This window comes from Mya arenaria, chromosome 3, assembly GCF_026914265.1.
Source record: "Mya arenaria isolate MELC-2E11 chromosome 3, ASM2691426v1".
Classification (NCBI taxonomy): Eukaryota; Metazoa; Mollusca; class Bivalvia; order Myida; family Myidae; genus Mya; species Mya arenaria.
In genome coordinates, this window is record NC_069124.1 from 19885221 (window position 1) to 20007116 (window position 121896).

General features: G+C 35.5%; 3 protein-coding genes across 3 annotated transcripts; 2 read left to right on the forward strand and 1 right to left on the reverse strand.

Annotated features, from left to right (window-relative positions):
• The first annotated feature begins 6988 nt into the window (after positions 1 to 6988).
• LOC128225793 (leucine-rich repeat-containing protein 74B-like) lies at positions 6989 to 19523 on the forward strand. Its single transcript, XM_052935691.1, has 7 exons — positions 6989 to 7031; positions 12288 to 12472; positions 12952 to 13059; positions 16356 to 16437; positions 17002 to 17087; positions 17847 to 17964; positions 19279 to 19523. Exons 1-7 carry the CDS (start codon positions 6989 to 6991, stop codon positions 19521 to 19523), a joined length of 867 nt encoding a protein of 288 aa, XP_052791651.1.
• A 6867-nt stretch (positions 19524 to 26390) lies between these two features.
• LOC128226987 (leucine-rich repeat-containing protein 74A-like) lies at positions 26391 to 64523 on the forward strand. The gene is made up of 14 exons (XM_052937138.1): positions 26391 to 26662; positions 47791 to 48311; positions 50167 to 50372; positions 50634 to 50741; positions 51125 to 51218; positions 54831 to 54880; positions 57029 to 57110; positions 57381 to 57466; positions 59074 to 59268; positions 59802 to 59897; positions 60298 to 60437; positions 60862 to 60991; positions 61285 to 61370; positions 61889 to 64523. Exons 2-14 carry the CDS (start codon positions 47816 to 47818, stop codon positions 62196 to 62198), a joined length of 2079 nt encoding a protein of 692 aa, XP_052793098.1. The 5' UTR covers positions 26391 to 26662; positions 47791 to 47815; the 3' UTR covers positions 62199 to 64523.
• Positions 64524 to 70689: 6166 nt separating this feature from the next.
• Positions 70690 to 121282, reverse strand: LOC128228372 (uncharacterized). Its single transcript, XM_052939661.1, has 10 exons — positions 119407 to 121282; positions 90492 to 90648; positions 81633 to 81731; positions 81037 to 81251; positions 79628 to 79814; positions 78649 to 78855; positions 76474 to 76625; positions 74350 to 74529; positions 73577 to 73674; positions 70690 to 73410 (listed from the first exon to the last, which is right to left on the reverse strand). The coding sequence occupies exons 1-10, from the start codon at positions 120670 to 120672 to the stop codon at positions 72684 to 72686; spliced, it is 3288 nt and encodes a 1095-aa protein (XP_052795621.1). The 5' UTR covers positions 120673 to 121282; the 3' UTR covers positions 70690 to 72683.
• Positions 121283 to 121896: the final 614 nt, after the last annotated feature.

Sequence of the window (121896 nt, forward strand, 5' to 3'; positions counted from 1 at the left end):
GGTCGCGCTTCACATGTCGGAGGTGTGTATTGCTGGTAGCGCATCATATGTCTGTTTGAGCTGAGCTGGCATTGCAGGATATGTCGGAGGTGGGTTCAGCTGGTAACGCATAGCATGTCGGAGAAGGGTCGACATTTTATTCTATACACACTCAAGCACTGACCTCTGGAATCTATACAGCCTCATTGAAATGTCGTAAAATATATAAACCTTCTTTTATCCACATTTTTTGGTTTTCAGGTAATTATTAAGACAAAAGATGACAAATTTAAATACAATAATTACTTTGCACAGATATAAGCATGTATTTCTCACTGTTCGATCGACATTTGAATCTATACAGCTACACCGTAGGACGGACAGTTGTCTCTTTTCAGCTCTAAAGTAGAACAAACATTGGACTCTATACAACTTCAAATAAAGACAGACATAGGAATCGATGCATATTCAAATTCGAAAGACCTTGCACTAAATAAAGCCTTAAATTGGAAAAAAAACATTGGACTCCATACAGCTTCAGATTTGGACAGAGCTTGGAATCTATACAGCCTCAATTTTAAACAAACATTGGACTCTATACAGCCCGAACTTTAGACAAACATTGGAATCTATACAGCTTCAGCTAGGCACAGACATTAGAATCTATACAGCCTCAAGTGAGAACAAACATTGGACTCTATACAGCCCCAACTTTAGAAAACATTGGACTGTATACAGCCTCAACTTTAGAAAAACATTGGACTGTATACAGCCTCTACTTTAGACAAACATTGGAATCTATACAGCCCCAACTTTAGACAAACATTGGACTCTATACAGCTTCAAATTAAGACAATCATTGGACTCTATACAGCTTCAACTAGGGACAGACATTAGAATCTATACAGCCTCAACTTAAGACAAACATGGGAGTCTATATATCCTCAGTTTGGAACAAACATTAGAATCTATACAGCTTCAACTAGGGACAGACATTAGAACCTATACAGCCTCAACTTTAGACAAACATTGGAATCTATACAGCTTCAAGTTGAGACATACATTAGATTCTATACATCCTCAACTCAAGACAAACATTGGAATCTAATAACCTCAACTTAAGACAAACATTGGAATCTAATAACCTCAACTTAAGACAAACATTGGAATCTAATAACCTCAACTTAAGACAAACATTGGAATCTATAGAGCCTCAACTTAAGACAAACATTGGAATCTATACAACCTCAATTTGGAACAAACATTAGAATCCATACGGTTTTAACTGGGGACAATGATTGGAATCTATGCAGCCTCAATTTGGAACAAACATTAGAATCTATACAGCTTCAAGTAGGGAAATACATTAAAATCTATACAGCCTCAACTTTGGACAAACATTGGAATCTATACGTCCTCAATTTAAGACAAACATTGGAATCAAAACAGCTTCAAGTTGGGACATACATTGGAATCTATACAGCCTCAATTTCGAACAAACATTAGAATCTATACGGCTTCAACTAGGTACAAACATTGGAATCTATACAGCCTCAATTTGGAACAAATATTAGAATCTATACAGCTTCAAGTAGGGAAATACATTAGAATCTATACAGCCTCTACTTTGGACAAACATTGGAATCTATACATCCTCAACTTAAGACAAACATACGAATATACACAGCCTTCAAGTTGGGACATGCATTAGAATATATACAGCCTCAACTTAAGACAAACATTGGAATCTATACAGCTTCAAGCTTGGACAAACATTGGAATCTATACAGCCTCAAGTTGGGACAAACTTTGGAGTCTATACAGTCTCAGTATCGTATTATACATATACAGCTTTTAAAAACTATTTAACAACAGCTTTGGCTTTAATCTGTTTAATTGATCATATATAATGTATTATATAACATGAGGTACAATGAATGTAGTAATTACATGCGGGAAAAGCCTTAGATTAGTTTGTAAGAAAAATGCTTAGTGTTGAGTTCTCTGTAGCCACACTATATGTATATGCATGTAATTTGATACCAGGACTTCCGGAATATATACTATCATGAATATAAGCTATTGGACAGTCATCTGGTGTTCCTAAGAATATCTAATCCCCAAACATATCACTAAGATCACATAACACTTGTAAGCACTGTTGCACAGTGGAAGTACTAGGACAAATAATTAATTAAATGAGACAAGAATAGAAGACAATACTTATCAGCCTGAGCCTTGTTAGGAAAACAGAATAGTTTCTAAGAGGTGATCTGAATATAAAGAACACATTTTACAACAAAGAATATATCTTGTTTTATCCTGAAGGCTGGGAATGGACATGTACCCTATGACACGGATACAATATAATCAAAATAACAACACGTTTAAATTTGTTAAAAAAAGTTTGAAAATATACAAAAGCTAATAAATGAAGAGTATAATAAATACAGTTTAAAATTGTTAAACTAAAATAACACATTTGTTCTTGGTTCGTACAGAAAAATGAGGAGAATGAAGGTACACATAGTGTCAACATAAATACATACTATCCCCAAATAAGAAAATGTTGTGAAAAAGGTTGATTACTCACCACTTAACCTCCAAAAATGGTTACAAGACAAATTTCAAGTATGTGGATGAAAAAATAGAACAAATCCAAGTTAACTAAATACTCTGACGTATAAGGCATAGTAGGGATTATTTACCTAACGAGTATAAATATGTAGATACCATTAAATTAGGCAACTATTTCTATCACAAAACTGTTTGTGATTAACTATGAAAATTAACGAACTTGCCTACATAAGTAATGGTAAGAAGTGCATTTAGCTGAGAACAAATTAAATTTGTAAAGACCCAAGTCTGCTTTGTCTGGATTTATCTTATCTTGCACAGTCAAAGAATATGTTTTCCATATCCATGTTTAATGAAATATTATAACTATCAATAAATATTATTACTATTAATATAGATATTGTAGTGCATACTTGTAGTGTAAGCTATCGTAAATCATGTTCAAATAACAAAGGAAACACATCCAGATTGTCAACTGTAGTGTGAACTTCATTATTTCTTTACTTTTTATGTGTAGAGAACCTTTCATTCTGTTCTTTGCCTGGAAAAATAAATAAGATATAAATTAAAATCATCCCGATTTATTAAAGACCAGCAGTTAGCAATCATTTGGCAATCTTGGGCATTTATCAGTTTATTTGCAATACAGGAACAAATGTGGCTAACAGGAAATGACAAGAATTAGTTTATGATTGCGAAAAGGCAAGTAATTAAGTTCGATAGAATTAACAAATGCCAACATCTACTTTGTCCGAGCCGTTATTGATGAAATGAACTTCCTCTGTATGGAACCAAATGGTATTTTCTCAGCCACTTTAAGTGACATGTTAGTAGCCTGAAATTAAAAGTAAGGTAATTGCTAAGCTAGTAAACTGGACCGTCTAACACATGCTAAAACAAAACCAGAGTGCTATCTAAGGCACTTTTAGAATCTTTAAGATTTATTAATGTATACACTTGAGGTTTGAAACCTGTTTTATAAACATTTAGCATAGTATTTGTGTTCAAAAATTGGCAAAGTTTAGCTAACAAAATTTCACTACTTACAATGTTGTGCATAGAAAATGACAGATGTTGTTACCTTTTCAAATATGACTGGCAGTGCCTCAGTGTATAAAACACTCTCACATATACAAGCGGCAGCCTGAAAAAAATGGTACGGAATTATCAGCAAGCTAATTTTTAAAACATATTTTAATTCGCAGTTCTTCATTATTATTTCCAAATGCAATGAACAAATAAGCTGCAAAGTGTATAAGAACATTTAAGAAAAAATGTCTTCTGTACACTGAGTGTTAGTAAATTCCAGTCACATTTTAACATGGCAATTATATCATAGTATACTGAAGACGCATTCAACAATTCTAAATGCAAAGCTGTAATAATGTTCCATTGTTTGGTATAATTTGTATAATATTCTCACGTTGATTATTAGAATCTGAGGGTGTGAAGGAAATTATTTTGAGATACATATGATGAAATAGTTTATATTTATTTTGTGAGTGGAATAAAGAACTTAAGCTATATTTACACGATTTTTAAAGAAATTTGGGCCATTTGTCCATAGACTTACTTTTTTCTATTACATCAAAGAGTAAATAGTTTAAGTGAAAGAAAACATCTTTCGAAATATGGAAATGATTAAATCTATTGCACCACATTTGTATTGATAGGCTTATATTAAGAGTTCAAGTGAATGTCAATATTTCCATCTCCATTGATGAATGGTTACACAGTATTCATATACGAGAAAACAAATACAGCATACTTATTATCAATCTTCAACGCTGCTAGCAAATCCTTATTCGCCATCTCTCGAACACCATTTGGCCATGAATACATACTGCAATTAAATCATAATATTGATTTAAGGTTGTAAATATCTCATATAAAAGAAAAGTCTACGAAAAATCATTCTTTTGTTGATCACCTCAAACCGTTCAAAGTCTTAAAACCTATTGTGCAAATATTAAAGTGTTGTTTACAACAAAGATATGCTTTATGAATGGCCTGTACGATAGTATTAGGCAAAATATATTAAAACATTATTTGTGGTTTGCTTTACTGCCATGATATTATTTTTAAGTCTGAAGCAGTTAAATATTCCTAAAAATTCAATGAAGTAAAAAGACCTGTTTGTACCCAATTTTAGGATCACATAATATCCTATTGGAAAATCATGTTTAAAAAAACGAAGGTGTTTTACATATTTCTTGTTAACATTACCAGAATATAAGATCGTTACCCTTACTCTTTCCTGCCTTTCCTCATGGTATTGCTCTCAACAACCTGCATAACCTGAAATTATATTTGAATGTTTCAATACTTGATACCTTTGTCATTATCAATGAAGATTGTAAGTCTTGTTATTAAACCTTTCGATTCCCGCAATCTTTGATATTCTTCAAGACATACTAGTATTACATAAAGAAAAGGAAAATGTTTATTGTGCATGATATCTGATCTGCTATCATTGCCGCAATTGATTAAAATAAAATTTTAACAAATGGAAGCAAGTCTCTCAATGAAAATCTGACATTGCATTCAGAATGTTATGCACCAGTCATTTGTAACCACACCCCCCTCCCCCATCCTGCGATAGCAAGGCAATTGGGCCATTTTTTGCCTTCCAGATGGCCCCGCAGTGCTGGGTGAATGGGGTGGTTTTGTCCTCGCGCAATATACAGCAGGAATGGGCCTTACCTACGGTCCCCGGGTGCGGGCGAATTTGGTGGGGTTTTACCATCAGTTCTTCGCTGCAGGGCGGGGATTTTACCCAGGCTTGGCTGGACCGAAAGTCAAAGTCCACTCTACATGTATTTCCCGGACCTAGGCTGTGGTTACAATTGACTGTTGCACAATAGTGACTTCAACTTTGAAGAAGGTTTGTGGGTCTTACACTTGACAACGTGCCTTTATGAACCATACATAGATAAAATTAACATTCAAATATTCGTCTCTTGATATGTCGCTTAAATCACAAGTCAAACAGTATATACTAAGTAAAAGCATGTATCTTTAAGTGTTAGCATACTTGATCCCAATCCTTTTGTACATGGCACAGCGACAAATCATAATGTTAGCTGCTCAGGGTGACGCAGTACTTTCAAAGTTGACTGGAGGGTAGTCACCCATGTCGTCATATTGGAAGTCCAAGTTAAAATCACTTAAAATCGTTATAATTCTTAAATGTGGGAGCTTGAGGTGTTGTCCGGAAACAGAAATAGTTGACATGGTCGCAGTCAACAGTTTCATGGTTTACTTTACGGTAATACTTTAGGGCTGTATAGATTTCAATGGTCAGTACGTGAGCGTGTATAGAATAAAACCCCGACCTCGGAGGAGGCCTTAGCTGGTAGCGTATAGCATGTAGGAGGTGAGTTCAGCTGGTAGCGCATCGCATGTCGTAAGAGTGTATAGCAGGTAGCGCATCACATGTCGGAGGTAAGCTAAGAATGTAGTGCATAGCATGTCGGAGTCGGGTTCAGCTGGTAGTGCATAGGATGTCGGAGGTGGGTTCAGCTTGTAGCGCATGGCATGTCGGAGCTGGGTTCAGGTGAAAATGCATCATACGTCAGCTGTGAGCCTAGCTAGTAGTGCATCATTTGTCGGATGTGGGTTCAGATGGGTTCAGATGGTAGTGCAAAGGAATGTCGGAGAATGGTATAGCTGTTAGCGATTCACATGTCGGAGGTGAGCTTAGCTGGTAGTGCCTCACTTGCAGGAAGTGGGTTTAGCTGGTAGTGCATTGCATGTCGGAGCTGGGTTCAGGTGGAAGAGCATCATATGCCAGAAGTGGGTACAGCTGGTAGCGAATCATTTGTCGGAGGTGGGTTCAGCTTGTAGCGCATTGCATGTCGGAGGTGGGTTCAGGTGGAAGAGCATCATATGCCGGAAGTGGGTTCAGCTGATATCGCTTCATATGTCGGAGAAGGATATAGCTGGTAGTGCGAAGCATGTCGGAGAAGGGTTCAGGTAGTAGTGCATCATATGACAAAGGTGAGCTTAGATGGTATTGAATAGCATGTCGGAAGCGGGTTCAGTTTGTAGTGCATTGCATGTCGGAGGTGGGTTCAGGTGGTAGTGCATCACATGTCAGAGGTGAGCTTAGTTGGAAGTGCATTAGCTGCCGGAAGTGGGTTCAGCTGGTAGCGCATCAGATGTTGGAGATGGGTATAACTGGTAGTGCATAGCTTGTCGTATGTGGGTATAGCTGGTAGTGCATAGCTTGTCGTATGTGGGTATAGCTGGTAGTGCATAGCTTGTCGTATGTGGGTATAGCTGATAGTGCATAGCTTGTCGTATGTGGGTATAGCTGGTAGCGCATCACCTGTTGGAGGTGGGTTTAGCTTGTAGCGCAACACATGTCGGTGGTGAGCTTAGCTGGTAGTTCATCATATGCCGGAAGTGGGTATAGCTGGTTGTGCATAGAATGCCGGAGCAGGGTTCAGCTGATAGCGCCTCGTATGTTGGAGGTGAGTATAGCTGGTAGCGCATCACTTGCCGGAGGTGAGCTTAGCTGGTAGTACGAGCTTGTTATGATTAGCTGACACGTATACCGCATATTTTGTACTTGCATATTCAATCCGTTTTATTAACAATTTGGCTGCCATAACGAAATTTCGCTGCACCAGTATATGCCCAACGAATCAATATAGGAGATTATAAGTATCTTCCATGGCCGAGAGTGTAAGATAGGTTCATTCCGACCCGAGGGTAGGGTGTTTTGCGGAAACGAGGTTTACCGAGTTTCCGCAAAACACCCTGCGTGAGGGTCGGAATGAACCTATCTTACACGAGCGGCTATTGTAGATGCTTTTTCTCCCACCTCAGTTAAACAAAATTAAGTAAAAAATGTATTTTTTTGCTGGAACTCTTTTGTGCTTAGTGAAAATAATTGCGTACGGATATGGGATAATTCGTGGTTGTCATGGATATTCGCGCAGTGATTAAGAGTATGTAAATGGTCGGATCGGTCTTTAAATAGTCCTAAGCAGAGTGAAGAATTATTTCTTGAATGGTGCGTGAAAAATGTTTTATGGTGACATTCGAAGCGAGAAATAATAAACTAGAGTTCTAAATATTGCCACAAGACAAGGTTTCCATGATGCTACAGACGACAGTCTTCAACAAGGGAGGTAATTACAATGTGGTGACCATAAAAAAGGAGTTCCATACGGGCATTTTATCTTCGCCCGTGGGCAAGATAAGAATATCTAGCATGGTTAAATTATTGGATCTACTTATCTGAGGTGGGAGAAAAATAATTAAAGCGGCGTAGCTCCTTTATTTATAATATACATGTTTTGTTATAAACTTGCGCGCATTAAAGAACCAGGGGTAGATGTTGACATGTTAACATCCTGCCTGTGCACCAGTCCTACAACATAACAAGAAGGGTACCCTCACTGCACGAAAACGCGAAAATGCGACAGTACGATGATGATAATGCGATAAACTATCGTGTTTTCACCATCGTACTTTCGCGTTTTCACCATCGTAATATCGTGATTTCGCGTTTTCATCGTCGTACTATCGTACTGTCGTGTTTTCATCATCGTACTATCGCATTTTCATCCTCGTATTGTCGTGTTTTCATCATCGTACTATCGCTTTTTCATCATCGTACTGTCATGTTTCATCATCGTACTATCGTGTTTTCATCATCGTACTGTCGTGTTTTCATCATCGTACTATCGCGTTTTCATCATCGTACTGTCGTGTTTTCATCATCGTACTATCGCGTTTTCATCATCGTACTGTCGTGTTTTCATCATCGTACTATCGCGTTTTCATCATCGTACTGTCGCGTTTTCACCATCGTAGTTTCTTGATTTCATCATCGTACTGTCTAGTTTTCATCATCGTACTATCGCGTTTTCATCATCGTACTGTCGCGTTTTCACCATCGTAGTTTCGTGATTTCATCATCGTACTGTCTTGTTTTCATCATCGTACTATCGCGTTTTCATCATCGTACTGTCGTGTTTTCATCATCGTACTATCGCGTTTTCATCATCGTACTATCGCGTTTTCACCATCATACTATCGAGTATCGCGTATCAGATCAGAACACATTCACAAGCGATGCCCCTAACGACATTCCGTACTATATAGCATTCACGATATAAACTGTTGGGCTAAATGGCAGACAAGTCGTTTGAGAAGACCCCCGGATGTTGATGGGTATTGTGTAGCCTTTGCACAACCGTCGTTATCGATTTTTAACCGCAAACATGTTGAGGTTTCAAACTTGGAAGGGTAGTGTCATTTACCAATAACAGGAGACGTCATCGGAGCAATCAACAGCCCAAAGAATTAAATTTGTGCGACAAAATTGCTGCATCGTAAACGTGTGCATCTACTGATCATGACTTAGAAAGTTTGGTGAAATTAGTTTTGCGCCCTATTGCTTCAATGGTTATTGATAATCATTCCCCACTATTGTTTTGAAGCCTTCACTTTAGCAGTATTAAAAAGCGCTGGCTCTTTATTTCAAACCCATAGATTGGCTCGTGAGGAAAATCGCGCCATGACGAAAGTGGAAAAAATTGTGTCACTTGTATAACGGATTTGTATTCAAGCCAATAATTGATTATAAACAAGATTTGAAAACGATTTGAATGGCATTTTTCTCCATTGTGATTCTTTGTCATTATAAAATTATGATGTTAAATCCATGTTGTTGTTTTATTTGTATAATTTACTTCTACCATATCTTATTTTGACAATATCGGTTGGTTTAAAGATTAAGGAATCTGATCCACAAATGAGAATTTCTTCGCGCCATTGACGATACATGTTAAAGGAACAAGACACCAGATGGTTAAATTGCAAGAATAAAAGATAAATGTCAAAAACGTGCATAAAATTGACATCGGTGTGTTCAACGCAGTAAATCTTACTGATGGATCGCTTACATGTATCTTTCGCAGCTTATGCGCATTTTTCTAATTCAAGGTTTACTAGGATTTTGTCAGTAATTTAAAAATAGCATCGGTATATTTATCTGTACTCATAACAGATATGATTTAAGCCTTCGTTTTATTATCGGAGTTTGATAAGGTGATTCGGCAAACCTGTTTCAAAAATAATGTTTTGACAGTGCTCAGTCAGAGAGGCCGTATTGTGAAAAGGTTTGTGGAAGTGTTTTAAGAAACTAAACTCTCAATCAAACTCTGGTAAAAAAAAGCGAAGGCGTGGCTTCGTAAGCGGCGTAGACTGTGCTATGTTTCATTTAAAACGGTGAAGAAATAGGGAAATTATTTTTGTTTAAAGTCTTCATTCAAAGCAAAATGTTGCCCTCCGACGTAGCATTTAAGACGTAATTTATCACGTGGTATACACACACTGAATGAGGCAGCAACATGATCGTTGCGTGATTTTATTTAAACAATGTAAGGTGACGTTTCATCGGCCTCCGACTTGACCGCATTGACAGTTCTAGGCTTATTTTGAGGAAATACTGTTTTTGCCGAATTTTAGACCATTTAGTGTCTAGCCTCTTTAATGCCTTGTGTTCAAATTATTCGAAAAGGTATTGCTTGTTAATTGTACAAAAAACAAAAATAAGTTAAATAAATTGTCAAAGCGACTTCATCCATAAAGTCTTTACTGTAGTTTGCATTTAAGCTCTTTATTTGAACTGAAATCAATCGTTACATTTTGAAAAAATAATCAAGCTTGTGTTATTTAGTTTTGTGTTAATTTTTCTGCATATGAAACCTTTTCAAATGATTTCTAAAATATTAAAGGATTACCAGGTTTCAAAAATTAACAAATTTGTGGTTCGTACACCTTAATGTCCAAAACCTAATTATTTTTACCAAAAAGACTTGTAAGGTAAAAATAACAGTGATATTACTGTTAATGTCTTTTGAAAACACAAGTATATATAATGATATTAGTATTTAAATTAATAAGTGTGAATTTGAGTTTCAAAGAAGTCCATGTTGACGTAATTAACAAAACAGCTGAATAACGTAATAACTTGATCTTTTAGTACTTACTTTGTTGGCATAAGTTTTAACAACAACCATTGAAGCTTTTAATATTTATTTATGTAAACGTCATATAACGTCAGATGAGCGTATAAGTTGAACCTAAAGGGATCCGGATTTTTGATTAATAATTCCACGTATTGTTTTCTTCATGTGATTGTGATAGTGTGATCAAATAATTTTAATTGGGAGTGCTCTTTAATAAAAGAGTTTTATACAAATCGGATTTAAGTTGTGTTTTTCTTCATATGGTTGCGCTAGTGTGAAAGAATAGTTTTAATTGACTGTGCTTTTTATATAAAGTAAAAAATATACCAATCGGATTCAAGAATTTTAAATTGAAAATGATAAATTGGGAATATATAAAACTGGATTGGGACATGGGAACGATGCGGAAGAAAGTTGCTGCAAATGGTAATAAATGATGAGTGGGTGGAATCTACGGGCCACTTTTTTCAAGGAAAGTTTATGTACTCATTAAAAAACTTATTTTAATTTATACAATGCAAAATTTGAAATAACATGGTATGGTCAATGCTTTCACACACATTGACACAATTTTTTTCTGTATTATGATAAAGGATAGTTTAAACTTATATGTTTTACAACAAATGTGAAACAAGTCATTTCAACATTATATTAATCACTCTGTTGACACGAATTTACGCGAGAGTGTGGTCTTGTGTTTTTAAGGAAAACAGGAGTATCCGGAGGAAACTCATGCACTTGTCCGGCCTGGTGATCACACACAAAACTCACTTCATAAAGGATAATACAAAAGTAAAAAAACCCTGTCCGGGTAGCGCAGTGGTTAATGTACTCGTTTCTCACATATGCGACCCGGGTTCGATTCCCGGCCTGGGCGCATGTGAGTTTGGTTTGCGGTCACGTGAGTTTCCTCCAGGTACTCCGGTTTCCCCCACAGTACAAGACCACACTCGCGTCATCGTGCAAACGAAAGTAATTAATATAAGTTGCAATAGCTTGTTTCATAATCGTTGTGAAATAAATAAGTTGAAACTAAACTAAAACAAACCAGGAAACATTTCAGTCTTACAATATCACTCGGTGTAAAAATAAAAGACAATACAATGAGACATGCTAATACTTATTTAACATACCGTATAAGTATACATAATACAAAATATGTTTGATTATATAATATCAAAATGAACTTATGGCAGAAACAAATCTTAAATGATGCTAAGTGTTTGGCCTAGATTTTTAGCCAATGAGTGGCGCTAGATTTTTAAAATGTTAAGTGTCTTATATGTGAATAATCGTTACTTATTGCTGAAGACGACATTAAATGATTATATTTAAATCCATTGCTATAACTGCGTGTACGCATATAGCCACGCATTCTATTCTCATAGACGCCGTTTCAGCGTCCACGCCGATTTAAAGCTGCACTTTCACAGATTTAAGGTTTTGACAACTTTTTTTATTTTGTTTTTGTCTTGGAACGAGCCCTTTTATGCGAAAATGCATAAAAACCAGTAAATTATATAAGTCTGCTGACGAATCATCAGAGCGCAGATGTTCATATTTAAGTTTTAAAAAATGATGTTCTATGCATTGTTCTTAAACCACAAATAACACTTAAGGTCATAGAACATTAATTTTCGAACAGAAATATGAAAATCTGCGATCTGATAAAACGGCGCGGAGTTGGCGTTTAGTGGCCGTGAATAATGTAGCCATCAGTTTGTTTCTGCCCTGACGTTTAAGCTGAGACCAAGAGAAGAAAGAATCTTCCACCGACCGTCGAAGAACGCCAGTACAACCAAATATGCAGCAGGAAGGGCGTTACAACAAGCGGATGTTTCGCACGTCAACTAAACGATAACGTCGCAGACGTCTCCTACAGTATGCTTGGTCCAAATGACATCCGATGCATCTCTGTGGCATTAAAAGTAGGGGACATGTTTTCATGTAGCTGACTTGTTAATGAATAAGTTATTTCTCTTAGTTGTTTAGGTTCAATTCTTATTAAACAATTTAAAACTCAAAGAATCCTCTTCCATGTTCTTATGGATGCATTTACCCTTTACAACAGATGTGGTAGTGATAATTTAAGTTAGATAGACACACCTTACTAAAATTGAACTATTAACATGTTTTCATTAGTAGCTCGTCTTAGTTTCGAGCAAAAACAAGCTGATGTTTTGTAATGGCATTAGTCTTGCCGGCGTCTTGTAAAAACATTGACCGTAACGCATAAAACGTTAAAGATATTTACATGAAACTTGGTTTACAAGTTGCCAGTGACAATAGGCTTATGTTTAGCAATGCTAATAACTCTGACTTTAATCATTATTTAGATATGCCCTTTTTGGATAAAAACAAATATTGATTTCTTTTTTAACTGTATACGGATATTACTATGTTCCAGACAAATGTGACGATAAAAGACCTTGACCTTACCGGAAACGACCTGAGCGGAAAGGGAGCCCTGTATCTTGCCAAGGCGCTCGAGGCGAACTCTACCGTCGACGATGTGGTAAAAACATACTCTATGGGAATAGTATCAAGAAGCATAAGAGAAAATATCTTAATAACAGTTAGATGACATGAATAAATTCTTAATGAATAAGAATGGGCGGAGTGAGCGTAGCGCACGTGCCTTTCTTAATCATTAAGAAATTACTTCAGTTCATCTAACTGACTTGGAATACAACCTCCTTGGCGGTACTATGACAACGCAAAATCTGACACAGGGAGTATGTATCGGATGAGTGACAGTAGGCGGAACTGTAAACACTCGCGAAAGGTAAAATTCTTAATGATTAAAGGGACTGTGCACCAGATTGGCACCTGTAACGAATCTCAGGACAATTATCTAATATAATGTGTTACGCTTTGATATCATAATTGTAAAAAAAGTACCAAATGTAAAAAAAAAATGTGTCGGAGACCGGGTTTGAACCCGTGTCGCCAAAATTGCAGTCACGCGGCGACCACTGAGCTACGAAGGCTTACTCTCAGTGGTTGACATAATTTAAGTATTTAGACATAATTACGATAATTATTAAGCGCTCTCTGACGTCACGTCTCTCCCATAATTCTTAGGTAATAGGTGGCGCTGTTTTTAGCGCTATTTTCATTGTTAAGCGCGCCGCCAGCCGAGCGGTCATCGTTTATAGTTTAAATTTAATTATTAATAAACAATTTAAAACTATTGCACATAGGGAATGTGTATCGGATGAGTGACAGTAGGCGGAACTGTAAACACCCGCGAAAGGTGAAATTCTTAATGATTAAAGGGACCGTACACCAGATTGGCACCTGTAACGAATCTCAGGACAATTATCTAATAGAATGTGTTACGCTTTGATATCATAATTGTAAAAAAAAGTACCAAAATGTAAAAAAAAAAATGTGTCGGAAACCGGGTTCGAACCTGTGTCACCAAAATTGCAGTCCAGCGTCGTATCCACTGAGCTACGAAGGCTTATTCTAATTGGGTGACATAATTAAGCTATACACCTACCTCGGTTATATCACGTGATAACATCGACTAGCCAATCACGCATAAGGAATGAATTCTACCTGGTAGACAAACCCAGTAATCTTTTTTAATGAAATACGAAATAACTGCTAAACTTCAGTAAATTGTAAGCTATGTGGTACTTTAGTTAGTATGTTTCAATGCATTGTACACATCGATGCCAAGTTTATGTCAGTTTTCGACACTTTTCTTTTTTTCCCCGCTATTTTATCATACGGAGTACAGCCCCTTTAATGATTAAGTCAAGCACTTAATGCTCACAAATTTGCAATTTCAATGGCTTAAAATGTAGGTTGTATGGAATTTAATTGAATATAAACAGAGTATCAGAAATATAATTAAAATATAAACTTGTAAATTTAAATATAATAGTAATATTTCCAGCCAAATTATTTGTTTCAAAATATATCTCATTATCACACAAAATTAATGATTCGAAATCGAGCGTACAAATCGCTGTTTGATAAGATGCTCCAATTTTTGTAAGAAAATCTGTAATTGCAGTGTTGCCATGCTTACCTTGAAATAATTTGCTTATAGAAAATAACCTGTATTTCTCAATTCTTCAGAAATATGCCACAACTTATTTGTGTATACGTATAGGAAAGAATAACTATGCAATGTTTTATTTAAAGTCAGAATAAATATACATGGGTCATTGTAAACATACACACATTACAAATAAGTGTGTCAAAGAAAAAGTTTGAAAAAGTTTTGCGCTAACCATAGTTGATTTTGTTTTGAAATAAAGATTGCTACGTAGCGCTCTTTCGACAATTGCCAAATCCTGCCCGAACGTTTAGGCTGCACGAACGCCTGAAACTTGCGAACCAAAAATCTTATTGTTACATAAATATAGTCAAATGACCAATGGGACTAACAATATTTTCTTCCACCTCAGATAAGAAGATCTAAATATTTTTGCCATACTGTAAATTATATTCTTTACCACGCGAAGTTAAAACAGTACCCGTATGAAACCACATTTATTGTCATCACGCAATTGCCTCCCTTGTTGAAACCCTTGTCTGTAGCATTATGGAAACATTGTCTTGTGGAAGTATTCAGTAAACTTCCTTTACGCAAAACACCATACGCTCGGGTTGGGGTGAACCTATCTAAAACGAGTGGCCATGGAAGATTCTTACAATCTCCTATTCCTCACACGCAGGGATAGAGTCATACACAAACCAATGGCAGCAGCGGAAATTCTATCATGGTCAAGGAAAGCAATTTCAAACTCGATTTATTCTTTTGTTTGCAGACCTTAGAAGAATGTAATATAGATCTTCCCGGCCTGCAGGCACTGTGTGCAGTTCTACAAGACATGAAAACCATTAACTACTTAGACCTCTCAAGTTAGTTGAACATGTTTTGTACTCGAAAGCCTTCAAAGTAATACAATTCCAGACAGATTCGATTTAACATCATATCTTCTTGCAAATCATGGAATTGCTTGTTTTGAGGAATTCCATATTTAAAAAAATATGATTTTATTATAGATAGATATCAAATGTCTACATCTTATGATAGAAAACCTTTCACGACGTATCTTATCCTGTGTTCACATAAACAAATATCACTAAATCATATCATGGCTAATGCAATTTTCCATTTAATCACCTTTTCTAACTTTAATTTCAGAAAATAAATTTGGAATGCGACATTCTATTCACCTAGCCGAAGTTATAGAGGTTAACAGTTAATCAGGTGTAATTCTACACATACTTATGTATCCATATGAATAACATAATATAAAAAGATGGGTGCGCATTTCTGCATCGGCCGACAATTTACGTTACGCGTGTTCCCGTTAGAACGAGTATCATATTTTGCAAAGTATTTCTGGAAGAAGAGTAGTTAGTAGTATTTCTGTAACAGGACAGCAGATCAATTTTGACACGAAATATAATGTTAAAATATCTTTAGTGTCGAGATTGATCTGCTGCTCTGTCACAGACATATTACTCACTACTGAGAAGCAATTTGATGCTTTTAATGAAGTTAACTGAGTTAAATGGTAGCCGATCTGCCTTGAACAAATTTGCACCGGAAGAAACCATCAAGGACCACGCTATTTTTGTTCGAGATTCAAATCCATAAGTTTTTGACCCGATATTAAATGGTGTCCACATTGACATTTTAACCAATGTAAAATATTTAATGATGTCTCTAAAATGTTTACAGCTCAAGCAATAACATATCTAACATATAAAAGCTCGATATTATACACATATGCTTATATAAACTATTATGTATAATCATTGATTCATTCATTCCAATTACAGCTAAACGACTCCATAGAAAACCTGGTGCTGGCAGGAAACGAAATTGACACTTTCGGTGGGTCGTACATCGGAAAAGCTCTTTGTAAGTAGAACACAATAGTCTACCATGGAAGCCAAGATATCGTTACGGCCTTCAGATTCCATACATAAGGTGAAAGGCGTTTCTGGCGATAAAAAATACGTACATGTGTATGCATACTGATAATGAATTTCTAGAGATTAAATCATGAAACGGGGTTAATTGAAATGTTGGTTAGATAATGATAACGTGGACAGCGATGATAATACCAATGATAGCGAAAATGTTGACAACGATGCCAATGTTGACGATAACTATTCATTAGACGTAAGTGGTGATTGTGCATGGTGGCAAGATTTTCATCAAACATTAGCTAACACTTGCGAACACTAGCTTACACAAGCACAGTCGCGAACATTAGCTAGCACCAACTAACACTAGTAAACACTAGCTAACAATTTTTTTTTTTTTTAAATTTAAGAAAGGTTTATTCCAAAATGAAGAAAACTAAAACATAAATAAGATAAAATACAGCGTCACTGTGATGTTATGTATGCAAACCATAGATTGTGGCTTTGATATGTACGTACGTTATAGTTTGAATATTTCATCTTTCCCTTTCCTCAGGCAGTAACGTTGGTTTGAGGAGGTTGGACCTCAGCTGGAATCACATCCGACGAGAAGCTGCGGTCGCCATCTGCTCCGCCCTCAAGGTAAAAACATAGTACAGGCTATATTAATCTATAAAGCTCCAAACCAATTACGTTTGCAGGTATAACTTGCAGTATCAGTCAGAAATGGTCAGCAACATTTTTAGAGTTATAAGTCCAATTTCCTTGCAATCAGTATCATTAATATGATCCGGTACAGCGAATAAATGTCAAATCAACTCGAAATCTTGGGCTGACCTTGGTTTGTGTCCGGTATTTAAATGGTGCCCTGGTTGATAACACACGACCACTTGGTGAGAAACGGACACATAAATCATTACACCATTGCACTGCTTGAGGCTTATATAAAAGAAAAAAACAATAATGAACTCTTGGAAAAAGTAACTGCACTGCACTGGAATTTATACCTCGTGTAGTTTAGTATAATTTAAACTTATTTCTCTTACAGCGATTGTAAAACAAGTTATTATAACATTATATCAATGTACAATGTAGCGCGAAGTGTTGTCTTGTGTTGTACCTCACTGGAATTTTCAAGACATGAGACCTTTAAAATGATATCATTTTCATCTTAAAAAAACGAAATTACGCGATGTTGTGAATATTTCAAAGTGGTGCCTTTCTTTTTGCCAATTTTGGCCACCTTGTACTTCCAACGTTGTTATTCAGAGGGAAGAAACGACTAACCTTGAGTTGTTCAACTACAAAATGATTCAGCCATCTTCCAAATGTATTATCAATTTAATATCAGAACATTGTCTTATAACACTTACCAAAACATTCAATATCCTGTATGTTCAGTTCAACACAACCTTGGAGGATCTAGACCTATCTTGGAACGGGCTCTTTGTGGACGGGTGCCGCGCACTTGGCCATGCCCTACCCCATAACCATACCATGCAACACTTGAGCCTCGCCTGTAACAGAATCAATCCACTGGCTCTCCACGCACTTCTCCCTGGCTTGCAGAAGAATGATTCATTGAAAGAACTCAGGGTATTTTTATCTCCAATAGCTCCTCTCTTCTTAATATCCCACGTATTTAAGAATTCCGGAAAAAGTGCCATTGTCACAGTATTCCTTAGCCTTGAACATAACAATTGAGTGTTGTTATTAAAACAAATATATATCAGTTTCAAAAACTTAAATTGTGTGTGGTTTAGTAGCTTTGTTCTAATGAAAATGAGGAATCAGGCTTGTACCGTCTTGTAATATTTCAAAAAGGTTTGATCATCTGGTACTATTGTTCAATTGCCATGCTTTCCCCAAATGGGCGGAGAGTATCACTCCAGCTCTCGTCTGTCTAACAGGAAACGGAAATTTAGTTAATGCAAAAAACTAGTTCTGAACTTCTATGTATGCCGGCGTTCCACAATGGCGTTCAATGTTAGGTCCCGTTTCTTTTCTGATATTCTAGTACACATTCTATATGACAGAAATAGAAAACTGTAAACACACATTGTTTACCTGCGTTTTCGTATTGTTTAACCGAAATATCATTTACGTTAATACCATCGGTGTGAAAATAATCTGAAACAATCGTAACTTTATGCATTCAAAATGTAGGATTTGTTATATTGACATGGGTTTTTTTATCAACGTTTCTTATCATTGCTATATGCTAAACACACCATTATCCCCATTAAATAACAAGCAAATTTTCAGCTGAGCATGAACCCATTGACGTCACAGGGGTCAATAGCGTTGTTGCGGTGCATGATGAATTCCGAAAACACCCGGATGAAGGAAATTCACATAATGGTATAGTCTTATTTTTTTGTCTCATTGAAGTTCAAATTAAACAAAAAGGGCAAAAGCAGTAGTAATGCTTCAACATTTCCCTGGGCAAATACAGTCAATTGTATGTCAATAACTAAAATGATAAATGACGCCTGAATAAGGCGCATTGCAACTGTATAGATTATTCACCAAGCAGTTTAAACGTTATTTATGGGGAACGCACGAGTTATTTCCAGCAAATGTCAACAAAACCTTGACCTTGACATGTTGATCCATGACGCGGACGAAGAGGGCGCCGGTCAAATACGGCTGTACAAATCGCTGTTTTTGTCAGAGTAAATTCAGTTTAACCCTTTCACGGTAGTTGTGAGGGTGATTTAATTGTACCTGACTAAATTGTGTTCATTTTAATATTGACAACTTACACAAACAATAAATCAATCGTTAGCAGTATTCAATATAACTCTACTCCATATAACCTTGCACCTTTCAGCGAGTACAAAGTTAGCTACAGGAAGACCGTCCGAAAAAATGAGAGAGCTAAAGCTTTCCAAAGTTGAACTCGAAAACAACTCGATGTGGAACTTAAAGAAACTGGTCACGCGGAACTTAAAGAAACTGGTCACGCGTGCGCTTAACGAACGACGCGAGCAGAATGATCTGGAGCTGTGCAGAAAGAGACAGCAGCCGCAAGCCAGCATGTATTTAAAAGGACCGTTGAAAATGCAGTCAGAATGAACAAGAATTTGGAAAAGTATCCAGTTTTACCGAATTCAGATGTATTGGTGCTTTCCCTTGATTCATTTACAACTGAGCCGTTCTATAAATCGTGTATTCCACTTCAAAACATTCAAATTGGAAATGCAAAATGTAAACTCGGAAGAAAAAAATGCATCACCTTTTAAATTAAATTATAAGATTACCTTGTGATACCACAGGTTACTTATGCAAAGGAAACCCTGCAGTTAACATTCATGTCTTATATATTACATTATTTACTTTACACTCAAAAATCTTTTTATCTTGCCATCTATGTTTGCATGATTATTTATGTTATTAAATAATTATAAACCATTTACCTGCAGATAAATATTAAAGGTATCAAATTGTGAAAGAAGAAAATATGTAAGAGGTATTTATAATGTGTTACTGCAGGATGTTGAAAGTAATCCGGGATGTATTAACTGGTTGCCAATGCTAACAAATATGTTTTTCAATTTTTTAATGTTAACATAAATAACATAGAATTGCTCTTATGAGAGAGTGTGTATTATCGCATTGATTGAATATTGAAACCGGAAGATGCTCTTATATACCAAAACATGAAATAATATGTACAGAACAGAAGTTTATTTAGACTTATGCAACAAAGCATCTCGTCAAACAAATATATACAATTAAACAAAATATTCATGCGTGTGATCATCGTTACACGGTAGCCAATATTAATAACAATTCAAGAATAGCTCAACAACTATGGAGAATATTCATGTATAACAATATTGTGAATAATGATAGATATAAGAAGTTGTTTATCTAGTTATTTGGATACATTATGGAAATGCAGATGATTAGTGGGTACAACAGTGATTGCACGGTTACGTCTTAAACAATATCATTGATTAAAAGGTTTCTTCTATTATTTGTCTGTTCCAAAAATTCACATACATTTACAATAGTTGTTTTGTTATTACTACTAACTAGTTGAGTAAATTGATATGTAATACATGTTCTAAATTAGAGGATGATAAACACCTGCTAATGAAATGTAGTTTGTACAATGAAATACGAAAAAAGTACATAAAGTTATTTTTTACGAGACCAAGTATGTTTACCTGTATTGAAATGTTAATGTCCATTCTGTTAATTTATTTAAAAATGTTGCAGTATTTGTTTTTAAAGCATTTGAACGTAGACGCTTGTTTCTAATAGTATACTTTGAGTAAAAGGTTACGACCTACACAAGACATGACTGAAAGTAAAATCAGTATCCACAAAGAATCGTTATCAAACTTTTGGCAACGGTGCTCTAATTATTGAAACCAATGTTTATAAAAAGCTTAGAGAAGCACTCTCTCTCCAAAATAAGATTTACACCAATTAATAATTTTGTTTTAATATTCCAAAAGAGATTAATGTATGTTAAAAACAACGGTTCTTATGACGGATACCGAGTTTAATTTGGAAGAAATGAGCATAAAACACGGTTTATCTACCATATGAGACTATAGTAGATCACGGTAAATCTTTTATCATTCACAAGTCATTTATTAATTTTGCGTTTTCAGCCATTAAATACACGGCTACAATCTTGTTATCAGTAACTAATATTTTTCATTAATGCATAATTTAGTAAGCAGTTAAGGGTTTATCAGTCAAAATTGATGTTTGTTATACATGTGTTTGTATTGTTTTTGAATAAGAGTGTCATTTTAATTATCATAGTATGGTTATCACTGATAATAATCTCAAATAAAATGCATTTACTTGCAAATTCACAGTGCTTAACTAAAATAAATACGACCAAATTCCATATTTTTTAATAGAGTAATAAAAAGTGTTTTTTATCCAATCATGTGCAGTCTGCAGACGGAAGGTTATTCCACACCTTTCTCGTGAACGGTTTGATCAATCCATGTTGCCGTAAATAAGTTTTCCAGGTAGCTACTCTCGGAATCACCACATAACATTATCCAACATATATTTAATGAATGGGCTTTTATTTTATTTCTTAATTCAACACACTTGTTTTCAATTAACAAATACGCAGAAGTAAACAAACAATGTAACCCAAAGAAAATATCAGCAAAAGGAGTCAGAGGCTAACTACACCTAATTGTTATTATAATCATATTGTTCCAGAATTCTAATAAATTCTACAGCTATATAGTTTTTTATAGGATTTTTCTTTAGAAAACGTTATTTCAATTTAGTAAGGCACCTTTTAATGCCTGCGAATTTATTTAACTCGTCCTAAGACTAGCCTTAAATACTTTTACTTTCGCTTTCGACTTGAGACTACTGAATGGGACACAACTCCAAATATATGTAGGTAAACGTCTCGATTGAATGGAGGAGTAACTCCCTTTCATGTCCACACAAAATATAGAATGGAAAAATGTCCTGGTTATGTGTCGGTAAACATTACTCAATTTATTAATTGAATATGAATGAACGGCATGTCTGAATACAATAATTCAATTATTACAATACATCACACTATTTCAATGAGTCATTTGACTGATCTGAGGTGCTTTTTATTTGTCATTTGCCAAGCGATTTCATTTCATGGAATTTGTCGTAGCAAACAAATATTAAATCTTGGTTTATACAAATAAGATACACTATTATATCAGAATTGATAAAGTTCATGTCATTCCGAAGTATTATATATTAAATGTGTTTTAGAATTCAGTGTAAAGTATAATTGTAATAATTTGTTTGAAGTATGAATAATATGTTAGATCGTGAAAACAATTTAGTATTATTATGATTAATATATGATAACAATCTTAAATAACATAATTATTATATAATTCATTGCCAAATTTGACCTAGACTATAACTGTCCATATCACATGTTTGGAGTTGTCAATGTAAACAATTATGTTGTTCGTCCATTTGATTTTTTTTAAAATGCATGTTTTGTATGTATTAATATGTTAAAATCATGCGTTATGTTGACCATTTTTTAAACTAATAATGTGTATGATATTGTTTCTAAATAAAACTTCTCATATATATATGGTTTAAAATATTGTGTAAATGAAAATAAGCTAAACATTCTTACATCAGAATAAACTTAATGTTAAGTTGTATTAAGTTATAAATTAAAAAAAAACCATATCGATCCATAATTGTGTCGAGAACTTACAGAAACAAAGGGAAGAAAAACACTTCTTGTTCTGGAAGGTCCGTTTTCAATAAAAGAGACATCACGGAATATGTTCTTGATTCGCTTTAGTGACGATCATAATCAGGGGGTACACGTATTCCGAATCTGCAATAGTTTAAGTGAGGTTTTGTAGTCTGATAAGCAAGATGGCGGCGAAACAATGCGAAAACAGCTAGGTTCCGAAAATCGTATTTTGTCATTGTTTCCCATCTTGCATATCAGACTCCAAAACCTCACTTAAACCGTTGCAGATTCGGATCTCCCCCCACCCTCCTGATAATACTGGACATACTACTTATTATGATTCTGGTTTACAAACGTTTACTTAACAGTAAAATGAAACGGCGCAATGAAATCCCGTCGGTATTTAAGATGACCTCGTAAACTTTGTCAACCAGAGAACCTAGCTTCCGCGGAAAATAACGAATGACGTAAACTAATCATGTTTATTTTTATTGGAAACACAAAGCATCGGCAGACGATTCTCAAGGATCCAATAAACCTCTGTTATACATGTTTTTGTGCACAGCTAAAAAACTAAAGAGTGAATAATCTGAAATCAGAATCATATTTTACTGGTGCAGCCAATTCAATTGTCGACAGTGTTCGCTTTCAGGTAGCAGATATCGACTTCGAATGTCGATGCGGGGTCACTTGATAGGTTGCATTCCTCCGATTTTATATTATCAAAATGATAAGAATTCGATAGTAAATTGTTGCAGAGAACTGTCCGAGGTCGATTTATTTGTTTTCTTAGACTTTTGCCATATACAGTTTGGTCCTGGTAAACCTAGTCAGTGGTCTTGATGACTAGCTTGGTAGTTGACCATCTGTTTACGCAGCATTTGTCTATTTTGAAAGCTTAATGATCGAGGTTATTGTATGGCAAAACATGTAATTTCCCTAAAACTCATCGTTCTATTATCAATTGCTAAAGAACATATTTCACGATACCATTAGTTTTTGTTGATATATTGATAAGATATTTTAAAGAACACATACCATTAGATTATACGTTTCGTTTTGTTGTTGTTGTTTAAAATAAAAGTGAAAACATACAAGATTTGGAGGGAGTTCGTTTGTATTGTTGTCATATTGGGACCAGATGGTCCGACATATACTGTCTTATACCTAATATTCAATTATACTTCAAGTTGTGTTTTTAATAAATGGATAATATTTGACATATTGTATAGCTTCGAAAGGTCGAAGTTTTGTTATTCATTAAAGAAAGAATTATTACTCGTTACATTTTGTTTCATAATATCATCGGCTTAAAAGACTATATTTGGTATAAAGATATCATGACGTTTACACCATCTTACCATGGATTGTTACACCTCCTCCGTGGCCGAGTGGTTATGCACCAGTCAATGGTAACCACGGCCTCCCGGGGAATAGCGGAGACTTTGACTTACGGTCTAGCCAATCTCAGGTAAAACCCCGTCCTACGGGAACAAACTGCTATAAAAATCCCCGCCAAATGCCCCCCGCACCCCGGGACTCATAGGTAAGGCCCATTCCCAGCTATTTTTGACGTGAAAACAAAACCACCTCATTCATCCGGCACTTCGGGGCCACCTGGAAGGTAAAAACTGACCCATTTCCCCCGCTATCCCCGGTAAACCAGCAGACTTTGGGGGCCGTGGATACAATTGACTTGTGCATTAGACATTCCACCTACTGAGCGGTTGTCGACGGTTCAAACCCCACACGCGGCTTGTTCTAAAACGGCCCGTTGCTGAACCAGCAGTTAGTTAAATGACTGTACTGAATTCTAAAATTCTACCAGGCGCCCGGCATACAGGACAGGAATCAAAAGTTAAAGATGTTCATCAAGACGTCTTATAAATCCAGCGGGCTGGCCCTTTATTGAAAGGGGTGTTACTATGAAAAACACACACATTACTTATACAAGCTAGTTTCGTCATTTGTAGCACCTAAATAATACATTTCTCTTATACACACCAAATTGCATAATTCAGTGAATTTAAACAAATATTCTGACCAGCATTATTGACAATTTTGATTGACAAAGTCTCGTGTAATTTGAATTCTGAATAATATGTAAACAATGCAAAGTTTATGCGACGCAATTATAACATCAAACAAAATTACAATACAGGACAAAATGAATAAATCTTTGTTCTTAAACGCAACTTGTAAACATGGCTGAATGATTGATGCGACCCAATTTTAAACTTTCGCTATGAAATGTTATCTCTTTGACAAAGCCTTCAATATCCCACAAAATGGCCAGGGATTTGTATGTGCCATCTGATGGCAGATAAATTGATTTCAATTTGAAATTAATTGATACATATTTTCAAACCATAAATTATTAAACTGCGTCGGTTCGATGCTATGGGCTGAAAAGAAATTGAGTTGAATGTACAAATGCCACATAGCGCATCTCCTGCTGTTGTGTTCAAACAGTTTTGTATGTTTATTCACCCTTAAAACGCGTGTATTTGTTTGTTTAGTGAGCAATAAAGAAACCGTATAATACGGAATAAAGTCGTTCGTGCTTTTCTTTCAATTACCTGAACGTTACAAGTAGCTTGCAAAATAAACACAGACGTACGAAGAGTTGTCTTCTTTCATGGAAGCACCGATTATGTTTTGTAACACGGTTGCATAAGCCACTTTGAATTATGTAAACGTGAGCTATATTGTATCATGTTCGCGAAAGCCAATTTATATGAGGTTAACTTAGTGCATTTTAATTATGCTAACGAAATCTATTTTGCATCATGTTAAAGTAGATATTTTGCTTCATGTTGACCAAAGCCGAATAATGTTAACGTAGCAAAATTGTACCTTGTTAACGTAAATAAGCCGCATTGTATCGTGTTAACGTATTTACGCCACATTGTATCTTGTTTAAGTATATCAGCCACAGTGTTTTATATAGAGCATTAGCGGATTCAGGGGAGGGTGAATTCGGTGTCCCCCTCCTCCACCCCCCCCCCCAAAAAAAAATAAAATAAAATCGTCCAATCTCAGTTTTTGCCCCCCCCCCAAACAAAAAATCGTCCAAACTCAGTTTTTGTGCAAATATCGGAGACAAAATGTAATAAAATACGCTTAAAATGCAAAATTTTGAATTATTTAAATTTCGGTTCTGAGGGAGGGCAAAAGTAAAAAAAAAGGCCGTGCCCCTAACTTACGCCCCCCCCCCCACTCCCCCCTCTAACCGATTAATTCCTGGAACCAGCCCTGTTAATGTAAGCCAGAGTGTATTCTGCTATGTCACTGATTGTGTTTTTTTTTTGCAAAAATATGGAAGCCATTAGCTAAAGATATTAGTCTGTAAATTAATAACGTTAAGTAAAATTAAATATCAGATGCCATAATATGCCGTAAACACTTTAATCCCATGGATTCTTTAGGTTTGAAAGAATAAATCTTTAACAGCGCAAGTAATCTAATAAGCTCTTATTTTCTTTTCATTTTTAGTCGCACAGCATATCATTATATCAAGACCGATACAATAAATCGAAGGCGGAAAAAGGAGATGAGATATTTCTAATAATGGAGTGAAATACAGTTGCTATAAAATTAGTGTCGTGATTTTACGACTCCATTATGCATATTCTGTTTAAAATCAAGGACTTGATTGATTTTGGAATTGTGCTATTGAAATAGTTGGATGACCCACGAAATTTGTAAAATTTACAATTAACCGTAATAAAAAGCTACGGTGAAAAGTGAAATACGACAAATTGAAAATTACTTCGGGTCGTGGTTCTAGTATTCATTTACTTCGGTGTAAAGTCAGGATGCCTTTAAAACTCCTGGGGATATATTTATATATTCATACGATTATCCAGTCGGAAGGCGAGCGGTGGTACTAATGTGTTAAATCCAAATTATTTCAATTACAAATTGTATCACCATCAACAACATGGTGTAAGTGACAGAGGGAATATATTATATCTATAAATTCTTGGATCAAAATCAAACTTGGATTTTATCAAAGGTATGTATTTTTTGGTCAAACGTTGCCTTACGTTATTGTTTTTGTAACATAGCACCGGTCAAATTTCCTTTAATCGTATAAATCGGATTGAAATTAAACCTCATTGTACGATTTCTAATTTAAGAAAAAAACCTAGTAATTTTATGGTCACCGTGATAACTATTAGAAAATAATTATTAAATACTAAATAATGAATACATGCGCGTTAAACACGTTAAACAGCAACAACAAAATCAAAAACAAAAGCAACAACAACAATTAAAAATCCACAAAGCAACAAAAACAACAACAATATTGGTATTGACGATGACGATACGGCGAAGAATGAAGCTGATGAGGTTGATTAAGATGTTGTTGATGTTGATGATGTCGATGATGATGATGATGATGATGATGATGGTAGCGGTTGGGGGGGGGGGGTAGCGGCTGTGTTGGTGGTGGTGGTGTGATGGTGGTGTATCATTTAAAATTCAGAACTTCCTTGTTCCTTGCCTTTTTGAAACTTGAGCTAATCTTGCGTTAATTTGTCAAATGACAATACAGTTCTCTGGATCGACATCAATATATATCTATATATGTATTTACGTATAATAACAGCTGTGCCTCATGGTTTACCTTCTAATCTATATATTAAGTTAAAATCAAGATATTCTTCGTTCCCATCACTGTTTTTTAAAATATCTAGACTATATTTTGCTCATTTGTCAAGCTAATAAATGACAATAGAGATCTCTCGGTCGACATCATATCATTCCATATCTCACTATGTTGTGTTGTATTACTTTGTATACATATGATTAACGATATGATTTCGATGCCGAAAAAGATGGCAGTCTCGAATTTCAACATCGTACTGTCAGTGATATACAAACGTTATCAAACTGTTATGTACCGCCTTCTTTATAAAATAAGTTTTCATTAAATGTTAATATCACTTTAACTAATTGATCTGAGCAACTTGTATTATGGATACCAGATCATATCTGCAATACAGACGAACCAATTATGAATGTCATCGTTGCATTTTTTTTCGTTTATAAGGAGGCTTAAATCCATATTATATGCGATATTAAAGGGACTGTAAACCAGATTGGCACCCAAACATTTTTTTCTGTAACGAATCTCAGGACAATTATCTAATAGAATGTGTGACGCTTTGATATCATAATTGTAAAAAAAAAGTACCAAAATGTAAAAAAAAGTGTGTCGGAGACCGGGTTCGAACCCATGTCGCTAAAATTGCAGTCCAGCATCGTATCCACTGAGCTACGAAGGTTTACATAATTGGGTGACATAATTTAGCTATATACCTACCTCGGTAATATCACGTGATAACACCGATTAGCCAATTGCGCATAAGGAATGAATTCTACCTGGTAGACATACCCAGTAAAAAAATTAATGGAAAAATACGAAATAACTGCTAAACTGAAATGAATTGTAAACTATGTGGTACTTCAGTTAGTAAGTTTCAATGCATTGTACACATCGATGCCTAGTTTATGTCAGTTTTCGACAATTTTCTCTTTTATTTCGCTATTTTATCATACGGAGTACAGCTCCTTTAAACTGATGAGTACATTGTATTTGTGGCGTTCAGAGACACCCTGTCAACATGGTTACCACCCGCTTCACGTCCTAGTACCATATCGTATTTGTCGTCTCCAATTTCAGTGGAAATAACGGACACTCACAGAAACTTCTTTTCAGTCATGCATTTTGCATGTCAGTAATAAGCCAGGCATACCCATTGAAATGAATTATATGGGGTCAACAGCCCTCGATATTTAGCCTTACTGCCTATTGCTGAATGAAAGAGCCGTAATTGTACCTCGGATATCTTAAGACACTGCACAATTATATATCAAAGAATTATAGCTTTATCGCGGCAAGTACATTTGTTAGAACACTGTTTAGTTCGTTCTTTAATTAAAAAAAATATGTATGAATGAGCCATACATAAAGGATTAACTTTTACATTAAAGGTTTACTTCACCAGTAGTAAGATGTTTTGTAGTTGGTTTTGTAATAGTATAGCATATGATGATGGTGATTATGATGATAAAGAAGATGATGGTGGTGGTGGCGGCGGCGGCGGCGGCGGCGGCGGCGGCGGCGGCGGCGGCGGCGGCGGCGGTGGTGATGATGATGATGATGATGATGATGATGATGAGGAGGAGGAGGAGGAGGAGGAGGAGAGGAGGAGGAGGACGATGATGATGAGGATGGTGATAGTGGTTGTGGTGGTGTTGGTGGTGATGGTGATGGTGGTGGTGGTGATTATGTATAATTCAAAATCCAGAACTTCGTCGTTCCCTTCCCTTTCTGATATCTGGGCCTATATATTACGTTAATTTGTCAGACGATCAAATGACTATTACAGTTCTCTAGATCTATATCATATTATTTTATTTCATACAATGTAGAGTCTGATTTCTTTTTAAGCGGAATAAATTATATCATTAACGACATGATTTTAGTACCAATAGATGAGAGTCTCGTATTTCGACAGGTTACCGTCTCGTGGTATACAAGCGATATGAAATGGTTATGTTCCGTCTTCCTTATAAAATAAATTTTCATTAAATTTTATGACCACTTCACTTAATTCATCTGAGCATTTGGTATCATAGATCGTATTAGATCGCTGTGTCGATCTGATCTCACTCTTTTAATTCTATTACATGAGAACTACTTAATTGCTCTCATCGATGTATATCTGTGTATTGGAAAAATTGAATTTAGACTATCATGGAGATAGTTTTTTTTGGTGACTGATAATGGCATTTGAGTTCATTTAACTTTAAGCTGCACACTCAAAGATTGACAATTTTGACTTTTATTTTATTTTTTGTCTCACAATCAGCTGATTTTGTCATCAATGCCTTCAATTCAGTCATTTAAGAAAACTCGCTGAAGATCTACAGACCTCAATGGTTTGGAAAACTGCCGAAAAACTCATTTTTTTGCATAAAGTAACGCTTTAAGCCATAGAACATCATCTTTCGAACGTAAATATGAAAAAGTCCGATCTGATCCTTTATCAGCAGTATTATTTCTCTGGTTTTCAGTTATTATCGCCAAAATCGCCAAAAAGCAAAATATTGGCTCATTCCCAGACGAAAATTAAGACAAAGTTGTCAAAACGGTCTATCCGTGAGAGTCCAGCTTTCATATAACGAATCATGGGTCTCGTTCAGAGAGACTGTCAGAATAGTTTCCACCCGTTTAACGCTTTATATTTTACTGGACACGAAAGAAGTGTGAACATCTTGAGCTCGTCTTAGTTAAGGATTTAGACGTAACTTCAATAATCTCAAATCTGTTTAAACGTCACAAATTGCAACACATGGATTTTTTTATTTCCTCAGATTTGTGTTTAAATTTAATACCGGCTCAAGTTCAAATTACTCAAATATGTAACAATATACATGTAATGAAAATAAAACACTAACATACTTTCCATTCTGGACTAATATCAACTTATATATTTTGTATGAATATATTTTACTTATATAATGAATATCTGACTTGTTTAAAAAAAGACTGTTTAAATCAACGTTGATGATGATGATAATGGGGATGAGGATGAGGATGATGGTGATGATGATACTGATGATGATGATGATGATGATGATGATGATGATGATGATGATGATGATGTTGATGATAATTTCTAATTTGTACAAGTTAAAATCCAGAACTTCGTTGTTCCCTTCCCTTTCTGATAAGTCTGGGCCTATATATTACGTTAATTTGTCAGACGATCAAATGACAATGCTAGTTCTCTAGATCTATGTAATATTATTTTATTTCATACAATGTAGAGTCTGATTTCTTTTTAAGCGGAATAAATTATATGATTAACGACATGATTTTAGTACCAATAGATGAAAGTCTCGTATTTCGACAGGTTACCGTCTCGTGGTATACAAACGATATGAAATGGTTATGTTCCGTCTTCCTTATAAAATAAATTTTCATTAAATTTTATGACCACTTCAAGTAATAATCTGTGCAACTGGTATTATAGATAGCATTTTATCGCTTTGTTGATCAGATCACATACTGATAATTCTATTACATAAGAACCACTTAGTAATTTCATCGATGTATATCTGTGTGTATTGGAATACTTGAATTAAGACTATGATCACGATAGTTTTGTGCTGACTGATGATGGCATTTGAGTACATTAAATAACTTAAAGCTGCACTCTCACAGATTGACCGAGTTGACTTTTATTTTATTTTTCGTCTCACAATCAGCTGATTTTGTCATCAATGCCTTCAATTCAGTCATTTAAGATAACTCGCTGAAGATCTACAGATCTCAATGGTTTGAAAAACTGCCGAAAACTCATTTTCTTTTCTTAAAGTAACGCTTTAAGCCATAGAACATCATATTTCGAACGTAAATATAAAAAAGTCCGATCTGATCCTTTATCAGCAGTATTATTTCTCTGGTTTTCAGTCATTATCACAAAAAAGCAAAATATTGGCTCATTCCCAGACGATAATTAAGACAAAGTTGTCAAAACGGTCTATCCGTGAGAGTTCAGCTTTAATATGACGAATTCAGAGAGACTGTCAGAATGGTTTCCAACCGTTTAACGCTTTGTATTTTACTAGACACGACATTAGTGTAAACATCTTGAGCTCGTCTCAGTTAAGGATTTAGACGTAACTTCAATAATCTTAAATCTGTTTAAACGTCACAAATTGCAACATATGGACTGTTTTTTATTTTCTCAGATTTGTGTTTAAATTTAATACCGGCTCAAGTTCAAATCACTCATATACGTAACAATATAACAAAAATATCAAACACAAAGAATTTTTCAATTCTAGATTTGATCTTATGTAAGAACATATGGAACTTAATTTTATAATGAATGTCTAACTTGTTAAAAGATAAAACTGTTTAAATCAACGACGATGATGATGATAATGACGACGATGATGATGATGATGATGATGATGATGATGATGACGACGACGACGACGATGATGATGATGATGATGATGGTGATGATGATGATGATGATGATGATGATGATGATGATGATGATGATGACTACGACGAAGACAACGACCATGGTGGTTGCGATGGTGGTGGTTGTGGTGGTGGTGGAGATGATGATGATGATGATGATGATGAAGTTGATGGTGGCTTTCTAATTTGTACCAGTTAAAATCCAGAAATTCGTTGTTCCCTTCCCTTTCTGATATCTGGGCCTATATATTACGTTAATTTGTCAGACGATCAAATGACTATTACAGTTCTCTAGATCTATGCAATATTATTTTATTTCATACAATGTAGAGTCTGATTTCTTTTTAAGCGGAATAAATTATATGTTTAACGACATGATTTTAGTACCAATAGATGAAAGTCTCGTATTTCGACAGGTTAACGTCTCGTGGTATACAAACGATATGAAATGGTTATGTTCCGTCTTCCTTATAAAATAATTTTCATTAAATTTTATGACCACTTCAAGTAATTAATCTGTGCAACTGGTATTACAGTATAGATAGCATTATATCGCTTTGTTGATCTGATCACATACTGATAATTCTATTACATAAGAACCACTTAGTAATTTCATCGATGTATATCTGTGTGTATTGGAATACTTGAATTAAGACTATCATCAAGATAGTTTTGTGCTGACTGATAATGGCATTTGAGTACATTAAATAACTTAAAGCTGCACTCTCACAGATTGACCGAGTTGACCTTTATTTTATTTTTCGTCTCACAATCAGCTGATTTTGTCATCAATGCCTTCAATTCAGTCATTTAAGATAACTCGCTGAAGATCTACAGATCTCAATGGTGTGGAAAACTGCCGAAAACTCATTTTCTTTTCTTAAAGTAACGCTTTAAGCCATAAAACATCATCTTTCGAACGGAAATATGAAAAAGTCCGATCTGATCCTTTATCAGCAGTATTATTTCTCTGGTTTTCAGTCATTATCACAAAAAAGCAAAATATTGGCTCATTCCCAGACGAAAATTAAGACAAAGTTGTCAAAACGGTCTATCCGTGAGAGTCCAGCTTTCATATAACGAATCATGGGTCTCGTTCAGAGAGACTGTCAGAATGGTTTCCACCCGTTTAACGCTTTGTATTTTACTGGACACGAAAGAAGTGTAAACATCTTGAGCTCGTCTCAGTTAAGGATTTAGACGTAACTTCAATAATCTTAACTCTGTTTAAACGTCACAAATTGCAACACATTGATTTTTTTTGTTTCCTTAGATTTGTATTTAAATTTAATACCGGCTCAACTTCAAATCACTCAACTATACCGTAAATATTAACGAAGATACTTTTAATTTTGGACCAAAGTCAACTTGGCTCTAATGTATGAACAAGTATACTTAACTTACATAATGAATGTCTGACTAGTTCAAAAATAAATACTGTTTAAATCATTTTTCAACTTAAAAGAAAAAGTAGCTCTGAATAGCTTTTGTGTTCAAGTTAGAACATATTAAGTTAGCTATGTGAAGTTAGCTAAACATACGACATTGGACATTGGACATTCAAAATCGAATGTTGTGCCAGCACGACATTGGACATTGGACTTTCAAAAGTGAAAGTCGTGCTGGCACGACATTGGACATTGGACATTCAAAAGTGAAAGTCGTGCTAGCACGACATTGGACATTGGACATTCAAAATCGAATGTTGTGCCAGCACGACATTGGACATTGGACATTCAAAAGTGAAAGTCGTGCTGGCACGACATTGGACATTGGACATTCAAAATCGAATGTTGTGCTGACACGACATTGGACATTGGACATTCAAAATCGAATGTTGTGCCAGCACGACATTGGACATTGGACATTCAAAAGTGAAAGTCGTGCTAGCACGACATTGGACATTGAACATTCAAAAACGATTGTCGTGCCGGCACGACATTGGACATTGAACATTCATAATCGAATGTTGTGCTGGCACGACATTGGACATTGGACATTCAAAATCGAATGTTGTGCCAGCACGACATTGGACATTGGACATTCAAAAGTGAAAGTCGTGCTGGCACGACATTGGACATTGGGCATTCAAAAGTGAAAGTCGTGCTAGCACGACATTGGACATTGGACATTCAAAATCGAATGTTGTGCCAGCACGACATTGGACATTCAAAAGTGAAAGTCGTGCTAGCACGACATTGGACATTACACATTCAAAATCGAATGTTGTGCTGGCACGACATTGGACATTGGACATTCAAAATCGAATGCTGTGCCAGCACGACATTGGACATTCAAAAGTGAAAGTCGTGCTGGCACGACATTGGACATCGGACATTCAAAAATGAAAGTCGTGCTAGCACGACATTGGACATTCAAAATCGAATGTTGTGCCAGCACGACATTGGACATTGGACATTCAAAAGTGAAAGTCGTGCTAGCACGACATTGGACATTCAAAATCGAATGTTGTGCTGGCACGACATTGGACATTGGACATTCAAAATCGAATGTTGTGCCAGCACGACATTGGACATTGGACATTCAAAAGTGAAAGTCGTGCTAGCGGTTAGCACATTTAAATCAATGTATGACATGTTTTATGAATGAATGTTTTTTTTTACCGACTTTAAATTAATTTTGATTGCATGCATTATTCGGATTTTTTGTTTGTTTGAGATATTGTCTTGAAATTATTTGAAAAGGGTCAGAGATCACAAAGCAATGTACCATTATAAAATTTATTAACACCAAGAGAGCATTGTCATGACGATTCCATCGCAATATTTGAAACTTAAGCATGATTCAGATATATATGATGTCACATATGCAGAGAAAGATTCAAATGAATATACTTATGAATGGTCGTGGATTATATGTAGACAAACAGTGATAATGCTTTCAAAATGGCATATTTTTAATAAGCTTAATTGTTTACACACCACTGCTACACATCTAAGTATATAATGACATATGGAAAATATAGACATGCATTGATGATTCCTACAAGTATAAATGTAATCGTCCGTACGTCTTTTTTTTATCTGGTTTTACGTAAACACAAAAAAATATTGTCAATGAGTCGATAAAGTAACCTATTCCTGCCTGTCGACTTGTTTTTTTATCGACTCAGTTAGTCGAACATTCTACGTCGTCTTCATTTGGTAAAGTTTATATGAAATAATTGTGTTCGATAAACCTTTTTGATAAGTCGACAGAATTACACAAAGCGTTTTATTATCAATCGCATCGACATTTAAAAATTCAAAATGACGTCTTCATCACATACGACATAAGTTCTTATAGGTTTTACAGAATATACAATTTATACATGTAAAATGTGACACCAGCGCCATTGGAAATGGCATCTTGGGCAGAACTGACAATGATTGAAAGGGTTGAAAGGAAACAAAGCGCAAATAATTATATAAACCCAACAAATGTGCACTTCAGTATGTGTTTATCTACAGAGCTTTAGAATAATTATATTACATTAATGAATGTGTCTGCATTTACATGGGAATATGTATGTATATCAATCGAAAGGATTGTTTTAATACAACTCTCAATAACAATGTTGCGGACTTTCAAATACAAGTTTCTTTGTTAAATATGTGTTAGGTACCTCAAATGTATAATATTGTCGGACATGGATGTGACTTAAGGCAACATACACACACAGCTAAACTTGTCAATGCATAAACCATTGGCGATAATGCTACATTTTGATGCATGGGGATCCCATATAATTTTGGTATTATTTTAAAGGGTACTCCTGACAGATAATTAATGAGTAAAAATGACCTATGTCCAACAATCATTATTTGTATACTGGTTGTCGTTTCATTATATTTTTTCTCTTAATATTTACCACTTCCATTGGATGCCTAAATAATATTTGGTCACTATGAATAGACAGATATACGTTATTATAAACCATATTTTAAAAAATAAAAGCCAAGTTGAATGTCGTTATTTAACACAATAATTTGAATGGACAAATTAGAATTGCAGCCTTATCACCAATCCAAGATTTCGGATATATATATTTCTGCCACCTCAAAAAAGTAGATTCAAACATTTGTCCATGCGTGAAATTCTTATCTTCCCAACGGGCAAAGATAAACAAGTACCCGTATGGAACTCTTTTTTATTGCCTTCACTTTGCTGCATCTAGAACTATTTAAAGAACGATTTGACTATTAACATAATCTGAATCACTGTGCGAATATCTATGACAACCAGGAACTTTTGAATGTCCAATGTCGTGCCAGCACAACATTCGATTTTGAATGTCCAATGTCCAATGTCGTGCTAGCACGACTTTCACTTTTGAATGTCCAATGTCCAATGTCGTGCTGGCACAACATTCGATTTTGAATGTCCAATGTCCAATGTCGTGCCAGCACAACATTCGATTTTGAATGTCCAATGTCCAATGTCGTGCTAGCACGACTTTCACTTTTGAATGTCCAATGTCCAATGTCGTGCCAGCACAACATTCGATTTTGAATGTCCAATGTCGTGCCAGCACGACATTCGATTTTGAATGTCCAATGTCCAATGTCGTGCTAGCACGACATTCGATTTTGAATGTCCAATGTCCAATGTCGTGCCAGCACAACATTCGATTTTGAATGTCCAATGTCCAATGTCGTGCCAGCACGACATTCGATTTTGAATGTCCAATGTCCAATGTTGTGCTAGCACGACATTCAATTTTGAATGTCCAATGTCCAATGTCGTGCTAGCACGACTTTCACTTTTGAATGTCCAATGTCCAATGTCGTGCCAGCAGAACTTTCGATTATGAATGTCCAATGTCCAATGTCGTGCTAGCACGACAATCGTTTTTGAATGTCCAATGTCCAATGTCGTGCCAGCACAACATTCGATTTTGAATGTCCAATGTCCAATGTCGTGCTAGCACGACTTTCACTTTTGAATGTCCAATGTCCAATGTCGTGCCAGCACAACATTCGATTTTGAATGTCCAATGTCCAATGTCGCGCTAGCACGACTTTCACTTTTGAATATCCAATGTCCAATGTCGTGCCAGCACAACATTCGATTTTGAATGTCCAATGTCCAATGTCCTGCTAGCACGACTTTCACTTTTGAATGTCCAATGTCCAATGTCGTGCCAGCACAACATTCGATTTTGAATGTCCAATGTCCAATGTCGTGCTAGCACGACTTTCACTTTTGAATGTCCAATGTCCAATGTCGTGCCAGCACAACATTCGATTTTGAATGTCCAATGTCCAATGTCGTGCCAGCACAACATTCGATTTTGAATGTCCAATGTCCAATGTCGTGCTAGCACGACTTTCACTTTTGAATGTCCAATGTCCAATGTCGTGCCAGCACAACATTCGATTTTGAATGTCCAATGTCCAATGTCGTATGTTTAGCTAACTTCACACAGCTTATTAAGTTAATCTTATAATGATTACGAGGGGCACAGGGGGCAAGGCCGTCTCTCAACACATTATGACGTCATTTATTAAAGTGACACTCTTATTCAAAATCAGTACATACACATGTATAACAAACATAAATTTTGATTGGTAAACCCTTAACTACTTTCAAAATAATGCATTTATGGAAAACATTTATTACTGATAATAAGATTATAATCGTGTATTTAATAGCTGAAACCCAAAACTATTAAATGATTGGTGAGTGCTTAAAGAATTACTACGACTTACTATCGCCTCATAAGGTAGAAATACCATGTTATCTTCACTTTTCTTTCAAATTAAACTCGGTATCCTTCCTAAGAACTATTGTTTTCGACATTTATTAATTCTTTTTAGTATATTGAAACAATTGTATTAATTGTGGTAAATCTTATTTGGGAGTAAGAGTTTAAGCCGTGAAAGTGCAGTTCTTGTTTAATCATGGTGCTTGTTATATATGTCGATAGAAGGATGGAAATGTTATTTATAATCTAATATGGTAAAGAAAACATTATGCTCTTAACTGACTAGATTATACCGTGCTAGGAATCAAATATTGTCGTGTTGTCTGTTAATAACGCGGTTATTATTTAAGACCGAAATGCGGCCTTATAAGCTGTATGTAGTTTATAATCTAATACGGTATAGGAAATAATTTGGTATCTCTGAGGCTGCAGGTTCACGCAATTGCGTTTTTGTCAGTGTAAAACAATTAAATGATTCCACTTCATTTTATCAAATTGCGTTTAAAGTGGATTCTTATCAAATTTATCATAAAGCAATACCGTACCTATAATTTATGGTCACATTAGCAAATATATGAGAATTATCCTCAAGTACTTCAAAATTGTAAGTATACAAAATTACTATTTCGAAAACGATACTAAAAAGGAATAGAAGATTTACAATAGCACCTGCAGGCATAAAGTTAAGTATTTAACGATTTATTGAAAGCAGTTTTATAAATCTGATTTATTACTTTAGTATCTATGTACTGTTGTAAAGAGATATACTATTGTTTGTTAGATGCTTAAAGGCTTAGGAAACGCAATTATCGGATATTTCGGATAAGATTTGCTTTTTGAAACACTCGATCGCCTTTCCATGTTACAACAAGAAAGAGAAAGAATTTAAGTCAATTTTAAACTGTTACACGTGATGTAAGTGACAAAGTGCTCCGATCCGATGCTACCTTGGAGTTAAATGGTATTTATACTAATCGTTTTTCATAATTGTAATACCTATTTTATGGCATTTCAAATGAAATCATATTCATCAACTTCTTAAAACTTTTTTTCGTTGTTGCTGCTGCTTTGTTATCATGATGTCAAAGCTTATTAATTAGACGGAACTTAGCAATCATGTTGTCCGCGATTAGTTAAGGTAATCAACGATTAGTTGAGACTTAGAAATCACGGTGTTAACGATTAGTCGAGGTGTCCGCGATTAGTTGAGGCATAGTTTTTTGTGGCTATTTAAGGAATGAATTGCGGTAGTGATGTCAATGTGGTGGATCCGTGGTCTAGTAGTTACAGACACTTTTGACTATCAATCCAGGGATCGCATGTTCGATTTCCCTTGGCATCACTAAAATACTAATCGTCTTCCGGAAGTGACGTTAAATGGGGGTCCCATATGACAGTGCTTTATACTGGTGCGCGTTAAAGAACCAGGGTAGCTCTAACCAGGGTAACATTCTGTCGGTGTACTATGCTCCAATAACCTTAAATGACTTGTCTAACACTCTTAACGGAGCACTCGCCGAATGGGCAAGGCCCGAGTGCGAGTATAAATAAGCCTACACACCACACTGTTGATGTCAGTATCGGGGTATGAACGCAGTTGGGCTGGTTAAAGTGTGTGGAGTCATAATTAATGTAAATATTACTTAAATTAAATGAAGCATTATTTTAACAATTTTTAAATGAAATAGGCAAGTGTTGATGTAAATATAAGTACTGAATTGCGGGATTGATGTCAGAATCGGGATATGAACGCAGTTGGGCTGGTTAATGTGTGTGGAGTCCGAAGGAACAAAAAGAACGACCAGACCGTAACCGGACACAGTTTATCAAATTACATCGCAATAACTCGGAAAATGATCAACCACTTGAAATGACGCTGAAACGTAAAATTGAAACACTAATGGCAACACTACATTTGACATATTATAAATTAACATAAACGTTCTAAAATGTTGATTAAAGTTTCGCGGGGCCCGTTAACACAATACAAATAATTACAAGATAAACAATTTTCATGTTTTTTTTGTTTTTCAATATTCGCGATCCGAACATTTCCGAAGATGTTGCGTTCATCGGATGATAATCGCAAATGCCAAAAGGCAGTTCATTTAAGAAATGGAAGCTGAGATGTAAATATGAGAAGTTGAGACCTTATTATCACGGTGTTAAAGATTAGTTGAGACTAAAGCTGAACTGCTATATAACATGATTACTAATATTTTCTTTATTAAGTGGTATCATAAATACATAATTCCAATTGTTAAACTATTTAATTGTGGGATGGATGGCTACATATTGTTCGAACTCAAACTTTATCCCATTGTTCTGACGCAACCGTATGGATGCGCAAATTGTATACCGGTGATCTTGCCGGCTTGTTAATGTTGCCCTGCCGAGTTATAACATTCCATGTTTAAAATATTGTATCGACTTGTCCCCTTATTAACTGGATATGTGACATCACGCATGGTTTTATCGACTTGTCATTAACAATCTTTGCACGTCCATCTTTTTCGATGAAAATATGTCGTCATATTCACTGATTAAGGGGACAAATCGACAAACATTTATAAACATATTTCCTGTTACAATTTGTCAGGTCGGCATAAATCATGCCCACAAGACTAGATATCAGGCTAACCACGTTACATGGTTATGTCGACTTCTTAATAACGAATTACTTTGTGTTTGGTGAAAACAATCGTCATATTCACTGATTAAGTGGACAAGTCAACATACTTTTGCAGCATGTCCTGTTATAATTCCTCAGGTCGGCATAAAACCATCGTCGGATACCCCCGATACACACTACGCTATGTTTTTATGTATGGAGTGTAACGGAAGAAGATTCCGTGATTGCCGACGATTGCATAAAACATGTTAACACGACAAGATGTTCAAAGTATTATAGTATAAAACGATATACGATTCCCTACAAAACATACTTTATGAGGTGATTATTCGTAATGTTTTGTATGTAATGGTCCAACTTTTATTGCATGAAATCACTTCAATGAAAACAAATTACACCAATATTGCCAAAATTTACAGCTCAACTAAGCAGTTGCTCCTGTCGTTGTTTACCAATCTCTTCACCAATGCTATCATTTTAAAGACATGCCTTGTTTTTATTTGTTTTTACGTTGTCTCTACAAACATTTGGCTATATTTGAAGCACGAAACATAAAAAAAAATGAAAACTCATTTTGGCGGTTGTTTTTTGCGTCAGTGATTTCTAAATGATTCAATGACAACCGGCATGAGCGTAAATATTAAACGTACATATTTATAATCGTTGCTTGTGAAATGTATTGCATGCCGATAGACGATTTCAGTGGCTGGATCTGTACTTCATAGCATAATACGGTAAATATAACAATATGTTCTAACTGACTTAGACAATAATATGTATGAAACCAAATAATGAAGTCATGTCTGTTATGCACCAGTCAATTGTAACCACACCCACACACCCGCCTTTGACGTTCGGTCCAGCCATGCCCGGGTAAAATCCCCACCATGCGGGGACGGACTGCTGGTAAAATCCCCACTGCGGGGCCAACGGGAAGGTTAAAACACGGCCAAACAATTGTCTGGGGCATTAAGTCGTTAACTATTTTACGCGGATATTTAAACCGAAAGGCTATTTTATTAGCTGAAAGTGTAGTTTTGTAATCTTATATGGTTTAGGTAAAAAATTTGCTTATTCTAAAATCCGTTTTCTTCTATCCCTCTGAGTCAGATAATTTACACAATTGCGTTCTTTTCACTATAAAACAATTAAATTCTCCCACTTAGTTTTATCACATTGCATTTTAAGTGGATTCTTATCAAATTTATCATAAAACAATACCATACCTATAGTTTATGGTCACTTTAGCAAATATATGAGAATTACTCTCGAGTACTTTAAAACTGGAAGTAAACAAATTACCTACTTTGAAAAAGAGACTTAAAAGATTTACAATGACATCTGCCGGCATAAAGTTAAGAACTTCAGGATTTATTGAAAGCAGTTTTGGAAATCTAATTTATCACTTTATTATCTATGTAAAGATTGTAATATATATTATAGTTTTAGCAATTGACACTTTTGTTTGTTAGATGCTTAAAGGTCTAATGTACGTATGATCGGATGGTACTATTTAAGGCTAGAAACAGGAACACTGTAGGAAAGAATAATTATAGTTAAAGTCAAATACGAAACCTGCAATAAAACTGTTGTCTGCTTCATACACGTGAACTACTTGTCATTGTGCCCCTGTTGTCTGCTTCATACACGTGAAATACTTGTCATTGTGCCCCTGTTGTCTGCTTCATACACGTGAAATACTTGTCATTGTGCCCCTGTTGTCTGCTTCATACACGTGAAATACTTGTCATTGTGCCCCTGTTGTCTGCTTCATACACGTGAAATACTTGTCATTGTGCCCCTGTTGTCTGCTTCATACACGTGAAATACTTGTCATTGTGCCCCTGTTGTGTGCATCATACACGTGAAATACGTGTCAGTGTGATCCGATCCAAGGCTACCGTGGTATTAAATGGTATCTTTACTAATTTTATTTCATCTTTGTAATTACTTTTATGATATTTCAGTGGAAACATATCTATCAAACATTGAACAGAATACATATAGTAAATTAAGTAAAAGTGTAACAAATCCATATAAGTCAAAAAGCACGTGCTGAGTGTGTGTGAGTGTGTTTTACCTGGATGAACAAATAAATGCAACCATTTACACAAATGTTCATTACAGTTTGAACGTAGTGTTTACGCCTTTGCTATGGACTCCTGTGGTGACCATCGTGATCCCACACCGAGCCTTTTGACCCCCCCCCCCCCCAAAAAAAAAAAAAAGAATAATAAATAAATAAATAAATTAAAAACCTGCAATTTGTTTTCTATTTGCGCTTTTTTTTGATCAAATTTGAAGTACTTTGTATTCGAAAACTATAATGCTGTCACTTGAAATTCGATAAAAAAAGGTGCGAAATTGGATATTTACTTCGGTGCATCTTTGTTAATAAGTCTGCATGAAAAAAGTGACATTTATTGTTAAATCGGGACCTCTTTTTTATTGACTAGCGAGAGGGGTATAATTATATAAAGTACTATACAAATTGCAAAAGATGCGCAAGTTTAGCAAACAAATAGCGCCTTTTTCTTGGACATTTTCAAAAGGCGAGGGTGGGATCGGGATGGCTGTAATAGGATTCCGTACTTTACCCTAATTTATTAAACTATTGTCTGTTCAACCTTAAGTAAGCAAAACTGGTTACAAAGGATTCTAATTGGAATTTCTTGTTTCAACGACAACATGAACTTCTGGAATTTATCGACGTTTGTTAATATAAAAACTCTTGTGCAAACTTATTAGACACTTTTATCATTATAACACAAGATAGTGGTTTTCTCAGTCGGTTAGGAATCACGAATTCTACTTTTACAAAGCAATCAAGTGGGTAGATTATTCAATGAACATGCATATTTATAAATCTGTAGAATCGATGTATCTTTTATGTGCAAGTCCCTAAGTGTATTTGGATTATATCCTTGATCTTCAATAATCCCAAGTTTCAATCACTCTAAGAACAAAAGCACTTGTTGATATAATACTTCGGATATTCGATCAATTGTCGAAGTCTGCTTTGAATAAGACTCGTACAAAGACCATGACAAATACACACTTTCTTCTTTTTTGTTCTCAGTTCCTTTTTTAATGAAAGCACTGAAAGCGATTAAAGGATGTGTGTGCGACAAGCGTGATTTTATTTTGTTTTTACAATTCTGTTCACAGTCAAACAATCGAATCTAATTATTTTTTTGAGAGGCCCTTACTGTAACCGAGAGAACCTGGCATTGCACAAGAATAGGTAATGCAAATTGATGAATTAGCTTGTTTCATAACAGTAACTGATAAACCTTTATGAACATTCCTTCCATCTCGCAAGTGTATTGCTAGTGTTAAATCAATTAAATGAAACCCAATATTGGCTGAGGAAGTTTTGACTAGTTGTAGTAGGTAAAGCAAGGCAGGGTATTTTAGTCAACATATTTCCATTTTCTGCGTTTTTATCTATAGTTATCTATTACTCTAGGCTCATCACCAAGATTTATTTATGGTTTATTTTTGCACCTTATTTTACGCCCGTAAAAGGTATTTTTCGTTAATAATACATGATATCTGTGTACGGAAATTATCGAATGGTGAAGGTCATGAAAACGAAAGTGATAAGAGATTATGTTTTTGGTCATAAATCGTCCGTGTGAAGTTTATTGGTCACTTATGTGACAGTGATCGTCTTTTTAGAGTGTATTCTACTGTTTTTTTTAATAAATAACGCCTATGTTCCATCACGGCGAACTCGTTACAGGATAAACCGCACGGGCCTTCAATTCGTACTTTTTGAAACCACATAACACAATTCGCCCAATTTTGTAACCCCGGCGCATTTATCATTTTACATGTCATTCCAAAAACTAGAGTTGACAATACTTGATTTCGATTTGCGGTACTCAAGTCTGTAGACCTGCAGCCATCAGCCTTAATGCTGTGTGTGTCGTTGCTGTTAGTGCTGCTGCTTTGTTTTCATGGTGTCAACGATTAGTTGAGACGAGACTTAAGACCATAAGCTGAACACTCACAGCAAGATTATTAATTTTGTGTCGTTAAGTGGTATCATAAATACAGCATTTCGATTGTTAAACTCATTTTTTGTGGGATAGATAAACCTTTATCGCAAGGATCTGACGCAAAGGTATGGGAGCGTATATGGTATGCTGGTTATCTTGTCGTCTTGTTTCACATCAAATGTTTTCGAAACTGTATCGACATGTCTACTTAGTAACTGGATATGTTGACATACGTTTTATTGTAAATCAGTTTAAACTCAACTCAACTCAGTTTATTGTATAAAACATATGCACATGCCTTAAGCAAATATATCTCACGTAAAGGCAGGAATTGAAGCAATATCAAATAGTATTTTTTTACAGAAGATCAGAACAATATTATCATGGAGAAATGAGAAAAAAAATACAAGTTTGCATACTTAATAAACTTTAACAGGTAAATCAGAGATTACAGTGAATGTTCAGTTTTCAATAACGAATTCTACTTAGCTCGTTCAACTGGTTTGTTGTTGGTTTTCACAAAAAATAAGTCGCCATATTCACTGATTATGTGGACAAGTCTACATACGTTTGCAGCATGTCGTCTTATAATTCATCAAGTTGACATAAACCACATTGACATGACTAGATATTCAAAGGTTAATAAACTATATACGCTTCCATACAAATGCATACTTTATGAGGCGAGTATTCCAATGATAAGCAGTTTGAGTGATTCAACGTAATGAACCAACTTTTATTGCATCAAATCACTTCACTGAAAACAAATTACACCAATATTGCCAAAGTGTTCAACTCCACTAAGCAGTTGTTCCTTTCGTTGTTTACCAATCTCTTCAGCAATATTATCATTTTAAAGACCTGCCTCGCTTGTATTTGTTTTAACGGTGTCTCTACAAACATTTATCACTCCCATGTGGCTATAGGAAACACAATGCGATGTTTGCTTACTCTAGTCGTAGATACAGTATGGATCTGTATGGCATCTATTTTGTTTTACCATAACATGATTACCTAAATAACTTACTAGTGAAGTAATTGTATGATGTGTGAATTTTACAGACTCTTTTTATGATATCAAATTGGGTAAAATAGGATCTGCAGTAGAGAAGTGTGTTAGACTTAACTTAAGGTAAGCAGATTGCAACATATTAACTAAACTGAGTTTGAATGCAAGGAGATGATCTGAGATGTCTTGACCACATTTGGAAGGATTTGAGCTTAATTAAAAGCTAAGCTAAGCTAAGCTTATAGATATTGTTAGAGTATAATAGAAGCTAACCTTAAAGTGACACTCTTATTTAAAATCGATACATACACATGTATAACAAACATACATTTTGAGTGATAAACCTTTAACTACTTACTAAATAATGCATTTATGGAAAATATTAATTACTGATAACAAGATTGTAACCGTGTTTTTAATAGCTGGAAACGCGCAAATATTAAATGATTGGTGAGTGCTAAAAGATTTACAGTGATCAACTATAGTCTTATAAGATAGAAAAACCGTGCACCTTTCTTTCAAAATAAACAATGTGTCCTTCATAAGAACCATTGTATGTGATATTCATTCATCCTTTTCGTTAAACAAAAACAATTGTTTTAATTGTGGTATATCTTATTTTGGAGTAAGAGTGCATCTTTAATAAATGATATGAGCTAAAACTCAATGAAATAAGCTGAGATGTATTGACCACAATTGGAATGATTTGAGCTTAATTAAAAGCTAAGCTAAGCTAAGCTTAGATGTATTGTTAAAGCAAATTTAAAGCTTACTTGAGCTGGACTAAACTGTAGCCAATCTAAGCTAACTCTAATGTTGGGAATCATCTTGCCCAGGACATTTACTTAACTTGTTAGAGCTTTTAGCCAAGCTGAACTCGGAATAGATAGGAGCTTGGTCTAGCCTTGTTTAAGCTAAAATGTTCCGCAGATCAGTTAAGACGGTTTAAATAAAACAAGAATTAATCTTTATGATGAATTTGGTACAGTTCAAAGGGGAATACTGGATCTTACTTGATGCGATTATGTCTGTCAATCTTCCGATGAGACCTTTGAAACGAAGAACATTTGACAAGCACTTCACAGCATAGTGATGTCACACAACGGGTATTTATCATCACAGGCCCTGGGCACTCGAGACTTGAGATTCTCAATTACAGTTCATGGGCTCATTTGTTTGGGCTTCATGGTGATATGTAAATACTTGGGCTTATTGTAGACTTGTCAGGGATATGTTTGATTTAAATTGAAGTGGTTTCATGAGGATTGGCGCAAATTATTGACGGATTGAAGATGTTGGTTTTACCACATTTCATTGAGAAAGGAAAACAATAATTGCATAAATTATGTAAATGTGTGTAATTTGAGATAAAAGTTGGCTTCTGAACATTTCCGACAGTCTGTGGCGCAATGTTTGCTTGTGATGTGGAGAAACTCTATAATAAGCTCTGTATTGGACTTATATATGTTAGTTGTCAATATCGTCTCGTGCAGAGAAGAAGAATTGAATTGAATTAAATTTGAGGAATTATACCTATTTAAATGGTAATTGTTTTAATTGAAAATTTGCATTTATTTATATTCATAATTATGTTACAGTTGTTTCAATTGAAAATTACAAAGCATATATTTATGATTTGTTAAGAGTTTACTATGAAAGAGGGAGGTATTATCATCTCAAACAGCTTTACAGAATATGTATTTTACAATTAAAATACTCAGAGATGCAATAGTTAATAACGCAAAAATATTTGATAACACAAATGACATTTTAAAATTTATAAGAATATTGAGCTTATTTTCAACTATTTTCTTATGTAAGAAACTGAAAAACAAGTCATCTTTAATGTAGATACTCACAGCCGCGAACGGCCTTTTTTGAGCCCTGTGCACCCCACTTTTTATTTTTAAGAGCTATACCTGCCTACCCACACCTAAATATATGCAAGAATTGAAATACCAAACAAACCTTATTAATTTTGGCCTTAGCATCGAGCGTTGTACACATGACAATGCATCATCGACATAATTCTTTTGCTCTTAGAACGAACTGAAAACGGAACAAAACAGAGCAAAATAATTTGAATTGTAATGCTTTTAGTTTGTCATTGTTTACACTTATACATTATGCACTAGCAGACACAAACATGGGGAAATTGCATGACAATGCTTCAGATGAATGCGACCAAAACTGTATATTTTAGCATTTCAGAATAATGGCTATATGGTTTGTATTGAATTCAGATTTTAAGCTGAGCCTTTTTTGGACCGAGGTTTACTGGTTTGATCCGAAACCGTGTAGATATAGCAACACAATATTCAAATTTATTGGAATTCTGTTGAAACCAGTAGGACCAAAATTGAATTTTCTACTTGCTCTTAATGGATTGATGTCATATTTTAGTCATGGTTTGCTCTGGGTTTTTTTATTAATTAAATATCGCTGAAATACTTTTTGCTATTTAAGGCGCACTAGAAAGGTGTTTATGTTTTTATTTTAATGCATTTTATTTCTAACTCATTGAACTAAAAAGCATATGTTATATATATAAAAAATATTAAGCTTTACAAATGAGTTTTTTGAATTAATAGCTAATAAATTCCCAAGATAAAAACGCGTCAAAATAGCGCTAATATATTCAAAGGAGATAAACATGATAATGCATTAAAACTTAAACCAATATTTTTTGCCTTCATCTATACTGTGCGCCTTTAGAGTGTTATATGAAGAAGCATTCAAGTAAACTATAATTTAACGACTGATATTATAATTTTATTTCAGACTGAGGTCTCTTGACTAGAATACCATGGTGCTGGCAAACAGAATGAAACCGCTTCAGCTGGCCCCGCTCGGGGCTCCTGATCCCGATCCGGGGTCACATGACATGCGCGATATTGACCAGCGGTCACGTGACGATCTGCGCATGAGCGCGATTTCAAACACGCTCTCCAAAATGGAGGACAGTGAACATCAGTTCTATTCCAAAGACATAGCAAACACGATGGATCCACATCTTCCGTTTTCTACCCCACGATCTTCTTCCAGACCTTGCTCACAAAGGTCTAGGTCTTCAGTGACTGTTCCCACCGTGTTAAACCACACGATCCCCTTTACTCATAAAAATAGTGCAATATCAACGAATTATGCTAGTCCTCGACAGTTTGCCCTGTCAGCCACAGTCGTGAAACGTTCTAATGGGACAGATTTTGTAAAACAATTACGTCAGCAGACAGTGCCTTCGATAAAACTACGAGATATCGCGGAGAGTTCGTTGTCTTCTTTCGACTATGACGAGAATGAAGGTATGTTGCTTCCGTATTTTTTACCATAGAAAGATATCTTTTATTCCTCTAAGTTGGAGAGCCAAACGTATATACATAAACAGACGGTTAATTACAACAGTATATGGATTATTGCAATATACATGTATACATATATACAGAAGATTAATACAGAATATTAATTACAAAAGTGGTAATATGTAAATATATAGATGATGACTAAATATTTAAAGGGTCAACATACAACGACATTAATTTTTTGTTGTTTGTACAGAAGTTTTAGAGACGACACCAAATTATATTCAAACTAATACATGACATATTATACGGCAATATCTGACTTGTTTAAGACTCTTGACTAACAGCAGCTCTATATTACAGCATGTGGCAAGGGTGTCTTAACGAAAATAGAAATAATAAGACCTTTAAAGCACAGGCTTAAAATTTCAATATAATATCCGCACAACGTTAACGTAGTAATCTGCACAGCTAAAGTGCCCGGTTCAAATGGCGTAGACTTCTACAGAAAAAAAACATAAACCAGATTTCGTCACAAATCTTAGAAATACGTATACGCCCATCTCTCAAAAGTCGCACTGATTGTTTCGTGGGTACTTGAAGTCTATGTTTGACAGACAACCGTGAGTTCAGGCATTAAACGATCTTTTTTACATATTAAAGTATTTGCACAATTTGTGGGACTCTTGTTCTTAATTGGAAGCTAAAACGTTTGAAGGGGACACTGATGTGCAAATAGAACAATCACGCACTCTTTCGAAATTGTGAATATTAGAGACTAGGATAGGACATTTCATTGACTTGCTCTTCAAACTCATAATCTTATATCATGATTGTTCAATCATTCTATTAAATATGCTACCATAAGGCGAAACAGAAAGTGTTTGTTTTCAGTTCATGACTGAAGCTTAGCTTTTTAGTTATTCTGTATCCTTTTAGGTGATTTCTTTTCGTTAGTTTATTTTACCCGAAAGACGCAGGATGAATGTGTTATTTTTACAGAGCATCTAATTAGCATTGATCAAGACATAATTATGGCGACGGCTTTAAGTGTAGATTTGTCATTTTGACAGAGCTGAATATTTAATGTGGAGGATCCGAGGTCTAGTAGTAACACACTTGACTATCAATGCAGGGCTCGCAGGTTCGATTCCCCGTCGCATCACTAAATAAGCTTACATACACACACCTGAACATTTAAACTCCCGACCTACCTACCCTGTTTTTTTTAGCAGTGTAATCGGAATCAAGCGCTTATTTGTTTGGCCTAAACGTAATCGAAGTACAAGTTATAACTCATAGGGCTCAGTAATACAGCGGATTAAGGGTGGAATGGGTTGGAAGCCTTAATCTGTCCGAGGGAAGTATTTTTTTTCAATACAGGTATCTTCCATAGCCGGCCGAGAGAGTGTTTTTTGAGGAAACGATATTTAGTGAGCGTCCGCAGAACACCCTAAGCGAGAGTCGAGGTGAACCCAAAAAGGTAGTTCCATACGGGTATACTTCTATCCGTGGGCAAGATAAGAATTGCAAGCATGGCTAAACATTTGAATCTACTTATCTGTGGGGGGAAAAACACGTGCATACACCATTCTTGAATAAGAAAACCCATTTGTTGGACGAAGACCCCTGTCTCTACCCCTTCTTGCCACATGTAAACCATATATTGTTAGCTTCTGGGGGAGGTGCGCACATGCGCACATGCAGGTGACGCCCCAGACCTCTTATTCAACTTAATGGACCCGCTCCGGCAGTGAAGTGCCATAAATTATTCCGGTTTCAAATGTCACAATTCAAATTGTAGATAAATATTACCTAGTTACACGTTAACCTCAAACGATTTTCTGTATAATTTCAGAAGAGCCGCTGGAATTGGTGAAGTTTGCAAAAAAGCGCCAGCGGTATGTTATCGAAACAGACGACATTTACGTGCGCGCATGCGCATTCATGGGTATTACGGCATCACAGACGTACGTGAAACAGGTGACGACGACACATGCTGTCTCCATGGCAAATACGTCACTAAGCCACGTGACAATCAAACCAATTGCAATATCGTTAGTGGTAAGATGTTGTCAGTTAAATATAGAATGAAAATGACACGTGCACGTGTCAGTAATAATAAGTACAATGCATACGTCATAATAAGAAGTCAATGACAGATGCACCCATGTACACCATTAGTATATTGACTATTTTTTGATAATTTCAATCGAGACATTGAAATAAAAAAATAAATTGTTAGGTTGTTTTTGTTTTTGATGTAATATTCTATAAAACATGATTACGGCATATACTAAAATAAACGTGACGTTTTTGTTTCAGCGTGATCATGTGATCCATACGCTTGACGTTTCCGGTAACGACATCGGGGCGCTTGGTGTGATCTATATCGCACAAATGCTTGCCGTAAACGACACTATTATAGAACTGGTAAGACTGCCTTGGACTGCCTTGGTCAAATAAGACGAAATGCAAACTGGGTTATTAATTTATTTCTTAGAAAGGTACTTTTCATAAGTATAATTCATCTACAGATATATATGAAAATCTCACGTAATGCTTTATTACGACGCGCAACACATTGTTGTCAAGAAAAGCAACAAAAGGGCAGTTCAATTAAATTCAAATGATACTATCATTTTTCACCCCACAAAACTTTCACTTGTTAAAATGATTTCAAGAACCTATGCAGAACAATGCCTGGGCGGGGAGGGGGGGGGGGTGTTAGTGAACGGTGCCACCACTTACATCTCCCCGACAGTACATGTACATGAAATAGAAACTCAAATAACCCATAACGTACTTCTTTCCAGAACCTATCCAGTACGATGCCTGGTCGGGCGGGGCTAGAGGAGTTAGCGAAACAGATCATCAATAACAAGTCTCTGACTATATTGAGGCTCGAGAGTAAGTGTCGTACATGCGTTATACGGATTAGTATTGTATGTCGTTTAATGTCGGGAATGCGTTATACGGATTAGTATTGTATGTCGTTATATGTCGGGAATGCGTTATACGGATTAGTATTGTATGTCGTTTAATGTCGGGAATGCGTTATACGGATTAGTATTGTATGTCGTTTAATGTCGGGAATGCGTTATACGGATTAGTATTGTATGTCGTTTAATGTCGGGAATGCGTTATACGGATTAGTATTGTATGTCGTTTAATATCGGGAATGCGTTATACGGATTAGTATTTTGTGCAAATAATTTCGTGCAAGATCTTCTCATGGCATAGGTGTATGTATATATGTTTACAGTGTCGGGATGAAACATATACTAATTATTCTCTATTAGAACAGAACAGAACACACGTTTATTTCCACACATTACATCACACATATATACATAAATGAAGTAGATCATGAAAGTCCACGAACATTTTTCATTATTAAACATTTGCGTGGCGGTTTATATAAGTTTTATAGCTAGATGAGATTCTCTACAGAAACATAAACAGTAGCCAATGTTTTAAAACTGCACTCTCACAGATTGAACGTTTTGACAACTATTTTTGTCTTGGAACGAGCCATTGTTTGCGAAAATCCATGGAAATCAGTTATATAAGACTGCTGACAAAAAAAATAAGTTCAAAAAATGTTTTATACATTTTTTTTAAAACCGTTAGTAACGGTTTAAGCCATAAAACATTAATTTTCGAACGGAAATATGAAAGTCTACGATCTGATTTTTATTCAGCAATTTTATATCATTGGTTTGCAGGTATTAACGCAAAAAGTTGCTCTTTCCAAGACAAAAAAAATATAAAAATGTTGTGAAAATGGTCAATCTGTGAGAGTGCAGCTTTAATAATTTTTCAGAAATAATATTACGTACGAATCATTTCACAACTATTTAACAGGTGGTACTGAAACATGTAATAATCATGTATATAAGTAAAGGAATGAAATTCTTTCTCTGAGCAAATGCTTTATACACGAAAATTGAGAGATTTTTTAACAAACCAAATATGTTCTGTAATCAGCAATTCTATGGTTTTATACACATTTGGATGAGTACGATAACATCGTGGAATATATTTAGATCTAATATCTGTAAAAAGGTTGCATTCAGTCATAAGATGAAATTCGGACTAATATACATGTCGAAAATGTCGTATAATGTCGGGAATCGTCCGAAATCCATGTCCGTTTTGTTCTGAAATCTGGCCTTGATGTATTTATGTTATTTTCTTAACACGAATAACACTTCAAACAGATTACATTCGTTTCTGTTATTGTTTATTATGAAATCGCTAATCGGTTAAAATCAGTGTTAGTTGACTTTCGGTAATCACTTTAAATCCCAGTCAGTTAAATACCCATGACTTAACAGAACTTGTTTTTCGTTCCTGCAAGCACGCCTTTTGGTTGTGATTGCCATATTTTCAACCTAAGAAAACATAATCCCTTTCGGTGTATTTAACATATTTGCAAGTTCTCAAGAACTTTATTATAAAAATCCGAAAATCTGCGCGATTTTGTTTTTATTAAGATGTCATCCGTAATATATCTTTCAGTTTTACAATAACAGTCGGTATCTGACCCTAAAATATAGAGGATATTTGTTTATTTCAGTGTAAGATCGTATTTTATTTCACGAGTGTCATAGAAAAACATATTTTCACGAGTGGCGAAGCCACGAGTGAAAATGTAGTTTTTTATGATCACGAGTGAAATTAGATACGATCTTACACTGAAATAAACAAATTTTCTGTTTCTTTTATGCTTATTTTCGGAGTTTTATTTGTTTTTTATTTATTTCTGAATTACCCCCTTTTTTGAAAAGGGTGGGCTTTACGCCGCTACCCGTGGGGCGCCCCTCATGCATAATTATAGCTGTCAACTTTTCTACTTTCGGTTTGCTGAGAAATAGTTCTCTGCTATTCATTCTTATTGCTTAATATTCGCTCGTTTTTTATTGCAAAGCTTTATGAATAGTAAACATGAAGTATTATTAGTGCACTAATGTTCCAAAAAATAATGAAAACACTTTTTATTTTAACCAAATTACTACGCCGCTATTTATAGAATGAAAATTTGGAAGGTCAAATGTGTTAGCAAAACAAATGTGGATACTCATTGGATTTTAACCATTCTTCTTAGTTTAAGACTGCATATACGCGTGTTTTTAAAGTAAGTTAATATTCAGTCATCTTACTGTCAGAGACCAGTCTGTTTCGCTTTAAAATGTTTGTTTTCCGGAAGAGTAAATGCCACGCTAGTTTGTTGACACATTTTGAGATGTGGGTGGGGTAAAAAATATCGGATCTATCTGTAAATTGTTGTGTGAATTCTCCAGGAAGCTCATTTTACGTACTACAACGGTTAACAGTTCAAAATACATTTGAACGATGCTATAAAATTTTATTTATGTTCGAACAGTTGTTTTTGTCTGTAATTTGTTTGGAATGAAAGCAAATGTTCGAACATTCAGCTTCAAAGATCAGTAAAATGTTTGATAAACGGGATAACCGGTAATAAACGGTAAGTTGTTAATTTCCAATTATATATTTATTTAAATTTATAAAATATTTCTTTATTTTTTTAAACATTTTTGGACATAATTTACTGAAGTCCAGTGTTCTGTTTTGACCACTTGGCAAGTACATGTAACAACAAAGGATTTTAAAAGTAGTTCTGAAAATTGATATTTTCACTCCTTATTTTGCAGTGAAAATATCAAATTGATATTTTCACTGTTGTTATTTCACTGTTAAAACCCCATATTTCATCGTAAAGCATGAAAGAAATATATTTATTCTATAGCTGGTGTTCCCATTTATTTTGGTTTCATTTGAAAAAGTTATATGTGTAGAAAAAAATAAAGGTTAACAAAATACAGAGACTTATATAACATGCAAGCTTATAATGGAATTAAAACAACATTGTGGGTAATTTCACGTCCGATTTCAGTTGAAATAAGGAACAGAAATACAAACTACTGTGACTTCATATTTAATTAAGTTTTGGTATTTTCCTACATAAGAGTGATATATATGCAAGCGGTGTGTTTTATAATTATACCAACATTACATGCGGTCACCAAGCTTCGACGTCATGCAAGAGAAATACAGTCGAACCCCGTTGGTTCGAACTCGCTTGGCTCGATTTCCTCGTTGGCTCGAGCTGGATGTAAAGGACTGATTTCTTTCAACTGAATTTAAGCAAATCCCGAGTCTCGAGTTATTTTCACCGGTCCCTGCGAGTTCTAACCAACGTGGTTCGACTGTAGATTATTTGTGGGGTGGATACCTGAATTCATACTGCATCAGAGGTGGTGAATAATAAAATTGTCATGATATATGTACTAAACATTATCATGTTTATACTTACATAAAATGAATATCCTTGACCGATACTAAAACATATGGCTCACACATGTAAGTTACATATTTAGGACGTCTTTTTATGAATGTTTATTCGTTGATCTGTATCTGATATGATGTAACATTGATGTAGCAACTGAACTCAACTCAACTTGAAATGTTATTGCAATGTCCTTTTTGATTTTTCAGGCAACTGCTTAGACCACACCGAAACTGACGTTTTAATTAATCTTATGAGGGTAAGTACCCAATTTCAAATAGTAGATGGACATTTGAGATATTGAAATGTTTGGTGAGATAATTGCAATGTTATTGTAAAATAAAATGTACTTTTATCGTTAATAAAATTATACTAGTATTTGCTAAGACAATTGTACTAATATTTGCTTATTTGCTAAGAAAATTGAACAATTGTTTTTCTGAGAAAGTTGTACTTACATTTGCTATGAAACTTATAACATTATTTGCTAAAAAATGTACTTTTATCTGCTAAAAAACTATTATTAATTTTCTATGAAAATCATACTACATTTTGCTAAGAAAATTTAAAAAAAGTATCATTTTATCATTAATTATGTTGACTGGGTAACAGTTATTCAGTGAACAAGCTAGGGAAGAGTTATGCCCACTCCATTCACTTTTCTGAAGCGGGCAATTCAATTGTTATATGGCATAGAAGCGATTTCAACGGTGCTTATATCTGCTCTTAATCTTGGTGGTGTGAGCAAATGATAGTTGAGAATGTGTTGTTGTTGTTTTTTCAAATCCGTCGCATGTTTCCATGTAGATCGATTTTGACGGTGGCGTCAGTCACGGCCTCGGTGCTTAATTTCTTAAGAAAACAGAAATCGCAGAAGCTAACCACTAGAATATTCATTGAAATTCATAGACAAGAATTTCTTAAATCCGGATACTTGTATGCTTCTTTTTATCTAGTATGCCGATGTGTAACAGTGCGATCTTGAGATCAGTGTTCTTAATAGCATAAGGTCATGTATTCCGTCCTTTTCTAGAACTATATCTGCCTTGTTTTGTTCAATGTTGGATAGTTGTCAACGGAACTGTACTCTTAGGTTGAGAGCATTTTAATGTTTTCTTGGTACGGAATTAGCCCGCTAAACAAAGGTCTTTAGACGGTAATGATGTAAAGTGTTGTTTCTAAGACGGAAAATCTATTCCTGTTGGCATTCCTATTCTTCCGGGGTTTATGAAGATATCAGACATTAGTTACATGCCGTATGATTGTGTTAAAGGGAATTGCGTTAAAGAGATTGTCTTTCCACTGTTAGACCTCTATGAGTTAGAATCAGGATAATTATAATGTATATTTAATCATAAGATTGTGCAAGAAATATTCAATTAAAGGGCTGTCCTATAAACATGATTTATAACATCGGAAACATCGACTAAAATCTTGGTAGAAATATTATATAATTATATGCAAAAAAGGTAAAATCAAATCATAATGCCATAATATTAGTATATCACCTAAGGCTAAGCGTGCAATAATTTGGTCAAACAGCGTATGATAAAGGCTTTTGAACCTTTCCACTAAGTGACAGGGTCACAATAGAAATTTGCTGAAACATTTACTTTTATGAAAATATTGGCTAGCTTTCTTATCCCGTGCTATCTCGGTACTCCACATGCTTCTGCCATGCATTATTGTTTACGTAAAGTCAGTGTGTGTATACCGCGTGATAAAATGCGTCATAAATGCTACGTAGGATGGCAATATTTTAAATCTAAAAATTAATAAAAACAAATCTTAAATACTAGTACTATTAATTATTCAGCATACAATAAATTATATTCCGATTTTTTTTTATAATAAAGCCGTAAAATTGGATATTTTCTTGCCAAATAGCACGTGTCCGCTAGGTGGAGCTGTAAATCAACAAACAACGGGATTTTTAAACAAAATAAATAACCTCGTTTATGTACAGTCATAGACGATTGTTTGTTCCAAGTTTCATTAAAATCGGCCAACATTCATATTTTTCGGAGGAACAAAGATAACTTCACTAATTCTTCACCATTTTAAATGAAACATAGCGCAGTCTACGCCGCTTACGGAGCCCCGCCTTATGTCTTTTACTAGAGTTTGATTGAGAGTTTAGTTTCTTAAAACACTTCGACAAACCTTTTTACAATACGGCCGTCTGACGGAGCAATGTCAAAACATTATTTTGGAAACAGGTTTGTCGAAGTGTTTGATGAAACTAACCACCTTATCAAACTCTGGTAATGAATCCAAGGCGGGACTCTTAAAGCGGCTTTGTCTCATTTAAAATATTGTAGTAAAAGAAACAACACAATTCATGATATTTTTTTTTTAATTATGCTTCGTCGTGCGGTGTATTTACCTTCGTGAATATTGTTTTCAGAACGGTCCTGACATTGAATCCATATTTCTTGGTCACAACAACCTCGGGTATGATGGTGGAAAGCTCCTGGCCAAAGAACTGGGTAATAAGGTGTTGGTTGTATCACGCAGATTATAATAAATGTATATGGTCAACACAATTATATAGTTTTATAAAGTATGTAATATGTATTTTTTTATGTATTGATCATAAAATAGTAGGTGTGGACAATTCTACTCGCATGTTTTAACCACATGCTAATAAACTAAAACTTAAAGGATGTATGTCGTTCAGGTTATTAAAATATTAAGTCCGAGCTAAAAATGTGTTTCGATTTTAAAGTCTGATTAAACAAACACTTTCAATATTCTAGAGACTAACACGACTTTGCGGACGCTGGACCTCCAGTGGAACCATTTCCGGAAACAGAGTGCTGGACACCTGTGTAACGCCATTAAGGTATGTCTGGGTTGGGCTTCGGTTAGGCTTGATCCAACGCTTATTTCCCCTGGTCGCGTCAATGTATCGATCGGTTAGGAATCGGACCAGATGCGAGCGTCTAGATGGTCGAGACTAGGCTTTCGTTTTATTCCGAACTACTTGGCCATTTTTATCGAAAACAATCTCGGATGTACATCAGTAGAAGTAGTTCGTAAACTTTTGAATTATATCATTAATTAAATGCAGTAGTTAAGCTTGTATTTGTTGATCTAAGTTTAAATTGATTGCAAGTGACGTGTACTATTGCGAGTAAAATTAAGATTACCAAGAGTTTAGTCGTACCTTTTAACTGCAAAATTAAATTTCTACGCGATCTTACTAGTTGTATGGTTTTTTTTGCATGAATTTATAACTCATAATAATGTTATATGAGTTTTCTCATAGCTCTTCTTGTTTTTTGTGATAAGAATGCATTCGCTGTCTATTGAAAATTGTAAAATATTGTACATTTTGTTTAACACAGAGTGGAGCAAATCATAATGTTTTTTCCAATGAAAAAAACAACACTATTTCTCAAGTTTTCAAATACATTTACTTCAATAAATCAGGTAGCAGCTGTTATTGAGTTTGATCAAGTGAAGCGGTTGATAAAAACAGTGTTGTTTACACAAAATAATGTAGACCTCTAAAAACTTACATACTGTGTAGTTACACAAAATAAATGGTTATGTGTCGTTGCCGCAATTAACAGTTTATTCTTGTAAGTTTTACCCATTAATTATTTTTAAGATACGATCTATTTAAATGTGCTAAACAGTTGCACTTTTACACTTTACTCAAAGACCAACAAAGCAATTGAAAACATTTTAATCCAACACTTAACTTTTTTAAACTGCTTATTAAATGTCTGTTTTCGAAAACAATATCATTAAAGATTATATCTTAAAAGTAACAAATCTGTCATCGATTGACTGATTGTCCAGATAAATGCATATAGATTATTAATTAATCACATTTGACTGATTTAGAGAACAACTGAATGAACTTTTAATAGCCTGATCCATGTTATAGTGGATTAATTTTCATTTACATAACATCTTGTTTTGTTGCTTAAATTTCAAATATATCGAAACTTAACTGACATTGAAGACAGTCTCGAATTATTCGTAAAATCTAGACTATTAAATAATAATAATGCACAGTTACGCTCACCGAAGACAGATCACAAACACTATAATATTAAATAAAGAAATATTAATCCTGTTATATAAAACAAATTGGGAGCGGGATGGGCAAAGAAGGGTTAATCGCCAGAGCGAAGCCGCTACCAGGAAACAACATTCCTATTAATGAAGCTTTATCTTTCTATTTATAAGCCAAAAAGGGTCTATGTCAACTTAATCTTAGTCTTGGTAAGGGTGATATACCGCCATTGCCAAGTCGTTACCCAGATAACAACAATCCTATAAATTCAGCGTTATCTTTCTATTAATGGGCATAAAAGGTTCTAAACGAGCTTAATCTTACTTGGAACGGTCTAGACAAGAAGGGATATATCGCCATTGCCAGGTCGTTACCAGGAAAACATCAATCCTATGTACCCAGCTTTATCTTTCTATTTATAGTCAAACAAGGGGCTTCGCCACCTAAATCTCAGTTGGAACGGTCTTGGTAAGGAGGGTTGTATCGCCATGGCAAAGTCGCTACCAGGCAACAAGAGCCTCCAGCATCTAGATCTCACCAACAACCGAATAGATGTGGTCGCCCTCCCCTTCCTGCTGCATGGATTAGTCCGAAATAAGGGAATTGAATCATTACATGTAGGTTTGAATTGAATTGATTTGAATTGTAAGTGATATTAGTTTGTGTTATATGCTATATTTGATTTGATCGATGAAGTTAATCGATCGATCGACCGTTCAATCGTTTCATTAATGAATCAATTCAGAAATCAATCTACTTGTAAGTTCGTATGTCCTTAAACCAAAAAGTTGGAAAACTAATGCATTAATCAATTAAAACAATCCATTGCCTTTTAAGTGTGCAGTCTATGATGGAGTATGTACGAATCAATCAATCAATCAATCAATCAATCAGTTAATAAATCAATCAATTAATCAACCAATTAATCAAACAATCAATCAATCAATCGGTCAATCAAACAAACGATCGATCGATCAGTCAGTCGGTTGGTCGGTCGATCGGTCGCTCGCACAATCATTTAATCACTCAGTCAATACCGGTGGTTTAACTTTCATTCAAGAACAAGGTAACTAAACAGAAAGTGAATTCATAGTAGCATGGATTTTTTCATTGTTTCATCGCATTGTGCACACTATTCTCTCGATTTCAGCTCGCGAAGAACCCCATGACGACAACGGGAGCCAAGGCGGTGGTGAAGGCCGTCACGGGAGCGGCTAATATGCGCATCAAGTACTTGAACATTGAGGTAAGTGGTGTTTGATGGTGTCTCAAAATGTTTCATTTTTATGGTATCATATCAAGGTAGCATCTCGAAAAATAGCAAGTTATGTGACAGTCATGTTAAATAAGTGATATAAATACTATTACATGTATATTTGGAACAACATCAACAACAAAAAAGAATGGACAATTACTGTATGATATGACTATATTATCTTTAGATCGAATATGTCCATCAAAACTCTGATACTCCCCCGCAGAATAGATCTAGGAGTTGACTGCCCCTTTAGAAATCTCCTGTCACGCCGTTAAAATAAATCATTTCAAAATCCTAATCCGCCGTTGAAACATGCTTTTATATTTTAAGCTTTATTTTGCTTTTAAAACTTACCTCACCTCAGTAACACATGTTTCCCCCCATACAGGACATTCCAGTGGACAAAGAGTTCACCGACCTTGTCCGAACTATGCGGGAGAAAAAGTCAATCGACATAGACCATGGTCCGGAGATGTATAGCGCCGTGGAACTGGTCATGAAAGAACATGACCCGCATGACCTTAACAGGTAAGCTACTGGAGATGTACTGTATTGTTTTGTACTGTATGTCATGACGCCGAGATGTGCTTAGCCGTGGAAATGGTCATTGAAGAACATGACCCGCACGACCTTAATACTTAGGCTATAAGAGGGGTAATTCATGTTTCTGTTCTGAAAACCATGAATATGTGTGTCAACTTAGAACTGGTCATGTTGGGAGAGCATCACCCGCACGACCTGAACAGCGAGGCTGTTTTTATTTGTCAAATAAAATGCTTACATATAGTACATACTCTTACCTCTTTTATAACCAGCTTTGATCGGGTATTGATACCTATGAAGTACTTTCGTCTGACTTGTCTCAGTTTACTGATACGGGTACACTCCCGCTTAGCATAAACCCCGACTGTACAATATATAGATATATCGAACCGTACTTGTGTATTTCCAGGTTTGATCCCGTGATGGTACTGATGGAGTACATTCGGATAGACAACCTTCGTCTGATCGACTTGTTCCAGTTTATGGACACAGGGGGACGCGGTCTTGTCAGCAAAGACGACCTTAGAGTTGGAATTTCTGTAAGGAGTTTTCTAACGAATATAGTTGTGCGACACGTACTACTAAGGCAACGAGATTAAATTGTTCGTAAAAACAGCAAATTAATAACGCTCTATGTGACGTCTTAGAATGCTTTTATTTTGTGGAGGAAACCAAAGTAACCGATGAAAATCCAGTTGTCTGGCAAGGTGAGCACCAACCAGTCGATAATACAAAAGTTCAAGACATTCAACCTGTTTTTAGCCTAAATATAAACAAATGAACTTGCCAAAACCGGGAATATTCCTTATACGCCCCTTGTTCTTCTTTTCAGACGTTGCAGTTACCACTAACGGAGTACCATCTTGACTGTATAATGAAGGATATCGACAAGAAACGGGATGGTTACATCGACTTAGAGTAAGACACAGTCAAAACTCGCTATGTCGATCTCGGATATCTCGAGATTCGGTTGTGTGGAACATTTTCCTGTGTTCTTTAGTCAGCCTCTAATGTGCTTGGTTTGGTGCTACTTTTTTTAAAATTTCGGATTAATCGAACGTTCGTTATCTCGAACCTTTTCCCGAGGTCCCAACGACTTCGACATAACGAGTTTCGACTGTTCATACACTTGCAATTAGAAATTTGAGCATTACCTTTTAGTTGATTTTAGCTTTGTTTCCATATTCACAATTATCCATTTGTTATGTTTATGTCCTGTAAGCATATCAGGTTTAAACTGTTCCCATTGTTATGAAGGCATACATTATATATAAATTTAGGACAACAATGCATTAAATAAGTATTCCTCAGACAATGTCTGGATAGTTCTGGCATTCATACTATGGATCCATTAATCCATATTTAAAATATCCATTCAGAATTATAAGTGGGTAATGCATATTAGATTAAAACAAGGCCATTGATATTTTTTTCAGAGAGTTCATGAACGCCCATAGAGACATGTCCAAGACCATCATTCAGAGGACCACGAGAGCCAAGTCGAAAGGCAAGCAGGATTTGGGACTGAAAGAACTCAAGCAAATCCTCAAAGAGCTCGTGGAAAAGAGAAACAAAAAGAACAAAGAGAAGGCTAGTAGTCGTGTGAAATCTGCCGCCCTTGCCCGTGCAAACTCCGCTTCCTCTAACAAATCATCCGCACCTGGTCGACAGAGGGTTCGCACCAAAAAGGCATCATTGACAGTCACTAAACCTAGCTATGCATCCACGAAAAAGTCACGAAAATAACTTCACGTTTTGTGTATATTTTTGTTTTATTCACATTATATCATAATCGTTCACTGGCGAAAGAGAGTTGAAACTAACAAATCAGCACCCGATCTTTGACAGTCACCAAGCCTAGCTTGTCCTTTCGAGAAAATGCCAGGAAATCGAGTCACGTGTTATTGTATGTATTTGTTTGTATCCTAACATAAATAACACTGGAACAATCCCCTATTATATTCGTACCTCCGGCCGCCACAGAGTTCCGGCTGTCGACAAGTCTAGCTGCTCATCCCAGGGAAAGACTATCAAATAATAGTTTCACATGGTGTTTTCATGTCGCACACTCAAATAAATCACTTGAATATTATTCTACAACACTCCGTCAGTCGGCCGTGAGCGATTTTGTATCAAGAAACGGAAATGAAAAGATCCAAGTGCACTGTGACAGCCAAGCTAATCCCCTAGAACACACCCTACAAATAACACATATCACATCTTGTCTACATAAACTACTGAACTTTTGCTACGGATCACCTGTTTTCTTTTTAGACTTTCAAATATATGACTTTAATATTGAAACACAAACAAATAACTTATCCGATATCAACAGAATCCAGACATGCATTGATAGACAAAATATGCATTTGTTGAAAAAATCACAATGATGTGAACTGACGTCGAAATATTCTGACAGATTTCTTTTTGTTTTAAACCGTTCATCAGGAGTGGTATTCAATATGCAAATTAAGTCAGTCTTACAGGCATCCATCATTGACTTCAATCACTCAAATGGTCAGTTATTTATAACAAGTAATCCGATTAGCTACATCGTTCTTAGATCCAGTTAAGACCATTATTGAATACCAGCCCAGATAAAACTGTGGCTGAAAATAACGCTTAACAGGGCTTAACGGTACGTTTACGTTTGGCGCACATGAGAATTGGCTTTATCAACTCGAAAATATATATCTGCGATTTTCAAGAACCTTATAATTCCGTAACAACCAATTTTGAATGGACAAATATACATCATATCTACATAACCAGTCCATGTTTTCTCCAAATTTAAATGCATATATAGGAGCCTGTAAGTATCAACCTAAGGTGATCCTTGGCAAGATGTGCGTAGTTTATATTCAGTGTGTTTGTGTGTGAACAATACCAGTCCACTGGCCCATATCCTCTAACAAATCGTTAGTGCCGTCATTGTGTTTCATGTTTCGTTTTTCAGAGAGACCAAGAATGCATCGTTGAAGTCACTCGGCGATACACACATATCATAGAGGTCACAATAATCACGAAACTATTGTACACAACTTCGGTTCACTGGAATTAGCTGACACATATTTACATATACCTTAAAGGGGCACCATATAGATTAACCTTGATAGATGCAAATAATATGTTGTTTTTACTGTTTAAGGCATCATTATTTGACTTAAATAATCAAAACAAACAGAAACATATATATTGTGTACATATAAAACAAATATAATGACATTTTGGAGATTTTTAACTACGGAATTAGTGGCCACGTAGCTATTAATTGAAAACCAAATTTACGAAAGTTTCTTTTTTACTATACACAAATCATTTGCTTTTTGGTATTGATCATTTAGGCCAAATGAGAACAACATAAAAATAAAAAATTAAAAAAAGAAATGCATGTGTCAAGAATAAACCTATAGTGTGCCCTTTAACAATCATTTCGCTGCCTTTCATCACATGACTTAAAGCTGCACTCTCACAGATATACCATTTTTACTTTTTTTTTGTCTTGGAATTTCTGCAAACCAATGATTTAAGATTGCTGACAAAAAATCAGATCGTAGATTTTCATATGGCCGTTCGAAATTTAATGTTTTATGGCATTTATATGCATAAAACATCATTTTTGAACTTAAAGGCCTAGTCTAAGCCTTATATAAGTGACCCCCCCCCCAACCCTAAATGGCCCTGAGCCAATAAACGAATACACATGAAATCGGCCCCTACTGTGAACCAGTGCAATAAGCAGGAGATTCACAGCAGGGGATTTTCGTGCCAAACATTCCTTAAACTAGGCCTTTAAATATAAAAATCTGCGATCTATTGTTTTGGCAGCAGTCTTATATATCTGGTTTCCATGGATTTCGCAAAAATTGGCTCGTTCCAAGACAAAAAAATAGAACAGTTTTCAAGACGTTCAATCTGTGAGAGGGTAGCTTTAACAGTGTTCGTCCTTTGTAACTATTGATGCACGCCATGTATACCCTTATACAATTATTAATGGTTTAACCGCCAAATTTATACTATAACATCAGTTGCACTGCTGTTTTTTATCATTTAAACTACTTACCATCATGTACTTGCATTGTTTATATTTATGTACATGTTTCTATTATTATTTTAAAAATAAGTTACTGTTATAAATGTTCTTTATAAATAAAAAGATTTTTGCATAGAATAGAAAACGTTTGTATGAGAACAATAAATTGTTAATTCAGGCCCTAACGAAGAGGGCGGAGATAAAGTTGAAGATGGAGAAGGCAGTGGAAGCAACTCAAAAAGTAGAAGTAGAAGAAAAGTCAGCCAAAGAGCGTGATCTCCCTTCGACCCTAACGAAAGATAAGGCGCACATGCAACGCAGAGATTCTCTGTTTCAAGACTTTTTCGCACAAATCACAAACAAACTACAAGCCGAAACTCCTAGAGATGAAGACGTAGAGGAAGAAGAAGAAGAAGAAGAAGACACATTTCGGGATGTTTTTCCTGTCTTACCAAAACTTGGAAAATCCTCAACGAAATCGGGTTCAATAAAAAGGGAGAGCACCTTGTTTTATGATGATTTTAAGAAACTGCAGGACGAGTATAGTGATATTTTACCTCAAATTGAGGAAGATGCTGATTTAAATGTTTCAATGATGAAAATTGATACCTACGAGCCCGCAATTTATACCGAGCGAAATAGTCCTGGGAAAAGAAAGAGATGATTTGCTTGACCTGAATTAAGTAGCGGATATATGTGTTATGTTTTAAATATGCCCGCATTAGTTTGAATAAATAAAAACTAAACTCAAAATGTTGTAAGTTTGGGTTACATATGCATCGACAGTTAGTAATATGTATATCCAACTACGTAAGTAAGAATTTAAATTCATTTTCTAAAAGGAAAGTACTAAACTCTAAAATCCACCCATACTCCATAGTGAAGATTCCCGCAACACTCTGCCAGATCACTTTCATGTGCTTTCCCATGACTCCGCGTGAAATTTCGAGCCATTCTGAAAACACGTTATACTACAACAACATGCAATAAGATAATATCTAATATAATATTATGTTCGTACGACAACGCTGACAATGTATTCCCTGTTTTATAACGTTTATGTAGAGAACCAAAAGTTAATATTGAAATAATTACAATAAAACTACTATTTTCAGTCCCATTTAAGCAAAAAGTCTAATTATTGGTATATTAAAAACAGGAAAAAACACTTACTGATACTAGTGCAGTCTTATTCGTGTTATTTTTTTAAATGAATAGCAGATCGTGTCAGACCACATTGCATGGTTATCGATGTGTGGATTAAAGCCAATTAAAACGCATGCTAACCATTTTTTTTTTCAATTTTAAGACCATGCATATCAAAATAAATACTGAATCTACTTTCTTTTTTTTGTAAATAAAGCGTGCTTCTGAAGCGAGTTCAAGGTCATGGTATTTTTAATGGTTGTATATCAGTCGGCCTGACCTTGACACTGACCATGGCACAGACCACAACTGTGGCCTTGACATTGACCTTGTTACTGACCTTTAAAATAAGAATGTATACGGCTGCTGATTATCTTAGTTATTGGTGTTGATGTAAATGATCTCCAAGTAATAAGTTTATCCGACCCCAGATAAGAAGATCCAAATATTTGGCCATGCTGGAAATTCTTTTCTGCCAACCCGGTGTTTTTTTTGCGAAAAAGAGGTTAACCAAGTTTCAGCAGAACTCCCTGTAGGAGGGTTGGGATCTTGCACGAGCGGTTATTGTAGGTGATTTTCTCACCTCAGTTAAACAAACATAGCAAAACTGTTTTTATTCCATGGAACTCTTTTGTGCATAGTAAAAAGTAGTTATATACGGATACTTTTTTATCTTTGATCAAGGGCAAGATAAGGATTTCCAGCATGGCGAAATATTTGGATCTTATTATCTAGGCTGAGAGAAAATGTAGTGTTTTGTTATACCAAACTTTATCAAATATGTTGGGTTAAGTCATAAACATGTTATATTTCTGTTATTTCGAATGTTCGTTATCTTGAAGTTTTCCCCGAGATCCCAACGACTTCGAAATAGCGAGTTTTGACTTGTTCATAACATAATCGAACACATTATTTCCTTTCAACTTCAATTTGTCGGTGATCAGTGAAAACGTACGGCACGTAAACCGTCGATCAACATGGAAGTCGAATATTCTTACCATTGGTTCAAACTGATAATTGATTTCAACCATTAATATCAGATATAGTTCCCATAAATATTGCATCCACTTTAATGGGAGGAAAGTGTTGCAATTAACGATTCAATCATATTTTAAGCATTAATCGTTCTTTTTGTCGAATGTAGCTGGTAGGTGCATACTGTTCTATTCATTACCCTATGATGTAGAATATTCATATTTAAGTACTGCAGTTCCGTGTAACATATGTACATTTCAAAGCTATTTTGTGTAAATGATGTATATATAATTGTTCTGACGCAAAATTGCAGTATGACTCGTGGCGTAGCTTAAGAGCGCAACCTTTTGACATGTGCTCTTCCCTCAGAACCGACATTCATATGGTTAAAATGCTGGCGGGTGTGTGTGTGTGTGTAGGGGGGGGGGGGGGCGGTCTACACCCCCAAAAATATTTTAGAAATTCAAGTCTAATATGTTGCGTTTTGAACAGATGTAAATACAAAGACCTCTTGCGGATCCAGGATGAGGCGCATTCGGCACTTGATCTTCTAGTGGATGTTTTGTTATCTAAAACTGTCCAAGTTCACTGTTAAACTTCTATGTAAACATCGGAGAAAGAAGTAATAAAGTACACTGAAAACGCATTATTTCGGACCCCCCCCCCCCGGTCGTAGTTTGTCAAAAGGTATGCCGTGACTAGTATTTGTTCACCACAGTGGTTCCACGTCATGTCAATTTTCAATGCTTATAACTTATGAAATAGCTGTAAGTAATTTGGAAGGTTAACGAAATACAGGATATTAATTAGCCAATCAATGTAATGGTTAACCGCAAGCGGACTCCGTTTTATTTGTCGAAAGAGGAAGTAGCACGACAACTATTTTGAACAAAATGATGTGACTATCGGATGGTATGTAGGTCTGTTTGGGCCGTACGACTTAAGAAGTTACTAAACTCGTAATAGTATTATATTAGAACAGAAGGCTGAAGTGTATGCATGACGCCCCCACCGACAACCTCGATAAAGTCATGACTAAACCTCGATGTGTAGTGTGGAAGAATGGGTATGGTTAAGGTAATTTGCCAAACTTGCAGACTGTTGATGAATCATCTCTACAAGCAAATTGAAATCTCCCATGACATGCAGAACTGTACTGTAACTGCGTCCAGTTTGGTTAAACCCTTTTTTTCGACCAATCAAATAATCCCTTATCAGGCAAAACGTCCCTAGTTGAAATGGTCTACGACCACACTTGCAAAAAACGAACCGTCCCTTCTAATACTAGTACGTCGATGTTTTTTTTGTATCTCCAAAAGTAATTGCGCTCGCCTTAAGCTCGCTGACCATTTTGTTGGAATGAAAGAAACAAATACACAGTATGTCGACTTTACAAAACAAGTCGATACATCATGTTCAATTAGGTTAATTTTTGTCGACATAATTTTACAACATGTCAAGTCATAACTCGTTAAGTCGACATACAACACGTCGACAAGACAACATGCTAACATCATTACAGTATGTCCCACCGTCGCCATCTGTTCTTTTGCCATTCATTTTCACATTCAGGCGTCGCCCTGTTAAAGTTTAATGGTCTTTGAATTGATGTCGTCACGCGCGGTGACGTAGACACAGCTCGTGATGACGTAGGACGCTCTGGGGTCAAACTATCCGAACGAGAGTTGGATGTAGACTTATAAGGATCAGAATCCGTCCTTGCGTAATCCGGTGTGGGAATGGATAATGTCTTAGGGGTACAGTATAACTCAGAATGATGCCGCTCTAGGTGCATAGAGTGAGGTCTCCTGTATAGTTCCGGACTAGAATTGTCACGTGTCATTCCTTGACGCTCAGTTCGTGACACACGCGGATTTTTTTGCACTTCTGGTGTACTCGGCGAATGTTAAATAACAAGATGGAATTTCGGTCTCTCCTCCAAAGCATTATTAACTTCACTTTTACGTCTTAGGTTACTATTATTGTCACTATTATCTTGACGACCGTCGTCGTAAAAGAAATTCCGCCTCGCCGCCGGCGTCAATACCTCTGCGCTCCGAGCCACCCGTAGCGGCGTGGCAGACAGGTTGCCAGTAGACCGGAACTGCATGTTGCTTTCGCTGATAGGTGAGTAACTGCTGGAAGTGTCCGGGTCTACCTCGATCCTGTAGAAAGATTTGAGATTTAATTTTCTAATGGTGGTGATGATGATGATGATGATGATGATGATGATGATGATGATGATGATGATGATGATGATGATGATGATGATGATGATGATGATGATGATGATGATGATGATGATAATGTTGATGACGACGACGATGATGATGGTGATGATGCTGATGACAATGAAATGATGATATACTTTTTTGTTTATCATATTATTTCATTTTGATTTCAATCAACAGCAAAACAAATTTTAGACTTCAAATCTGTTTGAACTTTTTACCAGATAGCTTACCCATTTTGTGCTGATATCCGTTTCAATATCTGCTCCGTGGTTTCCGGATCAGTTTCCAACAACCGTCGGAGCACTTCATCGTGCAAGGAAGCCGGAATCTGTAGAGAGAATAATATAATTAGAGTTGCTTCCCTTTACCCACAAATCGCAGTTAAATGTGATATTGTAAATATGTAATTTATAGAGTGTTACCTCCCTTACACTATAAATGATGAACGCGCATTGTGGAACAATAGAAATACGTGCACTATCGCATAATTATTTATACTTTAACATGAAATACCTTTGAAAAAATATTGTATTTCTTTTTATACATCTGAAATATGTTGGGAAGCTCAATTCTGCGATGGTAAGACGTAGGAACTTCAACTGCCGCCAGACAACCACATCCCTAAGTGTAAATTATAGTTAATTTACACGTGCGCAGAGGGGCAGTTCGATCAATGAAAAAGTAGACGACTGTACCGAAGCAAGAAGACCGACACACTATGAAACTCTATGAAAATAAATGTTTGTATGCAACGTTAAATCTGCTCTACAGAATATGGAGCTACAGTTATTTGGGTAATTTATATCCTCGATTGTCATTGGTACACAAATAAGTGAGATCACCAATAGTAGTTCCTATTTAATACCTGCTCATAAATATTGGATCTATTATAATGGGATGAATGCCAATACTTTACATATAATAATTTTTTGTTGATTTTTTTTTTTCTTTTTCCTTTTTTGCAATTTCAATTGTGTATCTAAAGTACTAGTATCATTACATGCTGCAGAAAGCCATTGTATCATATTTTATATCGAAACATTTCTTGTTCATGTCGTATTGTGATGCATATTTTTGTTCAAAAGCATGTAGCCTTTGCATTTTTAAGTACTGAAGTTCCGTGTTACATATGTATATTTCAAAGCTATTTCAACTGATATTGATAGTTGTTATGACGCTAAATCAGATTATGATGCGCTTGTTTTTTACCTTTTTGTGGTTTTGTTTGTTAAAGGACGTTCCAAGACTAGTTGATATGTCCACTGTTTTTATACTGTTAATAGTTAGGATCATTTCGACGACATTTCAAACTGCATTTATCTGCTACACTAACCAAAATTTCGAAGGGTAAAAAACTAAATAATAATTAAAAAATCAAAATAAAAGTAAATCGCTATCGGACGCCAAGTTTGTCCGTTTGTCGTCGAAAAAAAAACGTAACATAAACGTATGTAACAACTTTCGTACGGACAACTTAAGTAGTTACATTGTACTAAGTAATATACCAGAACAAAAGGACGAGGTGTATGCATGACGACGTCGCCGAGGATACGACTATACCTCGATGAGTAGTGTGGAAGAATGGGTTATGTTTAGTTTTTTTTGCCAAACTACTAGAATGTTGTTGACACTGCGTCTAGTTTGATTAACCCCGTTTTTTCGACCAATCAGATAATCCCTTGTTAGGCAAAACGTCCCTAGTTGAAATGGTGTCCGATCCCACTTGCAGAAAACGAACCGTCCCTTCTAGTACTAGTACTTCGATGATATTTTTTATCTCCAAAAATAATTGCACTCGCCTTAAGCTCGCTGACCATTTTGTTGGAATGAAAGAAACAAATACGACATGTCAATTTTATATATTCTTTATTGCCGCTTTTCGTGAACAAAAAGCATTTTATGAACACAAATATAGTGTAATATCAACGATCAATATAATGTATAGAACATTTTAACCAAATATACAAATTCCTGAATAGCACAAAGGCCCTTATATTGCATAGCATCAGGAAGTACATTAACTCATGAATATGTATTATCCTACCCATTTAAATATTGCTGAATAAACATAGGATTAGAATTCTTGAATGTGGTTAGTTTAGTTTTTACTCATTTCATTTAGCTTGATTGTTACGAAAGCTTATATAATCCCTATCGGGTCCATTTCCTGGGTAAAAACCAGTACTGGGGCCATGCGGAAATAACCCTAGTGGGAGCCTCTTTGGTGAGAGGTGGACACCTTTATTGTGCACTTGACCATTCCCACCCTGGTGGGAATCAAACCCACAGCCTCTTTGGTGAGGGGTGGACACCTATACCTTGAACTGGATCATTCTCACCATGGTGGGGATCAAACCCACAGCCTCTTTGGTGAGAGTCAGACACCTATACTGTGCACTAAACCACTCTCAACGTGGTGGGGATCAAACCCACGATCTCTTTCGTGAGAGACGGGGGCATTAACCACCAGGTCACTCTCACCTTCATGAATGTGGTTGGTTTTGTTTCGTTGTTATGATTAATGAAACTGGCAAGATATGTCAGATGAATACTTGTCCTTAAATGCCCAGCTAGATAATTAGTTCCGATGGTTAAATTTAAATATTTATAGAAGATTTACAGATGATGACATTCTGCATATTACGTTTTGATGTTAATTTCAAAGTCAGAGAAGATTAAATGTAGCATACAAGGTGTAGTTATCGTTTATCCTATTTCAGAATCGTTATAAAATTACCCAGGGAAAACCCCCCATAACTGTGTTGATATGTTGAACAGTTGCTCATTGTTAAACTCTGAATAATCTCATTTTAGTATCAAAACAATATATAGCACTATAATAAAATATACATCATCATCTCACAAACGCTCAACGAAGGCACAACAATGTCCATGAATACATACTCTAAACAGAATATTTCTTTTCATGAGTTTGCTTTTTAAAAATTAATCGTTGATGTATAATATGTTGGTAGTCATAAGAATATAACTCCTAAGTTATGGAAGCGTATATCGTATGTAGGGATACTGTGATCATGTAGTTTTGTCAATTTGATTTATACGGACTTGACGAGTAATGAATTCACATACTGTCAATATAACATCGACTTGCTCACTTATAAACTGGACATGTTGACATAGGTTTTGTTGACAAATACGGTTTAACATCGTATGTAGACTTTGCAAAACAAGTCGGCATAGCATGTTCAGCTAGTTTTGGACACTTCGACATAACATTACAACATGTCAAATCATAACTCGTTCAGTCGACATACAGCAAGTCGACAAGACAACATGCTTACATCATCAGTATGTACAGTATACGATTCCATACACTATCTATAATTTATAGGAATGTTTTTTGAAAATATTGATCAATAATGAGTTTCGATTGCAAATTATATCAATGCCCATTTCGATATTTTTTATGGAAATAATTTCACTACTTTTTTTATCAACCCTCTCTACAGCACATGATAAATAATAATCACCCCTCCCGTGCATGTAAGTCTGGTATAAACTATAAACTACTATAAGTTATCCCAACGGATAAATAGCGAACAAGCTCTGGATTTCTCTCTTAAACTAAGACCATAACATATAAAAACTTGATATATACACTTGATTCTAGGTAACTATATACTTAGCACATTTTCTCTCGGCGTACAACACATAAAGAAACTAAAAAGTACCGTAACTCTGTAAAACCACTGTACATATAAATGCTTTATATGAATTGGCAGGAACTATATTTCCAGGTAAAATAAAGATGATTGCTATTCCACTGTTTATGAAAAGAATAAATATAAATAGTTTGTACACGTTCAAACTACACATGGCGATTTACACTAGCGTCTCCTGTTCAAAATTTCCGTCACCCGGGGAATGTGACGTCATATTGTCCCACTGTCGCCATCTGTTCTTTTGCCATTCATTTTCACCTTCAGGCGTCGCCCTGTTAAAGTTTAAAGGTCTTTGAATTGATGACGTCACGCGCGGTGACGTAGACACAGCTCGTGATGACGTAACGCGCTCTGGGGTCAAACTATCCGAACGAGAGTTGGATGTAGACTTATAAGGATCAGAATTCGTCCTTGCGTAATCCGGTGTGGGAATGGATAATGTCTTAGGAGTACAGTATAACTCAGAATGAGGCCGCTCTAGGTGCATAGAGTGAGGTCTCCTGTATAGTTCCGGACTAGAATTGTCACGTGTCATTCCTTGACGCTCAGTTCGTGACACACGCGGATTTTTTTGCACTTCTGGCGGACTCGGCGAATTTTCAATAACAAGATGGAATTTCGGTCGTTCCTCCAAAGCATTATTAACTTCACTTTTACGTCTTATGCTACCGTTATTGTCACTATTATCTGGACGACCGTCGTTGTAAAAGAACTTCCGCCTCGCCGTCGGCGTCAAAATCTCAGCGCTCCGAGCCACCCGTAGCGGCATGGCAGACAGGTTTCCGGTAGACCGGAACTGCATGTTGCTCTCGCTGATAGGCGAGTGCGGCAAGGACGCGTCGCTATCGTCATAGTAACTGCTGGAGGTGTCCGGGTCTACCTCGATCCTGAAGAAAGATTTTAGATTTAATTTTCTGATGATGATTATGATGATGATGATGATATACTTTTTGATTATTATTTTATTTTAATATTTCATTTTGATTTCAATCGCCAGCCAAACAAATTATGCTTCAAATCTTGACAGCTTGAACTTTATACCAGACAGCTTACCCATTTTCTGCTGATATCCGTTTCAATATCTGCTCCGTGGTTTCCGGATCGGTTTCCAACAACAGTCGCAGCACGTCATCGTGCAAGGAAGCAGGAATCTGTCGAGAGAATAATATGATTAGAGTTGCTTCCCTTTACCCACAAATCGTAGTTAAATACGATATTGTAAATATGTAATTTATAGAGTGTTACCTCCCTTACACTATCAATGATGAACGCGCATTGTGTCTTATAGTGTAGAAAATATTGTTGATCCGTCTATTGTTAAGTAGCTTTTTAAAGATAAAAAAATAATGTTGTTGCGTGAAATACCTTTGGACATTTGTATTTCTTGTATTCTACAGTTTAAGTTTATCTTTATTTATTATAAGATTCTGATTTAATGAGAAATGGTTAACCCATGAGCGTCTTAAACCAAATACATACACTGGATATATTATTCAAAGAGAATGTACAAGTCTGAAAACAGTATACCATGGGGCTGATTGGTCAGTAATTTGATAAAGTTATCAACGTTGTTAACGATGTCACTGTTAACTTTCAACGTTTTAACTTCTTTGAACGTTTCAAGAATGAACTTATGATCTGCGGTATTTTAAATAAGATTTGAGACAACTGTTCTGTTTCAGCTGTATTTGTTATGATTAAAACTATGAACCCATTAAAACATATTTGACGTTTGAAAGTTCACAGCGATATAGTTAACAACGTTGTTAACTCTAACAAAAATTCTAAACAACCGGCCACCGATGTTCTGGGTCTTTAGAACCTACCTGGAACACGGTTTGGTGGTGGTCAATCATGGTTTTGATGACCGCTATCACGTCCTTACGTTCCTCGGCCCGCTCGATACTTTCAACAGCGAACTCCTTTTCCGTCTGTTTCGCCTTATGCAGAATGTTCGGGCCAAACAGTGTCGCTAAGTTATGGGAGTCCATCTTGTTACCCGGCAACTGAAAAAAAAATAATTATGATTTTTTTCTGATCATTTTTGTTTTGTTTTTAAGAAACAAAAATGTTTTCAAGACCAGCATACTACAATTGGATGTGTATAACTCGAGAGATGAACAAAAAAAGGATTCTAAGTGACACTACACAGAGAAGAAAAAATAACAATTTCGCCCTAAACCCTCAAAAATATTGCAATACTTAAGTTTGACCACAGCCCTCGAAATTATCACAACACAAAGAGAGAAATTGTCTTAAAGAAAGATCAGGCAAAGGGTTACTCATAATTGTAGGAGCTAGCATGCCTGTTTGTCGGCCTATACAGAACAAAGTATCCATTTCGGCCATGACACCAGTATCATGCTCATGAAATGACTCGCTTAATACTGTTTGTAGTGGGTGGATGGGCGTCACCCCGTACCCGAGACTTTATGGCTTAAAAATTTAACTGCAAATTACTGTAATTCTTTTCACATAAATCTGCAGTTTCGGCCAGGACAAAGCCACCACGCGGACAATAACCTTCCTAAATATTTGACAGTAACTTAAAAACGCATTCGCTTTCGCGGTTACTTAATTTCGCGAAAAAAAAATCCTCATACGAGTTCACATTTAAAACGCTCTCCTAACTGCGCAGATGTCATTTCTTTGAAACAAAATCAAACTCTTGGCTTATTTGTTTTCTATGGCAGTAAGCAATTTGTACGTTAAAAATGAAGTAAAAGTACGTAAAAATAAACTATCGCGAAAATTGATGACACATGTTGTCCTGGCGACATGTCTACTACCCACAGTGTTGGTGGTCTCATGACCTCATTGTAATTGTATGGTAATAAGAAACAGGTTGAAAGACAACAAATTTTAGGGCTATTTTAATGCAATTAAAATTTTCTTTAAGTGGATGGTGTTTCGTTTTGTGACCGTACGTTTACCAGTAGTCATTTTTCGGACAAAGGGCAAGATTTTGTGAAACTTCGTGGCCTTCAAAATATCGATGTGATGACTTTTACTGCTGAGAATAATTGCATCCACTTTATGTACTTAAGGAAAAAAGGGCCATTTAACTGATGGATGATTTTGTGTTTTATCAGTGGTTTTATGGATAAGTTGATAGCTGCCGGCTACAGAAAATGTAGAACGCAAACAAATGGTTAATAAAAAAACTCCATACCCATTTCACGAAATAAACGATAATTTACTACTTGAAACTCTTAAAGATAACCGAAACCATCGGAGATCATATAAACACTAAGCCAAATATGCCTCTTATAGACTCGTAATAAATCTGTTTTGTCCGAATACTTAAAACGTGCCTTCATTGAAACTTGGAGAAATTCCAATCATATATTGTTTCATTTGATTGATATCTGCATGAGGATTTGATAAGATATGGAATCTAATCTTGTTTAAAACTTCAATGGCATTACATAGCGGAATTTAGACGGTTTATAAACATGTATAAGATGACGAGATAAAAAAACGGCCCAGATTAAAATTAAGATGATATCTATCGTCCGATTTTAGACAACATTTCAATAATCTTAGTCTCAATTCTCCTTTGATAGACATCGATCAATCAATTCGATTTTTGTGATTAAATAAAATGCCAACATTTTAGGGTCAAGGGATGAATTAATACAGAAGTACTGAAAGATATTAAAATCTTGCAAAAATATTAACATATAGTAGTATTTCTTGTAGTTAAGTAAGGAATCTGTCTATAAGACTATTTGAACTCCATTTTGAAAACCCATAAAAACGCACTAGCAAGCCACAGCGTGACAATGACGATTTATCTATTGTTCATATTTCTAAGTTCCTTCGTTAAAATATGTTCCGAATCTTGAACGGTCTCTTCATCTGCGTTTATATGACTGTATTTACCCTCGGGTGGCAACTGGCGGGCATATATACGCAGCTTTTAGTCGTGACCTAAGTCAGAAACTCACCGTTTCCCCTCGCTCGTCGACGGCGTCAGTGGAATGTTTCTCGACGTTGTTAAGGAACTGTAGCAGCGCCCACAGCGTGTCTCTGCTGGGGACCGGAAGTAGCGACACCAGCATCCGGGTGATCTCCAGCTGCCTCTCTAGGTTAGGGAGTCCTGCAATGTAAAAAATCCTTGATAACACCACGGGCTACTTTGGTTTTAAAGAGCTCTAAAATACTGGACACAATGAGCCGAAAGTTCAGAACTTTGTTAAAGTTAACAACATCGTTATCGTCATCATTGTTAACTTTAAGGTCGTTATTGAACTGGAAACACTTGTATCCGATAGTATTTCTAACAAACTTGTTATATGCAAATATATGAAAACATCATGAATAGTTCACTTTAAAAGTTAACAATGACGCTGTTAACAACGTATTTAACTTCGACAAAGTTCTGAACAAAATGCCCAGTGTACATCATTTATGTTACTGCTAATACTACTACTAAGAATATTTACCCAAATACGATAGTTAAATTATATAATATGGGTCAAATATATCATTTTTTCAAGTTTTTTTACAAGCCGCAACTTCACGGCCATTTCCGGAGATTTTCGTAAGACAGTCGGAGATCCTCGGCTATTTACTACTCCATATACGGTCTTTTCCGGACAAGATTGTGTGTGTCAATTTGCTTATAAAATGAATGGCAGATACCGAACTGTCAATGAACAGACTTTATGACTCTTGTCAACGATTTAAATAACAAATTTCCGATTTCGTAAACTAATTTACTGGCCTTAGGTTGTTTTTAAGGCAATGAATTGCAATGAAATGTTGAAAATTCTTGATCCATACTTAATACTCATTTATAAATATAATGCTTCAAAATAACTTTCGTATCAGTTTGAATAAAAAGTAGTTTCTTAAATGAAGTCTTCTCCGATTATTAACTAATATTTGAACTGAACTGAAACTGAACAACGATGAAATTCTGCTAAATGAAAAGTGTTTTTGACACTAAAACCACGGTCCCATTAAACCTGACCGTTTTTTGTGTGTATTTTGAGGAGAACTTTTTCGAAATAACCGGTGCGCTTCCCTTGTAAATGGCAAATGCCACCAAGCACCAGACGATTTTATAGTGCAAAAAGGCCGCTGACGAAAGCATAAGTAATACTTATACCACTCATAATTATTGCCAGAACTTGTTTCCCACATATTCAATTAGTCTAGTCATCGACTATCAGAACACATCATATAATAGTAATTGATTCCGCAGATAAAACAAATGCATTGGGCTTCTGCTATGAGTAAAATATTCTTGCGTTGTGAAAACCGGTTAAATGCATTCAGTTAACGTTTATTCACAAAAAAGATTTATATTATACATATGTGCGGTATGCATTAAAAGACAACCTTGGAAATGCGTCTTCGAAGATCACGCATTGGTAATCGGGTATCTACATAGGATGGGACACAAGTTGCTTCTGGCATATGAATGGCAAGCACGCATAAAACCAAAAAACTACATCATTTGAGCATTGTTGAGAGAATTAGCTTTTCCGCTTTGGCTCAGACCTGACTATGTTGCGCTGAGCGAGAGAGACAGTTGTTTGGTATTGTTAGAAATTCCTTAGAAATGTTTTTATAAAGTTCAAATAGATTGTAAGTACGTTCTTTGTCCCGAAACTCGGATAAAATTAAGACATGAACATAGTTCTGGTTTTGCGAGCCGAAATGAAAAAGCGAAAAAGTTCTAAATTATAGCCAATAAAGACATACGTACATTGTTTTTGCTTTAACACATCGGAATGAATGTGGTAAATACTGACGTCAGAAATAATCAAAGACTATCTTTATGGTATGCCATAAAACAGAAAGTAAGACGAAGACTAAATGCTTAGAAAACATAGGTATATAAAACTTGTAAAATGTTAAAACCCTCAAATATCCCATTTAAATGAACTATTTATATCTTAAAATTGGTGAATTACGTTGTATGTGCCATTAAAACGTCTAAAAACCTAAAACAGAGCAGCCCATTATTTTAACAAAAGTATTGCCAAATCATTCATCCGTATCGCATCTGCAATACTTAAGAGTTCCGGCCAGATAATGTAGACCCCAAGACATTTCGGCCAAAATTCTCAATTTAACACATCATTCCTTAAACCATCTTGGATTGCGCTTACCCTTGGCAGCTATGAGCGGCGAGTAGAGATCCCTCGTTAGAAGGGGCTCGGGGAGGTCCCTAAAGTACTCCTTCAGAACAGCCCCAACTTCGTGAGGATTATGGGATTCGTTCAGCTTCACTTCTACCCCAGAATCGAATTCGTCCCTCAGCTGGTTCGTCTTTTTCTTGGAACAGCCGACTCTAAATATGCCTAAAACCCGTAATCCTGAAATAAATTGGAAAATATTATGCATGCTTACTTTCCAAAAGTACAAGTTTACATTCTGACTATTAATATTCTGGTATAAGCTTGTTTCTTAAGACATATTTATTATGTTGACAGCTGTTTGCTAGGCATATTTATTACCAAGAAAACCTCGAAAGTATAAACTTAAGCTGTTTTTAGATTTTGATACATATTTTTATCGTACGAAAGTGTTGGTATTAAACAAGTATCGTCTCAGATATGTAACCTCCACTTTTCCTATCAACAACATCAGCTTTGTTTGAAAATGTAAGGCGTAAAAGATGTCTCAATTCAGCTTATAGATCAAGCATGCTTACAATTGAGAGGACATCAGAGGGAGTCTTTGCTATAAGTCTGGCATTTTTACAATTGAGATGTAATTAGTGAGTGTTTCTTATAGGGGTCAAGTACGCTTACAATTGTGAGGTCATTAGAGAGTGTCTTTAATATGGGTCAAGCATGTTCATAATTGTGATGTCCTTAAAGAGTTACTCTGATAGGGGTCAAGCATGCTTACAATTGAGAGGTCATTAGAGAGTGTCTCGTACAGGGGTAAAGCATGCTTACAATTGAGAGGTCATTAGAGAGTGTCTCTTACAGGGGTAAAGCATGCTTACAAAAATGAGATAATTAGAGAGTCTCTGATAGAGGTCGAACGCAAGACATCGAAGAGGACACCATTATATCATGTCATAATATTTCTGCAATTTGTATAAGGAAAATGTTTATTCCTCCAGTAGGTATAACTTACCATAAGTTTCTATGTGTTGAAAGCAGGCTTTCACAATATGGGGGACCTGCGGCGGTCCTGTTGCGTACAGGGGGACACTTGACTGACCCAGACTGCCATGGCGGGTATGGGATAAAGCGTCCGTAAGACTAGAATTCGTATTTCGGCTACTCTCGGACTCGGACAGGGAATCGGAGCTAGCGTTTCTCTGAAAATGAGAACATGTTAACATTAGGTGGAATATGTGACAAATTTGCGGGGCAACATTGAGACATACATGCCGTGCCTAAAAGTGAAGATGAGTGGGAGGCAAAATTGAAAATATTTCCGACAGTCATGGGCTACGTATTTCTTTTGTTTTGTTAACGCACTTGACATTTATAGCTGGGAGTGTATGGCAAACTTATACTGTAGCATTTTACGAAAATACAGCAGGTTTCTTACACACTGCTCACAAATAAATATGATCATGGTTAAGTGAAACAAATGATTCACAGGAAGTTTTTCAAACAAGTTCCCTGACTGAAATTCTACGTAATAAAAGATATTATTTTGTTTCAAGATATCTGACCTATTTCACACAATCATATACATGTACGTGTTTGACATCAACATTCGATATTTACTTCCCCGTTTTCATTACTGAAGGCAAAATTTTGAAGAAATAGATTTTGAACATGTTTACAACAGCGAAAACTTATTTTTGGAAAAACTAAATCAAATATTATGTACTTCAACTCCATGTTTCTCACTGATCGATTAAATTGTTTACAAATAACACAAACAGATATTTTAAAAGTTCATCAAACTTTCATTATTTTACGACTTAAGTACAGGTGCGTATGTGGACAATTTCACACAAAATTCATTTGATCATTTGACCACTGAATTGGAACTACTTTCATGATAAACGAAGTATTTTATTGTCATCAAATTTATTGCTAAAAACGCCAATTAACTCAATCGACTTCAAACATAGTTGACTCAAACTTGGTCATAAACTTGATAATATTAATACAAAACCATCTCAGTGTTTCAAACTAATGAAACACACCAGTTTATCAAATTAGACTACATGTATGATTAGGCCTAAAAAAAATATGTCCGTTTCGGGTAACCCGACCCTACCTATAAAAATGCGCCGACTCTAACTATTTTTTCCGTTTCTGAGCAAAAAAAATATTCGTTAGCGAATATAGAGTTACGAAAAGCGGATAAATGCAGATTTTAATCAAAATTATTGTTTATATGATAAAACAAAGTCAGGCAATGACAGTAATGTAGGAAAGACCACCATGTGCAAGAAAACACTCTGAACTTACGACAGATTTTGAAAAAAAATAAAAAAATAATCCCTACCTTCCCTACCTAGAAATTTTGGGAAGGTTACCCTAAACAAACAATTATTTATTTTTTTGGGCCTTATTCACCTTTTGACTTTCAGTAAATGAATTGGCATAGTTCACACAGTTTTCCAGCGACCCTTGCGAAGAACTACTTGATTTCCGGTTCCCCTGGCGATGCAAGATGACGTCAGATTCCTTCCGCTCTTTGAGCGTCCCTGAGTTTCGTTTTCGTTGAAGGTCATTGTCATTTGCAATACACTTTTTCAAGGGTATTCCGAACACTAAACCATGCTTGTTATCTGAAAGAGAGGGCACATGAATGTATAGGAATATGCACACTGCAAACATCAATTGGTAAGTACTTATTAGGCGGGTCTTTCTCATGTGCTTGCCCGGTTCCAAACCAAACAGCCCTGAGCCCACCACCACACACAAACCCTTTACCTTACCCATTATCCTCTCGTTCTGACAGACCGTGGATCATGACACCGGTAAAAATGGCCGAAATGACCAATGTTACTGAAACATGGTCAATCCCTACCAAACATATACATTGAGGCCTTGGCGTAAAACTGTGGTAACGCCTTCCATTTCTTGATTGAGTTACAACCGTCTTGCACTAAGCCCGCGACACACCTTAACCCCCTTTCCAGGTCAAATGTATATCAAAGTCCCCTTACCTTTCTCTGACAGCCCGTGGATAATGCCTGTCAGGTTCGCCGACTTGCTTCTCTTGATCGACAGCAGGTGCTTCTTCCGGCGCCCTGACTCCCGCGGCTCTGTAAACAAAAGAAAGCCATAAGCACCATCATCAACTGCAACAAAATCATTATCAACAACGACCGTTTCCCCGAGGATGGTTAACAACCTCTTCTAATAATATCTCGTTGCACGTTTTAGCATATATTTTTTGCGGTTGGGTTGTTTCTAAAAATACGGTGGCGGCGGGATTACTTTCGCTGAAGTTGTTAAACACATTGTTAACTGTTCTAGCAGCGTCTTTCGTGTGGTCTTAAGTCGTAATACATGGACACATAAGCAATAAAATGCACATTCGCGGCCAAGCAGACGGCGTACGCATGTCAGATACACTGGCATTACCATGATTCTACCGTGATGCGCCATGTTGCGTTTAAGCTTTTTTTGTTTTCTTCACTTGTCAACTTCATTTTGCACTAATGTTTCAGCATTTTTGTTCTCCGTTGATTTACAAAACCTGCAAGGTAACTTTCAACAACAGCACAAACCGCCCCATGGAAGCATGTACCGTGCCCTCTATACAGATGTTACGCAACGTTCAAACTAGGGCCTTTCTTGTAAGGGAAACGGTGAACAACGGTTTGGGTTAAGTCAAAAAGAAGTTAATCTTGTTTACTAAATAAGAGTCCGTTTTATTGCATAAGTGTTTATCCTTATGGCATTTTTGTGGTTATCATTAAAATAATTGTCACAGACGTGTGAAAGAGTTCCGCACCCGGAAATAATTGTCTTAAACACTTAAAAACAGGGACTATTAAAAAGAAGAAAAGCCCTTCGAGCATTCTCAATGAGATTAATATGACCATTCTTAAGATTATAAGCCTAAATAACTTGTTGGTCTTTGGGTTTTAATCAACGTTATGTAACACGGATATAATGCTTGAAAATCTGCGTGCGAGCTTTTTTCAGAATCTAAACAATACTTAAAAAATGAACAACAGCTACATTTTTCGCATTTATGAATGCCAAAAAAAATAATCTGTCCTAATTTAATGTCTGTCATCACAGTGAGACCTAACCAGTTTACTAAATTTATATATAGTTCCAAATTATGGCATATATGGCGAATTATTTACGGTAATTTGCTTTTCACTTTTAATAAATAAATATTTAGGCAAGATTTATCCCGCTGTCGCCAGTTTTTACCAAAATAGAAAGCTCAGCTAAATTTAAACCAGTTAACAATATTGTTTTATTACATTACATGCATAGATTCCTTCCAAGAATGTGACTGATTTGTTTCGATCTGCCTGAGCTTATGTAGGTTAACTTGTGTTAAACGAATGTTAATACGATTAAGATAAATACAGTCGAACCCCGTTGGCTCGAACTCGCTTGGCTCGAACTCGCTTGGCTCGAATTCCTCGTTGGCTCGAACTCGCTTGGCTCGAATTCCTCGTTGGCTCGAACTAGATGTAAATGACCGATCTTTTTATACTCAAGGTACAGAATCCCGCTTGGCTCGAATTTCCGAGGCTCGAGGTATTTTCGCCGGTCTCTAGGAGTTCGAGCCAACGGGTTTCGATTGCATATAGTTTAATTGATATTTTCGACCTCGATCTGCCTGAACTCATGAAGGTCAATTTGTGTAAAAGAATGTCGATACGATTAAGATATATAGTTTAATTAAGACATACAATAAATCAGTACTCCATATGATAAGACAATAAAATAGAACAAAATGAATTACATTGTTTATTCAATAATCACTCTTGTCACTAGAAGAATTATAATAACGACCGTTCGATTATTATTCGATGAACGCCTCCAAACAGTTATGAAAGGTATGCATATTAAATCCTTGTTTGAATGATTGCCTAAGCTGTCAGCGGCTATGCCACCCATTAAGAAACCATTTATCATCGAAAAAAGTAAGACACTAGACAAAACGGTAATCCCTCGAAACGGTATTGACGTCCCAGAAAGACCTGCCAACTTGAACATAAGACTTTCGATTCTTCGTTTGTGATCACAAAGAGGATTTGTCTTTAGACTAAGCCTCAAATGATGACAGGGAATTCGCAACATGATTAACATGGATCCACATGGCGACTAGCTTTGCATACATACTTTTTGTGATAGGCCTGGTATATGACATGTAAACGAATTGTTCCTTAGTATTTTGATAGCATCTTTTATATCCCCATTTTGTTTGATGTTTGATTTACTAAAAATGTAAATGTTAATGTTTAACATAATATTTCATTCGTCGCCAAAATGAACGAAAGGCACGAAAAGGACACGATTATGTAAAATGTACATGGATTTTGGTCATTTGGCAGGTTCTGTCGTGGCTTTTTTCATTCAACTGAAACAAAACCATACAACATGTCTTGGACTGTTTCACTAAGAATTTTAGAACCAAATTTGAAACTGAGATGTTAAACAGTGCCCTTCTCCGCAGTCCTTAAAGTCTTGATGAAACGGACCTCTGCTGGCAAGTGTTTGACATCCGTACGAATGGAAAATTCCCATGTTATGATCGACTTCTCTTAATTTCGCTTGCACTTTCAAGAACATAACAACAACGTTTTCAGACAAAATCTTTGCGCAATAATATTCCAGGAAAAGACACGGACATTAATTGCATGAGAGTATTTTCTGACAAGATATCAACGTGTGTCTACGAGGAGTTGAAAATAGGCATCTGGTTATATTTCAGACAAATTTGAGATGAATTGATCTGTCGATAACCGAATTATGGTCGCATCTGCATTTCATTAAGCAGGTGTATTTTTTGCTGCATTTTTCCAGAAAATGATGTTTTTTCCAGCCACATGTGTAATGAATACGTGTATTTAATCTGTCAAATGACAATTGTATAAATCATGATGCGGTTGGTGGTTGTATCAATCAGTCATGAACCATTACCTTATCTCGAAGTGTAAACAACTGACAAAGAAATATGCGGTTAACATCGAAAAACAACACAAAAACCACTGACGTGTTTAATAACACAAATATGTGAGAGAGTTTTTCACTTAAATCTGTTTTTCATCATTGAACGGTTCTACTCAATGTCAATAAGACCCCTGTTGTGAATGGATTGAAAATTCCCAGAAAATGAAAGTTAAGAGGTTAAACTGATATACTAAAATAGTTAATACATAAATAGTTATGCAAAATATTTAAAACGTAGTTGAACAACAACTTGCCCACTCAACTCAACTTAATGACATCAGGCCACTTGTTTAGAGCACAATTTCCATAAGATTTGATAAAGATAACATAACAAATTTCATAATTGTGAAATATATGATACTAAATTTCACAATTGTGTGAAATGAATTCAGATTGTTTATGAAAGATTTTCTATATGAATGGCATAGTTATTATAAAATATATTTTCGTTGCAAACGGTTTCAGCGATTTACCGTATGAATGGTTTTCACTCGATATCTCTTTCTTTAAACGAATTGAACTTAAAGGGGCTATACACCGTATGATGAAATAGCAAAAAAAAAAAAAGTGGATACACTGCATTTTTTTTACATTTTGTATCTTTTTTTACAATTATGATATCAAAGAGTAAAACATTGTATTACATAATTGTCCTGAGATTCGTTACAGAAAAAAACTTGTTTGTGCCAATCTGGTGTATAGTCCCTTTAAGTACTTACATCTCATTGTACGATAATGTTACTATGCTATCGCCATGATATATTTATGCTTATTAACCATCATTCTCTCATTATCATATTTTCAAGTTCACAGCTTTGTTGTCCAATTCATCAACACACCTCTCACTAATATCAGTATCATCATTCAAAATAAGATACATTTAAATAATAATACGACGGTCATAAACATTGAACATCAACGAAATGTTACAACACCGGGTGAGAAAAATTGTGAATAATTTTCTGCCTCACATCATCAGCATCTTCCCATTTTGAATTACATTCATGAATGTTTGGATGTTTGAAGGATAGAAAATTGGTGTCATTTTCGGACAATATTTGATACATACTATAAAAAGGCTTATTGACATGTACAGTTACGTTGGAAACAGATTCTTGTCAAAGTGAATGCAACTGGCGTTTCTTGTGTAATTCTACTGCTCGTATGCTATAGCCATAACTGCCTGAATGTATTAAAAGTTGTTGTTGTTGTTGATGTTGTTGTTGTTGTTTAAATCTTGTGAAATTAATGATACTATAATCTCATAAACGCACTTATATTTGTGATCTTATTTATCATATATATTTGCATGTATATGTCAACATAGCTCAGTGGTCGAAATTATATTTTGACGAATGTGATGGCTGTATTGTGTCAAATTTCCCATTCATTTATATGGTAAATCAGCTGACTTTCATCAGTTGAATCAGAAGACTTTATTAGAGGCTGGGCCGATAGACAAACTATAATTCCGACCATTTGGCTGCGACAAGGTTCATAAGGACCATTGATTTTGGTAAATTTATACTTATTATCTTTAACGAATACTTAAATTGTGTTTTTGCTTCATATTTGATTTGGCAGACATTGATGTAGCTAAAAATAATGAGTCACAAATCATCGTTGGGTATGAGTTCAGGAGTACATATAAGTCTATTTAGTTTATTCCATGAAGACGGAACTTTAAAGCACGACATGGAAAAGTACATTATTCTTATTCCATCTGAACATGAATTGGTTCCATAGACTCAATGACCTGCTTAAAGTACAGCGTAATCACATTCATGTCATACCAAGCTAATAAAGTGATAATAAAATGTGAAAAATTGCGCTCTTAATCAAGGGAATCTATGCAAAACGGTATTTAAAAAACATTCAGGCGAATTGAGGGCATAAAAGATAAGTCAAATACTCAGAAACGATTATGAACTTTTTTTTTTTATCATAATATGAACGCACTTTTATTCAGATTCAGCCGTTTTCCTGTAAATGTGACAAGATACTTCTACAAACGCTAAATTTCCATTAAAAACAAGGCGGGTTCTATTTCTCTTTCATGTTCATATTTCACATCGAGCAGCCTGTTCTCGGTAGCTTGAAATGGTTCACTGACCTTGTCAATAAACCATTTTCGTACAACAGAGCGATTATGCTATGCGTACAACATATGTGTTAGATTTATCGTTCTCAAATTTCTGATGAATGAAAATGCAATAACCATGTTAGCTTTAAATGCTTTTCGTCAATTTAAAGAGTTTAAAAATGATTCTTTGTTGCTTCAAACGTTATTAAAGATGCTCTCTTACTCCCATATAAGATTTACCACAATTAATATAACAAAAAGGATGAATTAATGTCGAAAAAAAAAAGGTTTTTATGAAGGATACCGAGTTTAATTTGAAAGAAAGGTGCAGAAAACATGGTATTTTTACCTTATGGGACGATAGTAGATCGCACTAAATCTTTTAGCACTCACCAATCATTTAATATGTTTGCGTTTTCAGCTATTAAATACACGGCTGCGATCTATGTTTGTAAAACAAGTGTATGTCTTGATTTTGAATAAGAGTGTTACTTTAAAATGATTCCATTTTCATTCTAGACTTTCTTATTTTATTATTTCATTCATGAAGTGTACTATAAAAAATATCAACTGGTTTGACATTAATTTACAATAAGTTATTAAATATCATAGACCTGAATGATCTAAAACTTGAATATTGATGTTTTTGGTAATAAAAGCCTTAAGCAAACGTTGTTTCCATATTGTTTGCCCATTATGGCTTTATCCAGTGGGGATTGGAAATACCTTTAAAGCATTTTGATTACATTTAGGTATTGATTAAAATAAGCAATTCTGTTTATTATTGGCCATTTCTTGAATTCTTAACGTTGTTCAAATACTTATAGATGTAACAAACTTAGAAATTAAGGAAAATATTGTTTCTATTTTATGCGCAATAAAGTCATACTTGTAAATACGTTCAATAATCGCATCGATACATGTTTTTCTAAAGGAATGTCTCTTTCACGGGCCAATATGGGTCACTCCCACGACGGGAAGGGGAAAATAATGGAACCGTACTTTTATGAATAAGACTTTAAGTGGGCAGAAATAATTCGAATCAAATTTACATTTTTAACATTCTGAAATTATTGGTAATGTCCACTATAACTGGTATATAATTGACAAATTAACATTTCTAACATTGAGACATGTACGTGAGGTATGCAAGTATTCTACAACCTGATACACATGAAAGTTCGATAACTTGACATACATGTCATATATACAGAGATATGTGTGTGTGTGGGGGGGGGGGGAGTGCACCGACCCCCCAAAAAAGTTACATTTAGACATGTGCGTGAGTTTTGCAAGCATTCCACCACCTGATGCACTTGAAAAGTTAAAATATGCTTTATAGAAAGAGGGGGTGGGGTCTGACACCGCCCCCAAAACCTTACGCATATGAGTGATAGTAAAAAAAACTGTAAGACGATCAAACACGCCAGTCGAAAAGAACTAAAATGCGTCAGTACTATTTGAACAAATCGATGTGACTTAATTCTACATCTTAGGGCTATATACTAAATTCCATGAACAACGATCGGTCATCAATCATTACACAAGGATATCGCCGGCATAAACAAATTGTTTGAAGTAAACGTACTGTGTACTTTTACTAAAGTGCCCCTATAATGAACAGTATGACCTATACGTGGATGTAAATTGCCTCTTTACGTGTCGTGGTGAATTTAATTCGACCTGTGGTCATAAATCTTGACTTTAACGTCCGGTTACCATGGTTACAAATAGTAGTAAATGTCCAGTATCATATTTCAGCAAAACCATCGTACCGGGCAGTAGTTATTAGTCATTAGACGTATAAGGTGGGTGTTTAATTCACCGTACGCGAATGGCAAGTGGCCCTTGGGCAAGAGCGAATAAACATTCCTTATGAATGATAGTATACGTACATGTTTGTAGATTTACATCCTACTCTTTGATATTAAGTTACTATTGATGCCCATTTCATAAAATACCTCATAGGAAGGGTTATCGTTCCTAGGAAAGATTCTCGACCGTAAATTAGTGTACTGTTTTAAATCCTTCCGAGGTACGAAAATGCTCCTAAAGAGTTTTGATGAAACGGCTTCTAGATATTTTAACATCAAACTAAAGTAAAGTTAATTTATGTCGCCAAATAAAGTTCATTTATGTCGTCAAGTATACTAGACACACAGAGACATTAAACGTTTATCTAGACATGAATTACTAAACGTACAATGACGGTCCAGAGACGTTAGCAGGTAAACGCTTACAAGGTTGTTCGGTTAGCGCAGTTGTTAGAGCACTCGCTTCTCACCTAGGCGATCCAAGTTCGATTTCCGGCCTGGGCGCCTGAGGTTTGGTTTGTGGTCAACAACACAAGACATGACCATACTCCTGCGTTACATCGTGCCAGCGAGAAAAAAATAACTTGTAATAACTTGTTTCACACTCGTGGAAAAAAATAAATAAGTTCAAACTAAACGTCAACAAACGTCGTAACCGTCAACATCCCCTACTAGCTTCACGTATTCTTACGCGTAGAATTTAGCATGTCCGCTGACCGATATTGCAGGTTCTCAGGCCGCCAATACAAATGAAAAAGTTGGCAGTCCGACACTTGTACGTGTGTCCGAGTTATGTTCATGCATATTCGGTGGGTGGCTTCTTTATATTATATATTCACTAAATGAGTGCCCGGCGGATCATTAATTACCTGAAGTAAACACAGGTTTAGTGCTTGTCAGACGTCAGTCATTTTTTTCACTCACGTCATGACTTTAGTACTCCTACTGTACGTGGATAGTGCAAAACTAACGCATGTCCTTCCGCATTTCATACGACTAAGATCGATCTTGTACCATTCCATATAATACTGTTTTCGCAGTAAAATTTCGGTCATCTATTACATTGTTCATGTTATTATCAGCAAATGACCTATTTACTATTATTTACGGCCACTTGACTTTCTCAAGTGAAGTAAGTTGAATTCGAAGATTTATGAGAGTGTGTTTCTTTTATACGTTCCGAAATAGAACAAGCATCCACCGTTATGTGAAAACGGCTTTTATTTTTTTCTTCTGATTTATGAAATCGTTTTGAACTTCAATCTGTGCTTCCATCAGTATGCGAAACATTATCTGATTAAAAATAGACTAATCACAATTGTTGCTCATACCCATGAAAATAAATGACATATTTTGTCCATTTTCCACTCTTAAATGCCATTTTGACTTTGATTGAAGTATTTAAAATTTCAGTTGAAATGAACCATGACTGTTGAATTATGATGTAATTACTTGTCCTCATGTTTAGGCAGTTAAGGAAGAGACATACTTAAAGTGACACTCTTATTCAAAATCTATACATACACACGTATTACAAACATAAATTTTAAGTGATAAATCCTCAACTACTTACTAAATAATGTATTCATTGAAACTTTTAATTAATGATAACCATATTAAAACCGTGTATTTAATAGCTGAAAACGCAAAAATATTAAATGATTGGTGAATGCTAAAAGATTTACTGCGATCTTCTATCATCTCATAAGGTAGAAATACCGTGTTTTCTGCACATTTCTTTCAAATTAAACTCGGTTTCCTTCCTAAGCACCATTGTTTTTGAGATTTGTTCATCCTTTATGGTATATTAAAACAACTGTATTAAATCTTATTTGCGAGTAATGGTGCATCTTTAAAAAGCGACACCATTTTCAATATTGACGAAGACTAAAAAAAACCTTAAAACGGATCTGCTTCAGCCCGTGAGGGGTAACGTGCTCTTAAACTATTTATAACGTCTTCAATCTAAATAAAGAACAAACCTTTTGGGATAAGCACGGGACAACCGAGGTCACATGACTGGATTTTCTGAAGAACTATTTTCTGCAGCGCAAGTCTTTCCGCTTCCGACAACTGCAGGATACTTATAGGTCGAAGCACAACCCTCCGTCCGCTAACGTTGCACCATGTGCAGTTTCCCTGAAAATAGTAAAAAGTAGTTCCATAAGCTGAGGTTTTACCGTGAAATTGTTAAACAAAAAAGTAGTTCTGTATACAGAGTGGTTAAATGACGCAACAATGATCATGGTTAGTCGAGCTAAAACATTAATTTACTATTTTGAACGTAAACATTCGAAGTATAAATTAAAGGAAATAAAATGCAGTTCCTATCCCATAAACTTATTTAAAGCTGTTCCTATCCCATATACTTATTTAAAGCTGTACTCTGACCGACTGAACTTAATGACAACTTTCTAATTTTTTGTCTTCAAACGAGCGAATTTATGCAAAAATGCATGGAAACCAGTTATGTAAGACTGCTGACAAAAAATCAGATCTTACGTTTTCATAATTATGTTAAAAAAATGATGTTTTATGCAGTATTATTCTTAAAGTGTTAGTAACGCTTTTAGCCATAAAACATTAATTTTCGAACGGAAATATGAAAAACTGCTATCTGATCTTTTATCAGTCTTGTATTACTGGTTTTCAAATATTTACGCAAAAATTGGCTCATTCAAAGACAAAAACAATATAAAAGAAGTTGTCAAAATAGGTCTATAGGTGAGAGTGCAGCTCTAAGGCATGTGCAGTGTCCTTCCCATTCCATTACAGATTTCGGTTACTATTTAATAAACACTTAATCAATCTCTTTTGAAGTGTGTACAATACTTGAATGGTACAATATTTATACAACCAATCATAACAGTAAGCTTTTACCCAAATCTGCCATTGTTATTTGCGTAACATTGGTTTTTGTTCCATGACAAGACCTACCCTTTGTATCGACAATAGATAAGAAATCTAAAACGTATTTCAATTGTCAAATGACAATATTTGTTTAATATCATCTTTTTAGATTAAAAAGAGCTACACATTTCACCCCAAGGGTATTAAAGGTGTTACAATGCGCACCCTTATAAATAAATGTTACAATGTACGATAACTCGTGTTGTTATCTTCAGCAGACATCTTTTGAACCCTAGGGTCATTTCTATTATTTTTTATTTGACCAGACAAAGTTATTATAATTTATTGAAATCAGGTCATGGACTACGTGTTATATGGTTTTAGTATTTCATACTAGGGGAGGGCCGTTTTCTAATGTTGTAAAAACTTGTGGCCCAACCCTTTGACAAAGTATAATATGTCATGCTTTTCATGTTACTTAGATTTATTTTTTGTCTGTTTTCTTTTGCATGCATTGTCAAAAAGTGTACAATTATGAAGCAATAAAATACGATTAAATCAAATTGTATTTCATAAATTTTCCACGTTTTTGAGTAATATGTCAAGCTGAGTTATAACATTTGCCACACTATCGTAAACCACGCAAATACTAGTTACTTTAAAATGCTATGATAATATCAAGTTCATCGAAACAACTATGATAGTTGTGTAAAATGATTTATTTATTGAACATTGATGAATGTGATTATTAAATATCAATTTTGTCAGACCTCCGCTGTTGAATAAATCACCCACGCTTTGGCGAACATAACGTTTCTCTCGAAAGTGTTTTTCATCGTTACATCTTGTTATTTAATATTTAACTCATCATGGTTAATGCGTTGAAGACATTACCTCATTTTAATGAGCTTTGCCGATGTCAATTTGACCTGTTTTGAACCGGTACGTGATTACACTGGAGTTAGCGAGACGGTCGGAGATGCGTACCGTCACTTTTCCGTACTGATTTTCTGGACAGATAAAAACATCAAGAAACGAAACACAATTGAACATAAGCCTGTTAAAACGTCTTAGACTGACACATCAAAAAAGCAAATCAATCTCCAAAGCACAACGATATACATCCGTGAACATGTTTATCTTATATTTAAGATAAAACAAATGGCATGAAAATATTTGGGATCATTCAAAGAAACATTTCAACTGCTGTGAACTGTCAGTATTTATAGCAAAATTGATAAATGTTATCAACTCTCTTTTTTGATCCGTAAATCACATTTTGGGAATAGTTGTTGTTCATCGCAATACAAGAATCTGCACCGAGGTACCTTCAAGTCCAGCGTGAAAATTTGAAGATGGTAGATTACCCCGAGACAACTATAAGGTTAAAGCATTGGTACATTTTTGTAAAAACAAAAAGTACAAAACGGTAGCCAAGACAAACAATTATGTCATTATTACCCCTTCACCAGTAATATTGCTTGATTGATAACATTCCACGTTGCACTAATCGTATAAACCACAAACAAATAATAAACAAGGAGCATTCCTTTCGCAAAACAGACTGGTATTACGAGCTGACCAACTGGGTGGAAGTATTGTTTTAGACTGGTTGTGTAAGAAAAGAGCCATTAGGGGCAACTTTGGCACTCGGTTACATAATACTAATAGTTCGTGTCTGAGAACAATTCTGCACTTCCACAAAAAAGTTATATCACATAATCTCTACACTTAGACCGGCTAAAGATGTGATAAAATCTGTGATAAAACGATTAATGGGTGAAATGATTGTTCAGCTAACACTTACGGTTTGTACTAAGTAAGGTCGTTTTGGAATGAACTGTTGCGTCTTTATCCATGAACTTATATTGTCTCAGATACCTTCTGAAGTATTGTTATTTAAAAGAAACGGAATAAACACTGTCTACAGCACAGTTTCTAAGACACAAGGTCAGCTAAAACTTAAAACACTTAAGATGAGAAGCCAATTCTTATCCCGGTTACCCAGTTTTAAAAATGTACAGTCTGACAGTTTTATTGTTTTCCTCATAATTACATTTCAAATATTTCTCGTATTGTTATGTGGGTAGAATACACTGTTGCCAAGACATTTAATAAACCCTGGCCTTGCTTAAAGCATTGAAATAAAGCAACCATTTCGCTATCTGCGTTCCTTGTTTGATGTCTTTGAGGAGGGTGAGATTGGTCTTGTGGTAAAGGTGTCCGCCTGCAACTACACAGACCGTCACCTTAAGCAAAAACCCAATAGGTTGATAGTAGAAGCAGATATTGAGTGGCAGATCCGTGGTCTAGAGGTAACACATTTGACTGTGAATCCAGGGGTCGCAGGTTCGATTCCCTGTCGCACCACTAAAAGAATACTAATCGTCGTCCGGGAGGGAGGTTAAAATGGGGATCCCGTGTGACAGTGCTATGCAGTAGAGCACGTTAAAGAACCAGGGTAGCTCAAACCAGGGTTATATTCTGTCTGTGCACTGTGCTCCAAAAAGGACTAAAATTACTAACACTCTTATCGGATCACTCGCCGAGTGAGCGTATAAATAAGCTTACACACCACCACCGAGTATTTGCGTAAGGTGACGAGGTTGTGGGTTCGAATGCAACCAGGATGATTTTCCCAGGGCCTCTTATAATTTGCACCAGTACGGGCCTCCACCCAAGAGAAAGACTTGACCATGATTCTGTAATCTTTAGTCCTAATCGAGCTTTAGGAAATTTGTTTAAACTAAACTTACAACTTGCCTTCTTTGCACTTTTATGAAAAATCTGTACAGCTCAAACTGAACTGCACAAGTTGAAATATATCAAAGGTAAGAACAGTTGAAAGCCAAACTTATAAATCATTCCAACGATGAATAATCGACCAAGCAAATAATAACACAAGCATTAAATTATAAGAATTCTTCAGATTTTCACTAAATCAAAATTAAATGTTTACAATTTATGCAATTTTCACTAATTATACTAACATTTACACTGACTTAACACTAAATCAAAATTAAATGTACTACAGTTTATGCAATTTTCACAGATTAGAATCAGAAAAAAAGCTATTTCATAATACTACAGACTAATGAAACGGACATATATTTGAAATTATTGAAAACATAAACGTGAAGATTTTCTGCTCGATTACACATATCATTAATTTTATCAAATTATTATGTCATCAAATTATTTGGTAATTTTTCGCCGCGCGATTATAATTAAATATCACTTTTTCTTTCGCCTTCTATCTGAATCTATTGAATGCAATTATCAAACTATTCAACCCTATGTGCATGATCTGTAGGTTCCTTGTGATTAACAGTAGTTTAACTGATATATCTGAGCTGATAGGCCAAACCCACGTAATTAACTCAACATATTAAACTTCTCCGACCATTGAAGTGCTCTATATCAGAATCTACAATAACGTATAATTTAACTAAACTGTCTCTCAGCGTGGGCCTTCAACATTGTAGTATTTACAATACTTATCCCACCCATTGTCCATATGATTAGCTTATTATAATTAGATCTGAATTAAGGTATTCAAAATGAATCTAAAATGACAAAAAAATCTTCAAAAGGTGCTATACAAAGTATAGCGGCATTGAGTAAGTCCATGTTTTTGCAAATCAAGTTCCAAATCTTTTCATGATTTTCGTCATTATAGCCAGATGCAGCATATCATGTCACAGACAAACCACGAGTCGCGGTATTTTAAGTCATGTCTAAATAGCTATGTTATTAATAAACCAACAAATATGCACATTTTTGATAACCTTTGACACTTGCAACATGATCTTTTTTTAAAAAAACTCCAAGAAAACAACGATATTATAATGCAGAGCAGAAACATGATTCATACAGTGTTTTCGCCCACCATTTTGCGAATGCTGACTGGGGAAAATGCGTCATATTGATTAAAATTTCGGCTAGAAAAAAATGCTTAAAAATAAAAATACTAAACACAAGAGTTAAATGAACATTATTAAGTTTGTTTCTTTAAGAAACCACAAACACTTTCGTATAAAAACGGTTTGTCGTCCATTTTTGATATTAAGAACATAAAATTTTGAAATGAAATTCATATTTCAGTCCCTAATTGGTCAGAAAAAAACATGGTTTTGCACTGACTTAGCGATTTGTACTTAAAGCGTAGAGGCAAACTTACGATTGATATTTTTGAGTAGCTAGACTCACTATTTCGAAACAAATAGCTTTTTATTGGTCAGTCTCGGCAACTTAAATTGACTTAAAAAGCAAAACTTTCAATTCAATGTTTAACACTCGCTTCATGTTGAACTCAGAGTCTTCATCACAATAGATTTTGTAATAATAAGACGACACTATACATAAGGAGAAAAAACAAGGTAGGAAATAGTCTTGCGGCCAAAACATGGTTTTCATTGGTCTGATATAAATTAATAAAACTAACAAATAAAGGAAAGCAATCCACTACTTACATTGGGCTTAAATAAATCCATCTGTTTCATTGCATCACATAGTGTTTTCATCTAACGTTCAGGCTAACACACGAAACTAAACTGATCTTCACACTTATCCAAAGATTTCCTTCAAAAAGATGCTCAAACGAACCATAACAGTTGCAAACAATCCTGCATCATAGCTAGTAGATTGGTAAAATATTTGGAATGAGGATTATGATGCAATGAAACGAATCTCCGAAGAGCTTCTCGCTAATAAAACGCCTCGTAAAATGCTTTACCAGGCGAGCTTGATGCAAAGGCTTGGAAACGTTTCAAAAACATACATAGCAGTTCTTGTCGTAAATAAAATACTAAGTGAAGGCTTCGACGTGTGACAGTAATGTCCTACCCACTAACATACAAGCCAGAGGCTTCAATTCATTCCCGCAAAATACATCTCTAGTGAAGTCTGTGGTCTTTACATGGAACTTGGAACACATAATTAAGCGGAACACCAATCAGGACATAACCTTCCTGCCAAAATATGCATTCCATTATTCTGATTCAAATTATTTTCGTGAAAGTGACACTCTTATTCAAATTGAATACAAACACAAGTATAATAAACCTAACTTCTGACTGATAAACCTTAAACAACTTACTAAATAATGAAGTTATGGAAAATATTAATTACTGATAACAAGATTGTAACCGTGTATTTAATAGCAGAAAACGTAAAAAATATTAAATGATTAGTGAATGCTAAAATATTTACTGTGGTTTACTATAGTCTTATAAGACAGAAATACCGTCTTTTATGCTCATATCTTTCCAATTTAACTCGGTATCTTTCATAATGACCATTGCTTACAACATTTATTTATCCTTTTGGAATATTAAAGCAATATTGTTAAGTGTGGTAAATCTTATCTGGGAGTAAGAGTGCAACTTTAACAGTTAACTTTAAAGTTAATGAAGATTTTAAGATTGGTTTCGACATGAACATATAAAATACAGAAGTCCAACTACATTTCCAATTTGTCTAACATACATGTAACAATTTACAAAACGATTTTATGCAATTATACATATAATTCATATTACTTTTAATAGTGATGGGGACTTACATTACTTCAACTGCAGATACATTAAAAACATACAAGTCATTTGCCCACTGTTTGAACTATTACCAAAAACGCCCAGGAACACTTGCCAGCTGACACCCTTGATTAGAGATTCATAGGAAAAAATACCATCTCCAAAGGCTCTGCTACCACTTTGATCTAATATTTACAATGGAATTTGTTAATTGTCTTAACTCTGTTTTCTCTTAGAAATTTACGACCCTTAATTTTGAAATTCGGTTAATACAACTTGATGGTGGCAGGTGGATTTCAAGTATGCATGGAAAGGAATACATGGCTTTACGACTATTCTTATTGCTCTTTCCATCTTCTTTCGGTTATTTTTTTCCATGAAAATACACTAAACGTCAAGACTACACCTTGTTGGGCACCATTCAATTATATTATTTTGGACTGCAAATATTCGAACAGGGACTCGCTTGGTTTCAAATAAAATAATTCCCATGTGTTTAACTTTGTATCAATATTGATTTGACACGTGATAGATGATGGTTTGAGAAATACAACGGTCTATCGACACTATCAAATGCCATTCGATGGTCAACAATTGAGGATTGATAAATACTGGCGTTGGTAATGACCAGTCCGAGTCGTTTCAATTAAGATGGTCAGTAGATAACAGTAATGGCTTCCATGCACTTAGTCTAATGTCTCATTCATATAAGCATTACTTTGTAGCAGTGTCATGGGTGACCACACAACAGAAATATTGAAACTAAAATTTATTGCTTTAAAAGGTAAGTATATGTGAAATGATTTTTTTTATTGAATATACAGTCGAAACCCGTTTGCTTGTTATCCCGCTGACCGGCCAAGTTATACTTCGAGCCTCGCAAATAGCCAAGCTTACAAAGAGTCAAACAAAATAGGTCCTTTCAGTCCTGTTCGAGCCAACGAGGAAATCGAGCCAAGCGACATCGAGCCAACGGTTTTCGACTGTAGTAAGAAAAAAATATCACTCTTCATAGTATTAGTTTTGTCTTGCCATACTAGTGGAACTAAAACATAGTGGGGTTTTTCATTAATTTTAGGTGCACTTTGAATGACAAACAATCGCACTAAAATCATTTAAGAGCGATAACCAAAGAACTAAGTTTTATCGATAAAAAAACTAAAGACCAAACACGAAAACGCTATTTAAAACACATCTTTCAAATTCTCTGATGATAAGTCAAAATCAAGGAATGCATACATTCGGGGCAATTGCCAGTTCTCTCTTCTGAAAGTCCATGTAGCGGCAGCTGGTTGATGCATATGTCTGCTTAGAGCTGCTAGTGCTGTGGCCTACCAATACTACACATCAAAACAAACCGCAAGGCAGCGTGCCAGCAAGTTGAAACAATGGTGCCAACTACAAGTACATCTTTTCAAAAGTGTTTATCTGATCTGGCCCTATTTCTTAAAAATAGAGTCTCTTTGAATGGTTCTGGCATTGGGCCTGACCATTTTAAGTAGGAGCATTGCAACGGATACATCTATGCGTAAGACCAGAAGGACACATGCCAGCATATCTTGACAGAACGTCAGTTAGACCTGTCCAAGATATTGTAAGCAGGACAAAGGCGGATGTCAGGAGATGGTGTGTCATAACAAATCCTGTATTACATACATCATTACCGATTGTTAATGGAAGCATAAAATGATACACGACGGATTCAAAGAGGTGTAATTGAAAACCAAGTGGCCACTCGGACCTGTCAGAAGAGATGAAATTGAAAACGCACCATCTCAGATGGCAAGGGAGGTTGATCGGTCATTGGTATGACCAGATAAACGCTTGCAATGCTACGCAGCAAAATGAAAACTGAGGCAGACACGTGCAACCTTAAACAATACTCAGACATATGGATAATCGTTGACAATGAATAGTGAACTTTTAAATTTTCAATTAAGTGTAAAGAAGATAAAGGGATCCTTTGATTATAGGCGTATTCTACTTTAAATACAGGTTTCACACATGCAACATTTTATATGTTTGATTCTATCTGATATTTCACTGTTTATGCCTCAGCAAACAGTTATGTTGTATTTATCATTACAATACCTGTAAATCTCCTCATCATTACATCATCTGCTCATAGAAAACTGCAATCTGGAATACATTCAGGCAAACAGGTGTTCGATCAAAGTTTGTAAAGTGTGTGGTTAACGTCAAATGCTGGCCTTCAAGTTTTGTTTTGGTTTCATTTGTAAGATTGCCTGCTTTGTGTTTTGAAACTTAAGCTCCTGGTATACTATAGTTAAAATTCCTTCGGACAAGATGAAAAGAGAAACATATTCCCATGCGAAATAAATCATTAGAAATTAAAATCCTAAATTATCTTTCGTTTACTAATTCATTGAAAGACGAAATTGATGGACCAAAAGGGAAGTCATTGTTAGTCACGCACAAGTACCACTTTAATGTTAACTTTCCCGCAATGAAAGGTGTACGGTTGCAGATAATTCTAACAGTTACTAATAAATAAGGCAATGACTATGTAATTATGTCAGTAGAGAAGCGACCTTATTATTTCACCACAGGACCTAATAACGAAATAGTAATTGCTTATAATAACAGAGTAGCTCATTCCAGTAAACTATTTGTACAGCTGTTTTTACAATATTGCTCCAATAAAATTGATAATTGTAACGATAAAATAACCAACTAGGTCAAGTGTAAGAAGAATGAAATTGATATGAGTTGAGCTGAAGTAGTTTGGGAACGAAACTTGAAGGTGAAATTATGATCTAAAATTTATGAACTAAAGCATATAAAATCATAAATAGAAACTGAAAAAATGAAGTCATAAAACCATAAAGGTGAAGGCGATAACGTCCTTGATTCAATTGGTGACATATTTAGGGTCAAGATATACACATATAACTCGGATAGTTTGAACTATGATGCCCGTAATCTACATATCCAATGCTGTTATCAATTCAAGATGATTGTGTTAGTGTTCTTATTGCCATTTAATCGAATTGTTGGAGCTATTTAAATATCTCAGGGCAGTATTTAGACCATAAACACGAGCAAATTCGCTATGAAATGATTTCAGTGACACTTCAGTTAGAATAAGTACTTGTTTGCAACATGTGGAGGAGAATAGAGCTGAATCATATGGCAGATATGAAAACTTATACGATGTGAAATATTAATTTTGAACTACATTCAAAGTCATTTTCTTATCTTAATATCGAGTTTTAAATTGAACCATGTTAACGAAACATTACGTTTACCTTATATTTAGACATAAAACTGAACCTATTAACGTACACGTTGCATACATGTATAATTAAAATACAGATTATACAGGTCATTTTTAACCCCCACCCCCTTTTTCCAATGCACTAAATTTAAACGTACCCTTAGATTATTCAACTGCAGCAACAATATAGATAGTGACAACGTCAACACCTAAGAGATGGATCTTCATAAATGCCACATACAGAAATATAAAAAACAAGTCCCATGACGTCAAAAACTTTAAATAAACCACCTCCGACTCTCAGATTAAACCTTGTGTTCTTGTGAAGCAAAAACGTCACAATCATTACAACGATGAAGACAAGGATGGAGCATCCAAGGATGACAGTTAGTTTGATTTAGTTTCAGCGATTACTAAGATGAGCTTTATTATGTAAGAAATAAGAGATACTTTGGCAAGTCAATAACCGTCACATTCACCTGGTCATTTTGATCCCATTTTTCGGCAAACAACAGTAGTATAAACCTAATAAAAAGCCAAAGTTGTGGCTATTTGATGGTTGGGTTCAAAGAAGCGCATTTTCTACCATTTATAACGGCTATTAATTACCATTTTGGTGACATATTCATCAAGCTTTTGACGTAAAAAGTAAGTTTGTACTTAGTACATTTCTTTAACCTATTGTTAGATAAAAGTGATCGATTTAGCTATCCATCACAACTTCTGAAAATCAAGGCCGGGGTTATTACGTTGGTATTGTAATAAATATTAGTTCATTTGTTTTTTAAATGCTGTGAGAAATACTTTGCTTCTGTTCAGCAAAGAAATGCCATTGACAAATTTTGACAAACCTCGGTATAATAACTAGTAAACTATACACCCTAGAGTGAATAACCAACGCAAGCAATGAACCAGATCGTATCAAAACAATGCTTTGATGAACTTATAGATGAAATATTTTATTGCGATGGTTATGATTAATACTTATATCAAACTCTGGCCCCACTATCTAATATATTTGTCAAATTGATTGTTTAATATCTTCAGTAACCCTATGCGTACGATTTAGATCAAGGCTTTTCAGTAGTATAGGTACAATAGAGTCATGTATGGACATTATTAGAATAGAGTATACACCAAGAATATCGGTCGAATGTTGGGGCAAATATGGATTTGTTATTTAGATAAAGTCTCTCCATTTTCAGGGTTTAGATTCTATCACGCACAGCATTGAAATAGTATCCAAATTTGTAAGATACTTAGTCTTCGGTGTTTCAATTAGATCTTCAACATCGTTATTATCATTACCCGGTTCGCGTATGAGCGCAAACATAATACTTTTATATGGCTGAAGCATGGAACACGTATCGAAGCTGATTTTGAGGTATACGATTACACTCCTGAGTATTTTGATACGCAAGATACAACATTTTTGCACTTAGCTGCAAGAGATGGGTTTTGAATAGTGAAGAGAAAAGAAGTTAAGAGGTCAGAAATGTAGAGGTCGCAAAGACAATGGTGTAAAATGCATTGTCATTTGGTTTGTATTGACAAAGATCAGGTTACTCACATCAGGGATCTATTCATTCCAGATGGGTATGATTTATACTATTCACGCACGCAATAAGGGTGGACATTACTATAGAGAAACAAATAAGGGTTTCCTCATCATTTAATCTAACTTTTCTTTAAAAATGTAGGAATTCAGACGACTGTAAAAAATATTACATAAATGCTAACATGATATATGACTACTTCTGTTTACTGTGTTTTGGCCGTCAGTGTCTCTTGGTCAGTGTTTTTGAATATCTTGTTGAGTGTTGTGGAAGTCTCTTGTTGGGTGTTTGTAAGTCTCTTTTTGAGGGTTCGTAAGTCTCTTTTTAAGGGTTTGTGAGTCTCTTGTTGAGTGTTGTGTGCGTCTCGTGTTACCTGGTTGGTGGTTTCTTGTTGAGTGTTTTGAGTCTCTAATTGTGTGAGTCTCTTGTTGGGTGTTCGTTATTCTCTTGCAAAGTGTTTGTGAGTCTCTTGTTGGGTGTTAGTCAGACTCTTGCTGAGTGTTTCTGAGTCTCTTGTTGAGTGTTTCTGAGTCTCTTGTTGTGTGTCTGGCATTTGATCATTGTACTGGACAAGCAGATCACCGTCAGTGATTGGCTTTGGCCCTGATATTTAATTATATATAAATATGATTGGTGATAACCTTTTTCTGAAATTTTATTGCGAGAACTTTACAAACTACATTTGATCGTCATCGTTGAGGAGGAAACATGCTGAACTTTAACTGGTTCCATTTTCTTCTTTACTTTACGTAACCAAGGTCCGTCGATATGTCCTTGCGACTGTTAAATAACTGGTAAGCTGGAAGGTTTATTACAGTTTAGTGTGTTCAACCGGACTGATTCACTTGCATGGTGACAACTTTTATATGTTCCCTCGAGAATTTTGATACCTTAATTTGTAACGAACTTCATCGTGTTGAAACTATTAATCATTGCTCTGGTTAACAGCTGTGTGAATTATTAATGAAGACTCAGAGAAAAACATGTCAGAACTGGCCTTTATACCTTTCGCAAACATTGTCCCCGTTTTCCTGCAATAATACACATCCCAAGCATAAATTCAGTTCATGTTGTACAGTCTGAGGTGTAAGGTAACTAAACAACGCACCAATGATTGTAAAAAAAACTGCCAATTCATGAAGACACGGATACCAGTGTATTAAAATATCTGTGTCATATGGAAGGTGTTTCCTATTTATTCGAATGGCAAATGACTTAATCTAATCTGACATAATTTGTAATGGTGGGTGTGTTCGTTTTCACTTGTATATCAAATTACAGATTCACTTACCCAGCAAACGCAACTCGTCTTTTGTAGTATGATAGATATCAAGTCTTTAATCGTCGATTATAATTGACAATTATGATAAAAACCAAATAAAATCTACGATTTTATTACTTGATAAGAACACAAATTATCGTGACAAAGAGAATTTGTAGACCAGGTGTAGAGTTATCCATACCAGAAGCACCGGCGACCTTCACTTTTTATCATAATCATACGGACACACTGGTTATTTTTCAAATCCTTTCCCTTCAAAATCTCATGTTTGACCATCAATACGCGTATCAGTACAATAGTATAAGTTTTCACCAATATTGAGCTCTATTGTGTCCTCGTATTGATCAGCATATGGACACAATGCCGGATAATGCTGATGCACATTATGATAAGAAGCTGGACGGCCTTTCACCTGCTTGTAATAGGGATAATGACTACAATTGCTATCGATATACATCACAGCTGGACATAGCATTGTCCTTGGTGAAATATGGCTCCGGAAATCTTTACCAGGCATGAAACTGTAAATGAAATTAAGGGCTTTTGGAAATAGACCAAATGAATCATTGGTAATATGTTATGCCGTATGTATTAAGGACATTATGCCGTATGTTTTAAGGACATTATGCCGAATGTATACAATGAAATTTAGGACCATTGTAAAATGAATACCATCCAAGTGTGCATCTAAAATCAAGGCATATTGAGTAGCAGACCCAAGCAATGCAGATGAATGCTTATCGTCATGTTGTGCTCAATGTAAATGAGTTATAAGATAATTGAAAAAGGGAAAGTGATGAATCAAAATAGCAAGTTCTGTCGTGTATGAAACTAGAATTAAAAAATGATGGAATTACACATCACATATTTAAGTACAAGAGTAGAGAATTATAGAATCAGGGCCGCTTAGAGCGGGTGTACGATCAGCATCATTTCTTTATAATTTATACCAGAATGCGATTTCATATTAAGAATCATAACTGTGTTTGAAGTGTTCTCTACGTACATGCATTTTTTCCTCAAGAACGTCAGGTTCATTAAAAGCTCTGTCATGCGCACTCCTTGCACTCCGATGTGTAGTAAAATAGTAACGTATTCATGAGATCAAGATCTGCGGCCACGGTGATTAGCTAATTTCATTTCACTTAACTGTATGTACAGAGTAACTTTATGTCTGCCATATAATGCAATTTCAAATATTCACATTGATATTGATGAGAAAACCTTCAAACAGACACTTGTAGACAGGCGTACACCCAATCCAGTCACAGGCATCGGTTAGAGACAAAAGTGCGAACATAATCAGTATCAAGATCTTAACCAAAGAATTCAAGGTTTTTGTCTTTTTCTTCCGCCCTTTAACCTCTGTGGTCGCAAAGGACAATCGAGGGTGGCCTTATCATATTAGGGATATCTTCAACTTGTTACAAAGTGTTATAATGTGTCAGTATTATATCCACGTCGGGAACAAAAGTGAAGAATTCGGCACCACTCGCGTAATCAGCTGAGGAATCATGTGTCTTCTCTTCCATGTCATGAGCTGGTTCCTTAATTAATCCATCATTTTAGCAACAAAGCTCTAGACTTTGGAAAATATAGAACATATTCATTTTCGCTTAATGCGTTTGATTCGTGATATTGGTGCATGCATAGTTTTATGTAGCTGTTTGTCTTTTCCATCGTGCAGTTTCGCATGCTCTTCTAAGAGTTCCAGATGAATGTACATGAAAGAATGTTAAATAAACACATTATGCCATTAAAATAATAAAAGTAGGACGGCTTGTACTTTAGGTATGCCATTTCATTAAGTCTTTATGACTTGAGGGCGTTAGTTTATGATAAAGAGAAACGCATTAGACAATAATATTGATTTGAGCAAATGGCAGAAAAGCCATTCAGAAGCGATAAAATGGTCTAAAAAAAACGAAAATAATAATAACAATGCAGGTATGCATATTAATGATATTTTCTGCAACAGTCATACATAAAATAAATAAAAAACGTTGAATGCAACCTTGGGAATGCTGAAGTATTTCAGAATCTCGTTACATTTATCAATTATATAATTGGGGTTTAACACTATGACGTATGATGTTGCCCGGTGTTTTTGGAGACGTTTTGTCTAAATATGACGTTTTGTCTAATTGTACTCTGCTTTCTTCGGTGTGGGAAAATCGTTTAATTTCTCTTTTTACATGTTTGTAAAGGGTATTCAACTTTTTTCTTCTCACGTTATAACTGGCACAAAAGCGGATTCAAATTCACGTAATAAATATTTGAATTTAGTAGAAATTTGAATGAATAATAAACACAGGCTGGCTATAAGGTCACGCCCGCTTTGTCCTCAAAAGGTAAACACTATATTCTTTACTCTAAAATGATGAAGGGGCTTACAATTGCAATTTACTCAACTCGATTGGAAGTCATTAACATTTTGAGATAAATTTCAAGCCCAAAGTGAGTCAACGAATGCATACTGGCGTCCTTGTCAGCAGAAATGAACCGTTTTCAATGAATACTTCAAAACATTAAGGGGATCTCGAAGGAAAACGATTTACTAGTGTGTTTATTCAGCTCCGTAATAAATCAAATGAAACTTAAGGGCATTTGCAAAGTATCAACTTCAAAAATAGCTCCATAGAAGCTCTATAAATATTGGTTTGTGCATGTTTAAATAAGACACAATTGGTGTGACTTCCTAACCAAATATACACTGCATTCTAGCAGTATCATGATAATTGTAGACTGTACTTTGATACTAGTTTAAACTTCAAACATATGAATTTCGCTACCGCAAAATGACATCATAAGAGAAAGAATTTCATTTTGCGATACAAATAAGCAGTTATGTTTCTGTAAAGCCCGATATAAACTCTCGAATTACTGTAATACCATCGCTAAAAGCGTAACACGTGTTTTCCGCTCTGTTTTGAATTTATTTTTCCGCCGGAAAACATTGCGTAATTACATATGGACAACAAGCAGAAACAGTTATTCATCGTACTTTCCTACAGTGTGTTTTTCGCTTACAAAGGAATGGTGGTGGGGCCCTTTGATATGAGAAAAAGGCGTCGGTTTGGCTAAAAGTGGAAAAATAATCGGTCATATAGTTTAAAGCAGGCACGTTATTTTAAATATGCTGGTAATTATACATACAGTTTTACTGTGATTTTAATAAAATAACGATTTTAGTTACGCCGAATTGACTTATACAGTCAAACCCCGTTGGCTCGAACTCCCAGTGACCAGCGAAAATACATCGAGCCTCGAAAAAATTGAGCCTAGCGGGAATGCTTACTTTCAGAATATGAAAATCAGACCTTTACATATAGTTCGAGTCAACCAAGAATTCGAGCCAAGCGAGTTCGAGAAAACGGGGTTCCCCTGTTTGCGATATTAAAGTCCAACGATTTACTGAATGTTCCCAGGGTTTTTTCTACAATCAATACATTTTCTAGGTCATAGAGACACAAATGTGTATAGTGGGAAATTGAAATGTTTTTCAACCAAAAAAACTATTGTTAAGAAACGAGTGATTAAAGATCTAATTCGATTTGCTATAAAATGAGGGTATCCTATTTCCAACCCATAAGGCAGAATTGTAATATCGTGTTACGAGTAAATGGATTCATTTGAATTACACCTTTATTATGGTCTTAAGAAAAATAGCGCCCCATCCACGAAACGTACAATGTAATGGCCTCATGCAAGATATTAAATTTAACGCATCAGCGAAGTAAATGAAAAATATTGAAATGAAAACGATATTGCTTCTGCTCTGACCTAGACATGTAAAAATTTGCAGCTATCATTTAATAGATTCCATAGCTGAAAAACCGACGCCGTAAAGTTAATGCGAACAATGATGAGACCCCATTCAAAGACGAAATGTTTAAAAACGATTATGTTACAGACAAAAACGAGCAACTAAATACCATCATAATTATACAGGCTTGTCATGGTGAAGACATATATTATATTTATGATGCTCGCGTGCGCAGTTAAAGGCATAATGCGTTGTCAGGAAAACCTCTTCCTCCATATTTGTCATATAACATATGTTTCCTTCAAGATGCTTTTTTGTGAATGCATCAATTTATTATGGCAGCCTTTTCGGCGAATTTATGGACATTTCTGATGGCTTCCTCCAAATTGCTTACAATTAATTTAATGGTTAACCATATCGCTGTCAGCGCAAATATTTGCATTTTTGTGGCGAACGTGTTTAAAGCAAAAATTGTTTGTGAATACCGTGACATGGAAATTTGCATTGAAACTGTCGAAAACAAAATGAAGATATGTACTGTTATGTTAAAAATTGCACAAAGAGACCTTGTGTGCGTCAGATACGTGTAAAGTCCATGTCATCATGCAGAAAACAAGGGGTTTTACACTTCTGCTGGCCTCTAAGAATGGACAAAATACAAAATAAATCAACATAAGAACTAATGTATCATTGTATTTCAAAGCTCATTGACAATTATCAATTTCGCGATCGAATCTATATACCCATACAACGACTATGAATGCCAAATACACGCGTGGTGTTTCATACAGATAAGGTTTTGCTACGCTAGAGTAAGAAACTCTGAGGTTCACGGGCAGAGTCTCAAGTCCAAAGAATGATTCACACTTTTCGCTATAATAGAAGATCAGGACAATATCTCCATTATATATCTGCTCTGTCATCATACACACACCTTATGTAGGAACCTTGTCGTTATGGCCCGCATATGTAAAGCTTACTGACGTGTTTCTTCACTATTATTCGATTTTTTTATAAGCCTTCCTATTAGCTTGCCCTGAATGCATGGTTTGATTCAACGCGTCAATAAGAAGATGAGTTTTACAGCACATGCATTGAGGAAAATTGCACTAATCCTTTATAATTAGATGTAGCAACTCGGCTTATGAACATTGAAAGTTGTGATATGATATCAAAGCCTGTCACTTTCCGCGATGGCGACGTGAAAACCCAATAATGAACATTATAAACCGTGTGAAGCTTGGCGAAAGACCTGAGGATGCAGGTCTTGCAAGACAAAAGCTTCTATAATCGCCTTAATGGCACCCCGCTATGGCAACACGTATAGTTCAAATTGTCAATCAACTCAGCAGCTTTACGTTTTCGTGGACTAAAAAAGAGCATTTGATACCATCACACGGATGAGTGAACATTAAGGTGACACACCGCGGATGAGCTTGAACATTACGCTCCATTTGCCTCAGTTTTTCACATTGAATAGAATATATTCTGTTTTACAAGCAGCCTGGGATCGTAAACTCTTCAGATACAATCTGGAGGGTGAGTTTATGGAGCATACATGCTAGGTGTTTAAGAGCAATAGCATCTCCTTAATGGCATAAATGTTATATCAGATTCATGATTAATTATAAGTGTCAGTAAGTCATAAAGAATGGTTCCAAGATTGTGTTGACACTAATGACTAAATATAAAAACTTCAAGCCTTAAATAGCTGAGTTTGCTATTAAAGTAACATATTTTGAAATTAAGGGAAGCTCTGAGTTTATTAAACGTGCAAACACAGTTGCCACACCGCATTTGTGCTACTGTTAATATGTAAACAAGTTTTGGCGGGAAATTTTATTTCGCTTGAGGCAAAGCGGTAACCTATTTTATACTCGTTTTTGGTAAACAGACCGCGTGAATAAGTAGTGATACATACATTAATGGTCGCTTAGCAATATAATATATCATGTCACCAGTGTTTAGGCAATGAATAATGGTATACAAATTTATAATTGATGCTCGATTAGTTTGCTATCGGATTTGACCTACAGCAATATGTGAACATGTTTTTGTTCATTTAGGTTATAAGTTTTACATTTTTTGCATACACATTCAATGTGTGGTAAACGAAATAATGAGGGCAAATGTTTGTATGTAGTAAAAGCTACGTATTTTTGAGAAGAACAAAATTGAAAGGAAGTTTATTTTGAGTTATGCAATAAAACATCTCGTCAAACAAATATATATACAAGAAAACACAATATTCATGCATGTGTATTTTTTAGCTATATGTGCAAAACAAAAATTGGGTGTCGGGTTCCGGCAATTAGTCATAAACAGTCGAAACCCGTTGGCTCGATATCCCAGGGACCAGTCAAAATGATTTGAGCCTGTTGAATATCGAGCCAAGCGGAAATGCTTACAAAGAGTAAAACAAAATCGGTCATTAACATCAAGTTCGAGCCAACGAGGAAATCGAGCCAAGCGGTATAAAGCCAATGGTTTTCGACTGTATGTATGTATTAATTCATACAATACGGTACGGAAATAAATCAAAATCATAATATGTTGAAATGTTTTGTAAACAATAAGTTTACTAGGTATTCCGAATTCGCCCCCAGAGACGCTTAATCATAACACAATCTATTACCATAATATTTAAATGTCAACACTTTCCATAAAACCAAAAATGACCGGTCGTATTGGCAATTTCTCTAATGTTATAATGGCTTCAAACGCGGAAAGCGAGTTCATTCAGTGCCCTAGGACACAACAACGTTTGATTAACTGATAGATTACACTATTTTAATTGAAAACATCCGTTTTCTATAATAATTTCATTTGACCGGACTTCAACTCAACTGGCTCCTCTGTTTATCGGCGTCCTTACTAATGCCCTCACCTCAATTTTGTGTCACATTTCATCTTTATTTTGTCGTAAAATGTTGAAGATGTAGGTATTGAATTTCTGTAAACCCTAATTACAAGGCCAAAAAAATCAAAGTTATGACCCTATTTTTGAAGTAGAACAGAAATTCCAAAGTCGGACAGTGCATAACGTACGAGAGTACAGTCGAAACCCGTTGGTTCGATAGCGCTTGGCTCGATTTCCTCGTTGGCTCGAACTTGAAGTAAAGGACTGATTTTATTTTATCATTTGTAAGCATTCCTGCTTGGCTCGATATTCGCGAGACTCGAAGTATTTGGCTGGTTCCTAGGATATCGAGCCAACGGTCTTCGTATGTATGTGTCTATGTATGACCTTCGATGCGTGTGAACAAGGCCATCCCGTTTGACAATATCCATACAACTTAAAGGTAGCTTGAATTGGTTAAACTTTATTCAAAGAAATATCACCTACTACGTTTGATGTTTTTGAACTAGAAAAGCTCAGACGTTAAAAAATGTTATAAAAAATCGTCTATTTTAAACGCTGCGTTGGGTGTGTGTTTATTACGATGATTCGGGCACAATTTATGCAAATCACTTATCATTAAAGTCAAAGTTGCAAAACGTTTATGACATTTAATGTGTGCAAAAAAACGTTTATTACCGCCGTCGAAATTAATTACAATATTTACACTGTTGCAGCTAAATTCAGAAGTTAAACGTTAATAAAGCGAACACACCGCTTTTGAAACTTCGAGATACGATGTGAAAAATATAAAGATATAAAACTATTGTGAAATAAGACCTTTAATGAAATGGTGTAAATTAATGATATCACATGGTCTAATGTGTATTTATTACTACTAACATAACGGAATGAATTGAACAGTTTTATTAATAATTTACATAAAACAGTCTACATTTCTAGCACATACATTGTGGGGGTATCTTAACTATGTACTTAGTACGTTTTCGAACCTATATTTGTCAGAAGTTGTTTAAATATATTACAAATATATTCTTTTTTAGTCAGATGATGCAAACTTTATTTTATATTTTAAGTAAAACGTTGAGAAAAGTTAGTTCATACTCCATTAATTTTCAAATGAAATGCATGATCGTATGCTGTGTATTATTAGGATGGTCCAAACGTCTTATTTAGTGGCAAGGTAACAGTAAAACCATTTCATCTGAATAAACACCCCCCTTCTACGTTTATGCGTGTTGTCCAACATTAGGTTCCGCAGTTCAAATCATCAAATATTTAAGGCGTGAATTCCAACAGATGCTTTTACCAATATATAATTAAGAATGGAATGTTCTGGTCTTTTGTCTAATTCGTCTATTGTGCTGTATGGAATGATAAATCCGTCACATTTTTGCTATTTTAGCTATGTCATGGGAATGCTATCATTCCTAGCAACAATAGACATAACTTTTTTGTAATGAATTTGTTCATCCAGATGAATTTATCGGTGACACGTTCGTAATTTCTTCCTTGCGTCGATATACAACTTGAAGGCATTTCGACACAATCGCAAGTCAAGAGCCCCCTTGGTATTTACAGAATGTATATTATTTACAGAATGTTTTTACCAATTCAACCCACACCGTCAGGGGCCCAATCATTCCCTATAATAGCCGTATCAGGTCACGCATAGTTGTCCACATGTTAGTCCGCTAGTATTCTGGTATTGAACACCACGAATTACCAGCAATTACATCGATTGGCTCAACACCTATTGTCAACCATAATGATATTTGCAAACAAAGCCTTTCTTTCCCATTCTTCTGTGACCATAGGGGGGCACCCAACAGACCACGCGATGTCATTGGTTACCCGCTGCCATAAAGATGCATTCGAATTATCCCGCTCTGTTTCTTTTTGCGACGCAGTGGAAGCAGTATCTCCTTCAACAATGGGGTAGGCGTTATCTTTTTTATCTAGATCTCTTTTCGCGATAACTTACCGCTCATACTGATGTTTTTCAATAGGAAGACACACACATATATATCCACTTGACTAATTCTTAAGAGGGCTTTACCTAAATTCAAACATTCTTACCGAAAGTATGTTTAAGATACAAGTAATTTAAAAGACATTTTGAGAATGAAGACTGCGCGATATGCCATTGTATAACTGTAATTATGATAAATGTTGACAACTAAATTGCCATCTAATTTACACTAATTGAGGACAACCAATTGTCTTTTATTCACTAGTTGTTTTTCACTTTCAGATCCATATATCTTACTATCTTACCATTGCAAGAAAACAAATTGCCATTTGTCGAAGAGGGTCTAAAATATGTTAGCAGAAAGGTGCTATTTTAGTGGTGAAATTCCCATAAAATAGTCTGGGTGGATAATTGTGTTACGTCTCATATTCGACACTTATAAGCATTCCATGTTATTACTAATTGTTACACAATGTATAAACATGTAAGAATTGCAACAGTCAATGTCTATGGGAAAATGATTAATATTACGTAACTTATTTCCGATGACATTGTTTAAGCAGAGGTAATGTGCTCTTCAACTTTGCGGCAGTAAGCATTTTATTTTTACTTCGTTCTAATTCTTCCCACAGGATGGTCATTTAAATCCACTAAGCGTGAGAAGTTCCATTCATTTGACGTGTGTTCCTTGACTTTGACCAGATCAATATCTCGGTCAGATTTAAGAAGATTAATTGAGAGTAATTCCTTCTAAGTGTTTTATGTGTGTAAGCCTATTTGGTTTATACTGGGAGGCGCAACGATATTTGTTTTTCGATATTTTTCAGGATTGGTAGGATAAGAGAAAAATATAACGTTTTCAGGCAGCAGTTCGACCAAAACATTCTGGTGTTACTTAAACTCATTTAAAAATATAATAATTTCGATTGTTCTCACTAACAGCAAACATAATTGCAAAACTGACAGTGGCCAAGTTTCTGAAATACCTCGGTAACACACAACACTTCTTTCTTGGCCTTATTGAATCAAATGGACGTGGTCCACTTTCCGATGTTTAATCGACTACAGTGCCTTAATTCGGTACTTCCCCAGTGATGTTACATGACCAAGTGCAATACTAGAAGTTATTAAACTCTTAAACAAGACATCAACGCATTGACCAAAACCAGTTTATGCCATTGACCGAAGGCAGTTCAAGCCATTGCATAAAAACTAGTTCAAGCCATTGACCAAAGCCAGTTCAAGCCATTGACCAAAGCCAGTTTAAGCCATTGACCAAACACAGTTCAAGCCATTGACTAAAACAAGTTCAAGCCAATGACCAAAACCATTTCAAACCAGCTCCGAGTGTCTGATTTCTCATCACATTATTCCAATGTCAGTCGTGAACCTTTTCTGCTGAATAACTCCATATGCGCGAAAAATTGTTTTCATAATCAGTTGAAAAGGCATGTCATTCACATGTCACAAAACGAATGCCCAGATGACACCTTAATGAAAGAACAACATGGCCTTTCAAATAAAGCCAGGATTAAGACTTGTTTTACCTATTTCGATTTCCGTCTATAAAAAGCAAATATTACTTTAAGGAACAACTCCGTGTCAATCTTCGACCAAAATAATACGTGATTTTTTATGTTCCAAAATTTATAAAACATAATTTGTCAAGGTATTAATCAAGTGTCAAGTAAATCAGATAAGACGATACTTAGGTTTAAGCTTTAACTCACAAATGGCCATCATTTAATTGAACCCCAATGGAAACTTTAAAACAAAAGTGGCTGGGTGTTTATTCATCTAATCATTAACATATAGATGAAGGAGCCAGGAAATGTCAAAACTATTGCGATAAACAAGCAAAATTTAGCTATTTAAACCCTAAGGGTATCAACAAGGGCTCTTAATCCACCCAAAGACTCTTGACTTTACTGTTTTTCGTCTCTTTAAGTGTTGACCACGCCGTCCAGCGAAATGTAGAGTATTATGTGACAGTCCTTTATTGGATATAGTTTCCTGTCAATGAATTTCAAATGTTCTTTTTCTTTTTATATCCTACGATATTGGAACAAAGTGTATCTCATGTGTGCCGAAACTTTGTACTTAACTAAGAACAATACTTGAACGTCGAGCTGAAATGACTTACTCTGTAGTGAAGGCAGGCATATATTCATATTTTACCACCCATTTCAAATGACCAAACGGGTTTATAAAAGTAAACCTATGAAAATAATCTGTTTTTACCTAAAATTATAGAGTGGTAACAGAAATAATCAGTGACATAATTGTATATTATTATACAGAGCCAACACATGAACATAATCAGTTGTATACATGTCAGCTTTTATAAACACAATCCTGCACTGTTTACATTCAGAAATTATGGTGAAAGTTTATCTGTAAATGACTGATATTGTGCTGATTTAAGTACACAAACAAACACTGCATTATGATCCAATCTGTTCATTGTAGATTATAAATAACACGGTTACACGAACAATATCAAACTTTCTGACTCACTTGTTTTTAAATATTAAACATTTGCTCTATGTTTCATTTATAAAAAGCAAACAAATGTATGTTTTAACTCTCGATAATAAAATTTATACAAGAACATTGAGCAGTTCATGGTAATGTACAATGCATGTTATTAATGAAATGAAAGGGTTACCACCGCTGCTTCTTGACATAGGCATGGACATAAACATATCATCATACAGTTGTCAAAACATAAATCTCACAAAGTGTGCCAAGATGACATTTTTGCTACCAAAAGTTGTCAGATATATCTAGACTCGTTCCTACCAACACTGGAACAAGAGTAACTATGACCGCACTGTTGACTTTTATGTCACCGAGGTAGGGTAACGATTCAAATAGTATCTGAAGTGCTTGTTAAATCATGAAGACGAATTCTAAAACCATTGATGACAAATGGCAGTGAGCAAACAAAATTATCCCTGCTGTTTCGATTGGGACAGGAAAGGGTAGTGGTTAAGCCGCTATTGCTATCTACCTTTATGACATCATTTGAGGCTCCGCACACTGAATCAAACGCTTTGCAAAAGTCAATATAGTTAAACTTTTCTTGCTGTCATTGCGTTTAGTTTGTTTAAGGTTGTAAAACCAGCGTTATATGCTCGTATTTTTATCGCAAATATTTACTCTGAGTATCTGAACAAACTGCTATAGATAAATTTGTCAACTCTGAAATATTCATAAAAGTTTGACTAGAGAAGTATATTCTATTTCGGCGCGGTTGAATGGCGTAATATATTGTGTAATAAGAAGCAAGTATTTACTTCCATTTAATAGAGCTCCTGTGTCAATTGTCACCTTAAAGCATACCGTCAAGGACAACAGGTACTTTATCAGAAAGGTCTAGAGATTAAAGGATCTTCATAATAAGCCATTTTAATAACGCCCGCGGGTTATTCTTTCGAAACATTTCAACCAGGGTTCTCTAGTGCAAATATTACTTCTGTTTAGAAGTATGTCCTTGTGGCAATGTGTCTTTTATTACTATGCCTTCAGTATATATAAATGTCCAATGAAATGTAACCAGTAGGGATCCATTCAAGATCGTTATTCATATGTCATTATAAACTTGTAGCCGGGATTTCCTATTATATTTCTCACAATATGTGGCCATTTGTGTCAACAAAAATAGCATTGGTTGGGGAAATGAACTCTCTGTGAGAAATCAATGCATTGTAAATTCATTATTTTCAATATTAATAGGCCTTGGTTTAACCTATTCCAAATCAGCCACAATATTTATGATGCCCTCAAAGTAATAAAGCCATTATCTGTTTTCACCGTAGGGTATCTTTAATACAAGAGAGAAGAACACTGTCACCATTAAAATGCAGAAATAAGAGTATTTGTAATTGCCAAGTTCAAATTTATTGATATTTCATCATATATTCCTTGAAGACTAATCGAAAAATGATAGTTCATGTTAAAAAGATCCACATTTGTTCAATGATAATGATTATTTGGAAACATTCAGGTAATTTCAGGTAAATTCAAACATGTAAATGCAGTATTGTGTGCTGACCAGCAACATTATTCGTCGTTAAGCGAAGGAGGGGTTATAATACCAAATGTCACCTTTTTCACAATAGTTTAGGGACACATCCATTCCTTTGAAGCTATCATCAACTGGATTGTAGTGACTGAAGTAGATCGTGTTGCTTAGAACTACAAGCTTGTTGATTCAGTCTTACATATTTGCCAGTGAATTTTAAATCCACAAAAGCTATTTTCTACAAACGATAATGAACAACAAGCGGTTGTTGCTAAGAATATAAACTTTGCAGACAACAACCTGAGGTGACTGCAAGGTAATACCAAGGAAGCTATTGGCGTTTGGATTATGACCAGATGCATTCCAAAAACACACGATTTCTTTGAATAGCGTGTTTGGTGGCAGAGCGCTTCAAAGTCCATCCTAGTTATATTATTTTGAAGTTGGATGTATGTTGCTAAGTATTCGAAGCCTGCAGTTGCTTAGACACAGGGCAAAGCGCTTCAAAGTTTATCGTAGTTATAATATTTTTAACTTGGATTTTTGTTGCTAAGTATTGGAAGACTTTTGATACTTAGACACAGGTCAGAACGCTAACGTTTGTTTTTAGAATCCTAGATCCCCGACCAACCCTGTTGACCATGTTGACAGGAATGCGGCAAGGTGACGTACCAGACGTGACAAGTTTGTTGTAAAACTAGGGGTCAGTGAAGGACGATCGTATGTCCATATGGCGGCATTTTGATACATGTCCGAGCCCCCGGGGTCCTTTAATGTGTCATCGAAGTGCGTGCAATCCTTTTGGTATGACAGTTAACATGTGTATCTGATAGTGTATTGACTAATTACTGGGTGTATTTTGAACATTAAGGCAGTATTTGCATATCATTATAAATGTATTTATGTTTCAATATAGGTTAGTCATTCCATTGGTAATTAGGTAAAGGCAAGTTTGCCCGGACCGGCCGTTTGGAATTCGAAGGTATTGGTACGAAAACGTTAAAACTACAACGATACAATCGAACTGGCGCGAAATGGTGCACTTTCAGCACATATATATATGTATTCCAGCTTTATAACCCAGATATTACATTGACCCATATTTCTAACCTGTATTCCTATCAACATATTACGGAAAATTCCTATCAGCCATACTGAACAATATGTAATGAAGCAACGCATGTATTTTCCCTGGAGGTATAATTTCACCAACTTTTCACCACCATTTGAATAGCGTGTTTGGTGGCATACAGTATAGATACAATCCAAACATTTGCTATTTTCACAGGATTGGTTTTCTTACGGTCCCTGAGGAATTGACATGTAATATTTTTAGGTCAATCTTCACATTACCACAATCTACAGCTTGAACTACTTCTTCAGGTAGAAGAGATAAATTATTATTCACATTACTGTTTATTGCGATGTAACAGTGAGGTTAAACGATGGTATTTAAATGATGTTCGGATGATTTAAAAGAAGCTTACCGACCACGTATTTACGAGCTCTTGGTTTTTGCAGATTTCAATAATAACATATTTGGATTTTAGACATTCTGGTAATTTTTTAAGAATTCTAGGAGCAATTTTGCTCCTAGGAGAGATATTTCAACAGAAGTAATGCACTGCTATAAATCCCTCCTAGATATAACATTGATCCTAGTAATATTGAAAATACACCTAGGTTTAATAATTAAATAATCATTTATTACCCAAAAAGTCATTGGATTTCGTTGAAAAGTATCTCTTATGATTGATGCAAAAATTGGGCATTGCACAAGGTTACTCCAAAAATTAAAAACACAATTATCTGGTTTCCTTAAGAGGAAAGAATGCAGTATCATTCTGTTTTATAAAGCTTTGGCGGTTATATAATCCTATCTTTGATGCGAATCTGACCGTTTATGATAATGCGATCATCAAGTTTTCTAAAGGCGCATTGAAAAACGTGGCGAGCAATGGTGAAAATGAGATTTTCAGCAAAAAAATGACAAAATATTATTACCGGTGTGCCAATCGTGTGCCAGAACCCATCGCATATTACAACTTTTTAGGGGAAAAGTAAGATAGTTTTGACTTCACATTTACGAAGGAAATAGGTTAACAAGCATGACGAATTACAAAACTTAGATGATTGTTTGACAGAAGACATTAATAACGTGAAAAAAATGTTGTAAAATCAATTAGCTTTCTATAAAAAATGCATTATTGTGTCTAGAAAGCTGCCGACCGAGAAATAAATCTGCTGGCATACGCACAATTTGAAATCTTATGAAGCAGACGACAATAAAGTTATAAGCAGACGGAAGTTAAAATCTACAGACGATAATTCAAAATATTCATGCAGTACTTCTGCAGGTAAAACTCTGAAATTTTTGCACGTATGTACCAATTGGGAGCTCGTTTTTTAATGCAGTAAAATGATACCATACAAATGAAAACATTATGCTCAAACACTGTTTGAACTAAACTACGCAGAATTGCGTGCTGATGACAATAATGCAATTCATCTTTCTTTGTAATGGGCGTTATCTTCTTCCAAATGTTTCAACGATCATATCGTATACTATTAAAAACTTCATAAGATGTGATATTGTTACAACAAACCACATGCATAGCAATGTTTTAAAGTTAACCTAAACCTGTCTGAGTGTCAAGTTTGGTAACATATCAAGCAAAAAACATCAGGAAATACCTATAAATAACTATAATTCAACAACTGGCTTCAGCCGGCCAATTTCCTTTTAATAGTTATTTTTGGAAGAAAGTTGAATTCGTTGTGTCAGCAATGATGTAAATGTCTTTTGATTTATGACAACGATACTGTTGCCATGAATAAATTTGATGAAACAGTTGGAACTCTGAATAGATTTGGGTATTGTATCAAGCACATAAAATATATCTGATGAAATACAATAGGTGATTACCCCTGGACGGAAACTGCACATCCTTTTAATGCTCGTCTTACACGACAATGATTATTTCAAAAAAGAAAAACAATTTTAACATATGCTAAAAGAATAAAAGTTTTGCAGACCCAGCAAAAAGAATTTGGTACTTTTAAGTCAGGTCAGACTCCAATTTCTAAAAAAAACTGCATAAATATCGGATTTCATTTAGCCATATCAATTACTTAAATGAACTTGATTTTACAAAATAAAAACATAGTTTATCGGGATTATTTGTTATATAATTTTCCTTAAAGGTCTCCAAATTCTTTAATAGGAAGAAATTACACAATTTATACCAAACACGAAAAAACACTCAGCTTAACTTGATCCTGTTATATAAAGGGACTTAAAGTTTCGTGAAATTTGAGCCTGACCTTTTAGTATGCAATACTGCAATAGGTTTAGCAGAACTTAATATCATGAACGCAGTGGATGCACCATTGCAAAAAAGTTGTCACGAAACTATGGGATGTTAGATCACTTGGCTGCAATGTTTCTCTGTCCTCCAAGGACGTATGAAGACAGAAGTTTAAATATAGAACTACATGTATATAGCCTAGGATGACTTATTCGGCTGGAGGCTTAAGGCAATCTGACTAAAATGGTTGGTGTATATGTATTATTCAATTTATAGTACAATTCAAGCCAAATAGCTTATCAGCTTTCTTTGTTCATATGATCGACAGTCAATGGACGATACAGCAGTTTGAAAGCAAGTCATATTTTAAGGTTCATTTGCATAGTATTTTCAGGGCTGCAAAGTTAAGTCCCCGAACTGTATTAAAGGTTAACATACTGGGATAGGAAAATAATATTTTGCTGGACTGCAAAGTCGGGTATCTTAACTACCAATTGTACATACCTCAGGGCTCCATAAGCACTGGCCTGCCGTGGAATTGCGCGGTTTACTCCGCCATCGCTTCGGCAGAATCCGGTGAGGCGCCAGTGGAGACTTGGACTTGTGCATAGCTGTGGAAGAATGCACAAAATCATGCGATAAAAATCCAAAATCATCACCGTCAGCGTCACTGCCAGATTCCAAATCAAGCTCGTTTTCATTTTCTTCCCCGAATAATTGCAATTCCCCCAAAGATTTGCTGCGTTTTCTGAACTTTTGCGGCCCCTTAACTTTCCCTGAGTCAGACTGAACGTCTGTGCTATTTACACTTTGAGAGTCCTGAAGAGTCACTGAAATGACGTCATTTCGAATACCTACGTAGTCACTATGAATGGATACCCGTTCGTCACTCGGAGTTCTGGGGGTACCCGGTTTACTTTTAAGGGCCTCCCCAATATTTTCATAGATACGCTTCAGGCTACGTTTTGCCCACGGAATAGACTTTCCGTTGACGTCAACGGCGTCCAGATCCGTCTCGTTCACGGAGACGCTTCTCAAGGGCGCCCGGAACTTCCGGTTGTTTGAATGAGGTAGAGTGCCACTAAGACTTACGGTGTCAACGTTATTTACTTTCGGTGAAAGAAGAGAGTTGTGTTTTAGGTCAATCATAGAGGAATGGTGTGACAAATGATGTGCTCGAAACGATCGCGGGAAAACGTAACTTCGGTCCAACGTTACGTATTCTTCTTCGTGTTCCGAACTGTCTAGATTTGAGCTTGCCGTTGTCAAGCTATCGTCATCATAACTGGCCATAAAACGGTTTCTCTCACTTCCGTTTGAAAGTCTATCCGCTGAGCTAAGGCGGTCTGTGCTCACACGGTCCGAGCTAAGACGGTCCGTGCTGAGACGGTCGCTGCTGAGTCTATCAACGCTGCTCGGCCGATCAACGCTGCTGAGCGACGTCGGCGAGTCTCGTGATTTTGATAACAAAGAATCCCTTCGATTGTATTGGTAATCCTTCACATAGTTTTTACCCGGAAATGGGTACGTATTCAGTAATCCATTTTTGCTCCCACTTCCACCGACGTGCCCGGGTGTTTCCGGTGACGTCACGGGTGACGACTGCAGCTGCCAGATGCATCCATTCCAGGATTGGCTAAGAGTGAGGTTTTCAAGCATAGGTCCTTCAATCACCTTGCGTTCCCCATTAACCATTAAAGGGCCCCGACCCCTCGGGCTGACCCCTTCAGGGCAGCGAGGCCTATCCCCATGTACAGTCATATTTGACATGGGCTCTGTACGTACGAGCGAACGCGAACAGGCATTGAACACAAGGAAATCATTAGAAACACGTTTTTTTCTGATGAACAACTTAATCAAATATACGTAACAGTAAATTAGGTTTTTAAAGTCCAACAACTGTTTGCTAACACTCGAATTATATCCAATAAATTGCTTTTAATCACACAACCAGGTGTACATTCTGCAAAGTTTCGCGTGTGATTTCAATAAACTGTACGAAGCAATATAAATAAATTTGTTAAATAATGAATTAGAATCCAATATTTGTCCAATTACTGTCAGTGTGCAAATGTACATTTAGTTCCACACAAGGAAATGAGTTTTTAGTTCAATAAACTTTCAATCCAGATAATTTTCTTAATCCAAGCGTTTAATTTACATTTTCTATCACCATTTTACAATACATTCATATTATTCAAATACTATTATACATTTATTTTATTCGACACTGATATATCAAGCTATATAACACGATCAGCTTAGTTTAATTTGGAGATAATCCCGTTTCTGTCACTCGTTCAACAAAAGTATCAAAGGCTGTTTAAAGCCAAAGATTTAAACCACGGGAAATCCTATCGCCATTTACAACTATACATCACTGTGTATCGTAAAATACGACCGACTTTTGCACTATTTACATCGGGTGACACGAATGGTCGACACTGTCATTATGGGCGGGGCGTATTAATCAACCGTGACCGTTTAATGTATTCCTACACTTTAGGCATATTTTGATGGTAATTTATTTATTCAACGCAGTTTGTTGTTTAGTAATTAAGGTAAAACACGTTTCTCGAATGTAAAGCAAGTTTACGAAATAATGTGCATGAACTTGCTATTAAAGGCAAAACGCTTATTTGGTTGATATACGTAGTGAAAAAGGGAATACAACATTCAAACAACAGCAAAAAAAATCGACTAACATTTGCTTGGGGGAACATACTAACTAATGGTTATAGGTTGTTAGTATGTACTTACAAAAATAAATTGGTTGATGCGGCACAGTCGCATAGCCATTCATTTTGTATAATCTTTTACTTTTAGTGGTCAACATAATGTTTTGTAGACTACTTAGTTAGTGGGTCAGCCACTCTTTGTAATAACCGCTTTATCTGATTAAAATAAAAAACACCTGATTGCTGATTTGTCGAATTAAGTGAATTGGCAAACTTGAAGCATCCTGCCTTCTATTTGGACAAAATATAATGTTGA

What these genes read in the sequence shown, in the direction of transcription:
- LOC128225793 (XM_052935691.1), top strand. Translation starts at nt 6,989, where the DNA reads ATGCCGGAGCAGGGTTCAGCTGATAGCGCCTCGTATGTTGGAG. An exon ending in GCATCTCTGTGGCATTAAAA is followed by an intron (nt 12,473 to 12,951) that starts GTAGGGGACATG and finishes ACTATGTTCCAG; the next exon opens with ACAAATGTGACGATAAAAGA. An exon ending in CCATCTGCTCCGCCCTCAAG is followed by an intron (nt 17,088 to 17,846) that starts GTAAAAACATAG and finishes CTGTATGTTCAG; the next exon opens with TTCAACACAACCTTGGAGGA.
- LOC128226987 (XM_052937138.1), top strand. Translation starts at nt 47,816, where the DNA reads ATGGTGCTGGCAAACAGAATGAAACCGCTTCAGCTGGCCCCGCTCGGG. An exon ending in GACTATATTGAGGCTCGAGA is followed by an intron (nt 51,219 to 54,830) that starts GTAAGTGTCGTA and finishes TTGATTTTTCAG; the next exon opens with GCAACTGCTTAGACCACACC. An exon ending in TTTTAATTAATCTTATGAGG is followed by an intron (nt 54,881 to 57,028) that starts GTAAGTACCCAA and finishes TATTGTTTTCAG; the next exon opens with AACGGTCCTGACATTGAATC.
- LOC128228372 (XM_052939661.1), bottom strand. Translation starts at nt 120,672, where the DNA reads ATGTCAAATATGACTGTACATGGGGATAGGCCTCGCTGCCCTGAAGGG. An exon ending in AGTGCTTATGGAGCCCTGAG is followed by an intron (nt 90,649 to 119,406) that starts GTATGTACAATT and finishes TACTATTTTCAG; the next exon opens with GGAAACTGCACATGGTGCAA. An exon ending in GCCGCTCATAGCTGCCAAGG is followed by an intron (nt 76,626 to 78,648) that starts GTAAGCGCAATC and finishes TTTACATTGCAG; the next exon opens with GACTCCCTAACCTAGAGAGG.